Source organism: Phocoena sinus, chromosome 16 (genome assembly GCF_008692025.1).
Source record: "Phocoena sinus isolate mPhoSin1 chromosome 16, mPhoSin1.pri, whole genome shotgun sequence".
NCBI classification, from domain to species: Eukaryota; Metazoa; Chordata; class Mammalia; order Artiodactyla; family Phocoenidae; genus Phocoena; species Phocoena sinus.
The window spans coordinates 23492181-23633587 of NC_045778.1; the positions used below are offsets into that span (position 1 = coordinate 23492181).

Sequence of the window (141407 nt, forward strand, 5' to 3'; positions counted from 1 at the left end):
GTATCCTCTGCCCCTGGCAGCCTGTCCCCCAGGGAGAGCACAAGTTCCTCCAAAGCAAGGCCCGAGCCCTTGGCACCTTTGGGTCTTTGCACTGTTTTTACTCTCAACACTTCCGACAACAAATGTGGTGGGTTTCTTTTTTCTGATATACATACCAACAACAAATTCTCCAACTCTCTGGAAACCAGCTAGGTGTCCTACAATTCAATTCAATTCTGACACCAACTCCATGGAGCCTCAGACCCCACAGGTTGAGGGCTCAGTCCCACAAGGTTGCCCCCACTTCAGACTCCAGTCACAAGTATGGGGTACCCAGCGTGCCCAATCTGCTGTCCAACTTGGTGACAAAATCGAGGGTTCCCACACATCCCCTTCACTTCCAATAATTTGCTAGAACAGCCTATGGCACTCAGGGAAAGAGCTAACTTACTATCACTGGTTTATTATAAAGGATACAAATGAACAGGGTACCAGGTCCAGAGCTTCTGTCCCCATGCAGTTGGGGTGTGCCACCCTCCCTGCAGGCGGATGTGTTTGCCAACCCAGCAGCTCTCTGAACCCCCATCATTTAGGGGTTTTTCTGGAGGTTCATCACTAGGAATGATTAATTAACTCATTGGTCATGGGTGATTATGTCATCTCCAGCCCCACTCCCCTCCCTGGAGGGGGGGCGTGGAGCTGAAAGTTCCAAGCCTCTAATCCCTGGGTGGGTTCCTCTGGTGCCACCAGCCCTCATCCAGAAGCTATCTGGAGCCCACCAAGCCCACCTCATTAGCATAAATTCAGGTAAGGTTGAAAGGGGCTCCTTATGAACAACAAAAGACTCTCCCATCACCCCCATCACTCAGCAAATTCTATGGGTTTTAGACAGTCGAGTCCAGAACAAGGGAACAGACCAAATATATATTCCTGATTCTAACACAATATCATGGGACCCCATTGCAGGGCAGGGCACAGAGTAGGTCTGCTTAATGAAGGAAGTACAGTGTTCTGTGAGCCTCACCATGAAACAAGGCTGCCACCTCCCCCAGCCCCGAGAGCAGCCAGCACTGAGCTCACCCCTGTGGGGTCAGGGGCATCTCCGCAGGGGTTTTAGACCCAGACAGAGCTGGTGTTACATCCCAGCTCCATCTGGGCTTCCCACAAGCCCAGATTTCTCAGGTCCCTCCGTAATAGGGGCACAAGGCAACGCCGGACCCTCAGGGCATGTGACAATAATGAGACAGTGGATGTCAGGGCCACAGCAGAGAGAGGGTAGGATAAAGGTGGCTGCCTTGGCCTGTAATTTAGACAGGAAGGTCTGGCGGCTGGTAGGAGGGCCTCGTGGGGCCGGGATGGTCCTGAGGACTGCGTGCTGCCGGCCCAACTACGCCCCTGCCTCAGCCAGACAACGAGCCTCTGGAAGGTGTTGGCACACAGGAGGGTCCGTCAGGCGGCGCGGGGGTGGGGTGCGGGGAACAGCAGGGGATCAGGGAAGAGCGGGTGAGACTCTGCAGGAGTCTGGGGGCAGGTGGAGAGCTTTTCCGGGTTCTGGGGAGCAGGGCTCTGGGAAATGATGGGGTCGGGTTCCACGGTGGAGAAGCAGCTGCGGCAGCTGCGGCAGCACCGAGAGCCGGCTCACGGAGCGCTCGCACGCCCGCCTGCGCAGGGAACCTGGCGGCCCGGCGCCTCACTCTCTCCACCTGTGAAATGGGGTAGCAACGCAGGGAGTGCCGGAAGCAGAACGGTTTGCAAACCGGGAAGCGCCGGCGGTGGTGGGCGGGGCGGCGCCTGGAGGCGGAGCCCGGCCTGCGGCCCCGCAGAGCCCCGAGTCGTCGTGGTGGCCGAGGTAAGCGGAGAGGCGGCGGCGGCGGCGACGCGGCGGCGACAGTAAGTGCGGGCCGGCTGTCGGGCGCGGGTCTGGCCCCCGCCCAGCTCTTCAGGCCCTCGGTCGCCCAGTGGGCTCGCGCGGTCGGCGGCCTCCCGCCGCGGCCTTCCTGGGGTGCTCCAGGGAGCCTCAGGACTCCGGCCTCTGTCTTGGCGCCTCTCGCTGTGACCCCCCTCCCCAGCGTCCCTCCCCTTCCTCTCTGCTCTCTCCTCCTCCCCCTACTTTCCTCTCACTTTCCCTCTTTCTGGGTCTCTTCTTTCTCCCCCAGATTCTCTGCCCTCCTCCCCATGGATTTCCTGAGACTGGACCTCACCGCCTGGATATGGGGGGCCTGGGTATGGACAGGTCAGCCCAGAGTATCCAAAAGGTAGCTGACTGTCCAAACTGGGAAGCCTGAGGCTGGGGGTGTCCACAACCCCAAGGCAGATTCTGCCATGGCCTCTGGGCGGCACCGTGTGTTTCCCAGCAGTGCTTTCCCGTCGGTTAGCTTCACCAGCCCCCCTGCCCCCATTTCATAGGTGAGGAAATAGAGACACAGAGGCGAGATTGCCAGAGTCAGTAAGAAACTTCCTGGAAACCAGCACCCAGACCTGGAGGATGGCCTGCAATGACTCCAGGCCCCGCGAGTTTCTGCTGCTTTGTGCAGCGGCTGACCCTTGCCCCAGGTCACCCCGGACGGCAGCAGGGCTGAGCCCAACCGGCTCCTGCAGGTGCCTGAGGAACACACTCCAGGCCACAGCCAGCCCACCAGCCGAGGCTCTTCCTTACCTTTTTTTTTAATCCAAAAGCCAGCAGCTCGTTTTCATCAAGAGTAATAAGACTTTGCTCACTCCAGTGCCTTGGCCTGTGACCTGGGTGAGAGGAAATTCCAGGCTGCTTCAGAAGCTTTGTCAAGGCTGAATGGTCCTGGACAAATAGATACCTGGAGCTGAGAATGGACTCTGGCAGACTGTGGCCTGGGTGACCGAGCTGTTGGCCCCTGCACCCACACTTGGAGCTGGAGCATCTGGAAGGAACCACTTGGTCTTTGTCTGTTGTCCTACGTGGGTCATAATTTTTACATTTTAAACACTAATTTAGAAATGGTGTGTGTGTGTGTGTGTGTGTGTGTGCGTGCGTGTGTGTGCACGCATGTGCATGTGTGACCACACTGTCTGGTTAGTGCTGAGCTCCCTGTGAGCAAAGCTGGGAAAGAGCTCTGCTCAACCAGAGGAGTTTAAAATAGACTTGCTGACTCGGATGCTCTGGGTATCCGGCATCCTCCTGCCTGCCTGCTGCAGGGTAGATGCTGCCCCAGCAGGGGAAAACATCCTGGCTGCCCCCATTCATTCCATTCATTCCAGAGTCCATTCATTCAGCAAACATTGATGAGGGTGCCCTGCAGTGCTGCCTTCACCGCTGCTCACAACTCACTGGCCAGGAGCCAGCGGACAAGGGTGCACGTCGCCAGCCACCTGCCTCCCAGGGACGCCATGGAGTCCACATGGGCTCAGACTGCTTGGCTATGTAACCTTACTCTTACTGTGTGACTTTGGGCAAATTACTCAACCTCTTTGAGGCTCACTCTTCACCTGTGAAATGGGTCTTAGAGTACTACCTACTATACTGGGCTGTTGTCAGCCTCAAGTGCTAGGTAGAGACCTTGACATGCATGAGTACTGGATTTAATTTTAACTATCGGGAATTCTTACTGTTTGAATGTGGGACAAATCAAGTGACTTAAGCCCTCATCCTTTGCTTCTGATAAAAAGGAGACAATAATTTCTGTCCTGCCTAATTCCGGGAAATGTTGTGAGGCTCTCCCGAAATAGTAGCAGAGCCTGATAAGGCTCTGTACCTCTGTGACACAGTGTTCCCATCTCACCTGGCCTGGCTTGATGCTCTGAGTTAAGGCTCAGACTCCTACGTGAGCCGAGATGCATTGGTTTGTTTATTGCAGAAGGGACTACAGAGTATCCCATCCTCAGCTTTATGGAAATATTTCCCATTTATCAAGCTGCTGTCATGGTCTATACAGGGCATAGAAGCAGGCGTGCTACCTTGCAGCCAAACTCCGCAGCCAGCCGGCCAGGTGACAAGCCCAGGATGGCAGGGAAGATGCTGACGTTTGTCAGCATTGCCAGCCAGTCGCAGTTTACAAAAACCATTGGAAAAAGGCTTCCCTGAGTTTGTGGATGGGGATGGGGAAGGTGAGGCTCAGAGCATGGTGACTTGCCCAAGGCCATGTACACAATTGTTACTGGCAACCTGGAATCTTCAATTTGTCTTAGCTGCTACCACAAATGGGGAGTTGCTGTCTCATGGTGGGATGTGATGAACAGAGGTGGGGACCCAGGCTGGAGCTGCAGGCTCAGGCTTGGCCATTGGCCTGGTTTGTGACCTGTTCTTTGGACCTCGGTTTCCCCACAAATGAAATGAGAGAGTGGACTATTAGATGTTTCAAACGAGCTTCTGGGGGCAGTGCTAGATACCATGGATTTGTTTGTTTGGGTTTTTTTTTAATATTATTTAATTTGAATGCCTTTATTTTTATTTATAATTTTATTTTTGAACAGATAATACATTCACAAAGTTCAGAATTCGAGAGGCGCAGAAGAGCATGCAGTGAAGTCCCCACCCTCCCCATCCCTAGCCTCCCACCTCAGAGGCAACCACTGTTTGAAATTTTTTGCGTCCTTCCAGAGGATATATGTACATATGTGTGTATTTTCTCCTTCCCATCTACCCCATCCCTGCTTTTTTGCACAAATAGTACCATATTCTGCACACTTTTCCTGCTCCTTACTTTTCTCACATAAAGTCGAAGAGTTTAGAGAGCACTGTGTGCTCATCAGGGGTCCTAATTCCTTTTGTTATGGCTGCTTAGAAAGTTCGATGCCTTGAGACCAGATTTGCCCTTGCAGATTGATTGCCACAGGCCCCACCATGCCGCATTGCCTTACTCCCAGCTGCCCCACAATTATTTGCTACTCTGTTGCCCTTGTATGGACCGGGTGGGGGGAACCTGAGGTCACTTACAGTGTGACATCTTGTCCTTCTCCCTAATCTTTAAACCTGAAGCTCTCGAACCACGCCTTGGTGACCCTGTAGACCTCAGAGTGGGGACATAGTCAGCTCTGTAGGATGGGTGAGTCCCGGCCTCAGCTTCTGATCACCTGCCCCATCTCTGCTTCTCTCTCTGCTCCAACAGTGGCCATCGTCTCAGAGGATGACTTTCATCAAAGCTCCAACTCCACCTACAGAACTGCAAGCAGCTCTCTCCGAGCTGACCAAGAAGCACTGCTTGAGAAGCTGCTGGACTGCCCGCCGCCCGGCCTGCAGAGGCCCAAGGACCGCTTCAGTGGTACCTACATCATCTTCTTCGGCTTGGGCATCGGTGGCCTGCTGCCGTGGAACTTCTTTGTCACGGCCCAGGAGTACTGGATATTCAAACTCAGCAACTGTTCCAGCCCAGCCACAGTGGAGGAGCCTAAGGGCTCGGACATCCTGGTAAGGCGTGTTCCTCCTGGGAGGTGGTGAAGGGCGGCTTCATTTGGGTGCACCCTTCCAGGGAGGCTTGCAGCGTCCTAAGAGTATGGATGCAAATTGGGAAGCTGTGTGGAGTATAGTACGTAGATGGAATTCACTTCAGCCCTAAAACATGCTCTGTGTTGTATATGAGGCCTCATGCTTCAGGTGGCAGGGGAAGATGGAAATGGATAAGACACAGCCCCAGCCTTCACATTGCTTAGTATTTAACTTGGGGAGGAGATGCAAATGATGATTCTGTGCTGTGTGGTATGGTAACCAAGAATTCAGAGTCCATGCCTCCAGGAGTTTGAAAGAGTGGATATAACAGTGCTAAGTTCAGCTGTGAGTTGCAGAAAATTCCATAAGAGCAGTGGCTACCACAAGATAGAAGGTCATTTTTCTCTCACGTGCAAGTCTGGAGGGGGCCAGCCCAATGCTAGTGTGATGTTCCATGTTTGCAGGAACCTAGTTACTCCACCATGTGTAGCTTCCATGTTCAAGATCACTTCATAGTCTAAAATGGCTGTTGGAGTTCTAGCCATTACATCAAATAGGAAGAGGAAAAGGACAGTTATAAGAACATAAACACTCTGGGAAGTAAAACACATTGCTTTTGCTCATATTGCATTGGTCAGTCATGTGACCACAAGCACTGCAAAGGAGGCTGGGAAGTGTAGTCTTTAAGTGTTGTCTTTATCCCAGAGAACCATGTACCCAGCTCAGATAGGAGTTTGTGTAGTTATGGAAGATGGGGAATTGAAGACTGGGCGTAAGTAGTCTTGTTATTAGGGGAGAGATCTCTGCAACTTAGAAGAATGGGGAGGAGACATTCCAGGTGGAAGGAAAACTCTGAGCTATGGCAGGTTGGGAGGAAAGTTCAGATGTCTATTAGGAACAGTGAAGCATCTGGTTTTGCTATATGTGGGGTGCACGTAAGAGAGAAATAAGGCTTGAGATAATTTCCTGGGCCTTGAAGACTTTGCTTGGGCCTTGAATGTCAAGGTGAGGAGTCTCAGTTTGGTTGGTAGTGGCATCAAGCCCTCTCTCTCCACCTGGGGCTGCTCATTTTGTGGGGTGACTTTTCCCACGGGCAGGGAGAGTGTTAAAGAAAAAATTATTCAGCCACTTGTTAAAGTGGTAAGGAAACCTTTACTCAAGACTGTTGCAGTAAGGGAGAGAGATTGGGCTCAGCTCCAAATACTGCAAGGACAAGTGGAGATGTATAGCTAAGGAGCAAAGTGAGGGGGTCAGTGGTTGGAACGTTACTAAGAGGAATCATCAGGGTAGAGGGATTTTTTTTTTTTTTCTCCTAAATTAAGGTTTCATTATAATTTGGTTTAGTATAAAAATTGTCACTAACCTTACTTGGAAAGTAGCCATCACGTTTGAGAATTATTTCTTTTTTTAATGTTGAAGTATAGTTAATTTACAATGAAGGGTAGGGGGATTCTTGCTAAAGGCAGGCCAATGACATAGACACCAAGGGTGGGGGATGAAGAACTTGATCAGATCTCGAGGGTGATAAGATATCAAGGGTGGGGGGATTCTCCATAAACTGACTTCGAAGGATTCTTGCTAAGACTGAGCTGGCAGGTGGAGATAGGACGGGGGCTAAGGTCCAGGTTTAGTGGAGAAGAGGGTTCAGTGTGGTTACTCTTTGTCAGGAGCCTCAGTTTCCACAGCTGATCTAGGGCAAGGTCTGCTCTCTCTTGAAAGCTCATGGATGGGGGAAGCAGGGTGCTCTAAAGGCATCCCAGGCTGGGGGTTGCCAGCTGCCCCTCTCCTCCAGGGGTGCCCCAGGGGACAAGAAGAGGATACCCTAGCAGACCCCAACCATACCCATCAACTGGCCTAGGAGTTGGCTCGCCACCCCTTTTCTGAGAGCACCTTTGAAATCCCTGACCTAACCCCACGGAACTTTCAATGAGTCTGACGCATTGACTGAGGCATCCCTATTGTCTGTCTGGAAGGGCTCTACCATGGCTCCGCAGTGGAATCACCCAGGGAGCTTTTTAAAAATTCCAGTCTGGGCCCTACCCCAGAGATTCTGATTGAATAAGGCCGAGGTGAGGTGTGGACATGGGCATTTTAAGACTTAACACTCCCTCCTCCAGCTCCAGCCCCTTGATTCTGACACCCTGTGAGGGCCTCTCCCTGTTAACTGAGGAATTCGCACTCGCCTCCAGAGGCCAGAGCAGTGCGTATAAACCCATTTCTGCAGTGAAGGGCTGTCACGGAACCTAGTATAGTAATTTAGAGCGCCCTTCTCAAGGCGTGGTCTTGGGACCAGGCATCCCTGGGAGTGTGTTAGTGATGCAGAGTCTCAGGCCCCCAGACTGACTGAGTCAGGAGCTGCCAACACGCCACCCTGGTGACTGGCAGGCATGGTAGAGTTTGGGAAGCACTGGCTAGGGCAGGGCTTTTGGAAACAGACTGCATGGGTTCAAAGCCTGCCTCTGTGCTTAGCTCCCTGGCCTCTCGGTGCTGCCTCACCTTGCAGGCATATAACAGGAGGACAATACACCCACCAACTTCTCAGGGTTGTGGTGAGGGGTAAGTAAATTAATAGGCATACAAAGCACTTAGAACAGGGTCTGGCACCACTACTGCGAGTTCTGTATAAACATCATTATTGTTACTGTCCTTCGAGGAATGGGGCCACACTGTGAGCTGCATGTGGCCCTGGTGTATTTCCAGACGTCTGGCTTAGCCAGGGTGCTTTATGATCCACTCTCATTTACCAGCGACTCAAGCGTCCCAGCTTTCTGCCAGCCTCCGTAAATCAGCCAGCTCACTTGGGCTTCATCCAGAAGATCCCTGTCTGTCTGGGCCAGCACCCGGCCTTGGGTGGCCCCCGGGGCTACATTCCATGTGCACCTGTCCTGCCTCCTCTTCTGCCCGCTGCCCTGGCCCCAGCAGCGGGCTGCCCAGGGCAGGCGAGGATGTGCGGTCCAGTCCCTGGGAGTGGCCCTCGCCCAGTGGAGGTGTGCCGTGAGCGGCTCTTGCTGCAAGGCAGTCCCTTCCCAGCTGCAGGCACTTAGCATTCCAGGCCCTGCTGCTATGCTTTATTGCCTGTTTCCAAGTGCTGGCAGGTGCAGATGTAGTAACTGTGGCTGCCCGGAGCTCCTGGCTCTTGGCATCGGAGATGAGAGACCTGTCACCCCTCGATTCGTGGGCCAGGTTTGGGAAGCAAGCATGCTGGGGTGTTTCTGCATTTTGTGCGCCATTTATCTTTGCCTAATTCCTCATTCCTGCCACCCGCCTCCCCAGTTCTTTCCCCCTCTCTTCCTGATTTCCCTGCGAGAGGCGGCTGGTGTGCTGTCACCTGAGGGCTACTCTGCGGGGAGCGAGCGGGGGAGAGTCAAATGGGTCTGTCTCCAGCCACCACCTGCAGCTCAGTTAGCTGTGGGTCTGGATGTTGGTTGTTCTCCATACTTCCTTTTTATATTTCCCAGGGACGGATACCATTGGGTGGGGAATTTGACTCCGTAGGGGTGTTTGCACAGACCCCCTCCCCGGTTATGTCACTTTCAAGGTTACCCCCCTTCTCAAGATCATTTTCTTCTGCCTGGAACACCCTTGGGGTGGTTTAGAAAGCATTCTCAGGCTCGCCTGCCCCCTTGTCTCCGTTCTCTGGAATAAGAACTTTGAATAAACTCACCACAAGTCTGTGGGCCCAGAGCCAAAAAAATGAGAGCATAAAAGAGGAAGAATTGATAGGAAAAGATGGTGCTTTGGGGAGCCATCTTCTGAGCCTGACTCTGGGCCACCATGCTGGCAAGGGTGTTAAACACACTGTCTCTCATTAACCCTGTTTTTGGGGGGTTTTTTCAGGCAAAAAGCCAGAGGCTCAGAGAGGTTCGATAGCCTGCCCCTAATCACATAGCTAGGAAGGACTGTAAACAGTTTTACGGAGAATTTAGGTGGATAGATGACTGCAGAATTTGTCCTGCTCGGAGGGTAATGCAGAGGGGACTGTCCTGGAGACAGAGGCCACCCCACACCCTGATGTGGCCAAACCCTATTATCTTTCTTCCTGTGGAGAGCCTGACCCTGGTCTGGCCTCCTTTTCCACCCTGGAAGCCCAGGTGCCTTAGCTGTACCCTTGGATTCTGGACCCAGCTTCCAAGCTGTCAGCATCCCTGATCCCTTCCCCACACCACCTCTACCACATCCCCCTGCCCCCAACCCCAGTCCTCCCCTGGCTCTGGGGTTCGTAAGCCATCCCTGATCCTGTGGGGGGCCTCCTTGGCCTCTCCTGCAAGCCTGTAGCGCTGCCGCTGGGCCAGGGACTATAAGGCGGACACACACCCCCTTTCTGCCCCAGAGAAGGTGGTGATGACACCTTCTCCCGGTCATCCCCTGCCACGAGGCCTCCACGGCCCCTGCCCACGCATTCTTCCCATTCACCTTGGCCTGCCCAGGGCTCCTCTCTGAGGGGGCTGCGGGACATGGCCAGGTCGTGGGTGGGACCCACAGTCCGACTTGGTGTCAGCGGGGCCAGGACCCACGCCTGGCCATCTGTTGCCATCCTGTCCATCCCCTGACCAGAGGCACTCCAGGGGCTCAGACCAGGGAGTGGGGCAGGAGGTAGGTGTGTCTGTTACTCCTGGGAACCTCCCCTGCCTCCACCCTTCTGAACTACGGGCTCCTCATCTGGGTCCCCAGAGCCTGGCGTACTTCCCCATCAGGTCCTCACCCCACAGCTCCTGGTCCTGAGGGCTTATTTTGGGGTAGCAACACTCTCAGCACTTCGCCTGCATTAACTAATTTAACCCCCAGCACCCTGTGAGGTAGGAACTGCTGTTATCCGTGGTGACGGTGACGGTACCCTTTTCAAAGATGAGAATGCCTCCCCCGCCAAACGGTTTGCTCTTTGGGAATAGTGAATACAGTTCTCTTACTCTACATCCCTGTGCCCCCAGCACAGAGTTGCACATGATAAATATTTGTTGCTTTAGTTATTATATGGCTGGGGAAGAAAGCCCCATCACCCCAATCCAAGATAGGGATGGCATGGTTTTACAAGGGAGCAGAAGATCTGGGGGTCACAGTGGCCACCACCAAAGGAGTTCTGACGTTTCAGGTGGGTTAGCAGAGACATGAAGTGGGATTCCTGCATAGGGAAGGGATCCAGGTTGATCTGGTTCAGAAGGTCTCTGAGCATCTTCTCAGTCATGGCACCTTTGTCCTGGCCTAACCCCTCAGCCCCGCAAAGAAACAGGATAGCATGACTTGGGAGCTATTCTTACGACTAAGGGCAGACATCCCAATTCAAGGAGAAGGGCTAAAAGCAACCAGGATGAACTAGTTTTGAGAAGGACAGATTATCAGAGGTCTTGGTAACGACCTGTTGATTTTACAAAGTCCCCGCCACACAGCCTGTACCTGCCGCCATTGGACCTACCATCTTACTTCATCTGCAGGATGACCTGGTGAGTTAGGTGCTGTAGCCCCAGTTTTCAGATGGAGAAACTGAGCCTCACAGATTTGGAGACAGTGACCCAAGGTCACTGACTAGCAAGTGACAGAACTGGGCTGTGGACCAGTCTGGAGGTCAGCGGAGCCTGTGCTGGTAACCGACGTACTCTGGCCTCTCCTCTCTGGCTAGCATCCTCCGCTCTGGCTGTACGGTAGAATCACCTGGGAGAGTTGTGAAAACCTACCCGCCTGCCCCACCCACCTGATTCTGGTGACATTGAAGGAGGGGCCTGGGCAGAAGCATTTTTAAGCTCTGGGAAGAAGCATTCTTAAGCCTTAAGGTGAGGCTAACATGCAGCCCCATGATCGAAGAGAAAGGTTAGCAGGTGGGGGTAATGAATAGCTGTCCTCTGCCTCTACCAGAGCGTCCATTGAATGGGCTTAGGCTACATCATGAGAGACTTAGGTGAGCCCTCTAGAAGGACTTCCTGCAGTGCAAGTGGTCAAAGCTGGCAGTGGAGGGGAGAATGAGAGCAGGCTCCCTACTGGAAGTCCGAGGAATGGTTTTCCTTAACCTGGTCTTCAGAGAGCGTGGGGTGCACTCTGGGACCCTTACAGATGGAGGTGGTGATGCCAAAAGCTCAGCCTTTTTTGCACCGGTGCCAAATCAAATCTCAGAGACAGAGTTTTGGGTAATGTAGAAAAGAAGAGCTTTATTGCTTTGCCAGGCAAAGGGGGACACAGCGGGCTCCTGCCCTGAAAAGCTGTGTGTCCCAACCTGGAGGATTTGGTGAGGAGTTTTATAGCAACAATTCAAGGGTGGGGTTGCTGATAAGATCAGGGTGTGTGCAGGGCCTGCACTCCTCTAATCCGGTCTCAGGTAATCCTCTTTTTTTTTTTTTTCCTGGTACGCGGGCCTCTCCCGTTGCGGAGCGCAGGCTGCGACGCGCAGGCTCAGTGGCCATGGCTCACAGACCCAGCCGCTCCGCGGCATGTGGGATCTTCCCGGACCGGGGCACGAACCCGTGTCCCCTTCATCAGCAGACGGACTCCCAACCACTGCGCCACCAGGGAAGCCCTCAGGTAGTCTTCTTGATGAGCTTCTATGGTATGAAGAATGCTGACATGTTCCATTTGTTGGGTTTTAATTCTATAAAGAGCTTAAAAACACTGTTGTGTGTATCCCTTGAGGCCAGGACCCTGCCCCTCCCTTGTCTTTGCCTCTCCTGCCTTCCCTGATTAGCAACTGCCCTTTGGAACTCAGGGAAGGTCATGGAGGCTGGAGTCTGTTCCCTACAAAAAAGGGGGTACAGAAGGGCTTCTGTGCCCGGGAGCCCCATAGGGTCCTGCTCTCTTTGACTGGATGGAGGGTCTGGTGCTCACTTGACCTAAATGCTTTGGGCTTAATTCCTCAACGTGGCTCTGCTGTCCCCTGATGCCTGACAGCCTGGAAAGAGACTTCAGCCCTTCCTCTGGGCACACGCTCAGTGTGAGCTGAGGGGTTCCATAGCCACCTTCCTCTTCCTTCTTGTTTGCCAGCTTCCTGAAAAAGGAGCAGTAGGGCCGACTGGGCCCCGAAGTGGATGTCCTAGCACCTAGGGTAGCACAGGCCAGAGCAAGTGAAGCCATGAGAACGGAGGACAGGGAAATGGAGACAGTCCTGGCCTCTGCTCTCCTGGGCTGCTGTCACTGCCAGGACCAGCCAGTACCCTCTCTGTGCTGGATCAGGGGGTGGACTGTGACCTGCTCCTGGAGTTTTAAGAGCCCTGGGTAGTTGATTTTGTAAAAGCTATGTACCTGGGAGGAAGCTGGGTCTGTCTGTCTCGTGGGACTGCAGGGTAGCTGGGAGCAGCCCAGAGGGTGACAGAAGGACTTCCTTTAGCCCCAGTCCCAGCGGTGCCCTCCCCCGCTGCGTGGCTTGGGGCCAGGCTTTGTGGCCCCTGGGTGCTCTGAACACAGACCCGCCATGGAGCGTCCGCAGCATGTACAGAGCGCCCCAGATGTCGCCGGGAGGGAAGTCTGGTATTTACTGCGCATCTCCTACACGGTAGCTGTGGTGTGAGGGATGGGCCGAATCCTCTTAACGTTCACCGCCTTGACCAAACCCTCGCCCTGTGCCAGCACTGTACTGAGGGCTCTGATTTGTGTATTAATTCCACGATATTTTTTTTTTTTTTTTTTTTTTTTTTGGCTGTATGCGGGCCTCTCACTGTTGTGGCTTCTCCCGTTGCGGAGCACAGGCTCCGGACACGCAGGCTCAGCGGCCATGGCTCACGGGCCCAGCCGCTCTGCGGCATGTGGGATCCTCCCGGACCGGGGCACGAACCCGTGTCCCCTGCATCGGCAGGCGGACTCCCAACCACTGTGCCACCAGGGAATGCCCCACGATATTTATTAAGCAACCTACTGTGTGCCAGAAGCTTTCTTTTCCTTATCTCTTTTGCTCCTTACTAGAGCCCTCAGGGATAGGTATTATTATACCCATTTTACAGAGAAGGGAACCAAAGCTCAAAAAATACAGGTTATTTGTTCCCAGGCACAAAGTCAGTGACTCAGGCTGGGCCATCTGAACCCACATTGTCCATGCCCTTAACCCTGGGCTCCATATCAGCCTTTCCAGATGTTTTCAGACTACACATTTCATCTGGCAGAACGTACATGTCTGTCATGGAAACAGCAGTTTCACGAAGCAGCATCTACACTTTAAAAAAATCTGATTGTAGTTTTCAAGGAGGAGCAAGTGATCATCTGTGCTGATCTTATAAATGGCTTATAAGCCACCCAGGCTGAGGAGGATGGAGAGTTTGCCTTTGGATTTAACCTCGTGTGGGCCCTTGGTGTCCTTGGGGAGCAGCGACATGGGGGTAGGGGCAGAAGCTGGACCCGAGGCCGTGAGGGAGAGGATGGGGGAGGGACTGGGGAGACCGCAAACCTGGGAAATACCTCTAGGAGTTTTGCTCTGCGACTCTTTCCTTCTGGAGGATTGGAGCGGGAGTTACAGGGGATGTGTGGTCAAGAGGGTATGGATTTTTTGGGTTGTATTTTTTTTTTTTTTTGTCTTGGCGGTATGCGGGCCTCTCACTGCTGTGGCCTCTCCCGTTGCGGAGCACAGGCTCTGGACGCGCAGGCTCAGCGGCCACGGCTCACGGGCCTAGCCGCTCCGTGGCATGTGGGATCCTCCCAGACCGGGGCACGAACCCATGTCCCCTGCATCTGCAGGCGGACTCTCAACCACTGCGCCACCAGGGAAGCCCAGTTTGTTGTATTTTTAACACAGGAGAAATAGCAGGTAGTTTGTGTACTCATGTGAATGGTCCAGTGGAGAGGGGACTGTGGGTGCTGAGGAAGAGGAAGAAACATAGCTGAGTGCAGTCTGCGAGCAGACGGCCTGGGCTCAGGGCACAGTGGAGGGGGTCCTGGAAAAGCACGCAGATGATTCATCCTGAGGAACAGGAAAGAAGGCAGCAAAAGAGAAAACGAAATAAAATTCTGGTTGTGACCCATTAAGTAAATTTCATATCCTTTATGAACAGGGTTGCAACCTGTCATTTGAAAAGCCCTGCTCCACCCATTTGCCTGTCACCTCACATCCAGCCATAAGGATGCATTTTGCCCACAGAGGAGGAAAGTGAAGCAATTAGTGACTTGCTGAGGCCACAGGGCTATGAAGACAAGAGTGGGGGCCGTAACCCAGGGGTATCTGAGTCTGTATCAGGTTTCCTGGGGCACTTGGCAGACACCCAGATTCCCAGGCTCCGCTGTGCTGGCTCCTCCTCCCTGGGGTGGGCCTGGGCACTGTTGCCAGGTGCTTCCGACATGGCCAGCTGGCAGGGTAGCAGGTATCCAGGTCTCCTCTATCCACATGCTGTTCCTTGAGAAGCACCATTCTGGATGTAGATGGATCGTGACGCTCCTGCAGTCCACTCCTAGTGCAACTCAGACCTCTCCAAATGGAAAAGGTGCCTAGATTCCATTTGGCAATCTACTTCTTAAGAGCAGAATTCTGAAGAATAGTGCTAAGTGAAGGAAACACCCTTCCTTACACCATGAAAGCATTTTAAGGCGGGATTTTGCCTGAGCCCTGTCATCCCAGGAAAGGAGAAGTTGGGGGCGGTCTGGGGGTCAGGCAGGTTAGGATGGGGCTGTAGGCTTCCTGAGCAGGGCATGGGTGAGTGGCCACCAGGCAGAGAGTGCAGGTCCCTCCTCCCAGCTGCCCAGTGGCCTGGGCTAGCATGGATGGCTGCTCTAAACCATTTTTAAAAATTAGAACTAAAGTGAGTCATTTTTTAAAAATTCCTTTGTCCACCCTCTGATTCTAACTGCAGATCCAGCCAGCATGCTATTCCCAGTAAATACACCTGTGATGGCTTTTTCTTCTGTTTTTAGCTCTTGCTGTGTCCTGCAGAGGGAGAGAAAAAGCCCGACCTGAAACGCTGTCAGTCATGCCTTCAGTGGCCTCGACTTCTCTTTTTATTTTCTCCCTGTGTGCTCAGGGCCCCTGTCCACAGCTGCGCCCTGCTCCCTGGCCCTCCCAGCCTCTCGATCGCTCCCCCTCTGCCTTCGGTGTTATTTCTTTCTGCACACATCCTTAGAATCTAGAGGTGATTTCCTCGACAAATTAGAACGCGGCCTGGGCCTTACGTGCTCCAGTGTCTCCTTGACGTGATTGATCGTCTCGAGTACCTGGAGAGCAGAACCAAACTGTAGTCTTTGCCGGGTGCCTTCATTACAGGGCCATCTTCTGGGAGGGATCCGTGGTGGCAGCAGCGACCTGGGAGGCCATCTTGGGAGTCCCATGTGTGTGCACACACGCATGCACGCATGCATCTGAGGCCTGTAGCAGCCTGTGGTTTCTGCCCACATGAACCCCCAAAGAAAAACAGCCTCCCTGTAGAGGAGAGGGCATGTTGGGTGAGGAAGTGCAGCTGGGTCTGCTCAGGACTGCCTCTTCCTGGTTGTTCTCCTGGGTTTCCTTCTACAGAGAGCAGCTGGAGCACCGCCAGGCCACCTCATTTTTTTTGTTTTTGTTTTTTGTCTACTGCTTCCTCTTTAGGCCCATGCCACAGGGCCTGGTCCCTGTCCCTAGCCATCAGCCCTGGGTTGCTGACGTGTGTCAGCCCTCAGGGGGCTGCAGAAGCTGAGGGGAGGTGGGGAATTTCCTTGGAAGGCCTCTTCCTCCTTGCCCTGGCCACATGATCAGGCTGCAGAAGAGGAAGGACAGGCTGGCCGAGCGTCAGCAGGGACCGAGCCCTGAATCAGCTCTCACCCCTCAGAGGTTGTGTGTGGACTTACAGGCTCCCTGTTTCTCTGACCTTTCCCTCTACCTGTTTCTGAGCCATCTCCCTGCCTGCTAAGGTTCCAGCCTGAGGGTGCATAGGGGGCACATAAAGATGCAGATCCAAGGCCTGCTTGCCCCTCAGGGACCTGGCGAGGGTGGGGTGGAAAGTCGACAGGAGTGATGCTGCCATTTTCCGTGCCCACCCTGCGTGGTGGAAAAACCTGGGGCTCAGGAGAGCTGGATTGTTTCTGACTCTTTGTCAAATTTGCGGGCAACTTAGGGCTCCATTACCTTATTTAAGAAACTAGATCGAGGCTGGCAGACTTTTTCTAAAGGGCCAGAGGGTAAATGCTTTAGGTTTTGCGGGCCACAGGATCCCTGTTTAACAGGTGCTCAGCTCTGCCCTTGTAGAGTGAAAGCCACTGTGGATAATTCGTAAACAAAGGGGTGCAACTATTGTCCAGTATTTACAAAAAAAGAGGGTGGGCAGATTTGTCCCCAGGCCAGCCTTTTGCCAGGACTAGCCGCTCCCTTGTGGTTCTCCTCCTACGAGCGTTGTGAGATCCGTCATAGAGGTGCCCACCTGGCTTAATTTCTCTTCATAACACTTACCACTGCCTGACATATTGTCTGTTTGCTTATGCATTAGCCAGCTGTCTGCTTGACCAGAGCATCAGTTCCACGAAAGCAGGAACTTGGACTGAATCCCCTGTGAATAGCTATGGGGCTCAGCAAGTATGAGCAGAGTGATGAGTTAATCAATAAGCATTCGCAGAGGGCCAGTCACGTGTCAGGGCTGGACTGCTGGCAGGGAGGGGCACGGGAGGAAGACCGTCGTCCCAGGATTAGACGCCGTGGCCCCATATTCAGGGGGGTGGAATCTCACTGTGGGGTCATTACTTTACCCGCACGCTCAGACTACACCGGGGCAGACTTCCTTCCCTGCCCCTGCCCAGTCGAGTTGCTCAAGCCCGAAACTGAGGCGTTACCTTTATTTCCCTCTGTCTTTCCACCCCCACCTTCAGCCCATCAGCAAGTCTTGTCAATTCTACCTCTGAAACGTCTCAATCCCTCCAGTTCTCCCCTCCACGGTCTCAGCCTCGCTGGCCCCCAGGGCGCCCCCTTCAGTCGATTCTCCATGGAGGCTGCAGAAGCGGTCTTGAAGACAAAACAGAGAAGCTGTCCACTGCGCCAAGTAAGGGGACAGAGGACTGGGTCTGAGCTATGTGACTTTGGGCAAGTACCCGACCTCTCTGAGCCTCAGCGTCCTCCTCTGCAACATAGAGGGAGCAAAGACGTGATGAACACGCGGAACGGCACCGTGTGGTGGGGGCTTAGTGAATGGGTGCTGGTACCACGTTTCTCAGCTGTTTAGAATCCCACATCCAAACTCCAACCTCAGCCTGGACACCCAGGCCCTGCCCATGCCCCCAGCCTGGTCCCCTCCTCTCTCCCTCACTCCCAGGATTCCAAAATCACCCTGGTTTTTCAGTTGCTTGAACACACCAAGCTCCTTCATGCCGCAGAGCCAGCTGTCTGCTGTTCGCTCTGTCCAGAAAGCTTTTCTCCTCACCCGTCACACAGCTTATCCTTGGGTCTCTGTTCACACATTACCATCTCACTACCCTCTCTAACATCAATCCCCCACGAGGCTCTATTTTACCCCCTTATTTGGTTTTCCTTTTTATCCCATTTGTTATAACTTTTTTTAAAGTCTTTTTTTAAAACTTGTTGCTGCCTCATTTTTTGCCTCCCTCACTAGAGCACCCCAGCTCCAGCACACGTTGGGCAGATAGCAGGGGCTCGGGCATTACTTGTTGAGTAAGTGAGTGAGCTTTGGGGATCGACTACCTTTAACATTTCTTGAATGAATGAATGAGTGGATAAATGCATAGCCCCTGCCACCCGCTCCTCCCCTTCCGTTCATCCCATCCCCTCCTGCCAGGTGACCTGCTAGACCTGGCACTGGTCATATGGTTTTGCTGCTCAGAGGCCTTCCATAGCTCCCTAGTACCGTCTGGAATAAACACCCTTCTTCAGCCTGCTACATGGGAGCACCCGTTAGCCTCCCTCACCCCCACGTGCCCCATCAGTTAACCAAACTGGAGCTTGAGAAAGGGCCAAAAGAGAGGGGACAGTGCATGAGGAGCTCCAAGGAGGGGCCAGGAGGCCAGGCTACTGGCAGAGGGGGTGTCGCTGCTGGGCCCTTCGAGGCAGACAAGCACAGGACAAATGGGCTTGGCCTGTGGGTGAGGGGCTGTGGGCGGAGGAGGGAGCTGAGCAAAGGCGAGGGGAGAGCTGGGACCCGGGGGAGTGGACGTGAGCTGCAGTCAGGTGATGGGGACGCGGTGGGGGAGGGTGGCGGCAAATCCTGGAGCTGGGGTGAGGGTGAAAGGGAAACCGAGGAAACTTTGAAGGGAGGACACTGAGAAAAGGAGGGAGGAACCATGCGGCCTCGGGTCGTGGGGGTTCTCTTGAAGGCTTCTGATTTGCGAGCTGGGAGCTTGGAGCTTGGGCTCAGCAGGCCACCCAGGCGGGATGGCCCGCCGGCAGCGGAAAGCGTTCTGGAGTCAGGGAGTGAGGCAGGCAGGCGTGGGGCGCCGTCAGAGCCGGGGGATGAACTCCCAGGGCAGGGCTGTAGCACAGGAAGGAGGGAGCTAATGAGGCCCCTCCGATAGCAGAGAGCGCAGGGGACTGAGCCGCTGAGGAGGGGGCCTGGAGGTGGCCCGTGAGTCCAGGAGGGGGCGCTGGAGGGAAGGTGCAGCTGTTTCCCGTGGCTGCTCCATTAACAAGCTACCACAACCCACGTGGTGTAGAGCAGCAGAAATTTTATTCTCACAGTTCTGGAGGCTAGAAGTCCAAAAGCAAGGCTCCAGCAGGACCGTGCTCCCTCTGTACCCCCTACAAAGACTCTGGGAAGAATCTTGCCTCCTCCAGGTTCCAGGGGCTCCCAGCGAGCCTTGGCTTCCCTTGGCCTGCGGCAGCACTACTCCAGTCTCGGCCTCTGCGTTCACTGGGCGCCCTCCCTGTGTGTCTGTCTCTGTGCCCTCTCCTTCTTGGAAGGACACTGGTCCTTGGATTTAGGGCTCACTCTGATCCAGTGTGACCTTGTCTTAACTAATTATATCCGCAAAGACCCTATTTCCAAATCAGGCCGCATTTGAGATTCTGTGTTGACGTGAATTTGGGGGGGACACAGTTCAGCCCATTATAGTGGGTGGCATGTGGTGACAGGAGCCTGAGGGCTCAGACCAGGCGGTGGTTATGGGTTGGCTGCAAAGAGGACCCCTTGAAGGAGTCTTTCCCCGGAGCCACCCAGGAGCGGGTAAGGCGTTCACAGTGAGGGCAGAGGCTGCATTTTTAGGGAGTTTGGAGTGAAAGGATGGACGGGCCTGGTGACCAAAGACTGTGAAGTCAAAGAGGTTTTTTTCTTAGCCCAAGGGAGACCTGAGTGAGCCGCTTAGGCAGAAGAGTAGGAGGGAGCAGCAGTGAGGGAGAGAGAGAGGAAATGCGGGTGGGGAAGGTGAGGATTTGTGGTGGAGGAAGAGCACCTTCTTGCCCTGGAAAGCTTTACACAGAGGGGAGGGAGGTCAGGGGAGCTCATTCCAGAAAACCTCAGGAACTTTGCTTATCCTCTGGCAGGAGTTCCAAAGGAGGTGTGAAAGGAGATCACAGGCTGAGGAGGGCTTCCAAGCTACTGAAGAGCAAGATTTACAGTGGCCCCGGCGAGTCTGGGCCTGGAGAAGGCCTGAGAGTCCATGCTCAGGCCAAGCATCAGGGCTGATGTTAGAACAGCATGCAGAGGTCTCATGGGGCCTTCTCTCCTTGGAGTGGCTGGGTCATCTTTCCGGGCCTTACCTGTCTGGCTCTGACCCCAGCTTTGCTGTGCCCTTGGGCCCTTGGCTACCCCGTCACACCTCGGTGGATCTGAGCTCCTGTTTCCCTCAACTCTCTGAGCCCTGGAACAGGCATTGCCCCTCCCTGCTCATCCAGGCCCCCAGCCACAAACCCCTTAGTTTTCTGAGGCCGGTGCCCCAAACAGGGGGCCTTAGAAGCCACAGACAGGACGCCACCTGCACCCCTCGCAGGGACACCGGCCCTCTGCTCACTGCTTGGCCTGCCCAGGAGTGACTGTGACCAGTGCCAGGATGGAGGCGCTTCCCCTGCAGCATCCCAGGCACAGAACTCAGCTCTGGGCTGTCCGAAGGCAGCAAGTTTGCAATGGCAAAAGCTAGTCTTGGCTCCAGCCTGCTTGCTGCTGCTAATTTCATGCTCCTGTGATCCAGGTAACGCTTTGCTGCCTCGAGCTGCCACTCCCCAGGCTTGAATCGCTTTTTCTCGCCCCGCAGGAGCCCAGCTGCCTCCGCTGTGCTCCTGAGGTGGGGGCCACGCAAAGCTGCCTCTCAGAAGCCGCTGGGCAGCCGGCCCCAAGCTAGGTGGCCGCGGCTCGTGACTAATTTGCTGCACTTATTTCAAAGTGCGCAAATGGCATTCGGGGCAGAGGAAGCTTACCTGGGGCCTGCCAGAGATAAACGGGCTCATTTCGGGGCCTCCCTGCCTGAAGAAACCTCCTTCCCTGGACTCTGAGCTCAGAATTAAATTCTCCCAGAAGAGATGCTTAGCACGGAGGCTCTCAGCGTGGGGGAGAGGAAATGCTCCCCGACGTAAAATGCGCCTCGCATCTGGCCAGCTGGCTCGGCTGGGTTTTTAGATTGTGTTTGAAGAGCATTTCTCCCCCTTCCTGGGGTTCACAAGCTAGGCTAGAGGGTCACGGACGGAAATGGTTCCTTCCTCTCCGCTGCAAGTGGATCAATGCCCTGTGTCGCAGCCACAGGGCTGCTCCGCACCGACCTGCCGCCTGGGGGCCGCTGGCACCTAGCGCCCCCCGGCGGGCTCTGTCCACACTCTGGGTTTTGATCCCCGCCCCCACCCGTCCTGGGGCGTTCTGCTGGGGTTTGCGTGGTCAGGAGAGAAGCTGGAAGCCTGCCCAGTGCTTCCCAACTACAATGTCCTCCTTCACATGGCGTGTGCTTATCAGCAGACCGTGTCCATCCATTTCGGTGGCTGACAGGAGTGAGGGCTTTTCTCTCAATCTTTATTTTTTTGTGTGTGATTTTTACTGCTACTCCGATCTACAGGCCTGAGGAAATGCACAAGGGAATGGACCGTGCGGTTTAAGGAAAAGAGAGAGTTAACGGGCAGAGGCGAGAACTCAAGCCCCATCATTTCTGGCTGGGGCAGAGGGAAGACGCCACCCTGATGGACCCTTTGATCCCCGGGCTGGTCCCAGCTCACTGCTGGGAAGGCATGTGGGCTGCCAGTCCCGGCCTCTGGGGCAGCCAGTGACATGCTGTAATCCCAGTGATGGTGTTTGGGTTTGTGTGACTGTGAGGCAGGCGGCCTCAGCTACAGCGGCTCTTATGTTTGTGGAGCGATGATAACGATCTCCCCATCCCACCCCTGCCCTGCATCAGAAAATCCTGCCACCAGCACTCTCCAGGTGTGCACCTCTGTGCATTTCATCCACCTCTGTTAACGTCAAGCTTCTTGTCTGTGAAATGGGAGCAATCCCAGTTCTGACTTGCTCTTACGCGCTGAGTTAAGAGCAAATGGACTGGGGTCTGTGCAGGCCACATGTGAGCAGTTTTGTTCAAATGTCAATAACCTGGTACTGTGCAGGGCTTCCGTGTCCATTGGATTACCTGGCAAGTGCCGAAGAGGACCTTTGATGTTACCTTTGCCAGATGCCGAGCCCTAGGTAATTGCAGAGTGCAGGGGAGATACTGGAGGGCAGGGGGATTAGACTAGACATTCAAGGAGCAGAAGTTTCCCTCTTTGTTCCTCAGAGCTGGGCTCGCCTCACATTGAGTTGGAGAATTCCGAATGGTGGGGCCGCGCTTTCTCCTCAGCACCCCCGAGGGGCAGGGGCAGGTGCTGGGGCTACATTCCTGCCTCTCTGCCCTGTGTTTGGATTGAATGGATCACAGGGTGCCTTTCTGTCTCAGTGCAGTAGATTCCTGTGGGTGCTGAGGAAAGCCTCAGGGTGGTCTGTTCCGACAAATGGTCTGTTCTAACAAATGGGGTTAGAGTCCTGAGTGGCAAAGAAGCATCCATCGCTGCCTTCGCATGTGCTCTTCCCGCCTCTTGGAATGCCATTTCTCTCTCCACTAGCAACACCTCCCCATATCTGTCTGGCAAACTTCCCCCAATCTTTCAGGCTACAGTCCAAGATGGCCTCCTATGGGAAGCCCCACCCACCCCCGCAAACTCCCTCCTTCCCTCCCCTCCCCTCCCTTGTATCCATTGTTCTACAGCTGTAGGATTGCACCAGACTACGTGCTGCCTAAGGGCATCAGGCACCCTTTCCTGTCTATTTTATACGCCAAACCACCAGCACGATGTTGGGCACACAGTGAACAGAGGAGTGGGTAGAACAGGAAGGGATGCTGATGTGGATGGACAGTGGCTACTCAGCCAGGCTGAGGGCTGTGGGATTACCAGCCTCTGGGTCTCCCGCCTCCTGGGGCAGGCAGACCTGCTTGGGGACCTTTCATCATCTCATAAAGTCCTGCCCTGCTACACCCACCCACCTTCCAGCCCTGCCTTCTTCCTGAATCAGATACGGTCTCCCACCTGCAATCATGTCAGGCCCAAACTGACCCCCATGAGCTGTGTAAGCAGGGCTGCCGTGCTGCACCGCTCTGCGGAGCTCCATTCATGTCGCCGTCCACGTGACTGGTCCCCCTGGGCTTGTGCACAGCACAGCCTCCACTGTCACAGGAGGGGGCCCAGTGCCACTGCCCTCCTCCACTCCTCCGAGGCCGGAGTCCTTGGTGTCCTTGGGTTTACCTCTGGAGGTAGAGGCTGCAGACTTGTTGCAGGGTGCCTGGCTGGATAAATAACAACAGAGCCCTCTGAGGGAACTCTCAGGAATCGGTCCCAAGTGGAGGTGAACCATGGTGTGAATTATCCCCAAACATTGCATTACGTAAAATCACCCTGTGGGATGGAGATTTCAGTTTTCTTCAGAGGGGGCAGCACTGTTACCATTCTGACTGCGATGCGTTTGAACCAGTATTCCGACGTCTTCACATTTCCTTGAGTAAACTGGGAGAAGGTAACCTCAACAGGCCTTGGAAGCAAATGAGACGAACCCAGGAAGTGAGTACCAGCTGCACATCTGCAATGTGTGGGATCAGAGTTGAACGTAGGGCCTTTGCTGTTGGATGTTTTTAGAAAGGAGCCTGAGGCAGCACCTTACCTGTGATACTCCGTGGGGAGTGCAGTCCTAGGGAAGTAAGAGTGAGGGAAAGGGAAGTGAGGCAGGGATGGAAGAGAACAGATAGAGGCTGTGGTATCCCTGTGCTGGCCACAGCTTTGCAACTAAACACAGCTGCTTGCTCAGGCACACGGGATGTCTCCTGAGGAGCCACGTGGAGCCACCACATTTTAGAACACATGTGGTGGAGGGGGGGTGAGGAAGGAAAGACAAGCAATGTGTCTCTAGTCTCCTTCCCGTCTCCTCTCAATGGTTGAAGCCTACCTTGTGGGTGGGGCTTTGCCTCCCCCACCCTTCAGAGAGGGTCACCCGGCCCCTCCCAGAGCCACCCAGGGAGCAGGAGCCTCTGCGAGCACAGCCCAAGCAGTACGCAGGCTCAGGGGTCTCTCCTTGGCAGCTGGCCCCCCTGCTGGTGGCGGCAGTGGCTTTATGACCACGTGGGACCAAGTAGCAAGGCAAATGGCCTAAGGGGCGGGTGAGGTGAGCAGATCTGGGGTGGCACGTAAACTAAGTCCAGTTTCTTGAAATCAGTGCATGCTGCTTGCAAAAATGATCCTAATTTTAGCCAAGGATTTGGAGAGGAAAGGCTAGGGGGACTGATGTGGTCGGCAAGCATAACCTTCCTTCCCCTCGTGGGCAGGCACGTCGGTCCTCATGTCAGGCAAGAAGTTGAATAAAATCATGGTCAGCTCTCTCTGCCTTCATCAAGGAACTGAATTTAAATTGCAACAGGAAGGCTGCGATATTCAGAAAAAACCCATTACTAGGAACTCAGCTATCCCAAACCCTCACTAAATAGGAATCTACTGCTGCAGAACAGAATACCACCAACTTAGCAGCTTACAACAACACACGTTTGTTATCTCACAGTATCTGTAGGCCAGGAGTCTGGGTACAGCCTAACCCAGGCTTCTGCTCAGGGTCTCACTGGCTGCAGTAAGGGGTTAGCCAAGGCTGCAGTCTCACTGGAGGCTCAGCTGGAGAAGGATCACTTCCAGGCTTACTTGGGTTGTTGGCAGAACTCAGTTCCTTGTGGTTGTAGGACTGAGAGCTTCAGTTTCTTGCTGGGTATTGGCCAGAAACCACTCTCAGCGACTAGGGGTCACCTGCAGTCGTTGCCACGTGGGTTTCCTTAGCCTGGCCCCCTGCCTTCTCCAAGCCATCAAGGGAGGAAAAAAAGAGTCCAGCAAGATGGGTACCACCATCTCATGTAACATAATCCCATCCACATAATTGTGTATACCCATCACCTTTGCCATGTTCTGTCAGTTAGAAGCAAGTCCAGGCAGGTCCCAGCCACACTCAGCAGAGGGGATGATACAAGGGCATGAACACAGGAGGCTGGGATCATGGGGGCCACCCTAAGAGCCTGCCCACCACACCTCATTTTGCTAGAACTCTGCTTATAAGCAAAAGCAGCAAATAAGTAAAAACCACCACATGTTTGTATCAGGAATTAAGTTTAAAAAAAAAAAAGCTCTGTGGTATGTGCTGAGTCCACCTGTGTCACTAACCACAGCTCCCGGATCTGAACCAGTAGAAAGATGACCCAGGGTCAAGTCCATTCTTCCCCTGCCTCTGCGCCCCACCCTGCCCCCCGACCACGTGCCCTTTGTAAAGCAGAGAAATGGGCTCAATCAACAGAAAGGGGGGTCCTAGCCTTACCCAGTTGTCAATATTTAAAAAGCTTTTCCAACATTAAAAGGAACTTCTTCTGCTTAAATATCAACAAACCAGAACATTCAATTACCTAGAAAATCCCCATTCCTAAAACGTTCAAGTAACCTGAGCCTGCTTGAAAAAACAAAGACAGAGCTTCTGCATCCCACGTGATGACCGTTTATAGAGTTGCCACAAAATGAACAGCCACTGAAGGAAGGCTGTCATGAGGAACTCAGATTTGCGGCAGTCCTGGCCCCCACCTGCAGCTGTCTCTTCCTTGGGGCCCTTTTCCTTTGCTTCCAGCCGCCCATCGCCTGCCTGGCCTCACCTACGCCCAGCCACTATGTCAAGGAGTAATTGAGTGCCTCGGACCAGTCCAGGCTCCGCTGAACCCATCAGGCTAGGACAATGCAGTGGCCCCTCAAAGGAGGAAGGCTATTTCTAAGGCTCATGGTTGATGGACCACAGTAGCTGTGATTATCATTTTAATTGCAGGGCCATCACAATCTTATATTCAGGGTGTGGATATCAGAGACCACAAAGCACTCTGCAGCCTTAAAAACAGACTGTGGAAACGGTCTGTGCTTCAGACTAGAAGTGGCCCATTATGACATCTTTCTTTCTTGGCCTCCACATTGCAGTCAGACTCTCCCAGAAAGGAAAGATCTTACCCTCCCTGTTAAGGTCTGACGCAAATCCCACCTCCTCTGGGATCTTTTCCCCAAACCATATTCATTGCCATTCTCTCCAGGTCTCAGCCCCCTCGTCCTACTTCCCTACCCAGAACTCCCTTAGAACTCACTGCTCCTACCACTGATTTGACAACAACCCCCCACAGAATTCTGACAGCTCTTCCTGCGGTGTTTTGAGACATTAAAAAACCTCACACTCTATCTTACACTCCCAATAGGACACCCCGTTCTTAACAGGGAAGAAGCATGTCTTAAACTCTGCAGAGATCCTACAATTGCCCGAGCTGTTTGCACATCGGCAAGATTTTTGCACACATTGTTCTTGGTACTTGGCACATTTGTACTCAAAATAGTTCCCCAGTTAAGTTCAATTTTGTAAACTTTCCAGAGTACTCACAGCTCTTTTATTTTTTAGGGTAAAGAATATCATTCGTATAAAGCCCTTGTACTTGCACACGGTATGCTTAATACATGGAAGCTGTTTTCACTGCTTAGAACCCATTGTCATGACTGACCTGGGATTCATGGTTTGACATAAAAGGACCAAAGCCAAGATGTGTCAGCCTTTCCAGTGTTTTGGCTTTTTGTTTGACACGTTATATTGAGGGATGAGGTACACTCAGTAAAATCTACCCTAGTGAGTGGACAATTCCCTGAGCTTTGAAAAATGCATAAAGTTGCCACTCAGCTTCCTCAGCTGAAAGTTGCAGCACATTATAATCAGGAATCTTCGTCTTTTCTGTGGTCTCATGCACTCTTTGTCTATAATACTGTCGAGCTACTTCCAGGAAAATGCCCTTTTTCCTCATCTTGGCCAGACTAAGAGCCACTTCCCAAAGTGGCTTTGACCTTGGGTAGCAGCTCTATTGAAGGAGCAAATCCAGAGTCGGAACAGAGTTTCTCTGCAAGGATCAGGGCCCCATGTATTTCTAACAGGCCTCACTTGGTTGTGAGAATGTGAGAATGGGGATGAGTCATAACAAAACCCATCTGGATAGCTCTGAAATTTGACAATGGGCTAAGATGACTGATGGGATAAAATTTTTCTTTAAACATACGTACATACAAGTCCTGTCTCCATTGCCTCAGACGTGGGTGGAACAGGTAGGATGGATGGGAGCATGGGCTGCAGAGCGTTAGTGCAGGGACAAAGTCCTACCCTTCCTTATGTCCCCAGCACTTAGCATAGCTCATCGATGGTATCTGTTGTGTGACCGAGTGAGCGGTCTTAGGTTAGAGATGGGGCAAGAGCATGCCATCTCGGGGTGGACTTACCCATCACTCGTAGGTGTCTAAAGACAGTGAGGAGAAGACCCACCAAGAGGGGCCCTGTCCATGCTCTCAGGTGGGGCCCCTCCCCTCCATCCTGAGTGACCTCAGCGGACTCCTCACTTCTGTGATTGCAGAACTACTTTGAGAGCTACCTGGCCGTTGCCTCCACTGTACCCTCCGTGCTGTGCCTCCTGGTGAATTTCCTGCTTGTCAACAGGTAGGCCACTTTCCTCCCTCTCCGAGGCCCCTGACCTTCACCTCCAGCCTCATCCACTCCCCTTTGGTCCACAGTTGCTTCTCTTCTGCTGGCTTACGTGTGTCCACTAAAGTAGGAAGCAGGCAGTTCAGACTCCTCCATGAAGACTGAGAGTCAGATCGGTTACCTGGGGCCCTGCCTATGGAATGCCCGGTCAGGGAGCCACACGCTGCCACATGGGGTCAGAGCTGACTGTCAACAGCTGCCTGGGCCGCAGGGACACCACAGATGGTGGGTGGGGCCCGGGGAGCAAGGTTTGTGGAGGCTGGTCTTCCAAGCCTTTCTGAGAGCCATCGAAAGTTAAGAGCCTGGGGACTTCCCTGGTGGTCCAATGGTTAGGACTCTGTGCTTCCAACGCAGGGGCCACGGATTCGATCCCCGGTCTGTCAGGGAACTAAGATCCCACGTGCCACGTGGAGCAGTCAAAAAAAAGAAAAAAAACATCAGAGCTAGAAGTTAAGAGGCTGGCACCCCACCACCCTGGCTCTCACTATATGGGAACGGGTCACTCAGTGCTCAGTGCCAAGCTGGTAACAGCAGCTCATGAGTCGACCGCCTATGGGGGAGGTCAGTGGGCGACTTCTGACACAGCATTTGTGAAGGGTGGGATGCACTGTGGAAGAAGGAATGATTTAGGAGATAGCCTGTGGCCCTTTCACCCCACTGGGTGACTGGTGCCATCCATTCTCCATTTAGGTTTACAGGGGTAACAGCCTGAGCTACTTTGCCTGCATTTCCCCTAAGCTATCATTAGCTGATAAAGGTAGCTACGTTGTGATTCAGAAACTTGGGCATCTCTTGGGCACGGCCTACTGCAACCTTAGGTTGCTGGTGGCAAGCCTGTTTTACCCAACTCTGCTCAGTTTGTAGTGACTACCTGGATCTCTGCTTGAACAGGATTCTGCGGCAGGTCTGACCTCAGGGAGTGTGCTGTGATTGATTATTGATGTCTGTTCTGAGTCCAGGAGGAGAGAGGGCAGCGCATGTGCCTCAGGTGTGCTAAGCCTGAATAGACCAGTCTTTCCAAACATATTACGTTGTGGGGTTATTCCAATGATCTGTTGTTGCAGAAAAATGATCCCAGAGCATGGTGGCTGAAAACACTGCCACTGTCTCTCATGGTTCTGGGAGTCAGCAGGCTCACCTGGCAGCTCTGGTTGGCCCTCTCTCATGTGGCTGTAGGCAGCTGGGGCCTCCGCGGGGCACCTCTCTCTCTGTCTGTCTCTGTCCCTCCCCTCGGTCTCTCGCAGGTAGCAGGACTTTTCATGTTGTGGCTGAAGAGCAGGCGCCCCAAGAGAGCAAGGCAGACGCTGCATGGTTTTGGTAACCTAGTCTCTGCAGTCACATACTGTCCCTTCTGCCCACTCAGTTTTAAGGGACCAGGGACCGCACCTTTCAATGGAAGGAATGTCAAAGAATTTTGCACGCCTCTTAAAACCAAAGTGAAGGCTGGACAAGCAAGAGGGAGGATGGTCTGAGACGGCCTGGGGGCCGAAAGCCAGCTGGCCCCTAACCTGCCTGCTCTTGCCTGTCCCTGGCACATGGGGCTACGGTCAGTGTCCTGGCAGGAGGAACACAGCCTCCAGAGATCACGCCCAGAAGGAGGCAGGGGATGGAGTTATGAGCAGGGTAGAGCTGGGTCCCTGGCAGTGACTCAGAAGAGAAGGTATGAGGAAAGGAAGGGCATGCAAGAAGAGGACGACAAGGAAGAGGTGACAGAGCCATGGCGGTGGGCAGTCCCTCGGCCTCTCACCGCCCTGTCTCCTTTCCAGGCCCCTATCATGATCCTCTGTCCAAAGTGGAGGTCAGGAGATGTGCGCAGGACCACAGTGCCAGGAAGGGCTGGCCTGAGCTGGCGTCTTACCTGGCACTGTCCCCTCTGTGGTCGTGAGGTCCAGCAGGCCAGAAGCCAGCCGGGACCGGGGATCAGCGGCAGCGGGGAAGGCCCAGCCTCTGGGCCCTGGGCGAATAACCTCTGATCATCGCAGTTAGCATTCCCAGCACTCAGAGCCCTCGGAGGCATTCTCTGCTTTAATCTGCAGTGGCCAAGAGCAGCAAATTTATTCCCCTGTTTTACAGATGGGCAAACAGGCTGACAGAGGTGACCTGCCCAAGGTCATGTGGCCATTAAGAGGTTGGAGGCAGGATTGAACTGGGACCCTTCTCCCCCCACATCTGTGCGTGGAACCTCTGGGCCCCCTGCCGCCTAGTTCTCCAGCTTCGCGGGACCCCTCCCTGCAGCCAGAGCTGCATCTCAGGCTTTATAAGCGGGAGCCCGTTTCTGCCCTGGCTTCAGGCTACTGGAGGGAAAGAGGTGGTGAAGAAGGTCTGGGTCTGTCTGCAGTGGGCACTGCCCTCCGGAGCATGGCTGGGAGCTGGCTCTGAGGGCTCAGTGTTACAGGGCGTCCTCCAGAAGGGTCCTGCCCACGCCAGGGCCTGCCTGTGCCCTTTCCCGGCTCCAGGAGAGGGGTGAGGGCCATGTGGAAAACGCTCCCAGCCTCTGTCTGTTTCTGGATTGTGGGAAGATGGTTTGGAGCTAAGCTGTTTTCTATTTAATGTGCGAGATTGAAATGTCCCCTTTTCTCCCCTCCTGGAGAACCCTGGCTTTATCTAAGCGGCTCATCCATAATCGCCAAGTGTTTTATTATGTTAAATCTGTAGCATCATAAATACTTATGAGGAGGATTTACATTTTGGAGACTTATGAAGAAATCAGTCCCCTGGGGTCCTGAGCCCTCGTGAGCAAGGGAGGGAAGCTGGCAGCCTGGGTACATCTGGCAGCCCTCTCCAAGAATCTCATATCACTATGACCTGCCCCAGGGTCCCAGGGCTGGAGCTGTCACTTCAGACGTCCCCTGTGCCAGAGCAGAGCCACCAAGCCTAGGGCAGCACTTGTCTAGACTTTCCCTAAAATCCCAACAGTGTTACCACCCCCTGGGCCGCTGTCCAGGTGGAAGAAGCAGAGAGTAAGGCAGTGTGCCCCCGCTAGTGGATATGGGGTGGACTTGCACGGGCACATTTTATAAAGCTTTACAAGCATTGACAATAGCCCTAGGCAAGACCCCTGAGGGCTTGGAGCCTCTGCAGGGAAGCTCCAGCTGAGAATGGGTTCTGCAGCTGGCAACTAGCTGGCGAGGAGACCTGTGCAGGTCAGGGATGTGAGCCGGGGCAGAGAGGGGGGCATAGCTGGGAGCTGCGTTGCTTTTGTGATACACTTGGTGTTTACCTCCTCCTCTCTCACTCTGCCCTCCTCTCCCTGCCCTGGGGGTGCCTGGGTAAGAAGTCCCCCAGCTCTCTCCAAAGCAACTTTCCTGTTCAGGCAACTACTTAACCTTGTTTTGACAGGCACAGAGAGCTTCTGGGGTGCCAGCAGCATTCATGGGGGGAAGCTTTCCTGCGTTGCATCTGGGAGGAGGTGGTTGGAGACAGAGGCCATTCCCAAAGCTGGCTGGGATCGCTGCTGCTGTTTCCAGCTGTCTCCCTGCCATGCTGAGGGGGACAAAAAGCAGAGCGTGAAGGGGAGCTTGAGGCCCAGCGTGCACTGCTGGGACCCCTTAGTTATCAATCTGTGCATCCAGTAGGTGTTTACCAGGTGCCTGCCAGGCCCTATGCCAGCCCTGGGGGTGAGAACGAGACGGGGCCCTGTCCCTGTGCCGCTTCTCACGTCTCCTAGTCTGTCCTTCGCCTTCTTCTTGCCCCAAGGAACTGCTAAAACTTTGGGGCATTAGTCCCCAGCCTTTCTCTCCACTTGAATTTTTTCAGATTTAGAAGCATAAACTGGAAGAAACCTGAACTTTTTCTTGTCCCACCTCTTCTTTTTCAAGGAAACTGAGGCCCAGAAAGGTTGAATATTTGCCTGGGGTCACACAGTGAATTGGTGGCAGAGTTGGCAGGGTTTCTGTCTCTGGACTCAGGCTCTGTGCCCCTGTGGCTCTTATCTTTGGGGTGGGTGGGGAAGCTGCAGCTCCTGGGAGAGAGTTGGGCGGGGGGGTCTGTGTGACAGGGTTGAGTGTGTAGCATCACCCTGAGCATCAGAGTAAGGCCTGACCACCAGCCTTCAGGGCACCTGGTATGCATTTAAAATAGATACTCAGGGGCCCCTGGGGTCCTGGTGCTCACCTGACTGCCCACCAGCTCCTGCCCAGGCCAAGTCCCCTGCAGACCCTGGGAAGATGTGTCTTGATGTGGAGTTTCTCAGAAGCAGACCCTGGAAAAACGATTCAAGTGCAGGTAGTTTATTTGGGGGGCCACGATAGGAGAAGGGGGGAGACTGGGAAGGGCTGGCAGCCAGTAAAGGAAGCCTTATCAAGCCAGCTCCCATAGAAGGTGACCGAGCTTCGGCTGCTCAAAACTCTGGCAGCCAGTGTGGAACACACCTGAGGGGGTGGGAGCTGGGGTATTTACCCACCCACTTCCCCATCATTGGCTGAAGGCTGTTCTTGGGAGGTGTTAGTCAATCACCTGTCACTTGCAACCTGCGTCCTGGTAAGAGGGGAGGGCAGGAGGGCAGGGCACCCGTTGCTCAGGGCTGGAGTCTCTCTGTCGCTCCCCAACTGGAAACCCTGATGTGCCTCTGCGTGTTGGTTGGCACTCTTGGTAACAAAGGAAAGAGACACAAAAAGGATTTTCTCATTCTTTCCTTAGGAAATTAAAGTCAGGGCTGCCTCCATTGCTGGATCTAGGGGAGTATAAACGCCCTTCTCATCCGCCAGCCCTGAGCTCTGTGTGTGCCTACTTGGCTTCATCTCAGATGTGGCCTCTACCCATGCAGCTGGCCAGATAGGAACCAGCAGCCCCCGACACAGTCCTGGCAGAGACCCAGCTTCTACCTTTGAGTCCCAGCGATGACTGACTGGCCCTGCCTAGGTCACATGCTAACCCCTAACCCAATCCAGTGGCCAGAGGTATGGGTGGGACACCCTGATCACCCCAGACCAGGTCGTGTGCCCTCATTTGTGGATGGGTTGGTGTGGACAGTTTGACCGTCCACCTCCGCAGGACAACTTGGCATGGAAGGAGTGCTCTTGGTGGGAGGGATGCTGGCAGACAAAGCCTGCGTGCCCACTCCACGCCCCACTCTGAGGAGCAAGTCTTGGCACTTATCAGTTGGACCAGGCCCTCCAGGGTGGGGCTTCATGTCTGTCTGGTATCCTCTGCTCCCAGTGTCACCTGCAGCCAGAGTCCATTTTAATTCCCTGAGTGTGCTACGCTCTCTCTCACAAGATATGTGCACTCACATCCAGACGTACCTTACGCTGCAGCTTAGGTATCGCCTCCAAAAAACCTATGAGATGCTCAGAGTGGGTGTTGTGCCCCTCAGACGTGCCCAGGATGCCCTATGGCCCTGCTGATGGAGCACTTTGCACACTGGAGCAAAATGCCTGTCCCTCGTCTGTCCTGTGTCCCGGGCATCCAGCCCAGCGCTGGACACACAGTAGTTGGCCAGTGTTATCTGTGGAATGAACACACCAGAGAGGACGCGACTTAGCAAGACAGCCATGGGCTGGGGCTCAGCAGACCTGGGTCCTCATCCCAGCTCCTCACACCACAACCTTGAACTGTCCCTTCACTTCCTCAGGCTTCCTTCTGCCCCTGACACAGCCCAGGCAGCACCTGCTCTCCCTTCAGCCAAGGATAGGAAGGAAACTCAAATTAGCCTGGGGCCACAAAAGCACCTTGAAAAAATCCTTTCTTGCTTTTCATGCTCATCATTTCACACCTCTTTATGTATGTATATATTTTTTTCTACCTTTCATGTCTTTCTTTTTTTATCCAAAAGAAATTTGTATATAACTAATCTGGATTTTCTCCCAGCCGCCACCCACTGGTTAGCAGGAAAATTAACTAAACATCCAATCTGGTTTAAAGCTTAGTCTAATCTGATGATTTAAACAGCCTCTTTAGATGATATTCTCTCTCCCTGCAATAAAAATGCAGTTTCACAGAGAGCTAGGCTTCCCTGCTTCTCCCTGCAGGACGGTGTCTGGGCAGATTGGAGTCTGGGAGAGGCGTAAGGCTTACATGCAGGAGTGGGGTTGGATGGGGGTAGCTGGCTCTAGCTTGGTGTCAGCTGCTGCCCATGACAACAGAGACCATCACAGGAGCCTCCCTCTGCCCTGGCCACCTGTTCTGGGCCACCCATATTCCCTTCATTCCCAGGGAGGCAGTAGAGTGTCGTTCTGAGAGCACAGGTGGGAGCAGCTGACTGACCTTGGGCAAGTTGCTTAGCCTCTGTGACCTCGGTTTCCTTATCTGTATATGTGGGGTAGGTAAGAATACCTGTTTTGTGGAGCTGGTGTGAGAATTCAACAAGTTAGCATTTAGAAACCACTTAGAAGAGCACCTAGCACAAATGAAGTACTATCTCAGTGTTTGCTTTGATGACGACAGTGATGGTGATGATTTTCTTCTCTTCTCCCTTCTCTCCCTGCCACGGCTAAGTTTTGGGGGAAGGAATCCAGTGGGTGGTTGTTCTGTTTAAGCCCTAGACAAAGCCAGCGGGAGCTCATCCCCGTGGCAGGAGGAACGGGGGTCTCGCCTCAAGAGCCCTCATCTCCTGTCCTTGAACCTCACAGCAAGATGAAAAGAAGCAGCATTTGAGAACATTTGCCCTGAGCCGGGTACTGCTGCCTGGCTCTATACACTCCCCGCCAGAGATCCTCACAACCACACCTTCAGGTAGATTGATTCTCCTTTCTTTTGTACAGACGCAGAAGCTGAAACCGGAATGATAGAGTCACTAATTCAAGTCCACACAGGACTGTGAGCCAGGAAGGCAGGATTCAGACCCAGAGTGCACAGTCCCAGCCACTGAGCACACCTGCTTCCCTTAAGAATGTTCACCAAGCCCAGCCTGGCATGGGAGGCCCGAGGGGGTCTCTAACCGCTTCTGGTATCCTCACCTTAGGGTTCCGATTCATGTCCGCGTGCTGGCCTCGCTGACTGTCATGCTGGCCATCTTTGTGGTGATGACCGTGCTGGTAAAGGTGGACACCTCCTCCTGGACTCACAGCTTCTTTGCCGTCACCATCGTCTGCATGGCGATCCTCAGCGGCACCTCCACCATCTTCAATAGCAGCGTCTTCGGCATGACTGGTTCCTTCCCCATGAGGAATTCCCAGGCGCTGATATCAGGTGAGAGCGGGGGTCCAGACGGCTGAGCGGGTCAGTCTACTTGGGGGTTATTTGAAGGAGCCAGAGGTGAGCATGTGGTAGCCCTTCCAGAAAAAGAAATGAGTGTTAGTTGTGTTTCCATGATCTATTATTGTGTTAACAAAGCACGCGAAAACTTCTTAGTGCCTTAGAACAGTAAGAATCATTTCTTTGGCCCGTGTGTCTGCAGTTTGGGTAGAAGTTCGCAGGGACAGCTTTCCTCCTCTGCTCCACGTGCCATCAGCCAGGATAGCTCGCCTGGAGCTGGAGGATCCACTTTCAAGATGGTGTGCTCACCCAGCTGGTGTGGTGGTGCTGGCTGTTAGCTGGAAGCTCAGCTGGGGCTGGGGCTGGGGCCAGGGTTTCTCTCCATGTGGTCTTCACCACGGCTGCCTGGGCTTCCCCGTAGCATGGCCTCTGGGTTGCAAGAACAAGCATCCCAAGAGGCCCAGGCAGAAGCATTATTTCCTTTTATGACTTAGCCTTGAAAGACATTTAGGGGCACTTCCACTATAGCCATAAGCCTACCTGGATTCACGGGGAGAAAACACAGACCCACATATCTCAGTGGGTGAGTATGAAAATCATACTGTAATGGGAGGAGAGACATAGTTGCAGCTCCTTTTGGAAAATACAGTCTGCCTACCAAGTGCATTTCCTGAACCAGCGTTCCTTTCTTTCCCTCCCTCCTCTCCTCCTTTCCCTTCTCCTGTCCCCTTTCCTTCTCGTTATTTTTCCTTTCCCCTACCTTTTCCCCCTTCTTTTCTCCATCTTTTCCCCCCCTCTATCTGTATTTCCTTCCTCTGTAATTTTGTAGAAGACCTACTATGTGCCAGGGATTCAAAGATGAACAGGACTCAGCCTCCCAGGAGCTGATAGCCTAGTAATAAACTCCTCTGTTACCCTGAACTTTGGCATTTTATGGGGCTGCTGACATGACTTGGGCTGACCCCTTTAACTAAAATTTTGATCCTAACCTAAGCCTGTTGCCTAGACCTTAGCAGTTCTGTTCTCTCACCCAAATGTCTCAACAAGATAAAAAGGAGCTGGGTCAGGAAGAATCTGTGCTTTCCCAGGAGACCGCCATCCCTTAAAGCAAGATTGGGAGCTCAGCTGCTCTGTTCAGTGTCTCTGCATGTCCATGTTGTGTGAAGGGGTGCAGTAAGCATTTGCCCACTTGAGAAGCATTTTGCGAAGAATCTTCTCTGTGCCCATTAATTGATAATGCCAAGTAGTATGTGACAGGGATGACAAATACCTGGACACATGTATATCTCCTCCCTGTTCCCACACCAGTGCCAGACATCACTAATCGATCTGTATCTTTCCTCCTAAGTGTCTAAATCCTTCTCAGCATAGCACTGGAGACACTTACTGTCAACAGATCAGAGCTCAGATGTGAGCTCAAGTCTGTTTGCCATTTTTGATGTAAGATTAGGCTTCTGGCTGTATCCTCAGAGAAACCCTTGGGCGTAAAGTAAAATAAAAGTGGACCCATCGCTAAGTTTCCTGAGTACAATCAATATGCCCCTAGCAGTGCTTCAAGAAGGGCATGCCTAAGCTGAGGGAAGTGGCCACTGAACACTGGATTTAATCCCTTCTGTCATCCTGGTCTCTTGTCCCCTCATCTCCCTCCATACCGCTAGAGGATTTTTCAGTATAACAACCTTGCTGGCTCTCTCTCCAGGAGCCAGTGACCAAACACACCGATATGTTGGCAAGGCGCCCTTCAGGTTCATCTGGCCACCTGCAAACCTTCCAGAGAAGGAGACTCTCCCGTGCATTTTTAAGAAAGTCCATTTTTGAAAAAGTAGAGAAATCTAGTACTCACACTTCAGTATTAATTACCCTGGGCCCTAAGCCGTTGTCACCACTGTGTGCAGTTCCCAGTGGGCACCCATCACCCTGGAAGATGTGAGGTGTCCCGATCTTCCAGAGGCCTCAGTGCCACTCACCAGCACCCGTTGTTTTTTGTCCAGAGGAGCCCATCTGTGAATTCTGTGTGTGTTGGCATCTGAGGAACAATTCATTTGTTTTGTACTGGTGTTTTTTTAAGTCCCTCGTTTGCATGTATTTCCATAACTGATGAGATAAAAGTAGGGAGTCATGAAGGATGAGCTCCCGGAAGCCTGGTTTGTTGTTGATGATAATATTATAAATTCTCTACAAGTTGGCAAGAGAGAGAGGAAAATCAATAGGCAGTGATGTTAAGATCTCTTCCTCAAGGCAGCTAGGGAATGTCTTACGGAGTTTAACTCCAGTTCTTACAAATCACCCAGGTGGGGATTACAGCTTCTCAGAAGTTGGCACCCTCTTGGCAAAGAGTTTACCCTGTTGTTGCTGTTTTGATGTGGGAGGGACAGAAATAACAAAACACCTAATTGGGAATCTGAGAGGATTTATATGGCACCTCTCAGTACCAGACACTGTCCTGCTTTACATGTAATGATCCTCTTAATCTTTGTAACAGCCCTAAGAGGTGGGTTTTAACATCCCCATTTTACAGATAAGGAAACGGAGGCACAGAGAAGTTAAGTGACTTGCTGAAGGTCACACACACGTAGAAGTGGTAGAGCCAGGGTTGGACTCAGATGTTTTGATTCTAGAGTCTGTGCTAGAATTAATACATCACTATGCTAACTTTCATTTCTTTGCCCTCCTCTCAGATCCCAACCTCTGGCCCCACCCAGGCTAATAGAACTCATATTGAGAAGGTTGGGGAGAAAAAGAGCCACAGAGGTGTCAGTCAGAGTGTGGGTGAGGCAGCGAGGATGGGCATCGTGTTGGACGAGGGCCCAGCTGTCGCTCTCCCACCTCTGCTCTGTGCAACAATGGGCAGTGAAGTGGTGCCTGGTCAGACCTGCCAAGTAATGACAAAGCAGCTCGTGCCCACACGGACCAGTTGGCTGTTTGCAGTCAGTGGCCCTCTTGCCTCCTTGAGACTCAGTATCCTGATCCTCTAACGCAGGCAAATCCATCCGTGCAGCCAGGCAGTCCTGTATTCATAGGCACTTACTGTGTTGATCCTATTGGGCGTGCCCATGTATTCATTGTTTTTCCCATTCACTGTTTCCATTTCCATCCCACTGTAGTCTCATGGGAGGGACAGGACAAGTGTGAGTCCCATCTTCCAGGCAAATAAACAGGCTGAGAGGAGTAATGATCTGCTCACATGGACCATGTATAAGCTCTGACTCGTGGCCAGCACCAGTTGACCACCCACGGTTGTGAGGGTTCAACAGAGAAGTAAGACACATGGCCTGCCTCCCAGAAGTGACTGTGTGATTGTGGTGAGGAAGGGGACTGACATTTGTAGAAAGCCTGCTGTGTGCTGGGCTCTTTCTAAACATCATCTGATTCAGGCCTTGCTCTGCAAGGCAGGTGTCATTGTCCCCATTTTACAGATGAGCAAACTCTGGTCCCAAGAAGTCATGTTGCCCCCAGGTCACAGCGAGCAAGTGGCAGAGTCAAGGGTCAGATGTACATCTGTTTGGCTCCTGGACCCATGAGTCCCCTCGGCTAGGTTGTGCTGCCTCTTCTGTTAGGTAGCAGAGAAAGATGTGGTGCCACGTGGTCACCTGGGCCACGTGCCGAAGCCCTCGGCAGGAGAGCACATTCCATGCGGTGGGGCAGTTGCGTGCATGCGAGTGCGTGTATGAGTTTGGGGTGGCATGGTGTGTGAGTATATAGGAGTGTGTTACTGAGTGTGTGTGTGACAGTGTGGTTTGAGACTGTGTGTCGGTGTGTGTGTGTGTGAGAGCTTGTGGTAGCCTAGGTATGTGTATGTGATTGTGTGTGTGTTAGCGAGTGTGCATGCGTGTTCACGCGTGTATGGTGCACAGCTGCCGTGGGGTACAAGGTAAGCTCCATGAGCTCCTGGGTGGCTTTCTAACCGGTAAGGACTCCCCAGATCGGCTGGCCTCGCTCGAGGCAGCGGGGAGCCTGTGCTCGGACAGGCCGGAGCCTCTTCCATGCCCCTTGGAGAAGAGCTGGGCTGGGGATACCCTCCCAGAGTCAGAAAGCTCACGGCTGCAGGACCCTCCGGGTCTGCCAAGCCTCGCCGTACTGTGAGAACAGCAGCGTTCTTCTCAGCAGGGACAGCGTGGAGCTGGAGTGGAGCGCGGGCGGGCCGAGAGGCAGGGAGGACGGGCCCGCCCTGACCATCCGTGGGGGGTCCCACGCTCTCTGCAGGAGGAGCCATGGGGGGCACCCTCAGTGCCGTGGCCTCGCTGGTGGACCTGGCGGGGGCCAGTGACGTGACGGACAGCACCCTGGCCTTCTTCCTGACGGCGGACGTCTTCCTGGCGCTCTGCATCGGGCTCTACCTGCTGCTGCCGCGGCTGGACTACGCCAGGTGAGGCCCGCGCTAGCTCTCTGCGGCATCCTTCTCTCATGTATGCTTATACCTTTATCCTGTCTGCTTGAGTTCTTCTGTCCTCTAGCTAGAGCCCATGTTCGTTTCCTGGTTTACTGCCTGTCTCCCTGCTGGAGTGTGACCTCCCCTGAGGGCAGAAATAGAGTGGGTTTTGCTCTCTGCTGTATCCCATGCCTCGAGCTGTGCCTGGCTCGTAGTCGTTGCTCAGTAAATTGGCTGGGCCGTTGGACATGAGAAGTTGGCTTTGCGTAGCAACCCCAAGCAGCTGAGCCCCCGGAGTCTGCGTGTTTTCCATCAGAGAGGGCAGGCGGCGGAAGTGGGACCTGAGGAAGGATAAAGATGAAGAGTAGCTCCTTGGGCTGCGCACCTCCCCTGCTCCTGCTCTGTGCTCAGCCCGGCCTCACGGGGCTTCTTAAAGCTCACACACCCGCTTCTCATGGGGGCAGCACTGTGACTTATCGTAATTGCGCCCGTTCACACATGAGAAAACCAGGCTCAGAGAGGCTGAATTACTTGCCTGAGTCCCACAGCCCGTCGGCAGCAAAACCAGCATTGGAGCCCAACTCCAAACCTCTGATTCTAACCCCCGTCTCTCGGGGCCTCTCGACCCTGCGGGACCGCTTTCCTCGCCTTAGTCTCTCTCGGTCTCTCTCTCCTTCCTCCTTTTCCTTTTTTGCTCCCTGCTGCTCTTTAAAAAATGACCCGTGACTTTTTCTTGCTTTTTATTCTTTTCAATGCATTTTCATAACCATTGTCGTATTTGATATAGGAATGGCAGGAATTATATTCCCCATTATACAGGTGACTAGACGGAGACAGAGAAGGCCAGGTGCTTGGCCTGTGGTCCCACAGCGTGCGAGCCGCAGAGCCGGGCAAGAGCGCAGGTCCTGGCTCTGCCGGATCCACGGGAACAGATTTGGTGTGGGGGGCACTGAGCTAAGCAGTCCATATTTTCCCCTTAGGATATATGACAGCCTCGTGCAGTTTTTACTGTATTTTCCCATTTTACCAATGAGGAAACTGAGGCTTTGGAGAGTTAACAGACATGCCCAGGTTTCTTACCTGGTGAGTCGTAGGTGGGCGTTGGAACCTGGAGCCGTTTCCTGGCTGCACCATTACCACTGCATCCTGCTGCACCCCTGGCTTGTGACGGCGAGGTCCTTCCTCACCACTGACTCCTCTGTCCCTGTGAGAGTCGCCTCGTTAATCCCCAGAGCCCCCTGCCTTCACCAGAATCCTGAATCTGCCGGGGCAGGTTGCTCTCCCCAGTTAGAGGATTGTTGTAACTTCAGCTGGCCTCCGTGGCCTCAGGAAGATAAAAGGGGACTGAGTGATGACACCATGTACCCCAGGTGGCTACAGACCTGAGTCTGCCCACCCCCTCCCTGCCCCTTCACGGCTGTCATCAAAAGTTATCCAGCTGTGCTCCACGATGATGCCCCTGTGATTCCTGGGGTCTGACTGGCTCGCTGTCCCCCAGCCCCTCATATACTGCCTGACACCTTGTTGCTGCTGACTAAATTATTTTGAGTCAATGAACAGAAGGCAGGAGGTTCCCACTACTCCTGCTGTTTCCCTGTGTCCTGTTTCAGGGAGCCTCGCGTGGGCTGTTTACACCGGGGTGGCCAACCTTCCTTGTTTGCCTGGGACTGAAGTCCCAGGGGTTCCCAGGACCGGGAGCTTCCAGTGCTAAAACCAGGATAGTCTCGGGCAAACCAGGACAGGTGGTCACCCTAGTTTTCAGTCTCACTTAAGCAAGCCAAAATCCTTGCAGCTGAGCACGTGAGACAAGAGAACAACCCAGGGCTATGCCAGCCCATGGAAGTTTCTATTTCTTTGCATACTAACACTTGGGTCAAGGCTTCTGGGTTTACAGAAACCCATCTGAGGATGGAGCTTTAGAGCTGTGCTCCCAGGGCTGCTCAAACTAAATCTTACTCAAAAGGGAGCCCATAGGTGCTGCACCCAGGAGGGCTGGGCTAGGCTGCCCCATCCCACTCAGGAGGAACTGAGCCTCACGCAGTGGTGGAAGCTGCTGACTGCGGTAGGGTGCAGTTAGATTTGGACGAACTTATGAAGAAGAGCTTTGACCAGAAGAACTTGGTGGGCAGCTTCCTCAGAGCAGACTAAGGCAAGGACTTGATGCTGAGTAGAAGCAGAAGTAAGAATAGTCCTTTCTCTAAATAGTGATTGGGAAACAAGACAAGGTTTAAGACGGAAGTGCTCAGCTCAGCATTACATGGAAAAGTGATTCTGGGGAGGAGTCCTCCCAGTGACTCGCTTATGGACAGTATGTAGGCTCTTAGGATGGGAAGGCTGGCAGGGATCTCAGAAACTACAGCTACAGAGCCCCTCCATTTTACAGAGGAGGAAACTGAGGCCCCGAGAGGGGAGTACCTGGCCTAAGGTCACAGTGGGGAGGCAGAAGTAGTGCTGAAACCAGAACCCCGCTATCACCAACCTGCTGTTCTCCCCGGCACCACACCAGTTCTTCTGTTTGAGATATATTAATACAATCAGCCCATGTCTCCTGGTTTTTAGGCACCCAAGGCCCAGAGAGGTTGAGTGACTCAGGAAAGGTCACACAGCAATGCAAAGAGACCCAAGCCTTTTCTACTCTGGTCAGAGTAGCAGAAATTGAAAAAATTGATCATATTCAGTGTTGAGTATATGCGGGAAAAGATACTTTTATAGGCTTTTCAGTTCTTTCAACAATTATGTTTTGAAGGGTTATTGGGTGCCCAGAGATTTAGCTGGGAACAGCCAAATGTGTCTTTGCCCCAGAGAGCTGTCTTCTACTGAAGGAGACAGATGATAAACCAGTAAACCAACACAATGATTATAAATTGTGGTCAGTTCTTTTTAGAGAAACAGGTGCTCTCATGGAGATTGAAGGGTTAGGTTACTTTAGTTAGGGTAGGTAGGTGGTACAAAGCAGAGATAAATTGGTTCTCCCTATCTGGAGAGCAGTTTATCAATATCTATCAAAATTTTAAAGATACAAACCTTGTGATCCAGCAGTTCTTCTTCTAGAAATTTGCTCTACTGAAATACTAGTATATATGTGCAAGGATTTATGTATAGGGACATTCATTGCACCATTATTTGTAGTAGAGAAAAACTAGAGCTAACCTAAATGTCCAGCATTAGGGGAGCAGTTAAATTGTCTATCCATACAGTGAAATACTCTGCAGCAACAGAGACAGAGCCGTCTGTCCCTGTGTGAAGGGATGACCACAAGATACTCTTCTTTAGGCAATTGTGTGTATACATTTATGTATAATAGTTATGCATGTAGACAGTTATATAATGTATTTATATTATGTTAGTTATACTGTTGCAAAAAGTTTTACAATATGTATAGTTTGATCCCACTTTTGCTTAAGAAACATAGCTGTGTGTGTGTGGTGTTTGCATGTGCATGGAACAATATACACCAGACTTTTAATGATCTGTATCTCTAAGGAGTGAGACCAGAGGTGGGAGGTGAGAGTTCTTGTTCTACTGTATCATTCCTCTTAGGTATTATTTGGGTGTATTGCATCAAGCATGTGTTACTTTTATAATTTAAGATTTTAAATTACTTTTACATTTGAAGAATAAATGCTACTTTAGCTCCACCTCTCCCCACCCCCAAAACCAAACAAAAATAAGTGAGTGAAGACTGGATCCCAGGCTCACCATGCAGCGGTCAGTGCTGGTTTCCTCTCTCCCTGCTCATGGCACGGCCGGCACCACAGAACAATGGACTGGAGTCCAGCCTTACAGGCAGCTCCAGGACAGGAAGGCTGGGGATTGTGCAGGTCTCCCTCTGGCCACCCCGCAGCACACGTGTCATGTGAGGGCATCCTGGGGCTTAGGCTTTACATGCTGGACCTAAAGACCGTCCCCGGCCTTGTCTCTGAAAATCCCGAGTGACCCTACTTTCCAGCCCCTCTTACCACTAGCCTCTCTCCTGTAGGTACTATATGAGGCCTGTCTGGCCGGCTGTGTTTTCTGGTGAAGAGCAGCTGCCCCAGGACTTCCCCAATCCCCCTTTGGTGGCCCCTGGATCCAGCGACTCCCAGACACCACCCCTCCTCCCCATCTTGAAGAAGACTGCCGGCCTGGGCTTCTGCATCATCTACCTCCTCTTCATCACCAGCCTCGTCTTCCCCGCCATCCTCAGCAACATCGAGTCCCTCAGCAAGGGCTCGGGCTCGCCGTGGAGCACCAAGTTCTTTGTCCCCCTCACCACCTTCCTCCTGTACAACTTTGCTGACCTGTGCGGCCGGCAGATCACAGCCTGGATCCAGGTGCCAGGGCCCAGGAGCAAGGTGCTCCCCGGGCTTGTGCTCCTCCGGACCTGTCTCGTCCCCCTCTTTGTGTTCTGCAACTACCAGCCCCGTGTCCACCTGCACACGGTGGTCTTCCAGTCTGACGTGTACCCGGTGCTCTTCACCTCTCTGCTGGGGCTCAGCAACGGCTACCTCAGCACCCTGGCTCTCATCTATGGGCCCAAGATCGTGCCCAGGGAGCTGGCCGAGGCCACTGGGGTGGTGATGTCCTTTTACATGTGCTTGGGCCTGGTGCTTGGCTCAGCGTGCTCTGCCCTGCTCGTGCACCTCATCTAGGAGGGGCGGTGGCTAGACCTCGGTGCTGTGCGATGCCTGGGAGCCTCAGCAAGATGGGCAGGAAGTGCCAGGAGGGCCCAGGCGGCGAGCAGGAAGGGCTGGGGTTGGGCTCTGCAGAGCACAGATCACACCCGGGCCTCATTGCTGCCAGGGAGCTGGGACCAGTGCTGTCGCCGGGACCAGGTAGACATTCCAGATACTTTGACAGATGTCCTGAGATGTTTTGAGGACCAAAGACACCTGAATAAGACACAGTTACAAGTTACACAGAAAGCTCCTGGCCGATGGGTACTTTCTGCCTGTTGTTATTCCCTCTTGGGGAAGGTGTTGCCAGTGTTCGGCTCTTGAGTTGTTACAGGGTGAGTGCCAAGACCGTCTACAGGCCCTTTGCCTTCTCCCAGCCTTGCTCCTTCCAGCTGATGGCAAGATGCGAGACTCCTTAGCCCTCCCTACCCGGAGGAGGTCCCCCTGGGGTGCCCAGTCCTCAGGCCTAAGACCCAAGCCTGTGCAGACCTCCACTTTCCACCAACCAGACTGGGAACCCCGGGAAGACAGGCCTTCCAGGAGCCCTTCCTTCCCTGGACATGGGCTCCAGAGGGCCTCCTTGCTGTACCCAGGACCAAGCATGTCAGGCCTGGATTTCAAGCAGGGATGCTTAAAGTGGTCTATGGCCTGGGTCAGGGCAGGGTTTAGTGTCCATGTTTACAGTATGTCAAGGCCATTGGTTCAAGGGCCTAATAAATACCTGGGTATTTAATGAAAGCCTTATTGGTGGCTGTTTTAGGGTCTTGGCAGGAAACAGCATACTCAAATTGAGTAATTTAAGGATATTTGAAGAGTGGGTGTAGGAACCCTAAGGGGTTATGCATTATATCCCAGAAGTACTGGACTGGCCAAAAAGTGCTTTCGGGTTTCTCCGTAAGACGTTGGCCAACCCAATAGTAAGGCTGCTCTACCCCAGGCCTGAAGGGAGGGACACGTCCAGCCTGCTGTGACCCACAGGAGGCGTGTTCCCTCCTCCCGTCCCATCTCCTCCGTGCCCCTGTGGACTGAGTCACAGCCAAGGAGCAGGCGGAAGATGGAGACTGGACTGGAGGGGCAGAGGGTGTCCAGAGGGGGCCAGTAGCCCCTTCACCTTCCTAGTTTGGTTTATTATGAACATCAGCTGAGCTCTGAAGCTTTACTCAACAGAATTAGGTGTTGCTTTGTCCTGGTTTTTTCTGGACACAGTTGTATATTTTGTAGCTGTTGTTTCAAAAGGCAACCCCTCAGGTTCTGAGGCCTGCACACACTTGTGATTGCCTGACATGAGTAGTAATCTATATTTTTTCAGGTTCCTTGAAGGCTCCCGCAAGGCTGTTCCTTGGGGGAGCAGGCTGACATGGGAATCCGAGAGAGGAAGGAACTAGATCAGACCAGGAGTTTTCTCAAGAGCTGTGCAGGAAGCACAGAGCTTGCCCCGAGAAGTGGCAAAACCCTGAGAGCCGTGAATCGGCCGCTCCTGCTCTGAAGCGCACCGGGTCCGAGGTGTCCTGTGGACACAGCTGACAGAGCCGGAAGCAGCCAGCGACCCACCCAGTGTCAGCAGTTGATGTTCCCCACCGACTCGGCTGGTACACGCTCCCTCTCTGGCCAGAGGATTGAAAAGGACACCCTTGAAAGGTTTTCTGAAACTTGATACTTGGAAAAAAAATTTTTTTTTATTTTAAAAATAAATTCTCCCCTCCCCTTGCAGGAAGTTGAAATCTTCCCCTTGGTTTTTTCCCACTGACTTCAATGCTGTTGATCACTTGGGGCATCTGTCTGGGAGGTGAGGCGACGCATCTCAACCTCAGGTATCTTATCAATGGGGAGCATGTCTGTTTTAAGGTACAACAGCAGTCTGAGCTCAGGGGTAGGGACCACCCTGGAGCTAACAGAGGAGGAGGGCTGGGGGCCTCGCATGCTCTGTTGAAGGGGGGTAGCTTTCCCATTAGTGAGTTGATTTGGAATCAGCGTGGAGTGAATGGGGAAGAGGGCGGCCAGTGTGATGATGCAGTGTTGAGGGGAGCTGAGGAGATGACGGGCTCGCAGTGCCAGCTGTGCTGCCGCGGCCTCTGCCGGAAGAGGGGCCGACTGCTTGGCTGGTGGGAGGGTTATCCGGGCTTTTGCCCACTTTTCTTTGTTGCTCACTTTAGTGGGCATTTTGCAAAGGATCATTCCTTCTCAGGGAGGAAGGTAAATAAAAATACACCTCCAAGGAGAGGGGCAGACAGTGGAGTTCAGTCACCCTTGTCGCCCATTTATTGTAATAGCAGCTCATGGGGCTTGTCTGCTCTGGGTCTCAAGTCTCATGTGACCCCAGGAGGCTTGTGGAACTAGCTCACGTGTTTGGGGGCGTGAACAAAACTTGCTAAAGAGAAGGGGATTTTTCAGTGAAAGAGGTGGAGGAGAATCCCTGAGAGGTTGCCTTTGTCTGGTAGTACTCTGATTTAATCCCAAGTGGCAGTTTTTAGTGCATGCCCTTGTGTATTTCCACGCCATACACATCTTCATTTTCCTCCTTTCATTCAACAAAGAAAGCTAGAGGCAGCCAATTGACTCTTTAACTAGTGGGTTCCTACATGCATGGGGACATGAGGAGGCTTGAGCCAGGTGTGGGTATTATTAGCAAAGCCCATTCATTCTGCTGTCTTCAGCCCAGTGCTCCTGAGAACATTCGGGACCCTCTAATCAGCTTGGACGTGATGTGAGAGGGGGGTTACTGCAGGGTCCTGGCTTCTGAGACCATGGCATGCTTTACTACAGAACTTCAGATAGAAGAGAGAAAGCCAAAAGTCAGTTGAAAGATTTTATTCTACTGGAGGTTAAATTTAAAGCCCATGCTCATCTTTTTTTTTTAAATTGAATTATAGTTGATTTACAATGTGATAATTACTGCTGTATAGCAAAGTGATTCCGTTATACATATATATATATATATTCATTTTTTATATTCTTTTCTATTACGGTTTATCATAGAATATTGAATATAGTTCTCTGTGCTAGACAGTAGGACCTTGTTGTTTATCCATTTTAGATATAAAAGCTTACATCTGCTCACCCCAACCTCCCACTCCATCCCTCCCCCAACTGCTTCCCCTTGGCAATCGCCAGTCTATTCTCAAGGTCCATGGTTCTGTTTCTGTTTCATAGATAGGTTCATTTTTTTGTTTGTTTGTTTTTGTTTTTTGCGGTACGTGGGCCTCTCACCATTGCGGCCTTTCCCGTTGCGGAGCACAGGCTCCGGATGCGCAGGCCCAGCGGCCATGGTTCACGGGCCCAGCCGCTCCGCGGCACGTGGGATCCTCCCAGACCGGGGCACGAACCCGTGTCCCCTGCATCGGAAGGCGGACCCTCAACCACTGCGCCACCAGGGAAGCCCATAGATAGGTTCATTTGTGTCATACTTTAGATTCCACATATAAGTGATATCATATGGTATTTGTCTTTCTCTTTCTGACTTACTTCACTTAGTATGATAATCTCTAGTTGTACCCGTGTTGCTACAAATGGCATTATTCTGTGCTGTTTTATGACTGAGTAGTATTCCATTGTATATATGTACAACATCCTCTTTTTTTCTTTTTTATAGATTTATTTATTTTTGGCTGAGTTGGGTCTTCGTTGCTGCATGCAGTCTTTCTCTAGTTGGTGGTGAGCGGGGGCTACTCTTCGTTGCGGTGCACGGGCTTCTCATTGCAGTGGCCTCTCTTGTTGTGCAGCATGGGCTCTAGGCGCGTGGGCTTCAGTAGTTGTGGTGCATGGACTCTAGAGCGCAGGCTCAGTAGTTGTGGCGCACAGGCTTAGTTGCTCCGCGGCATGTGGGATCTTCCCGGACCAGGGCTCAAACCCGTGTCCCCTCGCACTGGCAGGCGGATTCTTAACCACTGCGCCACCAGGGAAGTCCAGTACCACATCTTCTTTATCCATTCATCTGTCAACAGACGTTTAGGTTGTTTCCGTGTCTTAGCTATTGTGAATAGTGCTGCTATGAACATAGTGGTGCACGTATCTTTTTGGATTATAGTTTTGTCTGGATATATGCCCAGGAGTGGGATTGCTGGATCATACGGTAGTTCTGTTTTTAGTTTTCTGCGGAACCTCCATATTGTTTCCCACAGTGGCTGCACCAACTTACATTCCCACCAACAGTGTAGGAGGGTTCCTTTTTCTCCACACCCTCTCCAGCATTTGTGACTTGTCGACTTTTTAATGATGGCCATTCTGATTGGTGTGAGTGGTACCTCATTGTAGTTGTGATTTGCATTTCTCTGATAATTAGCGATGTTGAGCATCTTTTCATGTGCCTATTAAGCCCAAGCTCATCTTAACCCTGTGTGCTTTCTGAATGAAAGTATCTAGTTTCTACTTTACCAGCATCACTTCCTTGGTGGCAGCTTTGTCAGTGCCGGTTACGCCTGCGGTCTCAGTCACTGCTGCTCTCCACCCGTTGGCTGGGGTCAGCCCAGTTTCCAATCCAGCTTTGACCCAGGCAGGATCCCACAAGGAATTTCAGCCCCACTAGCCGGCGGAGGCAGGGACTAGCCACCTGGCCACAGACCCAGGGTACTGGGCAACCTTTCCATCAGCTGCTCAGACTCCTGGCCCAATGCTCCCTGTGCCAGATGCTTTATCTGCATTATTCCCCCATCTGTAGATGAACACAGTGAGGCTCAGAGAGGTTAAGTAACTTACCCAAGATCACTCAGCTACTAAGTGCCCTAGACAAGAAACCTAGGTCTTCCTGAACTCAGAGGTCCTCACCTACCCTGCCCTCATATTCCCATATTGAACCTTCACCTTCTCCTTGGTTCTGTCACCCCTTTTACTCACTCACGGATTGCTGGAGTGTTCTTCTGAGTAGATACAGTGCCCAGAACCCTGGCCTAGTTGATCTGACTACTGCAGCTGGCCAGACCCCGTACTGGACTGGGCCCCCATGGATGCAGATCCTGGGCCACGTCAGGCTCACCACTATGACCACTCCTTGTCAGGCACGGCATCTTGGGCTGCTTCCAGGCCTGCTCTGTCCAGTCCATTTCAGTCCCCAGCCCCTGCCCTCCTGGTCCCATGTCCCCATCTCCCCCACGCCAGCCCCTGGTGCTGAGGTCACCCCAGCGTGACTGCTGCTGATGGACCCACCAGGCACTGGCTGTGTGAGTTACGAAGCCACCCTGAGCCAGTTTCCTCATCTGCAAAGTGGGTGAAAAGTCCAGGAGTTGTGACTACCCGTGGTGCCAATGAACTACCCCAGGCAAACCTCATGGCCAGGCAGAGCTGCATCAGCTCACAGCATTTGTAACAAGGTGACTCGAGGGCACAGTGCAAACCCTCTGCTCCCGCCCAGGAGCTGGCCATGCGGGAGTTAGAAAGGCAGCATCAGCCTGAGAGGACAACCTCAACGTCAGGCTGCTGTGGGCTTGACTCCAAAGGAGAGCAATGATGACGGCCGTGCTCTGTGCCCCACAAGAGTCCAGTCAGCTGACCCTGTGCACCCCACTGAGATGTTCCTGCCCTTGACTGCAAGTTAAAGGGAGATCGGGGTCTGCAGCTTGGGATGGGGGAGTCAGTCATAGCTCCTGATGCCTGGCAGAGGCTGGGATTCTGGTTCTGCCACCTCCTAGCTGGGTCACTTTGGCCCAGTCTCGCTGACACCTTCTCACATCTAAAATGAAAAGTCTCTCAAGGCTGTTGGAAGGATTAAATATGCCCCAGTATTGTAGGTCAGAGTACCTAGCATATAGCAGATCCTCAACAAATGTGTTTTCTTCACACTCTTTGCTGCTGCCTGGACAGTCTGTTGCGATGCCCAACGCCTCCCCCGTGGCGGGCACCCTGTACCCAGTGCTCAGTGCCCACCCTTTGTCTGGTCCCCAGGCCCAGCATTTGTCTGGGCCAGCACCTCCAATTCTGATGCCTGCTCTTTGATGCCCAGGCCCCTGCCTGGGTCATGCCTGACCTGGGGCAGGCCGTGTGCACGAGGCAGAAAGCTGGGAATCCAAGACCCCAGACCAAGCTCTGCCCCTCGCTCTGATCTCTGGGCAAAAGCCACTTCACTTTTTTCTAAGCCTCAGCTGGAAAAAATAGACACCCCAACACTTACCCTGCCTTCCTCGTGGACATATGGCCAGGTACCCAGATGCCCTTTAGAAAGGGCCATCTGGTTGTGTCCAAAATGGTTCCGAGAGTCTGCGCCCTGGAGCCAGGACTGTCTAGGTTTGAGCCCGCACCACTTCCTAGCTGCACGACCACGGGAAAGTTCAACCTGACTCTGTTCTCTCAAACGACTACGTGGTGATTGTAGTCCCGGCCCCGCCTCTGGTGGTTGTATACACTGGATGGTAACTAGGAATGCGCATAAAACATTTAGAGTTGAGCCTGGTGCATAATCAGTGCTAATCACCTCCTCCCAGAAGGCTGTGTCTTCAGACCTTCCTGTTCACCTGACGCCACACTGTCAGTACTAACCCACTGCCCTCGTTTCTCCTCCTCACTGGATGCTGGGCTGGCCTCCGCATCCCAGCTCCTGGCCCCTCCCCTGCACCGAGTGCTGCCCATAGTTGGGGCCAATAGTCTGCTTGGAGGAGCTTCCCCAGGAATGTGGCTTTATGGTGCTGCTCACCCAGTGATGTTTTTAAAAAGGGAAAAAGAAGAGAAAGGAAGGGAAGGGAGGAAGGGAGGAGGAAGGAAGAGAAAAGAGGAGATGAGGATGGGCTGGGAGTCTGGGGTCTGCTCTAGGATGCAGGCAGGTTTGTGAATGAGAGTAAGAGGGCATCATTTAAGCCTCTTAAGTGCAGAGTTCTGGGAAGATTCCAGCTGTGTCCACTGGCTCTGTCTGGAAAGTACAGATGCTTTCTTTTCCTTTTCTCGTCGCCTACTTGTTTCACCTGCCCACCTTTTTGGTGGAGGCATCTGGAAAGGCATTTCTGGCCCATGGGATGACACTCTGCTTTGTTATCCCCAGGCGGGGTTTGGTGCCTTTAACCTTGGAAGAGCACTCGTTGGATAAGGTGTTTCTCTGATGGGCGATGTCACAGACCACGGCTCTAAGGGAGACTCTGTGAGGCACTGGCCTGGCTGAGAGCCTCTGAGCAAGCCTGGCTTCTGTAGCAGGGCAGGGCACAGCCTGCATCACAGTAAAGGAGGTGCTGATTACTGAGCACCTACAATGGCTAGGCTGTGCCATGTATAAGAACCCTGCCAGGTGGGGCTGGCATCCCATTTCACAGAGAGGGAAACTGGGACTCAGAGGGGTTAAGTCGGCGAGAGGCTGAACTGGAATTCAGACCAGGGCTGTGAGGCTCTGAAGCCTGTCTTCTCTCCTCTCCACTCTGCTGCCTTAGAAGATTGAGAGGGCACTGCCAATTTAAATGGTTTGCAGATCTGAGGAGCCCCGGGCCGCATGCTGGGTGGGCGGAATGGGGTTCCAGGAGGCTGGATTAACCTGTCCAGTGTGAGTGACAACAGGCACCCAGCCTGCCCTCCGTGCCTCTCTGGGATTTGGTGCGGAGTCACTGGTCTTCAGTAACCAAGGCTACAGTCTTCATGGGCACTTGAACCACGAGCTCACCAAGCTGAAGGCAAGGTTTACAGAGGTGTGATAGAGGCAGGAGCCTCACTGTGTGGACCTGACATGTCAGACGCCTTGCGTGTATCCGCTCCAGGGTACCAAGGAACCAGGGGGCCCATCTTCCCAGACACAGAGCAAAGTGTGACGTCCTGGGATCACCACACCTCCTATCCCTGACTTAAACACACACCCAGAGCTGGGAGGGGCCCTGCGGTCACCGAGTCCACACCCTGCCTCTTGGCAGGGCGATACTTGGGTTGCTCTAGACCGGCTGGCACCAGGCCTGTGCTGTCCTGCAGATTCTTCCAGATGGAGTCCCGGAGCCCCAAGGAGACTGAGCATCCTCAGTCCTGCTCTTATTCTGGAAACAGCCTCATGTTCCCAGCACACCTCTCACACACTTCACTCTGGACAGAAGAAGGACATGGGATCTTTTCCCCAGCAGTCTCACCCGACAGCATCCATCCCTGCTGCTCTGGCCCCAGTCCTGCTCTCTGGAGTTTAATGAGGGCGGAACGTCTAATGCGCCTGGACTTCTAAGTCCTTCCTACTTCCTTCTAAGACTCTTCCCAGGTCTCGACTGGAGACCTCTGGATGGAATGCTAGGCTCACGGAACCCTGAGATCATATTCGGAAGTTGGCGTGCTTGCCGTGGACCAAGGAGCCATAGCTTCCATCAGATTGTCAAAGGGGCCATGTTCCAAGGCTTCAGAGCCCTTGGCTGCCTGGCTACAATGACCTGTCCCATCCGATGGTGTCCCTGTACTGGGCACAGTGCTGAAGGGCAGGACTCTGGAGCCAGGCTGCCTGACTTTGAATCATGACTCTATCTCTTATTGGTGATTTTGGGCAGGTTTCGTACCTCTCTCAGTTTCCTTATCTATAAAACAGGGTACCTGCCCTCATGGGGGTGTTGTGAAGATTAAATGAGTTAATCCACATAAAACTCTTCATCTGTGCTAAAAGTATTCCTTCTCCCCATCACCCTGTGAAATCGGCAAGTCAAAGGTGATCCTCACCCCTCTTCTGATGAAGAACAGTGGAGACTGTAACTGAGGAACAGAGCCTCTGCCTGCAAATGCAGCAGGTCCCGCCGACTAGCCAGTGAGGTCACTGCAGAGAGGAAGTTGGCCTGTGATGCTCTCAGGGGTGGGAGGGCTCCATTTAGGGAAGCTGGGAAATAAACTGGATCTGCCAACAGTTTCAGTCACAGGACACAGGAGGCTGGAGGGGGCTTTAGGTATGGGTCAGAAGCCACACAGCTGAATGGGCCTGACACCCTGGCCTGTGAGCATCTCCATGATGGCCTCCTTGAGGCCACCCTGTCTAATCTGATTTCCAGAGAAACAGAAGAGCCACCGTTTATCCAGCACTAGGAGCCGAGCATGTTAACACGTGATCTTAATCCATTTGATCCCACTATGAGGAAGTAGCATTATCCCCAATTCATCGGTGCCAGAACTAAGATTCAGACATAGCTGCTAAGTGGCAGAACTGCGATTCAAAGCCAGGTCTGTCTGACTCCAGGACTCCAGCTCCTAAAGATTTTGACAGCAGCAATTCGCCTCAGAATCGCCAGAGCACTTGAGAGACTGCAGACTGCTGCACCCACCTGCAGGGATTCCGATTTCACAGGTCTGGGGTGGGGCACGAGAATGTGCATTTTTTAACAAGTTCCCAGGCGGTGCTGATGCTGCCGGTCTAGGAACCCCACTTGGAGAACCAAAGGTGCTGGGCCACCAGAGACGGATGAGGGGCTGTCAGGAGCTGATGACCTGGCCTGAGCAAAGAGAGAGCAAGGGCTCCGTCTGCTCCCGTTCCAGTCGGGGGCTCAGGACTGGAAGGTCTTTCAAGTAGCAAACGCATTGTGGATGCTCGCACATCGTTCCTTAAGCTGATCACGGATCGGGGCAGAGACTGTGTTTAAGTGCCAAGCTCATCTTCTCCACCAGCCCCCAAGGTTGGCGCCCCGTGGCTTTACTCCTCAGTTGCATCTTTCCCACCTGCTCCTTTCACCATCAGTATTCAGGAGGGAGGAGGGAGCGAGAAAGGGTAGGGCCTGAGGGCTGAGTCAGCCCCAGCCCACTGCTTGGAGTTGCAAGTGGGGGTGGGGGGGGTGGGGGGGTGGGGGGGTGCAGGGCTGCCTCCTGCTAGGGGTGCGGTCACGCCTCCTACCTGTTCTCGGGCACCCATTAGCTGCTGAGGTGGTATTAACTGTTTTTCATTTTGCTGAGTCTTTGCTGAGACTCAAAAAGGGAAATGAGCCATTACCAGACAGCAGCCCTTTTTGAAACAGAAACTGAATTGACTGCATTTTCTAATAACATTTTGTGAGCTAAGAACGCAGAAGTCTGGCCTGGCTTTATCAAAGTCGTCTTTCAGAAGTAGTTGTCTCTGGCTTGCCTTCTGCTCACACAGTTCTGTGAGAAGGGGTGGGAAGGGTCATATGCCAAAATGTGCCAGCCTGTTAGTGCCACACCAGCTGGTATTTAATGGCTGATCCATAGCCTACTGTGAGGATGTCAGGAAATTCCCCTTTCCTTGCTTTTTGCTGCTCCAGACCTTTGGGCTCTGCCCAGACGGGTAAGGACTAACCGGCTCAATTCTTGAAATAGAGAGCCAGTGTGCAGAGCTCACAATCAGAGGACTTTGGGCAAGTCACTAACCTCTCTGAGCCTTACTGTGCTTACCTGCAAAATGGGGATATTAATCTTGCATATCTCAAAATCCTGATCGGGGCAGAGCGCCCTGTAAACTGCAAAGGTATACAAGATATTAGCTCTTGTTGTTATTATTAAACTACCTGTAGGTCCATTTGTAACCCCATTCCATGGGGCAAGGAATCTAAGGGGACACGACAGCCTGGAGGTCACACCTCTTCCCCCTTCTGGACCATCCTCTGGGTACCCAGGATCCCTTGCCTAAATGGGCTCAAACTGCAACCAGGACCTGGGCAGGCTCTTTCCTAGGTCCATCCCCCCAAGGGCAGACTGCTCGAGGAACTTCTAGATTCAAGGGATGGCTGTGTGCAAGTGGTGCTGAGTTGGGACATATGGGTTGGGGTAGCCACATTGTGCATAGGAGGCTTCTCCAGGTGTGGGACAGAGTCATCACATTCCAGAGTCAGAGAATTCCAGATTCAAACCTTCTGGGTTGTTATAATGGTGTATGTGTCAAGGTAGAAGGGAGAATATATTGTATTTAAGTTTGCTACCTGATTTATAACTAACGTATTGAGACACATGGTATATGGGCCTCCATTGGTAGTCTTGCCCCGGGCCCACAGATGTTCCTTTTTATTACTAGAAGTTTGAATTCCACTTCCTTTGAGCCAGGTCAACCTCTTATTTTCCTCATTGAGTCTATCCTCCTATTTCCTCTTCTCTGTCTTTCTAAATATTCAAAGCCGTGCCTTATTAGAAATGTAGCCAGGACTAGTAGAAATTCGTCAAGATTCCAGGGGCTCCCTTTCTTCTCTTCCTTAAACCATTTCTCACCCCCTAGAGACACACAGGACAGACTGTGGGCAGGAACATGAGTCCCCTCGTCGATGGCTGGCCTCCTTTTTGTCTCCTAAGCAGTATCTAGACAGTGGGTGTCTGTACCACTTCAGGGTATGAAGATAGAGCTCCATGCCGCTGCCACTATGGTAACCCCTAAACCATGGGGACTAGACGATTCTAAAAGAAGCCATGGGCTCCATCCTGGGGGGTGGGGGAGGCCCAAGAAGCCTAGAATTTTGTACAAGGAGCAACTATAGGAAGAGGGGTCCTGCCTGGTCCTCCTCCATCTCCGTCCTGGAAGGGTGCAGGTCCTCAGGTGACAGAAGGGGCGAAAGTTGGTTGCTAAGAGGTAGCAGCCGACAACTGCACGCCATGAGTTGAGGCCCCATCAGGTTCCCATACCTCTTCCTTGGCTTGCTGTTGCTGGTGTCATTATCCACGTCTTGCTCCATATAAAACCCTTTCCCAATGTCCCCTTTCCAATTCAGATACCCTTTGGCAATGCAGAGACTCTGATGCGGAAGTAGGGTTGCTTGCCTCTGTGAGTTGTCTCCCCCGCCCAGAAAGTAAGACAGGAAGAGTTGTTCTTTCCCCCTTGCCCTCTGTGGTCCTGGGAAGATGCAGACAGTAGTTAGACAGCCTTTGGTGCACATCAACTTCTGCTGAACGGCTGTTTATCTCACCTGTGCCTGAGATGGCTATATGTAGAGGAGGAAGGGCAAGGGGAGACAAGGCTTGCAGTGGACCCGCTAGGGGCTATCTCCCGCTCCCCACCTGCCCCACAGACCCTGAGAGAATCAGCCCAAATGTTGGCTATTAGACAACTCCAAGGACTCCACTGTTTTTCCAAGTGTTGAGAGTGAACTCTTGGTACTGTGCTAGGTGAATTTAGGTGCCATCCAGCGGAGCATTAAAAACACAGAATCTCAGCATGGGGAAGCTCTTCCCTTTTCAGTTCTTTCAATCCTAATTATCCATAGGAGGAACTTTGTTTAATTTGTGAGTATCTTCAACACCTCGCTAAAACTTGCTTTTTTTTTGCGGCACGCGGGCCTCTCACTGTTGTGGCCTCTCCCGTTGCGGAGCACAGGCTCCGGAAGCGCAGGCTCAGCGGCCATGGCTCACGGGCCCAGCCGCTCCGCGGCATGTGGGATCTTACCGGACCGGGGCACAGAACCCATGTCCCCTGCATCGGCAGGCAGAGTCTCAACCACTGCGCCACCAGGGAAGCCCTCGTCTTCCTTTTTAACAAAATGAGATCAGGCCTCAGTTCAAGGTCTTGCCCGCTAGAATTGAGAACAATGGTTTGTTTTTATTTGTATTTCTACTTAGAGCTTCGTACCTTCTATTTATGACAGGTGATTATTGGTTTTCCAGTGAAGTAACGATATACAGTTTGCTTTTTAAAGTAAATTTAAGTAAAGCAGCTGAGTTAACGAATATCAAATTTAAAAGATACAGGTAGTATTTGGATATGGCAAACATCATTCAATTTTATTACTTTAAAGGCAGGGAAACTGAGACCCAGGCAGGAGTCCCCAGAACCCAGGATGGGTAAGTGTCTCTAACATTTAGGAAGGACGCAGACATCTATCTTCCCTGAAAACCATAGACTGTGTTCTGCTTGAAGGTCACAGGCTAGGTAAGGCCCCCTTCTAAGTTCAGGCTCGCATTAACTCCTTTCATGGCTGGTGTTTTCACTACTTCCATTTTAGCCAATAAAAGTGAGAACTTCTGAAGTTACTGATTGTCCCTTTTAAACTCAGCACACAAACCTGGCCATTTTCGGAGACAAAGGGCTTCATCCCTGTAGCTAGCTAGCAGTGACTGGTAGGGAGGAGAGGAATGAGATAAAAATAGAAGTGGAGAGAAGTGTTAAGTAGAAAGTAAAAGACCAGCAGCTTCAGCATTTTTAAGGACCTGAAACTCTGGAGTGGGGCAGCTACATCTCACAGACTGTCCCTGTCCTAAGTGGACAAAGCAATATGTCTCTGACAAAGCTCTGGCCAAAGTCACCCTTTCATGCCGATATGACTGTTATTATTTGTTACCGTGACTGTGATGATTTGACCACTAACCTTGCTTGAGCACTTAGTAGGTGTCTGGCACTTGGCTAAGATGTGACATCCATCCTCACAAGAAGCCTTTAAGTTAAAACCTTGACCTCTGGAGCAGCACTCTGGGTTGGAAAACTGGCCTCTTGGAGCTGTGTGACTTAAGGCAAATTAAATCTCTCTCTGAGCCTCAATTTCCTCATCTGTCTAAAATAGGCATAGTAATATACCTATCTCTCAGTATCAGAATGGTTCTATAATAGTACGCTTATCAAGGGTAGAAAGTAAGCAGTTATTAACAATGTCACATTATTAATCACTATTGATACTAGCACCAGGAAGACAAAGCTTCTGATAGTCATTCTACCCAAGGTCACAGAGCTGAACCAGGTTGGCTAAATTGGTGGGATAAGTCCAGGAGTGTTTGGGCCTCCGGGCTTCAGGGCCCAGAGCTGGGGTGGCATGGCAGGGGCCCAAGCCGCCCGGTGGGTGCTCCAAGCGGCCTCCAGGACCCAGACCCATTTTCTGAGGCTCGGACTGGCCGGAGACTCACACTGCTGTTACCTGCAGTGGATCCTCAGCCCCGCGAGGCCGTCTCGCCTAGCGACAAGTAGCGATGACCGGCCAGCCGCTCTCACCTCGGCTGGGAACCGATCCCATGCCAGCCCTTGAAGCACAGGCCCAAGCGCGCCTTCCGGGAGCCGCGGGGCACACCAGGAGGTGGTCCGCGCAGCCAATGCCCGTGCGGGGGCAGGCGGCAGTTGCCCGGCAATGGTGGGGGCGCCCAGGCGAGGGTGCGAGACCTGTAAGGCTGGGCGAGCAAATGTGGAAGCCGGAGAGGTAGGTGACCTGCAGATCCCAGAGGAGTCTGCTTTTCCAGTCCCCAGTTCCTTCCCTCCTACCTGGACTTGAAGGAAAGAGATTAATCAAGACAAATGATAAGAAGCAAGAATAAACCCTGGGAACTAATAATAATAAAAAGATATTCATATTGATGGATCACGTACTGTGGGCCTGGCTCTTTACAGGGATTATTTCATTTGATCTTGCAGGGAAAGTACAATTACTGGCCTCATTTTGTAAATGATTAACCGGAGGTTTAGATAGATGAGGCACCTTGCCCAAAGTAACTCAGCTAGAGAGTAGCAAAGCTGGAATTTGAACCGGGTGGTCCTGAACCCAGGTGGTCTCTGTTCTTACCGAGTCAAGCAGTGGACACCCATTTCAGTTCAGCAACAGAAGCTGCTATAGGCCTACCTGCAGGGGCCAATCCAGGCTTTCTGGGTCCTGAAGCTTAGACAATTGGGGGGCCCTCTTTAGGAAAAATAACAAATTGCAAATATAAAATCAGGTAGAAAAGAAACTTGTTTAGAATGTAAACAAATCACAACAAAACACTGGCTAATTTTACAAAAACACCTGACCATGTGAATGTGTTGCTAGGGCCCTACACAAAGGCATCCTTGGCCCTTAGCTCCCACTGAAGTCCTTTATTCAGACGTCAAACTACCTTGCAGTCTTCTCTGCCCTTTCCCTGACTACCCTGCATCCCAGCCACAGGCCCTCCCTTGGCTGGGCCCTGGCAATGGGGTTTAGTAGGGCTTTTCTGGCTGTGACAGCAAGCTTGGCCTGCCCAGTGAGCAAGCTGAAGTGCTAGAGAGTTAACGCCCTTGGTTGGAAGCAGCCTTCAAACACTGATGGACCCAGAACTGGTAACCGTCGGCAGTCAAATAGGATCACGCTAAGAAATCTTATACCAGTGGTTCTTAGGGTGTGGCCCTGCAGCGCTTAACTTGTTAGAAATGCACACTCTCAGATCCCACCCTACACCTACTGAAGCAGAAACTGGGTGGTGGGGCCCAGCAGTTGGTGTTTTAACAAGCCCTCCTAGAGAGTCTGATTCACGCTCAAGTTTGAGAACCACTGTTCTACCACATTGTTCCCCAGAGTTCCCTGTGGCCTGGAGCTCCCGTGTCTACAATGGTAACCTGCTCAATAATACACCTTTTTTTTTGTCTCCTTCCTTTGCTTGTCTCATTTTCTCACTCTTCAACTGGGGCTTCCTAGGATCATCTCCAATAAACTACCTGCACTTGAACCCTTGTCTCGGGTCTGCTTCTAGAGGAACAGCAGCACAGGTGAGAACAGGAGGAGGTGTCACTGCCCAGTGAGGCGGAGGATGGTGGCTGGCACCCACTGGATGGAGGCTGAAAGTTCTGCTAAATGCTTTGCTTTCATTGTCTCATTCCCCACCCCACCCCTCCACGAGGAAATTGGGGTCGGAGGATTTAAGTGGCTTTGAACCCAAGGATTTGAACCCAATTCTGCTTGAGTCCCAACGGTGAGCTCCTTACCCACAAGGGTAGAGGGCCAGCCCACGTTGTGTTCACCTGTCACTGCTGCTTTCTCAGGGCAGTCAGGAGTTCAATTTTGTCACTAGACCTGCTACAGTCTCTGACCCAGAGTGCCCACTGTGGGACGCTGAGATGATGCGTGCACTGGCCTCATGGAGGGCACAGCTGGAGAGGCTCCCTCACTCCAGTGCTGAGGTCCCCTGGGTCCAAGGCTGGTCCCTATGCCCTCCAGCCCACTGCTGTGCCCAAGCATGTGCCCTTAACTCAGAGCTGGAGGCTTGTCTGTCACAGATACTGACATCTGGCCAGCTCTGCAGCTGAGGGTCCTACTTGTGGGGGCGGTGGGGAAGGGTGTGTGCAGACCCTTGAACTCTGCATCCTCTGATGTTAGAGGCCCTAGGCCGCTTGGTTCTGCACATTTCCAGGAAACTACAGCTCTCACTCCCATGTCACCTGCCCTAGCCCTCTAGGCTTGTACCCTCAAGAGGAATGGCCTTGCCTTCTCTAGGCCCACAGCACCTGAGGTCCCAGTTGTCCTTCTTATTAACAATTTCTCTCCACTCCCTCTACCTGTGATCCAGGAACGATGGCTGTGTTAACAGGTGTGGGGTAGATGGGGGGATGCCGATGAGAGCACAGAGTCTTTGGCTCTGCTGCTGACTTTGGGCGAGTCTTTTTTTAACTCCCTTTTTTAGCCTTGTTTTTCTCATCTGTAAAGTGGGGAGCCCACTTCCCCTCCCTCGAGGTTGTTCTAATGACGCTCACAGGAGATAGCAATGCGCACATATGACACAGGCATGAGCAGTGATGGGTGCAGTCTGCGCCTGGGGCCTCCTGTTCCCTCCATCACAACGAGGAGGGACCTGGGGGCTGGTCTTGTGTTCTCCAGGGCCCTGGTCTGTCAGAAGGCTGCCGGTGATGCCCAAAAGGTAGAGCTCTCCCCAGGACACTGCCAGCCCTCCCTTCAGGGTGGAAGAGACAGAAAGTCTTACTTGGGCAATCACTAGCTTGAGGATGTCTCAATGCCTCACCCTGCCGAAAACAGACACCCGGCTCTCCAGTTGAAATCAGGTCCCTCTGTAATAATTTCTCACCACATATTTGTTTTTCCTTTGTGGCAGTTATCATGAATTATAATTATTTATCTGCCTATTTTTAGACTTTAAAAAAATTTTTATTTATTTAATTTTATTTTTGGCTGCATTGGGTCTTCGTTGCTGCATGCAGGCTTTCTCTAGTTGGGGTGAGCAAGAGATACTCTTCGTTGGGGTGCGCGGGCTTCTCGTTGTGGCTTCTTTTGTTGCAGAGCACAGGCTCTAGGTGCACAGGCTTCAGTAGTTGTGGCACACGGGCTCAGTAGTTGTGGCTCGTGGGCTCTAGAGCACAGGCTCAGTAGTTGTGGCACACAGGCTTAGTTGCTCTGTGGCATGTGGGATCTTCCTGGACCAGGGTTCAAACCTGTGTCCCTTGTGTTGGCAGGCGGATTCTTAACCACTGTGCCACCAGGGAAGCCCTAGACTTTTTTTAAAATGGAAAATTGTGAACAATTACGAATGAAAGCAGAATAGTACATAGCCCTCATGAACCCATCACCCGGCTTCAACAATTGCCAACTCGGTGCCGGACTTTTTTTTACCTCTACCTGCACTCACTCCCCCTCCCTGTATTAATTTGAGGCATCATATCATTTCATCTATAAATATTTTGGTAGGTATCTCTGAATGATTAGGGCTCTTTTATGAAATATAACCACAATGCCATTATTACACTTAAAAAGATGAGCAACAATTTCTTGCTATGTGATTATTGTTAAATGTTTGTGTCCCTCCACCAGGCTGGGGGCTTCATGAGAGCTTTCTCTCTTGTTCTTGGCTGTATCCATAGTGCCTGAGAGCTAGCAGACTCTTAGTATTTGTCGGATGGATGGATGGATGGATGGACGGACGGACGGGAGAAAGGCAAAGGACGCTGGGGACCCACCTTGTTTTCTGTGGATGCGGCTTCATCCCTTCAACACTGCGGTGTGATCGCTGCCTGGGAGGCCCACAGTCACATGCTCTCTCTGACGTGAGCAACACCGTAAAACTCTCTCAGTTTCTTTCCCTCTCAGCCTGCCTTCGGCTTAATCGGGCAGCAAGGCACTAATCCTCTCCTCATGGCTGCAGCCCGCTCCCCCTGTGCAGCTAATTCCACCTTCCGACTTAATTACCATCCTTAGTGCTTTCACTAAGGGGCTTTGCACCTTCAGAGCCCCACTCAGGCATTAGCTGATTACTGTAATCTGTCTGACTCCCAAGGCATCAGCCAGGATGGCACGGGAAGCACAGGGCTTCCTTTATTCTCTTGGAGTCTCAGTTTCCTCATCTGTAAAATGGGGTGAGTGGACCTAACTGGCATTGGTGTGGGGAATAAGGAAAATGAAGTAAATAAAGTACCTGTTCCCTGACACATCAGAGGCACTCAGGAATGATGATCATTTCCCAGCATAATTCAAGGAATAACTCGCTGGAGAGCCAAACAGATCTGGATTTGAATCGAGCTTTTGCCGCTTAAAGGGAAAATTTTCTGAGCCTCAATTTTCCCATCCTTACAATGGGGATGATGGTGCCAATCTTTCAGAGTTTGCTAAAAAGGATGAAAAGACATGATATGTGTCTGTGAGGCACTGGGCAGAGTGCTGGGCACCTAGTAAATGCTAAATAAATGCTGGTGGTTACTTCTCTTCCCAGAAGGAGGTGGAGGCAGGGAAAGGGGAGGGAGGCTGCGGTGCCCCTGGGCAGGTACGGATCACATCTTTTCTCCTCTGTTCCCTAAGGTGTATAGTCAAAGGAGGATGCCTGTTGCACTCACCATTGTATCCCCAGCCCTTTGCCTAGCTGTGTGCTTAGTAATGAATAAGTGAATGAATTTGGTGAGGTGGGGATGTGAATAACACATCTGAACAGGACTGGATAGTTTCTAGAGGACTCAAGATCTTTATCACACAACCAGAGAAGGTAAGCAGGCCAAGGATTATACCCACATGTTACAGACAAAGAAACTGAGGCTCAGGGAGATCAACACTGGGTCTGTAAGTGTCAACAGCTGGGCTTAATTCCACGCCAGTTTGGCTCTTTTCAGGAAGAGTGTGCCAAGCATTGGCCTCAGGAAGAGTTGGGCCTCTGTCTTAGGTGCAGTTACAGGTCTTTCCAAGATTTTCTAAAGCTGCAGGGATTCTGCCTGCTATGGCTTCTTCCTCCCACTGCGCCTGGTACGGCCTGTATCCCAGTGCACTTTTTTTTTTTTAATTTTCTGGTTGTCTTCATTAGATAAGTTTTTTCCCTCTTTTTCTTTTTTTAATTGAGACATAATTGACATCCAAGTGCACTTGTTTTTAATTACTGACAGTTTCAGCTTCAGGGCTGCCACGAAGCCCTGAAGGCTACACACTGTGCAACTCCAGGGGATGGATGCCATTCACCAGGACAGCAATGAATCCATTCACCATCCATTCACCAGGACAGCAATGAATCACCAAGAGGTAAATCCCATTGTGAAGCCAGAGGTGGCCTTAGGAGGAGATGGGGGACCCTCCCCATGTACTGGCTGGACTTTGGTCAGGAACTCAGCTCCAGGAACCAGGGCTTCTGGGAACTCCCTGGTCTGTGCTTGTAGGCAGGGTCAACGTTTGGAGTGTGGACATCCAGGGGCTGATCGCCACCCTTCTTAGAGATAAGGGTAGGAAAGCCCTGGACCCCGAACCCTAGCTTTAAAACTTGAGGTAGTTTAGGAAAGGGAGAAAGACTCAACCCCGTACTGGATATACTATATTACATATATACGTAATAACTTAATCTTGATAATAAAACTCTTTGAATAGGCATCATCCACCCATTTTACAGATGACTTAACTGGACACATGGAAGTTAATTAACTTGCCCAAAGGGTCACACAGCAAGGAAGTGCAGCGCTGGGATTCAAACTCCAGGCCCCGCTATGTTACCTCTGGTTGTAACCTGCATTTTACAAGGGAGGTAGCTGAGGCCCAAAGAGCGGCAGTGACTTACCCAGGGTCACACAGCCAGCTAGTGACTGAGTAGATACTAAACCCAAGAATCTGGACTCTCAGTCCCAAAACAAGCCCATAACGTTGCCTGGCCCATCAATTTATATATATATATATATATATATATATATATATATATATATATATATATATATTTAAATGAATTTATTTATTTAATTTTGGCTGCATTTAATTTTGGTTGCATTGCACGTGGGGTGGGCTTTCTCTAGTTGCGGGGAGCGGGGGGCTACTCTTTGTTGCCTTGCGTGGGCTTCTCATTACGGTGGCTTCTCTTGTTGCAGAGCACGGGCTCTAGGCGCGCAGGCTTCAGTAGTTGTGACTCGTGGGCTCTAGAGCACAGGCTCAGTAGTTGTGGCGTACAGGTTTAGTTGCCCCACAGCATGTGGGATCTTCCCAGACCAGGGCTCGAACCCGTGCCCCCTGCATTGGCAGGCGGATTCCTAACCTCTGCGCCACCAGGGAAGCCCTCAATTAATATTTTTGATAAAAACAAGTCTAGGGAGAGACCTAGGATGCCTGGGACAGGAATGCTGGGGGATGGGGCGTGTGTGGAGCAGATGGTGAAGGACAAGCACCAAGCTTCCGCGCTTTTGGCTCCGGTCTCTCTAAAAAGAGAGCCTGTGTTCCCTCCATTTCAGGACTGCGAGCGGGGTCCCGTAGAGTGAGAGGTGCTGCACCAAACTCGGCCTCTAGGTGGCGCCCGTACCGCAGATCTGGATTCCCTTGGAGCGCCGGGCCCTAGGGAACTGGTCTGTCCCTGGGGGCTGGTCTGTCCCCAGAGTTTTCACTACGCCCTGGGCAACAGCTCCCTTTACCCCCCTCCAGGCTACTTCTGTCCTGGCTTTGGCAGCGAAGGATTGGCAGGGCCCAGACTGGGAGCTCATGCCTCAACTCAGTCCTCACTTACAAGCCCTCTGCAGGGCCCTGGGTGAGAACCTTCAGAGGGACTTGCGGTCATCCAGATGCTTCCCTTCTGCTGGACCTTGGGCAGTTTGCTCAACCTCCTTGAGCCTCACTTTCCTCATCTGTAGAGTGGAAGTGGGTTTTATTGCCAAGATACTGAGACGATCAGGTGGAACATTTTATAAAATGCCTGGCCCCTTGCAGGTGCTCAGCAGATGGGAACTATTAAGGATTGTTCCATGGACGGTGGCTGCCTGCTGTTACTTCTGCCTGGCTGCTATTTCCTCTTTGTCTTTCTCAGCTCGCAATGCCAGTCCATCGTACCACACCTTACCTGTCACCATCAGCCTCTTAACCCGGCCCTTGTGGACCTGGTACCTCCTCGGAGACGATGTAGAATGGCAATTAAGCAGAAAGCTCTGAAGTCTTGCTAGCTGGCTTCACGTCCTTGACTCTAGCACCTCCTGTGTGGCTTTGGTCAAGTTCCTTAGCTTCAGTGCTGCAGATCCTTGGTGCTCATCCACTACACATTCCAGCGTCCCTGTAGTTAGGTTGGAGCCATGTGACTAACTAGTTCCCGCTGGAGAAATGGAATCAGGAGTGATGTGCGCGTCACTCTAGGAAAGGTGGTTAAGAGCCTGTGGACCTCCTCCATCCCTGTCTTGCCCTGTCATGGTGGCCTGTGTTTGGCCACAGGGGTATGTGTTTGTGTTGCAATACCCCACAGGGATATTGTGTTAGAGTATAGCTCTAAGATGTAAGCACCCTGAGTCCCCAAGTCACCCTCAGAGGAAAGCCATCCCACCAGCCTTACACGGTATGTGAGCAAGAAGTAACTTTTTATTGCCACTGAGATTTCAGAATTTGTTTGTACTATACCATGGCCCAGTTTAACTTCACTGATACAGCCTTCCTTTGCCTCAGTTTTCTCATCAGTGAAATGGAGACAATAATAGTGCCATTCTCATAGAGTCGTTGTGAGGATTAAGTGAGATGGTGGGTGTAAACCCCTTAAGATGTAAAATTTTCGTTTTTATTACTTCTTAGGAAGGTACAGAAAAGCACGAAATGACTTTAGATTCTCAGAGCAGGAGGAACCCTGGGAGGACCTTGAACTCACTCCTCATGGTTAGATGAGGAGACAGAGGCTTGGGGGAGAAATACCTTGTTCAAGGCCATTCAGGCAGAACACGGCAGAGTCAGGGCTGAATCCTGGGTCTTCGGATCTCTGTTTGGAACTCCTCCAGATACACCTTGGTCTCTGCTCTCTGGGCGCTTATGATTTTATTGGAAACAAGACAGACAGACATAAGACAAAACGATCACTGAAGGTTCCATACGGGAGTTGTCCAGAGAGTGAGGGTCCTGAGGATCAGAGGACTTCCTGGCGGTCCAGGAGGTGGGCAGGGAAGGCTTCTGGGAGATGGTGGGGCTTGGAAAATGGGCTTCAGCAGAGAGCAGGGAGGGCAGTGGGCAATGGCAGGAGAGAGGACAGGGTGAGCCTAGGCCGGGGGATGGGGAGGTCTGAAGAGCGGAGTGAGTGGCCCATAGAACAGATGAGTCAAAGCATGGCCTGTTTAACCAGTCTCCTGTTGAGGAGACGTAACTCCCCCCAACGCTCCCCTTCCCCCCGTTATAAAGGGTGCCGCACTAAACATCCTTGTACCCACCTCTGTGTATTTTGCCAGCTGAGATAGAGGCCATGTCGGGAAGAGAGGTTGGGATGCCGCCCAAAGGTATGCTGGGCCTGATTTCTTAGGGTGAGAGGCTTGGGGGCTTTGAATGCCACCCTGATGCTTCCCCTTAATTCTTCACGTTAGGTGACATGAAGATGGGAACAAGCTCTCTTCTGGGGTAGTTTGACTGCAATAGGGCCCAGAGGTGGGAGGCGGGGCCGGCTGCCTCCCTCTTTACAGGACATTGGGTTTTCTGGTGCGTGACTAATGGCGCCAGGGTTGGGGCTCAGACCTTGGGGACGGGAGCTCTTGCTTATTGTCCCCCCAGTCCAGGCTGTGGACGTGCCCAGGGGCGTTGCCTTCTCTCTGCCCCACAGTCTGCAGCCAGGGCGGGTTCTGCGGGTGGCACACAGGGCCCACTTTGGAAGGGCCCAACCCCATTTGAAGCTCTGTCACCACCCTTCTATGGAATGCATGCTGGCAGATTAATAAGAGAGGCAGCCCCTCTGTGTACCCATGTGGAAAGAGCTCCAGGATATATTTTTAAGAGCAAAAAATCAAGTTATAGAACAATATGTGAAGTGTGACTCTATTTATAAACAACAAATATTTCTTAAAATCACACACACACACATGCAACCGTATTATTCAGTTTTCCCCCCTACTGACTGGTTATATCCATCCATTTACGATTCTTCTAGGGTTAGCCTAGAGATAGAGCAGGCATCCTTGATTTATTAACATTTGCCACACATCACATTTTCACCCATGTCCCAGACAATGCAAGGGCCTTAGAACATTCTAACTCCATTTACCCCCTTCCTGACTCATGTGCTATTGTGTATTTTAATTTCCTCTCGTATTTTCAGCATTAGTTGTATTGTTTCATACAACCAAGATTCATTTGTATTTATCCATATTTCCCTTTCTGTTGCCCTTCTTTCCTTCCCGAATATCCAAGCTTCCATCTGGGACCACTTTCCTTCTGCCTGGAGCCTCCCCTTTATATTTATTTTTATATTTGAACCATTCATATGGTTCAAAATTCAAAAGAAGAGAAGTGTTTTATGATAGATGTCTCTCTCTCCCACCCCTGCCCCCAGCCCCAAACTATACATTTGCATGTGTATATAGAACATTACTTGGAAGAATACACACCAAATTGAGAGGACTGGCTTGTCTGTGTGGTCTGAAACGTCTGCGAGGATAATGTATTCCTGTCTCCTGTGTGCAAAGGAAAGTCAGAACCCAGGACAGGCAGCCAGGAGACCCAGTCTTTTCTGACTGACAGCGTCTCACTGTGTCTCTCAGTGCGCACAGCCTCTCCGCATTATCTGGGTCCTCTTTTGATCCTTGCCCCAGCCCTTTGGGCCAGGAGGGGCAAGGTTCCCCATTTCCAGGATGGCTAATGCCCGTGGCTCCTGGGTACCATTTTATATTCATCAACTCGTTCAGTTCTCACAACAACTGTACGAGCATTGTCACCATTTTACAGATGAGCGAACTGAGGCAAAGAGAAGTTCAAGAACTTCTCTGCCCCAGAGCCAGGATTCAGACTAAACCCAAACAGCCCGACTCCAGAGCCCAAGCTGTTACTAACTCCATTTTACTGATGAGGAAATGGAGGCCCCAAAAGGTTGAGCCATATGCTCTAATTCACAGTCAGTAGCTGCAGAGCAAGAACTCATATCTGTGGTCTGGGGGTCGATACCCATACCCCACCCCCCAAGACCAGTGGTTTTCCTCTGCACATTAGAATCACCCAGGGAGCTTTCAAAAACATCTATGTGTAGATGTTAGCCCAGACCAATCAAATCCCAATCTCTGATCCTATTTTTACATCCCCGACCCTCCTCCCAGGAGCTTCTAAAGTGTAGCCAGGGTTGAGAACCGCTTCCCCGGGCCCACAGGTAGGCAGGGCTTGGGACCTCACTGCTTGGGTTTAGTTTCATTCAGACTTTGCCCCCAGTGACCTTGGGCAACCTGCTTTTACATTTCTGTTCTGGCTCTGTTTCCTCATCTGTCAGATTGGATCATTAGAGTGTCTTCTTCATTGGAGGATTGAGTGAGATAATCCATGCAAAGCACTTGGAACGGAGTCTGGAAAAAAATCATTTTAAACTGATGGCATTACTATTACTAATTATTATTACTATCTGTGTAGCTTTGTAGAGAGCCTGCCCGTCTCCCCTCAGGCTCTCCGTCTGTGAAGGCGCCTTGAGGTGTGAACTCCCTGGTCTTGAAAGGCGTCCTCTAGCTGCAGGGTGCTCATGTCAGTGTTAGCTGGCTGGATATCAAGGCTTTGGCACTCTTTGAGAAGCCCAGCCCTGCCCATTGTGTGCAGAGGCTGCAGCAGGCACATGCCTGGAGAACCGGGGACCTGCTTCTGTGTGCTGAGTCCAGGCCCTGATTATAGTGTTGATGCTACTCATAGGCAGGACATGCTATGCTGGGCTGTGCGGAGAGAAATCGCCCATGATGGGGAGTGGCGGACAGGGCTCCAGCTGCCCCCAGAGAAAGACAGAGGGCCCTGGGTGGAGGGCCCCTCCGAGAGGCAGGGCGGGGGACCCTGGCAGAGCAGGGGGCCCCGTGCCCACTTCCTACCAGTGCCCAGAGCACATGGTGCCAGTCCATGCCACCAAGTGCCATTCGCACCAATGCATAATTCATGCGCCCATGTGCCAATCTGTGCCAGCTTTAATTAGCTCCTAACTTTTTGTCATTCATTTTGCTGTGAATACCTTATAAATAAATGATGGGAGAGGGGAGCAGGGAGTGGGGCAGGAGCGTGAGGGGAGGAGCCTGGCTCCTTAGGCCTCATGGAGGAGAGAGAGAGAGGGGGCTAGCGAAGCCATGCCCGCGGGGGTTCCCTGGGGGCCCCCGACTCTGCAGATGTGTGGCCCCAGCCCACCCTGTGCGCCTTCCAGCCTCGCTCATTCACAAGCTGCATCCAGCCGCCACAGCTGTGCCAAGCTCTGAGGGCCCACAGACTAAACTCAGGAGCACACATGCTTGGTTTATGGTGGCAGGCGCTGCCCCAGGAGAGGGGAGCGGGCAGATGCAGACAGGAAGTGACAAAGGGCTCCGCACCAGCTCAGGGCTGGGAATAGAGGGGGAGTAGGAAACGGCCGATGTGGGAAAGGGATGCTGTTATGGAGGGTGCCCAGAGGAGAGGCGTTTATGTGCGCTAAAAATAATAATCGACGCTCACGGGGAGGAGAGACTTGTTTGTGAGTGTTGTTTAGTTTTCACAGTTTATAAAGCACTTGAGTGTGTGTTTTTCTCTTTCGACCTGAACAGCAACCTTGGGAGGTATTCAGGGAGGCTGGGGGCTATGCGCCTATTGACTGCTGAGGAAACTGAGGCTCAGACAAGTCGGCTAAGACCCAGGTCCACTGCATTCTATCTCCTGAGCTTTGCATTACACCCCCCTGCCTCGCCTCCATTCCTGGAGAAGAAAGGAGGGGGGGGAAGGTCCCCAGTGGGGCCGGGGTGCCGAGGGGCCGAGAGGGAAGCCAATCCAGTCCCAGGTGGTTTAATAGGATGGACAGATTGAAAAGAGCAGATCTGGATTCCCTCCCCTTCCTTTCCTCCTGTCCTTTCTCATTGAAAGTGCCAGTGGGTCAGCAGATTATTTGGTATTTTGGGGATACAGAGACAGCGAAGGGGAGATGCCCATTCCTCCAAGATGCCAGCCCAGGGCCACTGTGGGACAGTGCAGTCTCTTCCTCTCCATCCTTTAGCTCATCATGCTTTTCAGTATTATCACGCATCATACTGGACATCTTTGCCTCCAAGCCCATCCCCCTCCACCACCAGCTTCATTTGCTCAGTGATCCCCAGGCCCAGGTGTGGCATACCGGGCCCTTCATGGTCCAGCCCTTACCCCTCTCCTGAGACTCCTCTCTCACCTCTCCCAGCACACCTTGGTCCAGCCCTACTGCCCCACTACCTGAAGCCTCTAAACTGTGTGATGCCCCTGTGACTTTGTACACACACAGCCCCCTCTACCACAGATGCCCCTGCTGGCCTTATCTGGCCAGGATCACTCATCTTTCAAGGCTCTGCTTTCATGGTCCCTCCCCTTGGAAGTCTTCCCCAGTCTCCCTGGTTAGGGTGGACTGTACCCTTCTTGGGGGTCCCTCTGTCACTGCTGAACCTGGTCCTGGCCTCAAGAATGGCATCGTCTTATGCCTATATCTGTCATTCCAACAGGACTGTAGCTTCTCTGAGGACCAGAATAATGTCATATGCTTCTCTGTGTCCTTAGCACCTAGTCTAGAGCCTGGAACACTATGGACCCTCCAGGAAACCTCACTAGATGAATGAACAAAGACACGGTCCCCGTCTTTGAGGATCCTAAAATCAAATGTGTCTCTGAGCTAAAGATGAACTTGAACCCACTACAGAGATGTGGCCACTTCTGGAAATACCTGAACAAGGTCATTCCAATATGGAAGGAGCCAGTATATCAATTCTTTCTTTTCCTTCTTTCCTCCCTCCCTTCCTCCCTCCCTCCCTCCCTCCCTCCCTCCCTTCCTTCCTTCCTTCCTTCCTCCCTCCCTCCCTTCCTTCCTTCCTTCCTTCCTTCCTTTCTTCCTTCCTTCCTTTCCTTCTTTCTTAAATCTTGGGAAAGCGGGGATGGGGGTACTCTGGCAATGCTGACCCCATGTTGTACTGTAATCCCCTACAACTGACAGGAGAATCCTCATATGGTCCGTACCAGGCAGGGTTCTCATGGTTGCCAGCACCAGAAATAAGCTCTGGCTAATTGATTCAGAAAATGACTTTACTAGTTAGATAAGGCGGAGTGCTTGCAGAATCAAACAGAGGCTGCAGGACAGGCCCAGAAAGCAGATGGGAACCAAAGGAGGCAGGTGGCCAAGAATGCAGCTGAGAATGAAGCCCAGGTGCTGTCGGTCACGGTGTGGTACTTTCCATAACTTCTAAACTATTTCTAAACTTCGTGATTCTCTTCAAGGTTCAAAGTTGAGAGGGGAGCTTCTGATTGGCTGGCCAGGGCCTTGTGCTCTGCCCTGTGGCCAGGAGGTGAGATGATGGAGGACCTTCCCTTTTAGTTGTTACAGTCAAAGCAGGGCCTGGTCCTTCCTCAGTGGGGAGCTCCCCTCAGTAGGACAGGGGTTTGCATGATGCTGGGCCCCAGGCAGGTAGCATCTCTATGGTTCTTTACGGTTGTCAAAGTGCTCTCACACTGCCCCAGGAGGAAGCCTGGGCAGATGCCATGACCTCAGTTACAAAATGGAAACCAGAGCTCAGAGAGGTTGAGAGACTTGTCCAAAGCCACATAAAGTGGTAAGAGATGCCCCAAAGGTTTGGGGGGAGAGGCAAAGGTTTCCTAAGGAAAGGCAGGTGGGGAGAACTCTGAGCTGTTGGTGGACAACCCTGACATAGTTTGAGAGATGGAAACCCCAGCCAGGAAGAACTTGATTTACATGTCTGTCTCCCTCTTGGACTGGGACTGCCTCAAAGACAGGGCTGCCTAGTATTCACAGTTGTGTCCCCAGCGTGCGGTACTGGCTTGTTCCCCTCAGATCCACTCCCTGCTCTCCTCTGCTGTGCTTCGAATCATAGCAGGGCTGACCCCAAATCCCACCTGAGTCTGCAGCTTCCGGCTGGGGCTGGCCAAAGGGAGGCATTGTGGGGAGGCCAGAGGGCTGGGGGAAGGGAGAAGTCAGGGTATCTCTTCTTCACACTTGACCTTAAGCAGTGTCTCTGGCAGTAGCTGTGTCTCCGGCTCCCACCAGCCAGGTCCACTGTGGTTCCATCTTCCGCTGCGTGACCCTGATCCTGGTGACTCTGCTTCCTCCCTTCATCCCTCCAGCCTGGGGGGCTAGCAAGTTTCTGCTGTTGCTGAACTCTGGGTTACCTCACCATCCCCCATTTGAATTCTCAGCTCTTCCATCACTGTGCAACCAAATTTGCTTTGAATCCCGTCACACTCAGAGCAGTTCTGTGGGCTGGCTGCACTCGGATAGACACCCAGGTTCCTAGCACGGTGTTTGGCACAGAGTGGGCACTTGACAAATGCTTGTGGAATAAAAGTGGCAGCCAAAGAGGTTCTGTGAATAGAAGTATGATGTCCACATTGGAGGAGGTGATGGTCTCCCTGAATTCAGTGCTGTTTTGTTCATGTGTAAAATGACTACAGACAGGCTGAGGAGTCACAGTTTAAGACAGAAGGTGGCAAACCAGAAAGAAGGAAGGTTTGGGGATTGGAGAAACTTTGAAGAACACCTCCTCTAATACTTTCATTTTGTGAATGAGGAACAGGAAGCACAGAGAGGTCGTGTCTACCCAAAACCAGATAGAGAACAGTCTGATATTCAGAACCCAGATCTCCCAACTCCTGGCTCCATCACCCTGTCTTAAACGGTGACCCCCTGAGACCTGTCAGACCGCATCTCCGGCTCTGCCCTTTGTCCTCAAGCTCCAGACTCATGTGTCTAATGGCCTACCTGACATCTGCATTCAGTCATCTCACACTCGACACATCCCGGGGCAGGGGGGCTTTTGTTCCTTTCCCCGTGGTGGTCCTCTTCCCTTTTGCTCCGCATCTCAGGAAACAGCACCCTGTCCATCTACTTCCACAAGCCAGAAACCTGGGGTCTCCTTGACACCACCCTCTGTCTCGCCCTATAATCACTTCCTCTCCTAGTCCTGTAGATTTTTACCTCCTGAATATCCCTTCTTTCCAGTTCAACACTACCACCCCAGGCCAGGTCTCTGACACCTGGACAGCTGCAGTAGCCTATGTGAGCTCCAAGAGGGTGGGGGTATGTGCACACACACACTTGTGTGTGTGTTTTGTTCACTGATGTGTCCCACGTGTCAAGATTCACAGGGGTTAGCAACTTTTTTGTAAAGGGCCAGATAGTAAATATTTTAGGTTTTGCGGGCTGTGGAGTCTCTCTGCTGCAACTCCTTAACTCTGCAGTTGTACTGTGACAGGAGCCATAGCCTGATGGGCATGTCTGTGTTCCACTAAAACTTTCTGTACAAAAATGGGGGGCAAGATGGATTTGGCCTGAAAGCTGCAGTTTGCTGTTCCTGGTTGAGAAGTTCCTGCCACACAGTAGATAAGTAAATATTTCTAATTGAAGAACTATGCTCTTATCATCTATTACCTGCCAATCAATTCTCCATTTTCCCAACTACAAATCAGATCATGACACTTCCACTCCTCCACCTCCATCCCAACCATCTGCTTCAAAGCCTCCACTCTTAGGATAGAGATCAAATCCTGATTAAGGCCAACACGCCCTGCACAGTCTGGCCCTTTCTCCCACTGTGGCTTTGCACTCACCGTCCTCTTCACCCTTCCAGTGCTCCAGCCTCTCTGGCCTTCCTTCACTTCCTTATGTATGCCAGTTCCTTCCTACCACAGGGCCTTTGCACATGCTGTTTCTTCCACCTAAAATCAATTCTCTCTCCATCGCTTATCCTTCAGATCTCAGCTCAGTGTTACCTCCTCCAGGAAATCTTCCCTGATCCCCTAGGCCAGGTGCCATTAAAACACTCCTTTTCCTAGCATTGATTCTGACTCTAATTGTACCTGTTTATGTGTTTCATTGACTGTCTGTTTTCCCCATTAGAGGAGCTCTGCAAGGTGCAACGACCAAGCCTATTTTTTTTTCTCCATCACATCCCCAGAACCTATTTCCATTAGCTAGCACATAGTAGCAGTAATGAATGTATGGTAAAGAACAGGAGCTTTGGAATCAGGCAGATTCTAGGTTTGGTACCTGACTCTACCACATGGGTAAACTCAGTCACCTCCCTAAAGCCCATTTTATTGTTGTAAAGCCAGGCTAATGACAGGACCTACCAGAAAGGCTATGTTGAGGACAGAATGAACTGAGGCGGGAAGTCTCAACCCAGAACCTGCCTCTAGGCAGCTATTGTCAGTATGCTGACAGTATGGCAACAGTGACACATCCAGACATCCCATCACATGAGAAATAGTTAAAAGAATTCAGAATGTTTAGCCCTGGGAAGTAAAGACTAAGGCCAGGGGATGACCCTCTTCAACTGTGCGAATATGGACTCTTCCTGACTCCAGGTGTCTGGAAAAGTCAAGAAATCTCCATCCCTACATAGGTGCAAAAAGAAGCTGGGAGACCATTATGCAGGTATGCAGCAGAAGGGTCTCCTGCATGGATGAGGGTGCTCAGGTGACATCAAGGGTCTCTTCCAATCCGGGGTCCTCATTTGTAAGCAACTGGGGGCATTTTGAGCTCGACTGATGGGAGAGGGCGCAGATTGGAGAGCATGAGTGGGGTGGGCGAAGGCAGCTAGTTGCGCCAAGCGCAGGTAAGTGGCCCCAAGGGCTAGACGGACAGGCCGCTCAGTGCGGCTCTGGGAGCAGAGAGGGGGCGCTTAAAGCCAACAGATGGCGCAGGCTCACCTAGGCCAGGCGCCTGCTCGCTCGTTCTAGCTTCCCGGGAGCGTTTCCTCGTTCCGCCGGAGACGCGGGGCCGGCGGTAGGCGGGCCAGGCCCCTACCCCTCTTCGGGACAAGGAGGCCCTGCGGAGCACGGCTCCAGCACGCACCTGGGGCTGCTTCCTCATGCTTCCTCCTTGCCCGATTGGGGGATTCGTCGAGTTGCCACAGCAGCCGGTGCCATGACATCGGCAGAGGGCAGCTTCGCCAGTACTGAAATATACACTCCCTGAGCGCCTGGCCGGGCTTGGCAACGCTTCCGGGGGTCCGAGCGGGGCCAAGGGTGGCGGGTTCAGGGATCCTGGCGCCGATGGTGAAGGAGGGTGGGCGACGGGGCGCGGCCGGGCGGGCGGGGGCTGGGCTAGGCGGGAGGTGAGGGAGGGAGCGTCAGGAGGCGGGGTCTGGGTGGCGGGGGCCGAGCAGGGCGGAGGAAGCGAGGGAAAGTTGATCGCGGACTTGAGCTGCGGAGACGGCTCGGGAGAGAGAGACGCGGGCTGCGGAAGCGATGCTTGGTGAGAAGACGCGTCCGACGGCTACCGGGCGCTGAGCCGGGCGGGGCGGGGCGGGGCAGCCCGGCCCTGGGCATGGATCGCAGGGGTGCCGAGCCTCGGGACGATTGGGGCGCGCGTCGCCTGAGCCCGCTGCGCGCCTGAAGTTGCGGCCCGCAAGCGGCCAACAGCGAGCAGACGGCCCAAGGGGACCCCGGAGCGGCCAGCACGCCGCGGATGAGCCTTCGCGCCGGCAGCGAGACGCGGCGGTGGTCAGCACCCGAGCGGGCGGCCGGCGGGGGCCGATTCAGCGGAGAGCAGAGCCCAAGGCGCGGCGCGGCGCTGCTCCGCACACGCACACGGTACCAAGAACCGCGCATCGCCCCTTCCCTCCCGGTTCCCTCTCCTTCTCCACGCCGTTCACCCGCCACGCGGTGGGAAAGTTGGAGCCGTGGGGTTGCGACCGCAGGCGCTGAACCACTTGTTCTTGGCGCGGCCATCGCCCGTGGCGGGCGCCCGGGACCTCCTTCCATCCCGGGCCCCTAGCCAGCATTCTGCGTCCCGCTCCGAGCCCGCGGTCGGACGCGCGGCAACTTTGATTCCTGGAAACTCGTATTTCCTCCGCGTTGGCCTTGGGAGGAAGGGCACTCCACTCCCCACCCCGGGTCCTGGACCCGCGAACATTCGAGCGCTTTGCTTTCCGCCCCTCAGAGAGGGTCTGGGTCTAGGGTGGGGAGAATTTCGGGGGCAAAGAGGGCGTTGGGATCCGATCCCCTCGCCTTCTGCGCCCTGGGTCCCCTTTTGGACAGTGGAGATGGGGTGGGGCATACGGCATCGGCACTGGAGGGACCTAAAGTCACGTAGCTCTCCCCTCCCCTCGTCGCCTCTCAGTGCCCGCGAGAGACCTCAGAGGACTCCTGCAACCTCCCCACTCCGGGCCGGCTATGGGAAGAGGCGCCCTTCGCGGAGCAGGGAGTCTTGTGCGGCTCGCCCTTTACCTCCCCAATCCCCGTGCAGGCCCGCCACGGGCCGTGCTGGTTGTCCCCAGGGACTTGTGCTCAGGGGCGCAGCCCGTGCCTTCCCTGCAGGTCAGCCCGGGACGCGTGCAGAGCCCGTGCGTTCCAAGGTGGTGGCGGCACGAGCCGGCGGGCACTCAGTGCCTTGCTTTCCCGGACCGGACACCCAGAGCGGCTGCCTCCGTGCCTCGGGCGGAGATCCTGTGCCCTAGCCGCCGGCCACCGCCCTACTGCGACTCCAGCCCAGAGCCCTTGCGCCGTCAGCCGCCCACTGGAGGCAAATTAGCCTTTCCTGGGTATAGCACGCCTCACCCTCCCCAGTAATTCGGAAAGCAGCGCCTGCTTCTTTTTCATACTTTGCCCTCTCAGACAAGAGCAGGCGTTGACCCTTACCTTTCAGCCACTTAGCAAGTACCCCCACCCCAATGTGGATTTTGAAATAAGCTGGAGACGCCCAGGAGAACTCTGTGTGTGTGTGTGTGTGTGTGTGTGTGTGTGTGTGTGTGTGTGCGCGCGCGCGCATGTGTTGCGTGTTGGGTGGAGTCTGACTGTTGGCTGCATGGGGTGGGGTGGGCTTGAAGAGCTGGCTGGTGCCAGGTGAGAGGTGCTCATGAGTCAGCCCGTGGTGGGGGAGAGTGGACTTGGAGTTAACGTTTGGTTCATGGTGCAAGGGTAGGTGCACTGCAGTCAGCACCTATGAGCCTGGGGAACCAGATGTCACTCTGCTGCAGAGGGGGCTGGGAGAGGTCCCTTAGCTGGGGGAACTGGGATGCTTGGTGGTGTCTGGGGAAGGTGGGAAGGCAGAGTGCCTGAAAGGCAGAGAGGGAGAGTACCCCGTGGGCTGGAAAGGTGGCACTACAGAAGTGACTGGTGTGACAGGGAGGCTCTGCTCTGGGTAGTGGAGAGCTAAGAGGGTGTGGGAGGCCCAGAGATGACATCCTGTCCTCATCTGGGCTGGGGCCCCATACACATGTCTCTCTCTGCCTTCCCGACCCCCCAAACAGCTGGGCTTCTCACATCTGCTTACCAGAAGGCTTGATTTGAAGGTTATGATGGTGGATGGTCCTGGTTGCCTCCAACATAGCTCCTCCACCCAGCAAGGGACCTTACCTGCAAATTCACCATTTGAGGTTCATTTTCTCGAGCTTAGTATTTTAAAGGGTGCCTTTCTGAAGTCCTAATTTAAAATGCACATACTTCTGGGAGGTGAAGGTCTAGTAGAGCCTTGCTACCCTGAGTGTGGCCTGTGGACGTGCAGCAACAGCATCACCTGGGAGCTTGAATCAGAATCTATATTTGACAAGATCCTTGAGTGATTTGTTTTCTCAGTAAAGTTTAAGAAGCCCTGGTCCATAGTACCTTCTCGGGAATGAGCATTTCACAGCCACTTGGTGCAGAAAGAGTGTCGAAAAGGGCAGTGGATAAGAATGTAGGTTTGAGAATGAGACTGGAAGTTCTTTTCCTGGAGATTTATGGTAGGGTTGGGTTCACAATCCACTGCTGGCTCCTTGTGGGTATTCCCTGCTAATGCCAGGAGGGTATCTGTGTTTTAGGGATCTTTAGACAGATTCAAGTAGCAGCTCAGCTTTCCGTGCAATTGAAACATTGCCACGTGTGAGGCATATGGGCAGTAGGAAGTGGGCAGAGGGGGTAGGGTTGTGGAAGCTGGATAAGCTGTTCTGCCTCTAGGAGGCCTGGGGCTGGGTAGATGTTGTCCCTTAAGAGGAAAGAATTAAGTAACTGTCCTCCACTTCATCTGTCCCTCCCAAATGGGTGGAATGACCCACTGATCACACCTCTTCGCGGCCCTCAGGACTTACGCAGAGGGAGCTGCGGAAATGCTAATTTGGGGTAGCCCGCAGAAGAGATGATAACAACCAAGCTCCACTCTTACCCCCCCTCGACCAGCCCAGACTGAACATCCCATTTCTGATGCCCTGGTGCCATGGGAGGTCCCTAGCTCCAAGGAAGAAGGATGATGCCAAGGCACTGTGGCAAGGCACCACTCCTGGTCCTATGGAGGATAATGGTGACCCTGAAGCCATCAAGGCTGGCCTCATAGTGGAGATCTGAAGGACTTCAGAGGCATTTGGATCAGAGCCTTGGTGAGGCCAGTGGTATCACAGGTGGAAAGTCATGGCATGACTTATGCACCCCAGCCCTGCCAAAAGAGGACTGCCCTTCCTCTCTGCTGGCCTCTTGGCCAGGGGCAGAGTGGCAAGGTGGAGCCGTGGTAGGGCATGGATCAGCATGGCCATGGGCCTAACAGACAGTGATGCTCATGTGAAAGATTCCTTCATTGGTGAGTTCAAAAACAACTAGGTCAATAAAAGTCCTACTGTTTCCTAGGACCCTCAGGTTTAAAACAAAATGCAGTTTTAAAATGTAAAGGTGGTTTCTTTTTAAGTTAATTTAATTGCCTTTGTTCATTTCTTTTGATTTTGAGCCTCGCTTTGAGTTTTCCTTGGCCCTGGGCAGTCTTGTTTGTCCATTTAATAGGTGAGCAAGGTCATTCATTGAGTTGGACCCTGCTGGATGGGTTATTTCAGGATGGGATTATCTTGCCTCCAGTGGAAAAGAAGTGGGGACGGGATCCGGCCCTTCTGTGCTCTAGCCTCCCGCACCTGTGTGGGTGATACCATCAGTCAGGCCTTCACTGACCCTGGCATGGGGGTGGGGTGGCCTCTCCAGCTGGGCCTCCCTCCCTCACTGCCCTTCCGTCGCACTTTTCACTACTCTGCAGTGGTCTGGCCCCTCACTAGACAGTGAGCTTCTTTAGCACAAGCTGTATCTTCTTCCTCCTTGTATCCCCAGGGACTGGTGCTTAATCACCGTCCATTGACTAAATGGCTATTACATTGGCATTGGTGTGCCTATAAGCTTTATTGAATTGCATAAGGCAGAAAATGCATATTCTTACCAACTTTATTGACTAGAAGGGTGTCAGTGAGAAACTTGGCATATTTAAGAAGTAGCCACATGGAGATAGCTTTCTAGCCTTTCACTGTGAAATCTAATCTGGTTCTGTCTCGGGCAGTGGGACGGGCTGCCGCTGCTGCTCCTTGCTGGGTGTGGATTTGGGTCTCGGCGTTCGTGCTCTTGGGGCTGTGTGTTACCTCGGCAGTGAAAGTCCGTGTGGCTCAGTGTATGGCCGGGAGATCGGGACTCTCAGACATCTGTCCTCAGCCCCTCGGGCCTCAGGTGGTGACACGGAGAGTGACACAGCAGGCTCGGGCTTAGCGTTCGTATTTTTGATCTTTCGTTTGCATGGTCTAAAACCTCATGCAAGAGTCGGTTATTATTATGATCGTAAGCCTGTTCCCTTCATGATTTTTGTGAGACGGCTTGGAGGCAGACCGAGCTGGAGTTGAACGCTAGCTCTTGTACTCCTGAGCGCTGAAGCCTTGCCCAGGCCTTAGTTTTCTCAGTGGTTAAATGGGAATAATTTCCAATTATATCGTAGGCTTGCTATCAGCATTAATCAGAAGAAAACTCTACAGAAAGTCTTTTGTGCAGGGCCTGGCACACAGTACACATGCAGAATGTAGTAGCTTTTATTATTATCCCTTTCGATTCAGTCACGCGTTAGGCATATTGTATTCAAGCAAAGAGGTGAAACCTCCCCTTATTTTGAGAGCTGGACAATCTATAGGTTCATAAATTGAATTCTGCCTAAAGATGTGTGTGTGTGTGTGTGTGTGTGTGTGTGTGTGTGTGTGTGGTCGTGGTCTTTCATTTTGCATTACACGTTTAAAGAAAGAAACAGCATTTTCATAATAAAAATCTAGATATTGACATTTCTGGCTGGAACTGGCAACATTGGGTCTGTGTTCCCAACTCGCAGTGATCCGTCGGGGCTGAGTTGCAGCCGCCCCTTTTATTTATTTGTGTTTTATTTACAATTTTTTTGATTGAGGATTACATACATACAATAAGGTAAACAGCTCTTAAATGAAAGTGGTGGATTTTTGCATATGTGTGCGCGGTGTGTAACCCCAGCTGGATCGGATGCATCCCTGGTGCCTTGGCAGGTCTCCCTCAGGCCCCCTCCTGCTCCAGAAGTAACCACTATTCTGACTTCGCTCTGACTTGTGTCACACATGTGAGTTTTGCAGGTGAGCTTAGAGCCTTCAGTTCTCCACAGTCTCCACCGTTCCCTGTCGTCTCACATTTGACCCTGCTTTACTCATTTGCACTAAATCTTGGCCCCTTTAGCCATTTGAGTTTGTGACATTTACGCCAAGGGCTGGAAGGGTCCTTAGAGACTAGCTGGATGTACCATGTTACAGCTGCGGAAACTGAGACTCACAGTTGGGGAGTGGGCTTATTCCAGACCCTCTCCCTGGGTGAGGTGGGCCTGGGTGGTGGCCAATCACGGGCAGAGCCTGGCTTCTCCCACCCCAGCAAGAGGCCAGGCAGACCCCCATCTCTTGGACCCCAGCAGCGCAGGGCCTGACCCTGCAATCACAGTCACCCAGAGCCTCCCACAGGCTGATCAGCCTAAGAGGGAGGGAGTCTGTCCTGGAGATGCATCTTCCCCAAGGCAGGCTGTTAGCAGCACTGCCTTCCTCTTTAAAGGCCATGCTCCATTTGGAGAGGACCTGCAATGCCATTTGTGACAAGGGCCCTGCGTACCACCTTGATTGTGTCTGTTTCTGAAAGAAGACTGTAATTTGGGAGCCAGTGAAATCAAGGGAGGGAAGAAGAAGAGAGAGCAAGAGAGAGAGAGGGAGGGAAGAGAGAGAAGACAAAAGGGGTGGCTGGGACCATGTCTGGGTCTTCATTTGTAGCACTGGTCCCATCCCCAAGAAATGCTGGCTTCCCCAGGACTGGGGTCAGCGTGGGCTGGGTCCCTCCAAGGACCTCCCTTTAGCTCTGCCCCTCTTTTCTTCTGCTCTTTGCTAACAGAGCTAAAAGCCTCGTCATCCTGCCCCAGGCTTACCCAGGGCTTCACTCTCCAGCCCTCTGCATCCCTTCTCTGGCTCTGACCTGCCTTTGCCCTAGGAAGAGGCTGATTTTGCCCTTTTCTCCTGGGGCCAAGAGAGCTGATGTTATCTCCCGGGTGCAGTGGTGACAGAACTCTAAGCCAGGCCTCTCTCTGCCCCTTCTACTGACGCCTGAAACTTTGTCTTAGGAGAGGCATGGGTGGACTGCCACAGGAAAACCAGCACATACTGGATAGTGGGACAGGAGGTCCTTCCAAACCCATCCTCCTTGTGTTTTAGGGTCCTACATCCACTGCTGGTGAGACCTTTCATTCAGGCATTCAGTCAACCAATACAGAGCATCACCTGTGTACCAGGCTCTGCCTAGTATGTGGGGATTCACAATGAGTGTCTAGAGCAGTGCTGTCCAGTAGAAATATAAGGCAGGCCACAGATACAAGTCACATATGTAGTTTTAAATTTTCTAGTCGCCACTTTAAAAAAATTAAAAGAAATAGGTGAAATGATTTAAAAATTTTTTAAATTATTTTTTTATACAGCAGGTTCTTATTAGTTATCTATTTTATACATATTAGTGTATGTATGTCAGTCCCGATCTCCCAGTTCATCCCACCAGCCCCCGCACTGCTTTCTCCCCTTGGTGTCCATACGTTTGTTCTCTACAGCTGTGTCTCTATTTCTGCCTTGCAAACTGGTTCGTCTGTACCACTCTTCTAGATTCCACATATATGTGTTAATATACGATATTCGTTTTTCTGACTTGCTTCACTCTGTATGACAGTCTCTAGGTCCATCCACATCTCTGCAAGTGACCCAATTTCGTTCCTTTTTACGGCTGAGTTACATTCCATTGTATATATATGCCATATCTTCTTTATCCATTTATCTGTCAATGAAGAAATAGGTGAAATGATTTTTGATAATCTGTTTTATTTAACCCATTATATCCAAAATATTATCATTTAACATATAATCAATGGAACAAACTATTAATGAGACATTTACATACTTAAAAAAATTAAGTCTTTGGAATTTGGTGTGTGTTTGGCATTTACAGCACATCTCAATTTGGACTCGGCACATTTCAAGTGTTCAATGGCCATGTGTGGCCGGTGGCTACTGTATTGAACTGGGGGAGACAGATAATAACTACACACTCAAGACAATTACAGATGGTCAGGAATGCTACAGAGAAAACAGAGAGGGTAATTGACATGCTAAAGGTGGAAGATAGGGTGGTCTGGGAAGGCCTCTTGGAGGGTGGGAAGATGTGGTCCATCTCCATGGACCTGAGCCCTAGCAGGGCTAGGGAGAGGAGTGGAAAGTGGGGAAGGGCCCATGTGTCCACAGGCAGCCCCCCCAGTTACTGAGCATGGGATGAAATATCCCCTTCTCCATAGAAGACCCCAGTGGAGGGGGCCCGGAATGGATAACAGTATTTTAGAAAAGCACCTTATCTCTGGGGTGTGCGTGCGTGCGTGTGTGTGTTTCCCCCATCTTTTCTGCACACTGTCTGTGAGAAGGATAAGGATTAAGTTCATCTTCCTGCTGCTTTTTTTTTTTTTTTTTTTGCGGTACGTGGGCCTCTCACTGTTGTGGCCTCTCCCGTTGTGGAGCACAGGCTCCGGACGCGCAGGCTCAGTGGCCATGGCTCACGGGCCCAGCCGCTCCGCGGTATGTGGGATCTTCCCGGACCGGGGCACGAACCCGTGACCCCTGCATCGGCAGGCGGACTCTCAACCACTGCGCCACCAGGGAAGCCCCGGAAATCCAGATTTTAAAGTACAAAATTTTATTTTAAATGTTAGCAACCAATTGAAGTATTTAAAAACACTGTGAAGCCATTCATTCATTGATCAAATATTTACTGAGCCCCTACTGTGTGCCAGGCACTGTTCTAGGCCTCTGGGGTCAGTCAGTGGCTCCTGTGCTTGTGTAATGTATATTGTCGGGAAAGCCCCTCAGCAAGCTGCATGTGGCCCATGGATGACCAGTTTACGTGTGACCTTTGCCATAGAGTATCGGGGCTGACAATAATAACAGGAAGCATTTATTAAGCACTTACTGTGTGCCAGGCCTTGGGCTTAGCACTTCATATAAAATCCCTCATTTAGTCCTGACAACAACCCTATGAGATAAGAACTTCTGTTACTTGTATTTTAAAGCTGAGAAATCAGGCACAGAGAGGTTAAGCAGTTTACCCAGAGTCACAGAGCTAGCAGGTGGCGCGGTGGGATTTGAGCCAAGGCAGTCTGAGTCCTTAATCCTCACTCTGTTCTTCTCTCAGTACTGCACTTAGGGAAGGCCAGAGCCAGATCCCTGACTAGACAGATAGAAACTGAGTCCGGAAAGGACGACTGACCCCCATTGGGTCTGTGCGGAGACAGTGACAGGGCCGGGCTTTCAATCCAGGCCTGTCAGGTATGTTTATTGCTGTGTGGACTTCACGTGTGATTGATCCTGGATTGGGGTTGGACATTCAGGTGCCTACAGCTCCCACACACTTAAGAGCAGGGCTGGGCAATGATTTAACATCCATGGGAGTAAATGAGGGGGGGCAGCTCACGAGCTTAGAGGCTACAGGTCATCTACCCAGATCAGGTTGCCCCACCTGGGAAGGCCATGTACTTCATTGCTCTTTGCATTTGCCCGGACTGGAGACCCCAGCTTGACCCCAGCTCTTCCACCTGTAAAACCAGGGGGTCGAATGCAATGACTCCTGTGATTTAATCTCTGCCTCACACCTTTCCCCCTACTATTGACCAGGCTGGCTGGCTAGCTGCCCTCAGTATCTCTGGCCAAGCATTAATCCTAAACTGACCTCGGTCTGGACTCTGGGTCCTTTCCTGAGTGACTGGAGGACCCTGGACTCATCTTGTGGTTTCCTCGTGTTGGTGTACCAGTGTGGTAACCTCACCGTGAGGCAGGAGAATATGTGTGAATGCTGAAGAAAGATGCCCCTGGCCGGCATGTGAAGACTGCAGTCACAGTCCTTGCGTTGACTCAAGTGCTTTCATCCTCTGAGCCACAGTTTCCTCATCTGTGAAGTAGAAGGAAAAACCGTTCTGGCCAATCCATTGATTCAGGAGGAAGGGGCTCACATGAGATATAGGAAAGTGCTTGGCTAAATGAATTGTGATAAATAGACATTGCAGTAAATAAATCAATATTTATGAGTCATCACTATGTATTAATGACTTGAACTATGCAGGATTTACAAGAGATATGCAGATAGATATTTAAATAACATGAACATCTCTAAATCCAGCAGCAGTGTCTTTGAATGGCTTGATGGCTTCTGCCCACTCTAGCAACTTGACACCCGTCTTTGGGGGAAAGTGTACCAGTCAACAAATCAAGGGACTACTGTTTTCAGGACACTGTGCAAGGCACACTAAGGTATAGAAATAGACAAGTCCAAGAGCTTTCACGGCTATTCAGAGTACCATATTTGGGCCAGTCAATTTGGGTGTGTGTGTGTGTGTTTATGAGAGAGAGGGCGGTGGGAGAGAGAGATAGAGAGAGGGAGCACACGAGCCCTGTAGCCGGTCCCCTTTGGGGATTTCAGCATCTCGTGCGTGCCTGACACAGCTAAGGTTTTCCTTCTGTGCTCTTCCTCACTGAACCCAAAGCTCTCCCTTCACCTGAGGTGCCGTGTAGAGTGTGAAGTGAAGTGCTGGGGGCCGAGTTAGCACTGGGACGGCTGCATCCTGGGAAGGAGACAGGAAGGCCATGGGGTGTACAGAGTGGGGGTAGACCTACCGGGCTGGCTGACCTGCCAAGCCGAGCCTGAGGGCTGTTGGAAACTGGAGCTCAGGCCGGAATAAGGGAGCCCATGAATAATACAGCGGGAGGGAGGCTGTTAACTAGGTGACCTCGTTGCACCTGCGTGTTTCACAGCTTCCTGGGGAGCTGCTGCGGGGCGGGGGGTGAGGGGTGAGGGGTGGGGGGTGGGGCAGGTGTTGGCGAGGGCAGAGGGGAGAGTGAAAGGCCAGGTGGTGACACAGCTCCTTCGTTTTCCTTCCCGCTCTCCTTTCAACTGTCCGGCTCAGAAGTTCTTTGTACTAACAGCTCTATCTCGTTCTTGGTACTAACAGCTCTGTCTCCTTCTGGCTTTGACCCAGATGGCCTTGACCGTGTGCGCATGCGTGAGTGTGTGCGTGCGCGCACGCTCACACAGGTGCGCTGGAGCCGGTAACTGGGATGCTCCTGAGCAAAAGCTGAACGTGAGGCTGGGCCTTCTCCCGTGCCCTGCCCCACAGGCCTGATTTCTGGGTCTGTTTGCTAAAGTGGGCGTCAGGCCTGTCTCTGGCCCCCCGACGCTGATGTGCTGTGTCATCTTTGCCAAGGTGGCCCCCTCTCTGGGCCACTTCTGGCCGCCACGGACAATGCAGGCTTCTGGGCCAGGACTGTGTGGTGTCCCAAGATTTGGGCCTCTGACGAGGGGAGCACCGTTTGATGTAAGTTAGGGGTAGGTAACCCTGACTTTCTCTTCTAACGCTCTGGGGGTCTGTCATTTTTAGTGTTTGTCACTGGGGCCCGTTTACAGCCACCCAGACTTGGCACAAAGGAGCCGCCTTAGCTCCCATACCTCCCAGTGAAGCAAAGAAAGCCTCTGGGCAGAGATGGGGGCCTTTTTAGGACAGAGCGGAGGGAGATGAGCTTAAATTGCAGCAGGAGAGCAGAAAGGCAGACCCATGGGGAAACTGGTTGAGCAGTGTGTCGGTTGAGCAGTGTGTCAGGTGAGCAGCGGAGAAAGGTGAGATGCTGCGGTCCATTCCCAGAGGAGGCTGACTTTACCTGGCTTTACCTTCCAAGGAGCTGTTTCCAGACCCCTGGCCCGGGACTGGGAGGCAGAGGACCCCTGGCCAGTGCCTGGGACAGGACCAGGAGCCCTGGCCTCCACCTCCTCCTTTATCCTGAGTGTTGTCAGCAGGGGCCTGACCCCTGAGGAGGTCCCAGACCCTCCTCCCCAGGTCTGGGAAGGGACTTGTCCCCAAAGCCACACTCTGGCTTTAGCCTGCTTCCTCAGGCTTAGGGAACCCAGGCCCAGTGCCTGCTACCCTCTTAGAACTGGGCTTTCAAGAGGTTGTACACCTCCATACACACACACCTCTCTGCACAGATTCGTAGACACATTTGCCTGTCTGGACGAGATGGGGAACACCTCCTCCTTGGGCCTGGTCTGGGTGTATGTGGCCAGGGCTACAGGCACCAGGTTTCATCTGTGGGCCTATTCCTCAACAAGGAGAGTATTTCTATCTCTGAGCCAAATTACCCAGGTTCAAATCCTAGCTCTTCCAATGATTAGCTGTGTTACCTTTGGCACTTTAATTAGTCATGCTGTTCTTTAGTTTTCTCATCTAGAAAATCAGGGTAATAACGGTACCTACCTCAAAGTGTTATTGGGAGGATTAAATGAGTTATTGCCTGTAAAATGCTTAGAAGAAGTGCCTGCCATATAGTCAATGCTCAAGAAATGCTGCTATGCTACTGTTCTCCTCAGCTGTTAGTAGTTATTATGCTACTGTTATCCTCAGCTCCTGTGTTCTGGAGGCTCACAGTCTTGCAGGCTGCCTGAGGGTGCCAGGAGTAACTATTATGCCTGTGATAAAGGCTATGTATCTAGAGGTTCAAAGGAGGTGGGGGTGGGGTCTGGGTTGGTGGGGAGCAGTCTTGGAAGGCTTCATGGAGGAAGAGGCACCCTTGTTCAGAGGCTGTGGCTCCTCTCTGTGCCCACTGGCACTGTGCTCCCACGGTAGAAGGGCAAGAAGAGAGGCAGGGCGGTGCAGTGGTTAGTAGCATTGATGTTGGTCCCAAGTCAACTGGAACTTTTTTAGTCAGCTTTGTAATTGCAGTATAACACATATGGAAAAGTGTACAAGTAATCCACGTACAGCTTGAATTATCACAAAGTGACCACTGCCCTATAACTGCCACCCAAACCAAGAAAAAATGAATTACCAGAAGCCATCTCTCTGTCATTAGTCGAAGGTAACTTCTATCCTGACTCCTAATAGCATGCATTCATTTTGCCTATTTTGGACTTCACAGAAATTCAGTCATACCGTATTTTCTCTTGGCAATGTTTTCTTCTACTCAACTTATTTGTGAGATTCATCACATTTGTTTGTTCTCATTACTGTATAGGTTTCCATTGTGTGAATATACCACAGTTTACCCATACTATTGTTGATGGACAATTGGATTGCTTCTAGTTTTTGGCTATTATGGAAAAGGCTGTTAGTAACATTTGTTATGTGTTTTTTGGTGTACATATATGTGTATGCAATTCGGTTGGGTATATTTGTTCTTTTTACCAATACAAGCTTTATAGTGTAATTACTAGTTGATATATGTAGTCTTGATATCTAGTAGTATAAATTCTCTAGCCTTATTCTTCTTCAACACTTTTGTTTACTTTTGGCTCTTTGCACTTCCATATGAATTTAGAATCAACTTTTGGAATTCCACAAAAACTCTGCTGAGATTTGATCGGGACTGCACTACCAATATGTAGATCAATTTGAGAAAAATTGACATCTTTATAATACTGAGTTTCTGATCCACGAACAAAATATACTCCTCCATTTTCCTAGGTCTTAATAAATTTCTTTCAAGGATGCTTTTTAGTTGTCTGTGTAGAGGTCTTACACTTCTTTCATTAGATTGATTTCTATGTGTTTTATGTTTTTTGATACGATTTTAAGTGATATTTGAAGGTTTTTATTTTCATTTCTAATTAATTGTTTCTGGGAAGTACCATTGATTTTTAAAATATTGACCTGTATCCAACAATCTTTGTTAAATTTACTTATTGAATCTGATAGTTTATCTATAGAATCCTTGATTTTTTAACATGTACAATCATGTATTCAATAAATAATAACGATTTTATATCTTCTTTTCCAATATTGATATCTTTTTTCTTGCCTTATTGGAATGGCTAGGCCTTCCAGCATAATATTGCATTGAAGTGGTGATAGTGGGCATCCTTATTTTGATTCTGATATCGAGAAAGCTTTCAATATTTCATCATTACGTACAGCGTTTGCTGTAGGTTTTTTGTAGATGTCATTTATCATATTAGGGAAATTTTCTTCCATTACTTTTTTCAAAACTATTAAAAATATACATAACATAAAATTTACCATTTTAGCCACTTTTAAGTGTACATTTCATTGGCATTAATAACATTCAAAATGTCGTGCAACCACTACCACTATCCATTTCCAAACTTTTAATCATCTCAAACAGAAACTCTGTAAACTCTATACCCATTGAACAATAACTCCCCATTTTCTCTCCCTCCAGCCCCTGGTAACTTCTATTTTCTGTCTCTGTGAATGTGCCTGTTTCTAGGTATCTTGTACAAGTGGAATCATATAATATTTATCATTTTGTGTCTGGCTTATTTCACTTAGCATGTTTTCAGGGTTCATTCATGTTTAGCATGTCTCGGAACTTCATTCCTTTTTAAGGTTGAATAATAATTAAATTATATGCATATACCATACCTCATTTATCTGTGCATCCATTGATGTCATTTGGATTGTTTCCACTTTCTGGCTATTGTGAATAATGCTGCTAAGAACATCAGTATACAAATATCTGTTTGAGTCCCTGCTCTCAGCTCTTTTGAGTATATATTTAGGAGCGAAATTATCATACGGTAATTCTACATTTAGTTTTTTGAGGAACCGTCATACTGTTTTCCACAGAAGTCGCTTGATTGTACATGCCCACAAGCAATGCAAGAGTTACAATTTTCTCCACATCTTCACCAACGCTTTTTATTTTTGTTATTATTAATATTTTTATAATAGCCATTCTAATGGGTATAAAGTGGTGTCCCATTGTGTGTTTTTTTTTTTTTTTTGCGGTATGTGGGCCTCTCACTGTTGTGGCCTCTCCCGTTTGCGGAGCACAGGCTCCGGACGCGCAGGCTCAGTGGCCATGGCTCACGGGCCCAGCCGCTCCGCGGCATGTGGGATCTTTCCGGACTGGGGCACAAACCCGTGTCCCCTGCATTGGCAGGCGGACTCTCAACCACTGCGCCACCAGGGAAGCCCCCCATTGTGTTTTGATTTGCATTTCCCTAATGGCTATTGATGAGTATCTTTTCATGTGCTTAATTGGCCATTCGAACATCTTCTATGGAGAAATGTCTATTCAAGTCCTTTGCAAAGCTATTTTTGAATTGGGTTGCTTATGTTTTTTGTTGTTGAGTTGTAAGCATTCTTTATATGTCTGGACACTAATCCCTTATCAGAATAGAAATATTTTCTCTCATTCTATAGGTTGCCATTTCATTCTGTTGATAGTGTCCTTTGATGTATACAAGTGTTTAATTTTGATGAAATCCAATTTACCTTTTTTATTATTGTTGTTGCCTATGCTTTTGGTGTCATGGCCAAGAAATCATTGCCAGTTCCATCTCATGAAGATTTTCCCTAAGAAGTTTATAGTTTTAGTTCTTACATTTAGGTCTTTGATGCATTTTTTAGTTAATTTTTGTATGTAAGGTAAGGTAAGAGTCCAACTTTTGCATGTGGATATTCAGTTTTCCCAGGACCATTTGTTGAAAAAGAGTGTCCTTTCTGCATTGAACGATCTTGGCACCCTTGTTGAAAATATTTTAACCATATATGCAGTGGTTTATTTCTGTGCTCTCTGTTCTACTTCATTGGTCTATATCATGCCCTTACATCAGTATTGCACTTAGTGTGATTAATGTAACTTGGTAGCAAATTTTGAAATCAGGAAGTATGAATTCTCCAACTTTGTTATTTTTCAAGATTGTTTTGGTTATTTGGGGTCCCTTGAAATTGCATATAAATCTTAGGATGGGTTTTTCTATTTCTGCAGAAAACACCATTAGCATTTTGATGAGGTTACATTAAATCTGTAGATTGCTTTGGGTAGTATTTTATCTTAACAATGTTAAGTCTTCCGATCCATGAACATGGGATGTCTTCCCACTTATTTATGTCTTCTTTAATTTCTTTCAGCAACGTTTTATAATTTTCAGTGCACAAGTCATTTGCTTCTTTGGTTAAGTTTATTCTTGAGTATTTTATTCTTTTAGATGCTGTTGTAAATGGAACTGTTTTCTTAATTTTGTCTTCAGGTTATTCATTGCTAGTGTATAGAAATGCAACTTATTTGCATGAGTTGATTTTGTATCCTGTAACTTTGCTGAATTTATTTATTGGCTCCAACAATTTTTATTTTTATGATTTTATTTTTTCCAACAATTTTTAAATGGAATCTTTAGAGTTTTCTATATATGATCATGTCATCTGTGAATGAGATAATTTTACTTCTTCCTTTCAAAATTGGAATTGGGAATTTATTGCCCAATGACTCTGGCTAGCACTTTCAATACTGTGTTGAATGGTAGTGGTAATAGCAGGTATCCTTGTTTTGTTCCAGATCTTAAGAATGTCTTTAGCCAGTGAGTATGATGCTAGCTGTGGGTTTTTCATACATGGCCTCTTTTCTTCTGTTTTGCTAAGAGCTGTTTTTTTTTTTTTTTATCATAAATGTGTATGGAACTTTATCAAATGTATTTTTGCATCTATTTGAAATGATCATGTAATTTTTCTTCTTTCTCCTGTTAATGTGCTGAATTACATGAATTGATTTTCAGAAGTTAACCAACTTTGCATTCCTGGGATAAATCCAGCTTTGTCTTGATGCATTATTCTTTTCATAATCCCTTGGATGCTATTGGACCAGCTATAACAGCTTTCCCTTGACTATATTTTGCATGTGAATTGTTAATATTCTTTAAAATACTTTTTTCATCTGTGTTCATGAAAGAGATTGATCTATGATTTGCCTTTCTTCTGATATCCTTGTTAGATTATAGTATCAGGTTATGCTGGCCTCATTATATAAATTAGGAACTGTTTCTTCTTTTTCTGTTTCTCTAGGAGTTTGGATAAGATTTGTATTATGTTTTTCATTAAACGTTTAGGAAAATTAAATAGAGAAGCCACATGAGCCTATATTTCTTAGTGGGAAGGTTTTTGATAACACTTTATCAAAACTATTTATATTTCTGTGTTTTTGTGTGTCCGTTTTGGTAAGTGGTATTTTTTGAGGACTTTATTTTGTATAAATTTTTATATGAATTGATATAAAGATATTCGTAATATCTCCTTCATTATTGTCTTATAGTCTCTATACTTTGTAGAATCTGCAGTGGTACTTCCTTATTTATTCATGATACTGGTAACATATGCCTTCTCTCATTTTTTTCATTGTCTTGCTGATCACTGGATTTGTCACTTTTGTTAGTCTTTTCAAAGAACCAACTTTTAATATACCGATTTTTGCTTATTTAATTTTGTTTTCTATTTCATTAAGTTCTGTTTTTGTTAGTAAATTTTAAAATTTCCTTCTACTTTTGCGTTTAATTTACTTCTTGAAACACTTTTTCAAGAGAGATATAGATGATTGTTTTATAGAGTTTCTTCTTTTTTAAAATCTGAATTTAAGGCTATAAAATTTCCTCTAAGCACAAAAGTTGTATGTCAAAAATTTTGATGTTGTATTTTCATTATTTTAAGGCTCAAAATTTTTTCTAATTTCTGTTGCACTTTCTTCTTTGATTTACATTTTTTTAGAAGGACATTTGCTTCATTTCCAAACATTTGGAGATTTCCTCATTTTTTTAATGGTTGTTTTTGAGCTTAATCTGCTATGATCAAAGAACATACTCTGAGTGACTTCAGTTCCTTGAAATGTTTTGAAAGTTACTTTATGGCCCAGAATGGTGAATTTTGGTAAATTATCCATTGCCTCACAGGAAGAATGTTTATTCTGTAGATGTACACAGTGTTCATTTTGTCAGTGAGGTCAGATATGTAAGTCAGGTTGATTAGATGTTGGTATCCTTACTGATTTTTCTGCTTTTTCTATTCGTTTTTGAGAAAGGTGTGTTGAAGTCTTCCATTATGACTGTAGATTTGTCTATTTCTCTTTCTAGTTTTCCCCAAAAGTCCCCAACCCATAGGACAAGGGCACTGGAGGGCCACCTAGATGTAAAAAGCCATTTGAAGTTTTGTGTGGTTTTTAATGCTCCTCCTTTCCCCCCAGTTTTATCATACAGATTTTCAAGCACATAGAAAGGTTGAAAGACCTATACAGTGAACGCCATGTACCCGCCACTGGGATCCTACAGTTTACATCTTGTTGCATTTCATTTATCATATATGCATCCATCAAACCCTTTCTTTGGGGCTGCATTTCAAAGTTAGTGGTGTAACATTGGCTCACTTCACCCCTAAACCCTTCATCATGCGTATCATTAAATGGTCAACTTGCCTAATTTTAAAATCGAAAGTGGGGACCTGAAACTTAGTTCAGGCACAAGGACAGCTCTTTAAGAGAAAGTGGGCCAAGTAGGGGAGAAGATGTCACCAGAAGGGTTTTCACCTGGAAGACTTAGGATGGTGATGGTGAGGCCGAGGGTCCCTCTCACCTGCCAGGCTGCAGCGATGGGGTCTGGCTTGGCCTCTGTTGAATGCTTCGCATCTAGCAGCTCAGGGCTTGTGTTCAGGATAGGTCTGTTGAGCGAATGAGCGGGGTGCTTCAAAGGGCAGAAGTTGACTGTGTGATTCTGGAGGCTATAAGCCCAAATAAAGAGTGGAAGTTCCTAGAAGGCAGCGTGGGGTCCATTACAAGAGAAAACTTGTCTTTCTTTCTTTCTCGTTTGTTTCTTTTCTTGTCTTGTCTTGTCTTTATTTATTTTTGGCTGCATTGGGTCTTTCTTGCTGCGCGCGGGCTTTCTCTAGGTGTGGCCAGCGGGGGCTACTCTTCGTTGAGCTGTGTGGGCTTCTCATTGTGGTGGCTTCTCTTGTTGTGGAACACAGGCTCTAGGTGCGCGGGCTCAGTAGTTGTGGTACGTGGGCTCAGTAGCTGTGGCTCGTGGGCTCTAGAGCACAGGCTCTGTAGTTGTGGTGCATGGGCTTAGTTGCTCCATGGCATGTGGGATCTTCCCGCACCAGGGCTCATACCTGTGTCCCCTGCATTGGCAGGCGGATTCTTGACCACTGCGCCACCAGGGAAGTCCTCTTTTTCTTTTTTGAAATACCGAATTATCTTTTGTTTCTACAACTTTATTTTCAGGTAGGTCATATAGTGTACATAGAAAATTCAAAAGGCCCCAAATGGAATACAGTGAAGTCTCTCTTTCCTCCCTCTCTCCTCCAGCCACCCAGGTTTCCCTTCCAGAGGCTGTAGGTTTTCTGGTTTCTTAGTGTCCTCTCAAGCAGTCTCTGCACATACGTAATGATGATGATGATGGTAACACTACTGATAACACTGATTGAGAGCTTATTATATGTGAGCTTGTATTCCAAGTATTTTACATACATTACTTCATTTGATCTTCGTAGCAACCCTGTGAAGTAGGTGCTATCATTGCCTCCATTTCAGAGATGTGGGAAACGGAGGCCCAGAGAAGTTAAGCAGCTCAGGAAAGTTCATCCACCCACACGGGCAGTCAGGATGTGAATCCAGCCGGTCTGGCTGCTCTCTTGACCTCTTGTTCTATTCCTTTCAGTGTTTCTCGTAACCAGCTGCATCGAAAGCTCCCTCCAGTGGCCTGGCAGTGGTGCATTTAACAGTGCACCAGCCTGGGGGAGATGGTGGTGAGCTCCCCGTCCCTGGAGGACATTCAACCAGATGACCCCAAAGGCTTCTCCACAGATAGCCTTGTTAGTTCCCCCCCCAGCTTTAGTTTCTGCTGCTTTGCTGCCTGCAGGGTCAGTCTTCTCTCCTGTCTGTAGGGGTCTCAGGTCTGTATCCTGTTCCCTAGAACCCAAAAGAGGAGCCCTCTGAGCATCTCATAAGGAAGGATGAGGTCTGGGCAGGTGTGGCCGCTCCCTGTTTGCAGGAGGCAGTGCCGAGGCACAGAGTGGGCAGCGGGTGCTACTCAGCCACAAAGCAAGGCTGAGTCTGCCAGGCATGGTCCTCCACACTCCTTTTCAGGTCCGTGCCTGTCTCCCTGTGTTTAACCTGGCTTCTGTCCCCCTTCCCACCCCCCACCCCAGGCCTGAGGAGAACCTGTTTGCCTGGAGAGGTGGGTGGGGGCATGTGGGAAAGAGCTGAGTAAAATTCTTCACTAGGAACAAATCTCATTTTCAAGAAAGTCTTGACAAAATGAGGCATAAATTACAGTATTTTGGAGAGCGTCGTAATTCTGTTGCAGACAGCGCTTCATCATGGAATCTGAAAGCTGGGAAAATACAAAACTCATTAGATTAAAATAAACCACCTACTGCTCAAGAGAAAAGCTTATTTATCCATATCAATTTGCTTATGATTACTCTGGCCTGCAATTTGTTATTTTTAAGAATTATGATTTGTGTATTGCTCATAGAGATGTGAAATATTTTTTCTTAAACTGAGTGTTTTAAAAAAGATGTCCTTAGTAAAGGTTAGAAAGCGGTTACTGAGGATGAGGAATGGGGGAGGGTCAGGAGATAAATGAAAAGAGGCTGGGGTGGAAGATGGTGAGGAAGTGGGTGTGTGCGGAGCTGAATGGAAGCAGATGTGGGCAGAGTGAACCCGAAGCCACCTGAAGCCTTTGGGTCTTTAAAAGAGGGCTTTTTTTTTATTCATTAAGAGGAAGGACATCCTAACTTACCAAGCTGTCCGAAAGATGGAATGTATCCTATGTAGGTAGTGAGCTTTCTGTCACTGGAGGCATATAAGCTCAGGTTCAAAGTCTAGAAGGGAGGATGCTGTAGAGTATAGCTATTGGACGAAGAGCCAGCTGTAGTTCTCTCCAATCCTGGTGTTCAGTGATTCTCTGAATCTCACACACCAGGTCTGGAGGGTAGGACAGTGTGGGGCAGTCTTGTACCATGTAGAAGAGAGAACACTGGATTGGGGCGGGAGAGTCAAAAACCTCCATCTTGGATTCACTGGCTCCCGTGCTCCTGGCTCCAGGCTAGCCCTTGCTCTGTGGTGCTCTGGAAAGGTCTCTCTGTTCCTGGAGCCAGAGCCTCCTGGGTTCGAATCCTGCTGTCGTTACTTTCTGCTGTGAGATCCCAGTCAAGTTGTGGATTCTCCTTCAGCCCCAGTTTCTTCATCTGCAGGATGGGTCAGTAAGGCCCCCTCATAGGTAGTGGTAAGGATCTATGACACTTTATAAGAAGTCTAGCACTTGGTACGCATACTCACCATGTGTTAATACCTATCCCGCCTCCCTCCTGGGCCTCAGTTTCCTTATCTGCAAAGTGAACTGTCTGCTGGGAATCTCTGGGTTTCTTCTGGTTCTAGTTTTCTGCCCCAGGTGTTCAGTGTTCCTTGTGTGAGGAAGGAAGGTGGTTGGGGTGAGGGGCAAGCCCCAGCAGCCCCTGGCACCTCAAATCTCCTTCATGGCCTCCTGCACTGATGTGGGTGGTTTTCCTGGTCAAAGGACCTGCTGTCAGTCCCCATGTGCTTGTTCTACCTTGGGAAACTGGATCCCCATTTCATAGATGGGAAAGTGGAGGCCCAGAGAGGAGAGGGGTAGTATGCTCGTCTGCTTCCCCCACAGCCCCGGGTCCCCTAGTCTTAAGACTGCCTTTCCTGGGCAGCTCCATGGGTTGGGGGGAGCAAAGGGGAAAGCCTTCAGAATTTTAGGGTGTGTTTGGCATGAGGCACGCCCACTATAGTCTCTCTTTGGGAGAAGCAGTTGTGCTCTGGTCCTCTACTTTCTCTCCTTCACTCCCTCCCTCCCTTCCATTTATTCTTGTATATTTTCAATACCTAATCTTGAACACTTCCTATGCTGTGACAACCCCTGTGTTAGGCTCCAGAATACCCAAGGTGAATAAGTAAGGGTCCTGATTCTAGGCCGGTGAAGGAGACAGATGTACACACACACACACACGCACGCGTGCACACGCACGTACACACACACACGCGCACACACACACACACACACTGTACGGCATGCTAGAATGGAGTAGTCTGTCTGTCAGGGTCACAGTAGAGTGGAGGAAGTCATGCCGAAGCCTAGCTGGTGAAATCAGAGAACACTTCCCGGAGGAGGTGATGGCCAAGCTACCTGTAAAAGGATGAGAGAGAACTTGCTGTGGATTTTGTGCCCCTACAGAGCTGGGGCTCAGTGACAACCAAATGGCTAACCATGCCCTGCAGCTGGGGCTGGGCTTGAAATCACTCCCTGCCCCAGGCTCGGGGCAAGTCCTTTGCCTCCAGAGGAGGAGGGCAAAGCAGGAAGGCCCTCCTTGGCTGGGTCCTGGTGAGAAGCACATCTGGTCAGAGGTTAGCAATGGACAGGCAGAGGGATAGCTAGCCAGCAGCTCTGGCGGGACGGTCTGGCCTCTGCAGGTGGGTCTGTTTGCTGGGAGTGGGATGGGAAGGCAGGGAGGGCGGTGGCGGGAGGTGACAGCTCTGGGGCTCACCTAAACAGATTCCTAGTTGAGTCAGTTGAACCGAGGTCCAAAGACTTCAGGGTTTTGGGGTCATGCCTCTTAACCCCCCTGAGATTCAGTCTCACCATCTGGGAAAGCGGGTGCCATTGCCACCTGCAAGGTGCTGTGAGAGCCAGGTGACCTAAAAGGCGGCAGTAAGCTGGGCAGGCATCACGGGTGGTGCTCTCTGTCTTGTCTGAGACCACATGGCGCCGGCTCCCTGGTGGCTTGCGATCCCGGTGAGGGGCGAGGCGGGGCTGTGATGAGCGTGACGACAGTGACATGCCCTGCACCTAATGGGCATTACTACTAGTGTTGTTAGTGTTTTGTGAATTAGGCAGAAGAGACAGGGACTGCGGATGGAGCAGAGCATGAGGGCATTTGAATCGATTGAACGCTCACCATGGGCGAGGCGCGCTCGAGGGCGCTCGTTGAATCCTCATAACATCCACTGAGGAGGTGCTATTCTCTCGGTTTGAACAGAGGGGAAACTGAGGCTGAGCAGGGACTTGAACACAGATGTCTCCCGCCAATCTCCGGAAGCTCCCCGTGTGGAATTGTCCCTTTCTCCCCACCACATAGTGAGCTAGCCCGGCGGGACCCCGGTTCCTCACTGAGCTCTTGGTCAAGCATCTAAAACTTCTTCCCCACCAAGGCCCCTCTGGGCTCTTCTTTCTTCCTTCGGGAGCTGCGATAATAGTAAGCATAAAAACTATCGAACAGCACCTTGCACAATTATGTGGGGAGGAAGCAGCTGTCACAGACAATCTGGGAAAGATTTATCACTTAACTTCCAGAGAAAACTATCGGCTTCCTGTAGAGAGCAAGCCCAGGCCTTATCCCCCTCCTCCCCGTTCCCTGGGGTGGGGACATGCAGCCCCTCCCGCCCACCACCACCACTACCACGGGGATCCCATTGCCCCCACGTGGACCTGGCTGAGAGCGGCTTTCCTGCACCACAGCCACAGGTTGTTCAAGCTGGAAGGGGGCGCATCCGTATCCCTGTCCTGGAATGTTGACTGTGCACCTACTATGCGCAGGCTTGGGCTGGCTGGGGAGGAGCCCTCAGCATGGTTAGCACAGAAACGAGAACTCGCATGCCTGTGTCAAGTGCTTTAAAGCAGCGTGAGCAGGGATCCCAGACAGAGGATGGAGGGCCGCTTCTGCCTGGGAGGCTGGAAGGGGGTCAAGGGAGACTCCTCAGGGAAGGTGACATTTCAGCCTCTTTCTGACAGGTGAGTCCCCACATGGCCAGGTGGGAGGGAGGGCCGTCGGGCATGGGGACCTGCCCAGGCAAAGGCCTGAGCTGTGACGTCCTAAGTGACATCTTGCAGGCCAGGATACTGAAGCTTGGAGAGACCCGATGCCTTGCCTGGGGGTTACCACACGATTCATGGCTACCCCGTGATTGAAAATTCCTGTTTGCACCTAAGGAGAAGCAGGAGGAGAGGCTCAGTGCTGAACGGGTGTCCCTGGGAGACTGGAGAGGTCGCAGAGGGCGTCCTGGAGGGGGTGGGGTGGAAGGCAGGCGAGGGAACCAGTTTGGCTAACATCACAGTGGGAGAGAGGGAGAGAGAGAAAGAAAGAATATGAATGGGCTCCCAGTCGTTAAGCCCCGGGCTTGGGGATGAGGCAGAGACCTTTCCTAGGAGTGTGGCTGGCCGGGAGCCTGCCCTGCCCATCTGCTGGGACAACGCCTGCCCTGGCCTGGACTCTCGAGCTCCTGTGTGGGTGAGACCACAGCAGGAAGTGGGCACCTTCGTGCTCTATCTGTCGCCTTCATTCCCTGCGGTCCCCCAGGGACCTGTGCCAAGGAGGCGGCCTAGACTCTGCCACTTGACCCCTTGGCTTGTTCTCAGCATCCAGCTGATCCTCTCAGTGCTGTTTCCTCATCTGTGAAATGGCCTAGCATCTGCCTGTCTAGATTTGCAGTCACATTCACGGAAAGACTTTGCAGAGCTAAAATCAGCAGAGATGTCCTCCTGGCAGCTGCTTAGAGCTGGGGGCTGTGCCTCAGGATGCAGCATGGAACTTGCTGGGTGACGGCTGCCCAGCATTCCAGACTCTTTGGGGCAGGTTTTGGGGTGCAGAGGCCGAGAGTCGAAAGGGCAGAAGGAGAGAAGGAGGTGGAGACTTGGAATATATGTGGACCCCTCCATCTGTCTGGTAAGAAAGGGACATACAAAAGGGTGACCTGGCTTCCCTCTCCCCCCCAGGTCTTGGGGACGCTAGTGAACTAGCCAGTAGAGATTGAACTTGGTCCCACTCACAGTTCCCTTGAGTGCCTGCCTGGCCAATGAGCAAATGACCTTGACTTGTCTGTGGGTGGGGCGGGGCAGGGCGGGGCCGTGGTCAGCATCTGAGAGGCAGAGAAGAGCAGAGCCAGGAAAACCGCGTCCACCTTGCGCTTTACAGAGGCGAGCGGGGACTTTCCAAAGGCTACCCAGCAAGTGGTTGCAGGGACAGGCTCAGGACCTGGGGTCTCCATTTCCATCGCTGGCTCTCAGGCTGAAGGGCTGAAGACAAGGGAGGTAGCCTCTGTGGCAGTCGGTTTCCGTATTTGTAACATGGGCTGCTCCTGGCCCACGCTGGCTCACCACTGGGCATGGACTTCAGGTGTGGCAAGATGGGACTAGGTGAGGCCAAGTGGCCTCCCTGGTTGGGGGTGGGAGGCAGCACCCAGAGAGGCAAGCAGAAGGGTCAGCACCCTGGTTGAACTGGCAGGTTAACTGGCTTAAATCTGATACACTTCAGTTTCTACACTAGCTTGCTTTCTGTCTTTTTAAATTTATTTTTTTATTCTTTAAACAGCTTTATTGAGATATAATTCACATATGATACTATTTACCCACTTAGAGTGTACAGTTCAGTGGTTATTAGTACATTCACAGAAAAGCGCAACCTTTGCCACAGTCTATTTTGGAACATTTTCATCCTCTTCGAAAGAAACCATACCTTTTACCTATCACCCCCATATCTTTCCATCACGTCAACCCTAAGCAACCACTAATCTATTTCCTGTCTCTATAGATTTGCCTTTTCTGGCTGGACACTTCATATAGATAGACTCATATAACACGTGGTCTTCTTTTGTGACTGGCTTCCTTGACAAAGCATGATGTTTTTAAGGTTCATCCATGTTGTATCAGTACTTCGTTAATTTTTATGCCTGAATAATATCCCGTTGCAGGGACACACCACGTTTTGTTTATCCATTTGTCCATTGATGGACATTTGGTTTGTTTGTGACCTTTTGACTATTAAAAATAATAACGCTCGGCCGTTCATGTGCAAGTTTCTGTGTGGACATAGGTCTTCATGTCTCTTAGCTGTGTACCTAGAAGTGGTATTGCTGGGTCTTATGCTAACTGTTTAATAGTTTGGGGAGCAGCCAGACTATTTTAAAGTGTCTGTACCATTTTACATTCCCATCAGCAATGAAGGAGGGTTCAGTTTCTCCACATCCTCTCGAACGCTGCTATTATCTTTTTGATTATAGCTAAACTAGTGAGTATGAAGGGATATCTCATTATGGCTTTGATTTGCATTTCCCTGATGACCAGTGACATCGAGCATCTTTTCGTTGCCTTATTGGCCATGTCTACATCTTCCTTGGAGAAATGTCTATTCAGATCCTTTGCCCATTTTTAAATTGAGTTATTCATCTTTTTACTGTTGAGTTTAAGAGTTCTTTATATATTCTAGATAAGTCCCTTGTTAGATGTATGATTTGCAAATATTTTCTCCCATTCTGTGGGTTGTCTTTTCATTCTCTTGGTAGTGTCCTTTGAAGTATACATATTTTTAATTTTGATGAAAGCCAACTTGTCTGTTTTTTCTTTTGTTGCTTATGCTTTTGGTCTCATATCTAAGAAACCATTGCCTAATCCAAGGTCATGAAGATTTATACCTATTTTTCTTCTAAGAGTTTTAGCTCTTTCATATAGGTTTTTGTTTCTGAGTTAATTTTTGTAGATGGAGTGAGGTAGGGTCCAATGTTATTCTTTTGCATGGGACTATCTAGTTGTCCCAGTACCGTTTGTTGAAAAGACTGCTTTTTCCCAGTTAAATGGACTTGGCATCCTTGTTGAAAATCAGCTGACCATAGACACATGGTTTTATTTCTGGACTGTTAATTCTATTCCATCGATCTGTGTGTCTCTCTGTATGCCAGAACCATGCTGTCTTGACTACTAGTTTTTAAATGGGATATTTTCTACTTTGTTTAGATACTGTTAGTACCCCAATGCAGATAGCTTAGAAAATACAGAAAAACATTAAGGATAAAAAAAAAATCACCTGTTATCTCACTGAGGAAGATAAAATAAAGATGCAAATGTGTTGCTAGATGTTTTCCATACAGATATATATATATATATAATTTATTTTTTTCCAACATAGTAACACACTATGAATAGTCTTGTAGCTTACGTTTTCTGTTTAACAGTTTGCCATGAACATTTTTCCTTGTCAATAAACATTCTCTGAAAACATGATTTTCCGTGGCTGCCTCGTAGCCGGCTACATGAAAGTGCCCTAATTTACTCATGTAAACTTCTGTCGTTGATTATTGTCTGGCCTGTTTTTACCAGTAGAAACAGTGCTACTGTAAACATCCTCAAAAGAAAGCACCTCTGTGCCATGATTCTGACGATTTCCCTAGGGAAATTCTGGTCGGTGGAACTGGAAAAAAAACTGGAGTTTTATTATGCCAAATGGCCTCCCAGAAATCTGTACCTTTCCCACTAGAGGAGATTTTCACAAAAACTGCCACGTGGAATACAGTCTGACTCAAAAGCTGTTTAGGAGTTGTTTATGTACTTTAAATATTAATCCTTTCTCAGATATGTGATTTGCAAGTACCTTCTGCAGGTTTGCCTTTTACTCTGTAGACAGTGTCCTTGGATGTACAAAAGTTTTTCATTTTGATGAAGTCCAATATATCTCTCTTTTCTTGCCTGTGCTTTTGGTGTTATAGCTAAATCCAATGGCATGAAGATTTCCCTCGCTGTTGTTGTCTATGGTTATATATTTTTCATAGTGCTGGTATCAGTCACTCATTGCCTCGGTAAAGCTGCATAACAAACCACTACAGCAATCATTTGCTCTCACTTATGTGTCTGTGGGCCGATGGGGGAGGGTCAGCAAATCTAGCGAGGCATGACTGAGCTTGATTCTGGGCCCTGTGTGGGTTCAGTCTCCTCACTCTATCTGGGGCATGTTCCTCTCAGGTTGAAAGGCAGGAGCTCCAGAGGCAAGCCCCTCTGCACGAAGATCATGCTTCTGCTAGTATGATCACCCACAGTGATGACCAGGGGGTGGGAATGAACTTGGCAGGTTTGAGGCTGAGAAATGGCTAGTGTGCCTGAAATACGGTGGTGGAAGGGGTAAGGAGGAAAGTGCCACTTACGGATGCATGAAAGATATTTGTCAACTGAATTAATCAAAAGAATGTGTCAATGGAAGTGAATTTACTGAGACGGGAAAAGCAAGGACGGGAACCTATTCAGAGAAGAAATTGGATCGCTGTTGGATAAGTTAAATGTTAGAGACACACCAAGAGGAGATGTTAAGTTGGCAGATGGCTGTATGGGGTAAAGTAGACTCTGCTTGCAAGGAGCTGAGGGTCTTCTTGCAGAAGGAGGATGTGTGAAAGTCTGACTAACCCTTGCAGCTGGGATAGCTGTCTCCAAAAATGTATGAAGGACAAGGGGAGCTGAGGATCCCACTGCCGGCAGAGATCCAGGAAGGCTTCATGGAAGAAGTGGCATTAGAGCTGTGCCCTGCAGTGGGGGCTGGACATGCAAGGTGGGGCCAGGTGGTCCTCCAGATGGAGAGAATAGCCTGGCCGAGGCACAGAGGGAGAACACAGAGTGTGGTGACTGGCAGTGACCCCATGAGGGAGAGGGTGCAAATTTCAGCAACGTGCCAGAGATGGGCCAGGGTCTGTTGGCTGTTACCATGCTGGTGAGTCGGGAGATAGGAGAAAGGTGACCTTGATCAACTCTCTTCTTCCTCCCCACCCTGATGGGACTGGGGATCTGAGGATCAGGAGCCTCAGCTGCCTTTTCTGGAACTCAGAAGTAGAGTGAGTGCCCAGTGCTGGTGACGGTATCGGGAAACTGGCCCTTTCCTAATTGTTGGAGGAAGTGCAACTTCGGGCACCCTCTTTGGAGAGCAGTTTGTCAACAGCTATAAAAATATGAAAATCTCCCACTTCACACGGTGTATAGACATGGGAAAAAGGATATTCATTGTGGCTTTGTTCGTTAATGCGAAAGGTTTAAAACAAACTAAATGTCCATCAGCAGAGGTTAATTATGGTCCCCCTGTATAGAACACTCCGCAGCTACTGAAAAGAGCAAGGCAGCTCTGTGTGTACTGAGATAGAGCCATCTTCAGGATACACTGCCATGAGAAACACCTAGGAGTAGCATAGCATGAATACCACTTGATTTTTTTTTTTAAGAGGAGGAGAGACCTATATGCTATATCCTTACGCGTACCTACAGTACTTCAGGAATTCTTGATTGCCTCTGGGCATGTGTGGGCTTGGGTAGAAAGGAGACTCACTTCCTGCGCTACATCCTCCTGTACAATTATTTACCCTGTCTGTGTATGACTTCCAAAAAGGACAGAATAAAATATAGTTCCTGCTGAATGATTTTTTAAAAAGTATAGGTTGAGGGGACTCAAGACACCTAGCCCCCTGTGGAGGATGCTGGACCACCTGACACGCCACCATGGGGGTCTCAGGCTGTGCCCCTCGCAGCCCTGCTTGGCTCACCTCCCCCCACCCCCACCCCTGGTTCACTCGGTGGGAGCTTTGGGGAGGGACCCAGGGAAGGGCACAAGAATATAATGGCCACAGGGTGGTCTTTTCCCTCCTTCCAAGTAGGGTCCCTGTAAGTGACCTTCCATCCTAGCAGCCTCCCCAGACAGTGGCCTGGATGGTGTGGGCTTTGAAGTGTGGCCATCCGTGGCCCTAACAATGTGCCTGCAGATGTCTCCTTGCACGCACAAACATCTCTGTGTGTAGTGGTGGTGAATAATCCCCAAATTGTCTTTGATTTCTGCAGTGTATTTCTATTCAAAGTTGAGTGCGTCTGATTTTATGGGAATTCATAACAGTTCAAACGAAATCGTGGCACCCTGCTGTGAAAATCTCTCAATCCTGAGAAGCTGAAATGCTCAGGTGTCCCCTCCTGCCCTTTCCCTCCCCCTCTGCTCTGTCCCCTTGCCTGCTGGGATGGAAAGCACTGCCTGTCGGCATGCTGAGTGCACCCTCTGCCCCTGCGTCTCCTGACTGGGCTGCGGGGAGAGGTGGGCAACGGTGACAGGAGGGCCTGCGCAGGAGCTGAGCCCAGAGTGGGCTGGTTTCCCGGAAGAGGAGAGAGTGCTTTGCTCCGACGAGCATGCTTTCTAGTCTGTCCAGGAAGCCAGGCTGCGATGGGCTGCATCTCGGGTTCGGTGCAAAGGCATTTGATGAAACCCCTGCGGATCGGGAGGGGTTTGAGAGGAACCTGGCTCCCTCCAGCCTGGGGAAAGGGGAGACAGGAAGGAGGGGCCCTCCAAGGTTGGGCCAGGGGCCCCCCTGCTGCAGTTCACAGAGCCCAGTTTGCAGATGTGAGAGAGCGGATGAGTACATTAGGGCACTCGTTTTACTTTTAAATTTCAGGACCTCCCCCTGACCCCCCACCCGGGGGGACAACCCTCGGGAGAGGGCCAAGCTTCAGACCTGGGCCTGGTCTGCAAGGCCTGGGCTTTAGCCACTCTGTTGCTAATGCGTCTCCGTGGGCGGAGCAGGGGGAAGTCGTCCGTGATGGGCCTCATCAGACCTCCTCCCCGCGGGGTGGGAAGGTAGCCTGGCTGGGCTGGCAGGGCCTCAGAACTGGGACCCACTTCCCGGGAGGGAGTGAACTCCTGTCCCTAGAAGGGTCTGAACAGCTTCGGAGGGGTACGGTTAACCTGAGGATCCGCCCAGCTCCGAGGGTCTCCTGTGGCTTTCAGACCTAGGACCGCGGGCCTCAGGGAAGTTCAGAAGAGCATAGGAAGGAACTTTCTAATCAGAGTTGTCTGTCTGTTCACAGGCTGCTGGCAACGTTTTGGTAGGGTGGACACAAGCTAGGTCTCTGACTGTTAAAACATTGAATATTTATTATAGAAAATGAGGAAAATGAAAATCGTATGTAGAAGAATATAAAGTCAGCCATAAACTCACCAGATGAAACCACTGTTTCACGTAACAGTCCTGTATGTGTTGTGTACCCCCCCCACACACACACACTCACACTCACACATGTACACAGCCGTACACAATCCTCTGAGCGCTTCCTGTGGACATCCCACAACTGAACCAGTCCCCCTTGGCTGTCTGGGCTGTTCTGTTGTCATAAATAACACAGCAGCGAATGTTCTGTGGCTGAGTGTCCATGCTCGGCCGTGATGATTTCCTCAGCTAAAGTTCTGGAAGTGGAATCGCTGGGCCACGAGGGTATACACACCTTCAGGCTCTTCATACAGATTTCAAATATTGATTGATTCTCAGCCAAGTTGCCTCAGCTTGAGGGTGCGGGAGCCCTGGTGATCCTGTCCCTCTGGTGGCTTCAAGTGCCCATGACGCCCGCATTCACATCTCTAGCCCCACCTCAGGCCTGAGCTCTAGTTGAGGGTATCCTCCTGCCCCATCCAGCATTGCTACTTGGCTGTCAGCAGCCATTCCAAACTCACCGTGCCCCAACCTGAGCTTCAGATCTTGCCCCTCAGCTGGTCCCACCCGCAGCCTTCCCCTGTCCTGGTTAATCGCATCTCCATCCTTCCAGGTGCTTGGGCCAAAACCCTCTGCTCAGTTCTTTCTAGCACAGCTATATCCTCTCCAGCAAGAAACCCTCTCAGCTGTACTCTGAAAATGCCCGGAGTCTGCCAGATCTCACACCCGCTACCCCTACCCTGCTGGAGCCCCCGGCATCTGTGGCTTGCATCACTGTGGTAGCCTCCACAACTGTCTGCCTGTATCTGCCCTTGCCTCCTGCTGTGAGTCCTCAACTCCACAGCCAGAGTTCTCCTTGAAACCTTGAGTCACTCTCATCCCTCTTGGCTGTCTGAAGACCACGACTCCCAGTTTACTCATGTCCGTGGTTTACAAGGTGCCCATGGTGGTCCCATTGTTCTCTGCCCTCATCTCTTACAACTCTCCCCACTGTGCACGCCGCTTCAGCCACACTGGCCTCCTCGCTGTTCCTCAGGCATGCTAGCACGTCTTGCCCCAGGGCCTTTGCAAAGGCTGTTGCCTCTGTCCAGAAGGCCTTTCTCCCAGATAACCACACAGCTCATTCTCTTGCCTCCTCATGTGTTGGTTCATACATCACCTTCAGTGGTACTCAGACCTCTTGCCGCGCTCCTGCCTTCCTTCCTTAGCACTTACCATCCCGAACTCACTGTAGAACTTGTTCACCGACTCTCTGTGTTGGGCTCGCTTAGGCGTGCCAGCTCCCCACCCCCACCAGGTCATCAGCCTGTTCTCTTCTCTAGGCCGCTGTCTAGCGCAGTGCCTGGCCCACAGCCGGTGATGTCGGGGCAGACATGTGCAATGGGGCCACACCTCTCCGTGTAGCTCATAAGCTCTCTCAGGTGTAGGTGGAGGCTTTGATTTTATTTGGGGAGGAGGTGATTCCTATGTGGGGGTGAGTCCCGGGTTGCTGTAAGTGCGCCACCGGCCGGAGCCTTCCCTGCTGGCCCTCAGCCCAGGCCTCCATGAGCAGCAGGTCGTTATGGGCTGATGACAGGACAAGGTGAAGGCCAGTCTGGGCAGGGTTGCTGCCTTGAATCTGGGAAATTCTGTAGTCTGCTCCCTCCAGGGACAAAGGTGTGAACCTCTAGGGGATGGTGCTGGAGGAGGCGTGGGGGGTGCGGAGGGAGAACTTGGTCACCCCTGATGGTGCGTGCATTGTCTTATTGGTACTGGTTCCAGGGGCAGTGCCTGTCAGATGTCAGCGTGGAAGGGCAGACTAAACAGGAGCCTGCTCACCAGCCCTAGTTGTACCTCTTCTTTTGGCACACGCACTTGGCCTTGCTGCTGGCTCCTGTATACTGTGGCTGTGGAGCATGTTGTATTCTCACCCAGGTCTGGCTTAATAGCCTCTGAGTAGATGCAGGGTCCTGCCCAGGGCCTTCCCACCAGGCCCTCAGTGTGGGCCTGCCCTGGGGCACATGTCTGAGCTCAGCAAGGGTTGGGGCTGAGGCTGGGAGACCTTGGGCTTGAGCACTTACTGGCTGTGTGACCTTGGGCAAGTTGTTTAACCTCTCCAAGCCCCAGCATGTAGGACACACTACACACCATGGTGGCTGGCATGTACTATGTGCTCAGTAAGTGTTAGCAGTATGCATCCTTGAACTCTGTGCAGCTCACATCTCAGCTCCCCTAGAAGGCTCAGGAGTTCTCTCTTTGCATGGCCCTGGGCAGTGACAGGCGCAGGTGCTTTTTGATATCTCACATGCATTGCCAGCCTTTCTCATGACCCTGTATCCCTCCCACAGTGCCTGCTTCAGGGCTTGGCATGAAAACGGATGTTGGAAATTGGCAGCCTGAGGGCTTTGGGTCCTGGCTTCGGGTCTTCTTGGCAGTGGGTATGTTTGAGAGATTTCTGGAAAGCTTCCTGTGAGAATGGGTTTTGGGACAGCCGGCTCTAACCCTGCTTGTACCTCTGGGACTTATACCAGGCCGGACAGGAAGCCCAGCACAGAAGGGTGTGTGTCTATGTTTCCTGGTCCAGTGGTGACAGGTGAGGGTCAGTGGGAGCTCAGGCTGAATCCTGAGGGTGGCACAGCCTTGCATGGTAGAGAAGGCCATGGAGCTCTGCTGGCCAGGAGATGGGAAGGCCTGGAGGCTGGGGAAGCAGCTGTTTCACAAGGCGGAGCGAGGTCAGGCAATGCCGGGGGACCCATGCCACTCGCTGCAGCCCCAGCACCTAGGGAATGCCGGCAGGCAAAGGCAGCATGTATCGCAACACCTGCTGTGGAGGTTGGGGCCCACGGGCCTCTTCCCATTGCCACTAGCCTCTGTTCTCTCTGGACCTTGCTTTCCTCTTCTTGGCCAGAGGGACCAGAGGAAGAATAAGATCTGGGATCTCCGGGAAAACTCAGTAGTAGGATGGACCCACTTGGTCCTGCCCACTCTGCTTCACCCTTTGGAGCCTGTGTCCCCTCGACCTAGCGTCTGTGCCACCTTGCCCCAAGGCAAGAATGGAGAGTCAGGATGGAACAAAGATTGTCCCTGCTGTTGGATGCTCCAGAGATGGCCTCTGCCAATCCCGTCAAGTGAGGGCTGTGTTTGGCTGCCCTTGACTGACAGAAGGGGGGCACTGAGGCAGTGTGAGTGCCTCTGAAGGGGAAACAGACATTTAAGGAGAGAGGATGGGAACAGTGTGCCCAGCAGCGTCAGAGCCTGAGCCAGCTCGTGGAAAGTGAGATGCATCATGCACTCGTGTGTGTTGTGCACACATGCTCACTTCTTTGTGTCACATTCATCCTGTGTCTATTGTGTTGTGTATTGTCCTCCTTGAGGGAGGGACCACGCCTTCCCCTTTCATAGATTAGGAAAGGGGGTGGACAGCAGCATGGTGTGATGGAAATAGCGTGGAACTCAGGTCCAATCCTAGGTGACCTCTCTGAGCCTTAATTTCCTCATCTGTAAAATGGGGACAATAATAACTACATTTTAGAGATATTTGGGAAGCTTGAATAAAGTCGTACCTGTGAAAATCCCAGGCTTGTGGGAGTTGCCTAGTAAGTGTTCATTTTCTTCCTTCCTTTCTTCCGCTGCAGACTTCCTGCAGCACCCAGCAGAACGGTGTGCACTCCCAGCTATTTGTGGACGATCTTCTCAGCAGATGTTGTTTAATTCTCATAACAGCTGGTTTCCAAAGGCAGAGGGCTGGAGATTTTTTTTAAAAGACACTCACTCACTAGGAGATGTCAGAGTGTCACTTAATTGCTCTGTGCCTCGGTTTCTCCTCTTCTAAATCAGGGATAATGCTTGTGATGTTGGCTAGCTTCTTTGCAGCATACGGTAGGCTAATGCAAGATAACAGATGGAAAGTGGTTTGAACATTTAGAAAAAGGCGTCGTCACTGGTAGTTAGGGAAATGCAAATTAAAACAACAAGGCCATTCCATTTTTCATGCTTCCAATTGGCAGCCATTTAAAAAAGGGATCACTTCCAGGTGGGCACAGAGGCCCTCTCATACACTTCTAGATGGAGTGGGAATTGCCACAGTCTTTACAGAAAGTAATATGACAGTGGCTAAGAAAAGTTTACATACGTGCTCTGTGTTGTATTTAACTGGCCCATTAATGCCGCTGTTGGAGAACCAAGATTGAGAGCAAAGTCCCAACACAGTTACATGCAGAGAGATGCCCACGGTGACATTGCCTGTGTGGCAAGAACCTGTAAACACTCACATACCCAACAATAGGGGATGTTTGTCTCCATGATGAAACGTCCATACGATGAACTGTTATCTAGCTCTGAAAATGGAGGAAGTGGATGTGGCAGTGTTGACCTGGCGGGCTGTCTGTGAATTATTACGACATGAGAAAAGTGAGTTTCTTTTGTGTAGAGGGTAACTTCATCGTCCTAAAGGGAAACAGCAACCACACCACTCGTACGCCTTTGTAACGTGAACATATCTGCTTGGGTGTGGAGAAGGGCCTCGTAGATGCACGCCAGGCCCAAGCTGCCCACTCTGGCCATCAGACAGGTCACGTGTGGCTCATGAAAATGGAATTATTTGCCAACATTTACAAATTGAATTCATAGTAAAAACCAAACTTCCAGCTTTTCATTGAGAAAAATCAGAAGCTCTGGGCACCCTGCACCCACATTCCCTCTTGGCTGAAATACATCAGCAGCTGCTGCTTTTGGACAGAGTGTTGGCCTCCAAATGACCATCATTCCCACCACTGGGGTCTCCTTATTTGTATGCCCTGCCTGCCCCTGTGATAGGCTGCTGACCTCTGGAAACGCAAAGGGGTGGAAATACAGGGATATGATGGGCATTTGTCTTTTATTACGTGACAACATCTTAGAATCTTTTATTTCCCACGTCACTGTTTCATACTTGGTAATTAGAACATTTTAAGTACAGTATTCAAGGAAAACACGAGGGCACCGCGGGCCATTGTGTGTGGTGTGGGACAGGATCCACCCTCCACTTGGCACCCGGCTGGGAGAGGGAGTCGGCTCCAGGTCCGGAACTGAGAGATCTGAGCCCTGTGCCCTTTCTGAAGCCCTTGCCCCGAGGTCTTGCAGAGATGTGAAGTCTCTCCACAAAACCCTTTTCTTCAACTCCCTTCTCCTCCCCAAGGCTTTCCTGAGCATTTAACGATAAGGGAGGTGGCATGTCAACTTGGGTCCAGATGCTGACCCCACCACTCACTAGTTGGGGATCTCTGAGCAGATTGTTTAACGGCTCTCGGCCTTCAGACCTCACCTTGTGAACTGGGGAGGCTAATGCCTCCCAGGCAAGGTGCACAGTAGGTGCTCCCTGAAGGAGGATGTGTGGGCCCTTGGCTAGGCTGTGGGGATGCAGAGGTGAGTGGGCCGTGAGCTGAGACACGGAGGTGAGACAGCGTTAGCGGAAGGTAGGGATCCCCAGCTGAGGAGCATGGGCCCCTCCCGGTGTCACTGCTGGTCTCCAGGGAGGCCTGCTCCAGAGCCGCTGGGCGTAAGAAGGAACCAGAGGGCCGTGGCCCTGCTGTAATGGGGCCGGGCAGGCCACGGCCGCGACGGGAGGGAGCAGCCCTCCCGCCGCCCACCCGCAACCCCCACCCCACTACACTTAGAGATGGGAGCTTGCTTTGCTAAGCCTCTGGCAGCTGGACCCCAGCTCTCTCTAGAGCTTAGCTAGAGAGAAAAGTCCGGCTCCAGCTTTCCACAGACTTGCTGGAGGGCCCTGGTCAGGTTACCTCCCTTCTCTGTGCCTCTTTGGACACCATGGCCTGGGGGCTGCTTTCATATCCAAGGTTATGAGATGATACTGCAGATATAAAAACAGGAAAAGACATGTTCATTGGGCACTTTGGCTGGCGGGTGGGGGGGGGGGGTGGCGGCTGCCGACCCGCTCTGAGACCCCTGGGTTCCTGCTCAGCACCCACCTCCTAACTCTGTCCCCACTAAACCAGGTTCCACCGCCCTCGAGGGATGCTGTCCTGGAGGATAGAGGCAGCAGCCCCTCCCTCTGCCCACTGAGGCCCGCATGTGTCACAAACCTGTCCCTGTGCCCCCTGAGCCCTGCCCACAAGCCGTGCAGTCGGCCTCCACGAGGGCACAGAGGGGACTGTTGCCCATGCCCTCAGCCCAGTCGTGCCACACCACTCTCAGCACTGGACAATGACAGAACCCCAGGGTACAGACCCTGTCTTCTTCCCCATGTGCCCCGCCCGCCCCCCCACCCCCGTCTGCACCGATTCTCTCTCCTCCCTTCTCAGGCCCAATTCTCCCGGAGCTGCAGGGCTGAGGCAGCGCTGCACAGCCTGCAAGAGCAGGCGCTCCAATAGGACGTTTCTCACCCTCCCCTCCTTTTGTCCCCAGGAGCCATGAGGTGCCACGTCGCTTCCAGCTGCCTCGTGGTCTGGCTGTCTGTGCTGATCTCTGGATGCTGTGGTAAGTTCAGTCCTCCGCCTTCTCTCCCCACAGCGAGCACGGGAGGCCAGGCTGGACAGTGTGTGGCTGGCGTTTGTGCTCTGGGACTCTCAAGACCCTGCCTTGCCGTGTGTGTGACTGGGCACTCACTTCCCTTTCTGGGCCTCAGTTGCTTCTGCAGCCCTCACAGGGCTGAAAATACCAGCCATCTCCAGGGCCTGGGACACATGAGGGAAGGGGAGGAGAAATACTTGAGAAATACTTGAGCTCTAAGGGGAGGCATCTATGGCCGTGAACTGTCCTTCTGGGATGCGGGGACTGGCCCCAGTTCTAGTCGGTTTCACAGTTGTCTTTTGAGCACCTACTGTGTGACACTGTGTGCCCTACTGTGTCCAACTCTGGGGGTATGGAAGAAATGACATTCTCGGGCGCTCAGGGGCTCACCAGGGAGAAAGACACAGATAGGATTGCTCTAAGCAGGGTGGATAAAGTGGTAATAAAGGATGTACAGAGCTCCAGAGAAGCCCATCAGAAGAAAAGATTAATTGAACTTGCGGGCACAGGAGAGACCCAGCCAGAAGGGAGACGTTTCATCTGGGCTCTGAAGACTGAGAAGTCATTTTAAAGGGGGGAGAGGGAAGAAGGGAACCCTGGAGGAGGGAATAGTTTGAGCGAGGGTGCGGCTGCCAGGAGTCTTTCTTCTCTGCAGGGCGGGCAGCCCTCCTTCCCCCGGCCTTGCAGCAGCCAGGTCAGTGCCAGCTTTAGTGCCCACTGAGGAGGCCAGGAAAGGCCTGGGCATTTGCCTCTCCTGGACACCGGGAGCAAAGCAGCTCTGGTGTACATGAAGGAAGGCCAGGACAGCAGGCACAGCTGGCTCGGTGTCCCGCGGGACCAGGGTGTCCTCAGGGAAGAGCTATGGGCAGAGCGTGCCTGGCGACACAGGCAAACGTATTCCTGAGGGGCGTCGGCTCCTTCTCTCACTCCAGGGAGCCGGGAGCCTCTGGAGGAAACCAGAGCTTCATGCTTGGTGGACTGCTGCTGGCATCCTGCTGCCCAAGAGTCCCTTGAAGGTCCCGTCTCCTGGCTTCCATGCTGGGAGGAATCTCTGCTGGAATGCCCCTGTGATGGGGAGCTCACGCCCATCCAAGCAGCGCAGGGTTATGGCACAGCCTCAAAGCCTCTCAGGCGCAGAGCCACAAGGGGTCTCAGACCCTCCCTCTTTCCACCCCTGGGCCAGCTGCTTCTCCAGGTGTCAAGTTTCTCCTTTGTAAAGCCCCATTCGGGGAGGGCTCAGTGAGGGGCACCCGAGACCCTCAGCTCTGACCCTCTGGGTTTGCTTGTTGGTGTCCTCAGACTCCTCAGGGACTCTGTGACCTTGGACACTCATGCCCTCCCCCGCCCTCCCCGTTAAAAAGAAATATAACAGGTGCTAAGAGCTTGGCTGCCTTCCTAGAAGAGGTGCAGTCTCCCCTTGAGCTCTCTAGATCACAGGCGGCTCACGCATCCAAATTGCAGCAGCCATCATAACAGTGACGCCGTGCACAGGACACCTCTGGCAGGGAGGCAGGGTGGCAGGGTGAGAGGGCAGTGAGGGCTTTTTGTCTTCATCTTGAGGCTGGGAAACGGTGGCCAGAGAGGTAGAGCGATTTGCCCAGGCCACACAGCAGCGAGTGGCAGGGCGTACAAGGCCTCACCTGGTCGCCGCGCTGTGCTCCCTGTCCTGTGCACCTTCCCTGTCATGAGTTGAGGGCGGGGTCTAGGGCTGTGCCCAACATGGACCTCAGCGAGAACCATTGTGCCTTCAGAGGCCTGGGCAGGTGGGCCTGGGCTGGGGTTGGGCTTTCCTGGTTCCAGTCCAGGCTCTGCCACTTGCCAGTGTCCTTCAAGCCCTAAGAGGAATCCCCTGTCCCATCCCACGGTTCTGAGTGAAGTCTGTGTTTCCTGGTCTGGTGGATGCCTTGTCCTTCCCACATCACGTGCCTGGACGGCTCCGCTCCTCCACATCTTCCCAGCTTTGCTTCCTTCCGGGATCTTTCCCTTCCTCGCCGCGTGTGGAAGGCCTGTCATCCAGCACCACAGCTCGAATCTGCCTTCTGTGTGAGCCTCCCCGTCTCCCTTCTCCCCTCAGGCCTGTGGTGGTTAAAAACTTGATTCTTGGGCTTCCCTGGTGGCGCAGTGGTTGAGAGTCCGCCTGCCGATGCAGGGGACGCGGGTTTGTGCCCCGGTCCGGGAAGATCCCACATGCCGCGGAGCGGCTGGGCCCGTGAGCCGTGGCCGCTGAGCCTGCGCGTCCGGAGCCTGTGCTCCACAGCAGGAGAGGCCACAGCAGTGTTGAAATAAATACTTAAAGCTGGTGGACCCGCATCTACTTTGTAGGGAAGGGTAAGTGTGAGTGGGCCGGGGATGCAGGGAGAAGGCATCCAGGGCAGAACAAACAGTAGGTGCCAAAGCAGGGAATGAGCATGTGTGGGGCAGGGACAGAGGAGTGCATCGTGGGTGCGGGCAGCTGGGCTCTCGTTCCTCCACAGAAGTCGCCTGTTGTCCCCTCCCCTCGCACGGGCCCTCACGTTCCCACTTGGCCGGAGGCCTCAAAGCTCCTGAGGCAGCGGTTTGCCTCTGGAGAACACAGCCTTCATGCCTTAAAAGTGTCTTTTAAGGGAACAGGCGACCTGTGGGCACCCCCCTTTCCCACCCTCCCATCACCCTCCCAGTCCCCACTGACAGCCCAAGGCCACTGGGCTTCCTAGGGTGGGAGCCTGTTCCCAGATCACGGTCCTGCTTGGTATGTGGCAGGCGACGTACGTCCCCGAGGCTCTGCCCAGCCACCCGTGCAGAGCTCTCAGTGGCTGATTATCGGCAGGTCCTGTAAAACAAAATTTGAAAACGAACGATGCTGCTGCAGGTGACGTTTTTTCTGGCTGGTTTCCCTCCCATTGCCCCAGCCTGAGCCCATGCCGAATTCCCTGGTCACCCCTGAGCCTTCTACCCTGGCTCAGCTGTTTTCTGTAAGGGAGCCCAAAGCCCCCAGCGGGGATCCAAAGCCTCCCCCTCTGGCTGAGCAGGCAGCACTGTCGTTAATACCAATATTAATAATAGCTACCATTTATCGAGTGCTTGCTGTGTGCGGGAGCACGGCGCTAAGTGCTTTATGTATGTAATCTCATTCAATACTCAACACAGCCAAGAAGCAAGTCCTATCGTTATCGTTATTTTACACCTGAGCAAACTGAGGCATGGGGAGGTCATATGACTAGAAAGAGGCACAGGGAGACCACAAACAAAGGTGAAGCCCTTGACCACTGGCCTCTGAGCCTTTCTGAGGCTCTTGAGTGTGTGAGGAGCCCCAGGTTCCTCATATGAGAGGGTGGAGGTGTGTGGGCGAGTGCATATGTGTAGTTGTGGTGGTCAGGGAGGGCTTCCTGGAAGAAGGGACATCTAAGGCAAAACTTGAAGGATAAATAGGAATTTGGCAAGTGAAGGCAAAAGGGCCAGCAGTCCTGGCCAGGAGGGGAGAGAGAGGCTACAGTGCTTGCAGAACCAGAAATGACATCAGCTTGGGTGCCTGAGCAGAGGGGGTGGGGGTGGAGATTCCATTAGTTCTGCCTGCTCCCCACTAGGAGGTCTCCAGCAATGACGGAAGTACTAGCTTCTGTGTTCTTGAGCCTGGCCCAAGCTCTGAGGGAGACAGGTCAGCAGAAATGAGGGAGAGGAGGGCTGCAGCCCACCCATGTTCAGGGCCCCTGGAAGACCCAGCAGGAGCTGCTTACGTGTGTGCTGCACAATGTCGGCCCCATGTGAGACCGATCAGCTCCCCCATCCCTGGTTGGTAGGGGCAGAGGGGGAAGTGCCCTCATTTGCCTCCTTCTGGGGTGTTTTCCAATACCAACAACCAGCTCTCCAACTCTCCAGACACCGACTGTGGGTCCAACAATTCAATTCTGATGCTGTCTACCCAGAGTTAGTGCCAGATTTAAGGGTTCAGCTCTACTCTAGACGCCAGTGGTGAGTCCCAGACCACCTGTACTTCTGACCAACTGGCTATAAATCAGGGCTTCCTACTACCCTTTCTCAGGTTCAGTTAGCTAGAATGACTCACAGAACTCAGGGAAATACTTTACTTACATTTACTGGTTGAATATAAAGGATACAACTCAGGAACAGCCAGATGGAAGAGATGCACAGGGCAAGCTATGGGGGGGTGGGGTCGGGTGGAGCTTCCATGCCTCTCCAGGTGTGCCATCCTCCCAGCACATGGATGTGTTCACCAACTTGGGAGCTCATCAAATATTGGAAATCTCCAGCTCCTCTCCCCTCCCTAGAGGTTGGAGGTGGGCTGAAAGTTCCCCATCTTATCACTTGGTCTTTCCGGTGATCAGCCCCTTCCTGAGGCTCTCTGTAGAGGCCCTACTCTAAGTCTCCTCACTGGGAAAAGGGAACCCTCCTACCCTGTTGGTGGGAATGTGAATTGGTGCAGCTACTACAAAGAACAGTATGGAGGTTCCTTAAAAAACTAAAAATAGAGTTACCATATGATCCAGCAATCCCACTCCTGGGCATATATCCAGAGAAAACTCTAATTTGAAAAGATACATGCACCCCAGTGTTCATAGCAGCACTATTTACAGTAACCAAGACATGGAAGCAACGTAAATGTCTATCAACATATGAATGCGTAAAGAAGATGTGGCATGTATACGCAATGGGATACTACTCAGCCATAAAAAAGAATGAAATGATGCCATTTGCAGCTACGTGGACGGACCTAGAGATCATCATACGAAGTGAAGTAAGCCAGACAGAGAAAGACAAATACCAATGGTATTGCTTATATGTGGAATCTAAAATATGACACAAATGAACTTATTTACAAAACGGAAACAGACTCGTGGACATAGAAAACAAACTTATGGTTACCAAAGGGGAAAGGAGGGGGTGGGGAATTAGGAGTTTGGGATTAGCAGATACAAACTACTATATCTAAAATAAACAAGGTCCTACTGTAGAGCACAGGGAGCTATGTTTACTATCTTTTAATAAACTATATATAGTGGAAAAGAATATGAAAAATAATATATTTATATGTATGTATAACTGAATCACTTTGCTGTACACCAGAAATTAACACAACATTATAAATTAACTATACTTCAATAAAAATTTTTTTAAAAATTTAAAGATAAAAAATAAATCACCTCATTGGCATAAACTTGGGTGTGGTCAAGGGGGCTCCTTATGGATATAACAAAAGACACTCCTATCACTCTGGAAATTGCAAGGAGTTTTGAAGCTCTGTGCCAGGAACTGGGGGCAGAGACCATACTACTGAAGGCCTCTGGGGGGTTGCTCAGGGGACAGAGGAAGCCAGCCTTCGGGAGGCTTTGTGTGAGGGACTTGTGATATGGGGGACTCTTCATAGATATGAAATTCCTCAGCCCATGACGGTATCACGCTGTTCCCTTCCAGAGCCAGCCCCCAACCTGAGGCTGTCACAGAGTGGTACAGGTTTACCTGCACAGGCTTCCAGGTCTGGGTTCCAGTACGGCCCATGCCACACTTACCAGCTGTGTGACCCTGGGCAAGTTACTAGTTACCCCCTCAAAGCCTCATTTTCCTCAGTAGTAACAAGCAGACGGGACAGCACATGTTGGACCGTGAGGACTGGTGGAGATGATATAAGCGGCTGGTACAGAGGAGGCTTCCATAGATGGCAGCTATTATCATTGTTGTTGTTATTAATCACATGGCATCAGCTGGCCACTCCTTCACACAGCAAATAGCTGCTGAGGGCCTTCTAAGTGCCAAGTCCTGTTCTGGGCACCAGGGTTGCAGCACTTAACACTGCAGACAGCCCTTGTCCTTGCCAAGCTCCCAGTCTATCTACAGCTGGGAGGCCCAGTAGACATATAATGTGAGCCACATGTGTGGTCTTAAATTTTCTAAGAGGCGCATTAGAACAGAAACAGGTGAAACTCATTTTAATAATGTATTTGACTTAATCCAGTATAGCTACAATCTTATCATTTCCACGTCATCAATATAAAAGACGAGTGAGATATTTCACACCCAGTTTTTCGTACAACAGCTTCAAAATCCTGTGTGTATTTTACACTTCAGCACATCCTGGTGTGGACCAGGTCTCCATAGCCACAGTCTCGTGGCCTGGCTGAGCAAACGACCTGACAGCCTTCTGCCTGCCTACTGGCGTTACTCCCCATATGCCTCGAGGCAGAACAGCAAGCTGCCAAGGTCCTGGAAAGGTGTCTTCGGCACTGGATGCAGGTTCAGTGCCCACTGGAGCCCCTACTCTGTGCCCCTTGCAGAACGCATGGAGCTGGCACGAGGGTACTTGGCTGATGCTCTTGTCCTCTAACTTCCAGGCCAGGTGAACCGACTGCCCTTCTTCATCAACCACTTCTTTGAAACATACCTGCTGATCAGCGAGGATACGCCTGTGGGTGAGTTGGCGCAAGGGCTGGTGGGCAGGCTGGGTGGCGTGAGGTGGGCTCCTTTCCCACAAGTGAAAGGGATCTTAGAGATTGAGCTGATCTTCCCCCTGTTATTGGAAACTCTTCCATGGGGTCCCGGATGGGTGTTCGTGTGGCCTCTGCTTGGTCGCCTCCAGGGATGGGACACTCATTACTTCCTGTGGTGACCTATTCCAAAAGAGAGGAGTTCTCAGTGTCAAAGAGTTTATCACATTGAGCCCAAGTTGCTTGACTTTCACTTCCGTACTAATTTTGTCCTACAAAACGCCTCGTTCCTCTTCCTTGTGAAAATTTGAAGATGAAAGCTCTTGTAGAGTTTGTTTTGTAGCCTTTTGTACTTTTCCGTGATTACTGAGTTTTCTGCACTGAGTATGCCTGTTTTTTTGTCATTAGAAAAAAAAAATATCTAGGAAGCGATCACGAGCATCCTGGTACCCGCTTCTCACCACCCGCCCCCAGCTTGAGTCACCTCATCACCCAGGTCTATCCTCATGAGCCCCTCCCGAGGGCCCGGCTCCTACACCTGCAGGTGGAGGTCGGCACGCATAGCCCCATGGCCTTAGCTCAGCTCTAGGGACCCTGAAGCTTCTCAGGAAATGGGGTTGAATTGAACAAACCCATCTTGCAGCTGTGCTGACGGGAAGGTGCTAGTTCTTGTGAGCACGGAGGAGAACAGCGCCAGGAGGTGCCACTCACCTCCACCAGCACTCCCTCTTGTGTCGTCTCATTCTTGTCCGTGTCATTTTAGAGAAAGTGCTTGTAATCTGGGGCTTCTTACACTCAGGTCTGCCTGCTTCATGGGTATCAGGGTGGGGCTGTGGGCCAGAAGCAGCATGCATCGGCAGCCAGCATGGTGCATCTTTCTGGAGCATCACTTACACTTGAAAATGAAGCAGGATGGCTTGGAGAGGGGAGGGCTGTGAAGATACTTAACTAATAGGTCATTTCAAGCACTCTTTCATATGTGTAAGACCAAACATAGATGCAAAATTCTTCAAAGAAAATCTCTGCTTGAAGAGGGGAGCCTTAGTGGGCCCCAGACTCTCCCCTGCTGTTTGCAGGGGCGCATGAGAAGCCCCCTGCAGAGGTCTTTCCTTCCACTCTTCCTTCTTGTGTGGGTAGGTGCTGGGCACAGCAGGTATTCTGACTATTGTGGGGATTGTCCCCATGGCCCAGTGACACTGTCTAGGGCTGTGGGGACCCACTGTGTAGAAAGTGGCCACTCTTTTGATGATTAGCAGCCCCGTGCATCAGCATCGTGGGGCTGGATTTGGGGATTGGTGTTTGGGCATCTGGGTGTTTGAAGTGTCCAGGAAGGAGGCAGATTGCCTCTCTGGAATGTCCTTCCAGAGGCTTAGCTCACCTTCTGAGGGGTGGAGAGGATGGCCGGCAGTCCCTTGGGGACCCTGCTGAGCTGGTTCCTCCCTTCTGAGTTGGGTCAGGGGGTGGTGTTTGTGGCTGGCTCCTCCGCAGGCCCAGACCTGGTGTGCGGCTGGCGCGGAGCCAGCAGAGAGGTGCCCAGTGCCCGTGGATCCATAAAAGATGAATGTTAGCGTTTATCACCACTAGGGGTTCTGCTCTTTCCAGTTCATTCATCAGTTTATCAGATATAGATGGGGTGCCCCCTGTGCCAGGCCTGGGTGCTGTGGATTCAGAGAGGAATTCGAAGTCAGCGTCGCGGGTGATGGAGGCTAGGTCGGCTGTCTGGTTAAGCCCCAGTGGGGATTGAAGTGGGCCGAGTCGTGCCTCTGGGGGCAGGGCAGAGCAGGAGGAAGCAGGAGAGGTTGGGGGAGGTGGTGGTGGCTCTTGAGCAGAGTCCTGAACGGGTCCTTTCCATTGCTTCACACACTATTTCCTGTGGCTGATTTTTATAAGCGTCTGTTTGAACCTCATCCTCCTGGAGATTCCTTTGTGGTGGAGGCAGTATATCTGGGACATGCAGGCCAGCCTGCTGGCAGAGGTGTGGCCAGCCACTCACTGAGCCGGGCTGCTGGCAGGGAGAGGCGAAGGCCCCCTCGGGTGAGCGGCGCCAGCCCCGTCACCCCATCTGTGGCCCTGCGTTGCCCTGCTCCGCCCTGAGTGCCTGTGCTGCAGGGAGGGTGACGGGGTTGGGAGGGGCGGCTATTGCTCAGCCGGTGCTGGTGGTGATACACCCCGGGCTGGACGCCTCCAGCGAGCCCTCCAGCAGGCCTTGCTCCAGGTACCTCTGGCTCTGGTTCTTGATTGTCTTTTGCAAACGCAGGCATCAACTGGCCTCCAGGAGTAATCCCAGGACTCAGCCCCATTATGGCTGTGTTTGGCAGTCACAGCGCGGGGCGGAGCGGGGGGTGCATCTGATGCAGTGGGGATTGATCCCTGGCTCTGGGAGGCCGCAGGAATGAGAGAGGGTTCAGTGAGCTGGAAGACAGCTCTGCTCATCTGTCTGGGCAGGGGCCAGTGCTGAGCTGGACCGCACCCTCCTGCCCTCCTCCCTTCCTTTTGCATCAGGGTGGGGCAGCACAGCTGTGCCCTGAAAGTCATGAGCCCAGTTTCTGTTCCTTGCTGTGTGGCGTTGGGCACAGTGCCTCCCCTCTCTGGGACTCTATCTCCCCATCTCACCAATGAGAGGGCATTGGAAAGATGGGCCCAGTGGCCTTGAGCTGGGGCAGTCCTGCTAGCCCAGGGTGCCACATCTCTGGGCCCTCAGATAACACAGCCCTGGAAACCTCCACTGAGTGCTGTCACCTACTTGCCCTGGGCCATTCAGAGGATGCACATGGACTCACGTGGACAAAGCAGGGTGCAGACCTCTGACCAGCAGTGGCCAGGGTGAGGGTAAGGGTGGAAACAGCTTGGCAAGGAGACTGGCCCTTTGCCTGCCATGTGGAATGGAGTGGCCTAGAGACTTGACTTGGAGGCTTGCCTGTCACTAACCCTTTGCTCTCTGAATCTCAGTGCTCCAAACTGTAAAATGGGATGGAATAGTCTCCTTTCTGGATTGTTGGGCTGTATACATACACTATAGTTAACTCCAAAGCTTCCACACCTAGAATGCTTTGTTGTTACACAAAAGAGAACTTATGTGTGCCCCAGGGATGGCTGGTTGGACTGTCCTGCTAGCCACGGGCTTGCAAGGGGGACAGACAAACACATAGGTGAGCTGGGTCCAGTGGGGTGGTTGGTACCAGTGGCTAAAGCCAGAGACCAAACTAGTCTGAAAATGTCAGCTTACCAGAGGAGTAGGTCAGAGCTGCGGGCAGACCAAACTTCCAGCTCTGGGACAGATTATCCGGCTTCTGCTTGGACCCCCAATGAAGGGGAACTCATAATCTTACCAGGCTGCTCACTTCTGTGCTGTGGGGACAGTTCTGGGAATGAAAACGTCTTCCTAATGTTACTATGAAATCTGTCCCTGCAACTACTACCCACTGCACCTAATTTTGACCACTGGAGCCTTACAGAATAATAATGATAACATAACATATGATATACTATATATATATAATATATATTATTATACTAACAATGTTTACTGAGTGCTTGAGGCAGTGTCCTAAGTGTTTTAATTCGTTTTTAAGTTCCTTTTAAGAATGGAAGGTAGAGTTTGATTACAGGCTCTATCAGAATGTAATTTCTGTGAGTGTGCTCTCCTGGGTTAGAGATTGGGACTTTCATTCACCCCAAACCTTCTGAGCCTTCCCACTTTTCATGCTCTTGCCTCACTTTCCGACCGTGGGCCAGCGGCCACGTGCTGGGGAGCGCAATGGGAGGGTACGGCCCAGCCATCTGAAATCCCGTGCAGAGGCTGCATGTTCCATCTCTGTCTCCTCCTGTCTCAGCTTCCAGTTCCCTCTGCCTGATATTCTTTTTGTAGACCATCTCCCAGCTGGAAAAGACAGAAGCCAAATGAAGTCATTAAGTAGCTCTGCCTTCCCCTGGCCTGTTAACATCCAGGCCCCCCTTGTCCCTGTTTGTCTTCTGTGGACGTGGACCTCAGTCACTGGCAGCAGAGCCCGGCCTGGGCGGGGCAGAGCAGGAGCACAGTGGAGACGTGATGCCTGGTCAGACTGGTTGGCATAGCCCACACCTCGGCCCTGGCTGTCGGCAGCGAATGGCCTCATGGCACCTTTAGGATGAGGGACGGGGGCAAGGATGCTGTCTCCGATCGCCCTCCCCAATCCACTCCAAACACTCCACCAATATTGCTCGTGTCGGGACCACCGACCACCTCCCTGTGGCTAAAGCTGACCGTTAATCCTCAGGCCTTGTGGCCTTTCAGCAGTTATCTTTATTTCCTCCAGGACATCACCTCTGGCTGTGCTTTCTCAGTCTCCTTTGCCTGTTCCTCCACTTCTCCAGGGCCTCTTGGCACTGGAGGGCCCCGGGGCCTGGCTCCCCTGTCTCTTCTCCATGCTCTCACTCCCGTGCCATGCCTAGTCTGGTAGCTCTGGGTACTACCCGTGTGCTGACAGCCCTGAGGCTTCTACCTTCTGCCTGGGCCTCCTCGCACCAGAGATTCTAGGCTCATATACCACCTCTGCATCCATTTCCACGTGGATGTCTAAAAGGCTCTCAACCTCAGTCTAAAGCCACATTCCCAATCTTCCCTGCAAACCCCTGCTTCCCTGCAGCCTTTCCCATCTCAGTTAGTTGCAACTCCAGCCTTCCAGTTGCTCAGACCAGCAACTTGGGGTCTTCCCTGACTCTTCCCTTTCCCCCCTCCCCGCTCCACCTCATATCCAGTTCATCAGGAAATCCTTTTGGCTTGATCTTCAAAATATTTCCAGAATCTTCTCACTTCTCACCGCTTCACCTCCTACCACCACAGGCCAAGTCTGCATTATCCCAACAGCTTCCCGATGGTCTCTGCGGTCCCCCTGCTCCCTCTGCCCTGCTGCAGCCTTTCTCACCCTCCCAGCCAAGTGGTCCTTTTCAACCTGAGACAGAGCTGTCACAAGGTCAGCTCAAGTCCCTTCACCCACCTGGAGTGAAAACCGTGCTCTTAAATGGCATCGAGGCTGTTTGCAGTCCAGGCCCTGCTACCACTCAGACTTCACCTCCTTCCCGCACCCCCAGCTCGCTCCACCCCAGCCACACCGGTCGCCCTGCAGTTCCTCGAGCAGGAAAGGCGAGTTCCTACCTCTTGCTCCTTTTTCCTGGAACGTGATGCACCTCCGTTGGTCAGTCAAGTCAGTTCACATGCTGCCGCCTCTGTGTGGCCTTCCTGGCTTTCTCCAGGCGGGGTTCAAGGGCTGCTTCCTTTGCTTTCTCCTTCTCTATTAGTCCCAGTCGCAGTGCTGTTATTACTCAGCTCCTCATCTGTCTCCCCTGTTGCCCTGTGAATGCTTCCAGGTGCCTGGGCCATCTCTATGTCCCCTGCCCCCCACCCCCACCCCGTGCCTGGCTCATGCCTGGGGCTTGAGGTGCCTTGGGGGAGGAGTGAAGTCTGGAGTTCGTGAGTGCGGGGGGAACCTTCCAGGGCAGGGGCTGGGGCTGGCTCCATGCCTGCTCGCCATCCTTCTGAAGTCTCAGACCAGGCACCCCCCTCCCCAGGGTGTCAAGAGCGAGGTGTTGGTGATGACAGGGATGGCTGCCCAGGGAGCGCCCAGGAGAGCCGGTCTCCCAGATGGCACAGATGCTGTTTGTGCCTGCGCTTGTGAACGGCAAAGCCCACACCGTGCGAGGGTCATGTTTTCAATCACCCCAGCTGCCTGCCCACCCCAGGCTGTATGTGGCATATTTGCTGGGGACCCTCGGGGCACCGAGCCCTGTCTGGCCTCCAGGGAGGGACACGGAAGCAGCAGCATGAAACCTGGCTTGGAGGCACCGAGCTGACTTAGGAGTTCTGAGGTGGTGGAGGGCATCTAGTCCGTCTACCTTGGCTGCCACCCCAGTCCTCACTCATCAGGTCCTGGAGGGGGACAGTGTCCCTTGGGGCTGGGTCCCAAGGTCACTCCTCCTATCCCAATTCTAAATACCGCCAGTCCAAAGCCTCCCAAGCGCCTAGAGAAAGGAGTGAGAGTTCTTTATCGTAGCCTGTCACCTACCACTCCTCACCTGCTCACCACCACGGGGACCGCTCAGCACCCCAACACCTCAGCTCTGTCTCACCGCCACACCCTCACCCGCGCTGTCCCTTCGGCAGGGAGTGCCCTTTCCCCTTCCCTACCTGGTGAATCCCTACTCATCTTTCCAGGTGTAGCTCAGATGTCACCTGCCCTGGGAGGTGCCGTAGCCTCCGCCATCCCCCACCCTCTGTTTGCTTTGAATTCACCTCTGTGAAAGCTCTTAGCAAGTCCTATCATGGTTATTTGTGTGTAACTCCCCATCGGCTGTTCATTTTTACTTATTATCTTAATTGATGTCAATGTTACAATTAATTATCATTTTGGTATTTATGTGTACTATAAGATTGTAGAACGATACTATTAGCTAGCGCTTATTGACTGCCAGCCTCCGACCAGAGCCTCACAGTGAATCCCAGAGAAGTGGCGTCATGTCCACTGTACAGCCCAGCAAGCTGAGCCTCCTGGCACACGTCCTCTGCGCCAAGCACAGCGCTTGGTACAAAGTGGGCCTCAACAATTGCTGGTCGGATGAGTAGAGGGATGAAGGAAGAATGAAAGGCTGAGTGGATGTTCAATGTCTTGCCGATTCCCCTCCCCTTGGTCCTGGTCCCTCTGTGTGTCGCCAAGGTGGTTGCTCATGGAGCCGACTTCCCCAGGCAGACCCTCCCAGACCTCCAAAGCGTCTTGAGCCTCAATTCAGGTGATAATGCCCGCACTAATCACCTACATGGCTAAATTAGTCTTGTCAGGAGCCATTAAGGCAGGAGCTCAGGACTCATTAGGATGCATCAGGCCCAGGCAGCGCCTGGCACCACTGCCAGACGGCGCTGATTAATTTCTCTGCAAACTCCATCAATGCCCAGCTGTTTCGTCTGGACCCAGCGAGAGCAATTTTCAGGTGGGCTGACCCACATCGGCGGTCTCAGTAGACGGAGGAGCTGTGTGCCTGCAAGCACGCAGACAAGTCGCCGCAGGGGCAGGCCCCACTGGGCGCAGCGTGGGAGATGTGGGGATGCTGACATGAATGGCGGGGGCGTGGGCAGCACACCCTCAGGGATGGCATGACGTCCAGGCATGAGGCTGTGGAGCAGATATGAAGAGGGGCAGGTTAGAGGGGAATCTGGGAGGAGGTTGGGTCTTTCCTGGACCATTCTCTGTACCTGGTGTCCCCCGGGAGGGGCTATTTATCCTACCCTGTATCCCTCTTCCCTTGTCTCAATAAGGGGAAGAAATCATCTCTCAGGAGAGGATGGAGAACCACAGGATGAGAATGAGTTTTTCCTTAACCGGAGTGTTCCTTAGGACCGCCACAGGGAAGAGGGGGTCATTGTCCCACAAAGCAGCTCCCTGGCAAGGGCCGGTGGCAAAACTACAGGAATTGAAGGGTTAGAGGGACGTGGATATGAGGAGTCCATTGGGAGTGGTTCCCAAACATCATCTGGGTGTGTGCTCTGAGCATGGTTTGGGCTTTTCCGCCTGCCACCTGTACAGAGGCAGTGTAGCTCAGTAACTGATAACAACACAGACAAAATTAGAGTGCCTGAGACAATAATAAGTGCTAAGGAGAAATAACTGTCTGTGGTTGAAGTTAAAGTCAGAGGTACACAGTGGTAACAGCCTGTATTCCTCACCTTCACTTCTACCCCCCAGCCAAGGATCCTCAGTGGGCCTGCAATGAACAGCTAGGGCCTCCTATAGGACGATTTGATGATCACTAGTCAAACACTCCCACTTTACAGACGGGGAAACTGAGGCCCAAGTGGGGAGCTTGCACAAGGGCCTCAGAGAGTTACTGTTGGATTCCTGCCCTAACTTCTCACACCATCTGCAAAAGATATTCAAGAGGGCTCTGCCCATGCAGGTATGGGGTTCCTCTGGGCCTAGGGAAGAAGAGGCGTCCTCCTGGATTGGTTGGCTGTGAGCTTGGGACTTGAAGTTTACAGAAAGGGCTCCAGGAGCCTCAGAGCTGCCACAATCTGGGGTTGGAGTGCTTAGGGAGGGGAAGTGAGGGTAGCCCAGAGGCTTCCTAAAGCTGTCAGTACTGGGTGAGGTTTTGGAGGTAGGAGGTGATCTAGTATCTGTCCAGGTGATCAGATGCTGGGAGCAGCTGGTCTGGGGCCCTGGCTTCCTGGTGACCTCACAGAACAGGGATTTTACTCTTCCTTCTGGGAGGTGGGGGATGACACAGGACTTCTGGGAGGGCCTGGATGCCTCTGTGGCCTTGCTGCCTTTCTCCAGGTCAGCATCGGCCCTCAAAGGGGATTATAGGACAGATTAGTACTCTTTGGGGGGATGCTGGGCTGTAGCCTCTCCAAGAGGCTCCTGCCTGGCACATTTGGAGCCTGTGGCAGCCCCAGCTGTGGACTGCCTCTCGATACACGGGTGGGGGTGGGGCGGGTGTTTCGGATGCAGCCGTAATATCACTAATGATAACGGTGATGTGCCACATGTCGTGCAGGCAGGCATTAATGGTCTGCACTGCACCCCTGTGCCGGGCTGCGCTTGGAGGCAGCGTAGGGACACACACATTAAAGACAACTGGGAAAATGGCAACTATATTTACACACTTACTCTGTGTCTAGGTAAGCTCTTCATACACATGGCTTCACTGAATCCTTGTAGCAGACCGAGGAAGTGGGCTTTATAATCCCCATTTTACAGATGAGAAGGCAGAGGCTCAGAGAGAGTGAGTCATTTGCACAGGGTCACACAGCTTCTAAAGGATAGAAATGGGCCCGAGCCCAGTGCTGCCTGACCCCAAAGCCTGTGCAACTTAACCGCGACTTTGGGATTCTGAGTGTGGGTCATTGCTTTTAAGGAGCCCCGGTTTGGAGTGGAGAAGAGGATGTATGGTAAATGCCCAGACCACCCCCAGGCAAGTGGGAGGTGTGAGCTCCAGGGCGCTGCTTATGCTCAGGCAAGGAAGGACTTCATTCTGGGCATGGAGAGGGGCAGGTTCATAGTGGAGGTGTCGTTGAGTGACTGGGTTTACACGCAGAAGCCACAGGAACAGCATTTCAGAAGGCCGTGGACCAGGCCCACCAGCCGTGGGGTAAGCAGCTGGTGTTGTGTCTTGGATGGCAGAAATAGGTTGTTGTAGTTAAGAATAAAAATAATAGTAGTAATCATTTAGTACTTGTGGTTTACTAGTTAGGTTACCTGAGTGATCTCATTGAATCCTTACAGCAATGATGGGAAGTCTGCTCTATCATGGTCCCCATGTTACAGGCTCAGAGAGATCCATCAAGCTGCCCAAGCTCCCACGGGATTTGAATCCCAAGAATTCAGTCTTCAACATCCACACTCTTACTACCCCACTCCGCCACCCCTCAGGATTTTTGAGGGCCTTTCCTCAATCTGTCACCCAGGAAAGGGTCTCAGTGACCAAGGGTGCACACCAGTGAGGAGCTGGATGAAGGGGAGAGTGGCCAGCACAGCTTGGTCTGGGAGCACAGTCCCTGGACTCGGGCAGGAGCCTAGGTCCCAGGACTGACTCTGCTCCCATGCAGCTGTGTGAGCTTGGGCAAGTTGATTTCCCTGTTTGGGCCTTGCTTCCCCAGTTATTCCGAATATGCTGGTGCTTGCTGGACGTACTGTGCAGAGTTGGAAATATTGCTGAGAAATGACTGGGGAAATAGATGAGAGTGTGAGATTAACCAGATTGCTTGCTCCTGGGCCCACGGCTTTTTCCAGTGATCAGCAGTTAAGGAGGTGGGGACTTCAGCCAGCTGTGCTGTGGCCAGGCGGCAGGCACCCCCTTTAGTGGGGCTGGGGGGCTGGCAGATGAGCCTGGCTCAGCTGTGTCATTGGGCGAGGATGTGCTGAGCTTGCAGCCAGCCAGGAACACTTGGGCTCTCTGGGAACCAGCCGAAGGTGTGATTTACAAGAGCTGAAAATCCTCCAGCTGGCTGGGGAGACGGTGGCAGGCAGAGCCGACTTTGAACTTGTCATCACTCCCCTCACCCTGACTGTTCTTTACAAGGCTCAGGGGACCTGTGAGCCTGACTGTCCAACTACAGCTTAGTCCGGAATAGGAGATCAAGTCTCTGTGTCAGCCCTGGACTTGGGTTTGGACACAGGAAAGTTGTCCTTTGGTGTAAGGATCTCCCTGACAGTCCCCTCATCTGGGTGCCATTCCCTTCCTCCTCTCCCCCATCTGGGCACAGGACACCAAGCACTGGCAGGGGAGGCACAAGGCCTGGGTTCTAATCCCAGCTGTACCTCTTGTTAACTCTGTAACCACAAGCACGTCCCTTAGCCTCTCTGAGCCTCTTTTTTCCTCCTCTGGAAATGGGGCTGATCACACTTGCCCAGCTGACTTCACAGGGAGCTTTAAGAAAGACCTCTGAAAACTAAATTGCCATGTAAATGGCAGACTTTGTTTTTATTGAGGTATTTGTCTTGAAGTGCCTCCTCTTCCAAGAAGCCCTGCATTGCATCTTGAACAAGTGTGAACTGTTATCACCGGCTACTTAAATCTCTCTATGCCTCAGTTTACTTGGTTGGAAAATGGGGTTGATGGTCACACAGTGTATACTCATAGGCTTAAATAAGTTAATTAACTTTGGACATTAAGAAACGTGGTTGGCACTAATATATGCTAACCATTTTTGTTGCCATCGACTAGTGCTTTTCCCAACTAGGAGAGAAGTAGCTTGGGGACAAGAACGATACCCTTAAGTGGCCAAAGCCCACTGTGCCCAACACATAAATATTTGGTGTGGTTTACGTGTCACTCTTCCAAGGGCATTTTCGCTTTGCAGGTGGGAGAGGCCCAGAGGTCCCGGGTCCCACCTCCCAGCCTGACCGGGCATGCACTAGGCACAGCTGTCTGCCAACAGGTAGTGCAGGCACGGGGTGGGCCCTTGTGGCGGTGGGCGCTCCCCGTCTCATCGGCTAGTGAGTGCACCTTCCTGCTCATGGGCTGTCTGCCTCCTCCCGATGCTCCATCGGTCCCCCTGTGCCCAGAGTTCCCTGAAGTCAGCCTGTCCCTCTTCACATGGCGCTGTCCAGGGTCTGAAGACAGAAGCCTGCCCCTGAATATGCTCTGTTTTACTCTGGAGGTCCCTGCTCCTGTAGTCAGCCCTCAGACTCAGGACAGACTTTCCCACCTGCTCCCTCCCACTCACCCTCCTGTGTGCCACGTGCTGTGTCCAAGGGTTTTGCACGCCTTGCTCATTTAATCCTCACAGCTCCCTGTGAAGGAGGTGGTTATTCAGCACATTTTACAGATGAGGAAACTGAGGCTTAGAGAGATTGCCACCTGCCCAAGTCATTAAGTGAGCTGGATCCAAGCCCAGGTCTTTCTCCCTCCACAACCAGAACTCTACCCTCTTTGCAGGTGAGTAGATCAGGGTAAGCGAAGAGGAGAACCTTCTAGCCCTGGGCTAGAACAGAGGCCTGTCCCACCATCTGTGGTCCCTCTTCAGCTTCCTCCCTCTGCCCTCATTCTACAGTGGATGGAGGGGATGAGAGCCTCAAACTCTGGTCCCCTCGGGCCCCTTCCCTTGAGTGAGGGAGGGGGTCCTCCTTGGCCACCTCTCTCTGTCCCCACATGCTGATATCACGGCGCTGCCCATGGACCCTCCTCTCCTGGGCTCTCGTGGCAGCAGGAGTGTGTGTGGCGGCAGCCCTAGCACTTCCTAGGATTGATTTGGCCTTTGAAAGGATAATTTAAGATGAATATGCTGGCGTCCAAGCGGAGTGAGATGGAGGGATTATTGAGTGTTGAAGCTGCTTCGCGGCACCAGCTGCTTTATGAGCTCTCCAGAGAGCCCTATGCCAGGGATAACTCAGCCCTGACGGGCAGGGAGGCAGCGTTTTGGTGAGCAGTGCCGGTGGGGCCCGGACACCCCACTGGCCCCACCTGGGTGCCAAGAAGCGGCTTCCAGCTTCACTGCAATGCAGGTCATTGTCCCTCCCCCTTTGTTCAACCTGTGCTGCTCCAGAATGTGGGGTGAGGACAGTGGCACCCGCCTGCTGGTTCTGCTGCGGCCTCTGGCTCCAGGCTGCCTGGGACAGTGCAGGTAGAGTGGAGGTGAGTGGACCAGAGCCTGTGGACAAATCTCATTGACTTCTGGCAGACTGGTACCCCTGGGGACAACCCAGTCCCATTGCCAGGGACACTGTCTCTGCAGGCTGGCAGATGCCCTGGCAGATCGACACGGATCCGTAGTTGGGGACTCAGTGAACTACTGGGGACGTGCTTGGTGTTAACACACAAGGGCATGAGGTTTGGGGAGCAAAGCTCCCTGTGGGGCCCTTACAGCTTAACTCACCCCCCATCACCCCAGGCGTTTGTCCGGATCAGCCACCCTGGCAGCCCCTCGGTGTTCTAGGGGACCGGCTAGGGTGAAGCCAGGGTATAGACTGGGCTGTGAGCTCTTTGAGGGCAGGGACTGTGTCTTAAAGCTTGTTAGGTGGGGTCACTGGAATGTGCAGGAGGCTGACAATGAGCACCGATGGTCTCCTTCCTCAGTGTCCCCTGTGGAGCCTGACACAGGGAATGACGGCACATGGATGGCACTCGTTCTGTGTGTAATGACTTAAGTGTCTATCCCAGCCCAAGAGCACATTCATCCCTGGGCTGCGACACCCTTAGGTTGGGAAAGCCTTTTCTGAGGAAGAGGCGTCCAGGAGAGGAAGTGACAGGAAGACTCGCTGAACACACGAGGAGCAGCTGGGGGACAGGTGGTGGGCGCTTCCCCGCGGCAGGGGTCCAGAGAGATAATTAACAGTTCTTGCCCTGGGGGTGGGGCTATTCTGGCAACAGCATCCTGTCTCTTTTAACACAGTCCCTATCTCTTCCTCAGTCCTCCCTCTTCTCTGTGCCCAGTCACAAGATGGGACTCACAGTGTGATGGCAGCATCTTGGGACAGAAACAATTTACAGTCCCTGTGTCGGGTTCCCATGCATCTGACCCTCAAGACAGCCCGTAGGGCCACTTCTGCCCCTGCTTTATAGATGAGGAAAAGTCTGTGACTTGTCCAAAGTGGAAGGACCCATCAAACGTTAGCACCAAGCTTTGAACTGGATGGTCTGGCCCCCAGACGGGGCTTATGGCTGCAGTGCCCGGCTCCATCCCCACTCTTTGCCCTTGAGTAAACCTCAGCTCTTCAGACCTCAGCTTCCCCATTTTGTAAGCTGAGGCTATCAGGCTCCTCCCATCTGCATTCTTTCCCTCCCACTAGTAGTTCAAACCCCCCTGAGGGACTTGTTACAACACACGTTGCTGGCCACACCCTCTGAGTTTCTGATTCAGTAGGTCTGGCTTGGGGGCCAACAATTTGCATTTCCAACAGGTTCTTAGGTGATGATGCCGCAGGTCTGGGGACCACACTTGCGACCACTCCCCTTGCTGTGTTGCTTCCCAGCCTCTGGAATTGGCTCTGGAGTCTATTGTGAGTCCTCCATCATCCAGGCCAGCTCAGGCCCGCAGCCCTGGTGGCGGCTGCCCTGTGGGCCTCGTGTTGGGCTCTCTGGACCCGCCTCTTGCCTGCCTGACCGTCTTGCAGGTCCCCTTCCTGAGACACCGCCAGTGTTCTCTACACCTCAGCTGTGGCTCATCAACGGATAACAGATGTGTGAATTAGGAGGGGGTCTGCAGGGGAGGGGAGGCACAGCAGAGCTGAGATGCCCACAATGCTGAGATGCCCTCAGCCCCCGCCTTTTGTGTTTACACAGAGTGGCCGCACAGCAGTGACATAATTAGTCCTGAAGGCCTTCATTAAAAGCTCTGGAGCAATTTACAGTCAATTAAAGAGAAAGGAACTGCTTCCTCCTTAGGTGCCCCCCACTACCACCTGCTTGGGAAGGAGTCCTGCCCAAGGAGACGTGGATCTGGTTCAGGGGCAGGGTGTGTTTCAGGGTCTGTGCAGGGAGGAGGAGGGGGGTGGCTTCTGAAGCCAGTGAACCTGCTGTCCTACAGTCTAGCCATCCATCACCAGCTCCTGGCTGAGCGCTCCCAGCATAGTGTGAGAGGCCATGAGCTGTGGAGGAGGGAGCTCCAAGGCTTGGCTCTGCCTCCATACATGCTGAGGCCTCAAGCAGATCCTTCAGCCCTGGGAACCTCAGTTTTCTCATCTATAAAATGGGGCTGGTCCCATGCACTTTGCAGAGCTATTGTGATTGTTGAATGAAATAATGTGGTGAGCACAGGGCCTGGCCCCCACCAGGAGCACGGTGGCAGGGATGGTCATTCCTGTCCCACTTGGGGACCTGCCCCTGCTTGCACAGGTGCTTTCAAAAAGCAAAAGGCTGTTCAGATGTTGACAGTCTGAGGTCCCCCTGAGCCTGACTCAGTTCCTGTCGTCACTCTCTGGACACAGGAAACCAGAAGACACAGGTGGGGCGTGGACCTGTGGCACCTGCCCTTCTGTGTGAGACCTCTGAACTTAGAAAGCCTCAGATCCAAGGGGGGAACACTTCTTCTTTTGCCTAAAGACCAACTTAGGAAAATTAAAATGTTTACCGGCTGCATTTCACTCCATCTAAAATAAAAATAGCTTCATCGAGGACCATGAGTGAAGGTGGGGGAGGAGAATGAATATTTTTACAACTTAGAATACCTACTTTATTGACTAGAAACATGTCAATGAGAAAAGTGGTACTGCTTTTTGGCTCCAAAAATATAAATATATCTGAGTCTATTTGAGAAGTGGCAATAACGAGGCTGCATTCTGAAATTAGACCACGGGCTTCACTGAGAAGACAGGCTTCCTGGGAGGCTGGGTGATTGTCCCTGCTCCAGCCTGGTGCCCTCATTTGGTGAGATGACATATGGGCTGTGACATAGGACATATGACCTGTGCCCAGCACCAAGCTTGGCACACCATCAAGCTGCTTAATCCCAGCCTGCGTGCACCCGGTTGGCAAGAAGTGTTGTCTTTTACTTCCCAGTTATTTTCTGTGCAGTTGATGCCATTAAAAGAATAATGAGGGCTGAGGACAGGGTCACCCTCCCTCCTCCCCTCCCGTCCCCATTCCTCAGCCTCTCTTCTGGGCTCTGGGAGAGATGGGTGAGTAGTGGGGAAGGCAGGATGGACAGTGGAGGAGGTTAGTGTTCTCTTACTGGCGGGCTCTTTTGCCAGAGTTTTCTCGTCCATAAATCAGGATGTTGACTCTCTCGTGACAAAGCTTCAGTGGTTGTAAAGTCCCCAGGGTGTCTGAGAGCCAGGCTCCTTGTCTTCGTGCTAGAACTGCTCCGTTTTGTTGAAGTTTTTCTGCTGGAGTTCCTCATTTTCTGCCCCTTCTTTTCGGCCGGGGCAGTGTCCTGCCGTCAACAGGTCAAACCCCAAGCCTGCTGGGGTTTCTTACATTGGCCGCTTTCTTATAAGGAAAGTGTAGATGTCGTCCACCCACTACCCTATCTTTGGAGGACTTGTTAGAATATTTAATTTCACCAACACATGTAGTACTTATTCTGTGTCAGTAACTGCTGTAAGGTCCTTTAAATCCTTAGAGCAACCCTGTGAGGGAGGGTTACTATCATTTCTATTTTATAGATGGGGAAACTGAGGCAGACAGTTGCAGTGACTTGCCCAAGATCATAAAGCTGGTAGGCCGGGGGTGGAGCTGGGATTTGAACTTGGGTGGTCCCGCCCTAGCAACTGACCTCTTAACCAGTGTGTTCTGCTACCTCCGAAGAATAGTAATGACAGTAGTAGTAACAGCTGTTATTTACTGAGTACCTACGAGACACTTTGTACACATCATCGCATCAAATCTTTATGAAGACCTGTCAGGTGGGTATTTATGTCTCTCTGTGGCAGATAAGGAAACTGAAGCTTGGAGAAAACAGTTAAAGCGCCGTGCTCCCAGAATTAGTAAACGGTGGAGTCAAGACTGAAATCCGGGGCAGCCTCTTTGTGAATCTCTGACTGCAGGGTTTTAGAAGATTGTCAAATGGTCATTCTCCCAGTCCGTCCTGCCGTGTCTCCTGTATGCTCTGGCTCCAGAGAAGAGAATCTTCCAAGACCCACCAGTGTTCTGTGATGAGGACTTGTCTCACCCAGAAGCAATTCCACCCAGCCCCACTGTGCCAGAGCCTGGGCAAACGGTTCACCTTCCCCCTTCTGGGTGATGTTAAATGAGAAATAGGGGTCAGGGGTGGAGGGAGCAGAGGGGGATCATAGTGCAGGACAGCAGGACCTCTCGTGGACCACTGATTGCTGACCCTGGTCATGTGTCGCATGTGCCCCTCCCTGGCAGCAGCTAGATGTCCTGACTCGTTAAACTGAAAACTAACGATAGGAAAGTAAAGTTGAACACTCCCGAGTTCAAACCTCCTTCTCTCCTGTCCTTCTGACCAAGTCCCATAGAGTTAATAAAAGCTGTTATTTATGGAGGGCCAACTAGGGGCCAAGACTTTATATGCAATATCTCATTCAATCCTCACAACAACCTAGGATGACGATGGTATACTCGTATCTCCATTCCTGTCAGTATGAAATGCTTGAAGCACGTGGAAAAGTATAACGCTGCATTGTCGGAAATGCAGCAGCCACTTGCCACACGTGGCTATTGAAATGTACATTAATTACAAGGAAATAAAAATACAGAACTCAGTCTCTCTTTCACCCTGGCCTTGTTTCAAGTGTTCATTAGTTGCACTGTGGACACTGCACTGTCTGGGACAGCACAGATAATGTTTCCATTTTCCCTGCACATTGGGCTGGACGACGCTGGTACAGAGTATCTTTGTTCTTCAAATGCGCACCTGAACCTCAGCACCCTGCCCATAGCCACTCAGCAGGGGACAGGTGGCTCCCCGAGAAAACAGCTGGGCTCTTCACCAGTGTTCTCCGTACCTGGCCCTGAGGACAAAGAACCTGCTCTCCAGGTGGCAGCTAGAACGCTTCAGGGACAAAGAGGCAGCATGACCTACTCGAGGTCGAGAGGCTGGAGTCGATGGACTAATAGAAACCGGGGTGTCTAAATCATCGAGTGCCACCCAGCTCCCGGGACCCCAGCCGGGCCAGCTCAGAGCCGGGGCCCTGGGGGCCAGAGGCAGCCCTGCTGGTTATGAATTTTTACAGCTGTTTACCTGACATTGTTCCATCCAGGAATGAAATAACTCTCCCCGCGGCAGCTATGAATTCTTTGCTTCCCTGGGAAAAAAAAAAGCAGCCCCTGTGATTGGAACACTGTCTGCAGTCCTGTCAGGTAGCCGGCAGTGAATGACAGGTGAGAGAAAGCAAATGGTGAAAGCCATTACCCTCTTACTTCAGTGGACTCGGGGAAATAGTCATAAATTAGTGCTCCGTGCTGAACGAGGAGAGAGGGAAAAACACAGAAAAAAAAAAAAAAAAAAACTCCTCACTGAGAAAGTCGTGATTTTCCTCCCGAGGGTGGGGGGAATAGGATGTTCAGCTTGTAACGTCTCAGAAGAGCCTGCTCGGCATCCCGGCCTTTGCCCACTGACGAGACAGAGTACGGGGGCTGTGTGTGTGTGTGTGTGTGTGTGTGTGTGCGCGCACGCGCACACACACACACACACCCATGGGCTCACACTCCACCTTGGAGGCTGCTCTCTATTATGAAGTCCGAATCTGGGGAAGAGCAAAAGGGCAGCCGGGGGGCCCTTATGGGGCTGCACGCACTCTGACATTGTTATTACTTAAAGGACATTGACTCTTTTTCCTTTGTGGGGGGATGGTAGGAGGAGGGGTGAGGAGGGGCTGGCATAAGGCAGAATGGCTGAGCGAGCCCCTTGGGAGACCCGAGAGAGGATCCCCGGGATCGGGGTTGCTGGGAACAGCCATCGAATTCCAGAGAGTTAAGCTGACAAGCCTAACTGTGAAGTTGACTTCGAGAACATTTTGTGGGCGGATAACGTACACCAGTGGCTCTCAGACTTCAGCGTGCCTCAGAATCCTCTGGAAGCCTTGATAAAACAAACTGCTGGGCCCTGATCCCAGGGTTTCTGATTCAGCAGGTCTGGGGTAGGGCCAAGAATTTGTGTTTCTCACCTTCCAGGTGACGTTGATGCTGCTGGTCTGGGGAGCACACTTGGAGGACCCTTGATGCACGCCTTCAACAGAGTCCTTTCATGAATCCCCAGTACCCTGCCCCACAATGTCTCCCGAGCACCCACCGGGTGCTGGAGCGGCTCAGTAGGTCCAGTGGCCCTGGCCTCCTATGGCTTCCATTGGGGTGGGAGGGTCAGACACTTCTCAGCTGACCATGACCACCCAGGCTGGACATGGGTAGTAATGAGGGGCAAGCTGAGAGGGGTGGGGTGAGCACGAGAGAGAGTCACTCCCTAGGGAAATGTCCTGACATTGCAGTCAGACAGACCCCCAGATCTCTGCGGGACATCTCTGTGAATGCCCCTGGTGCATTGGAACCAGGGTCCTCGCTGGTCTTTCCTAAGAATTCAAAGAACGAATGCATGTCAGGGACTCAGTGTACAGCGCAGGCACTTGGATGAACACTGTTGGGTCAGGTCTCCAGCAGGAGGGGGGATGACAGAGGTCTTGGTGGATGCTGGGCAGAGCCTCACCAGGCAGAAATGCAGAGGAAAGACAAAGACTCAGAGGCAGGGGCTGCTTGGGGCCTGTTGCAGGGCCCAGTGGCCTCTCACTGCCCCGTTGCAGACAAGCTCCACCTGGGCTGTCAGTCGACCGTCAGGCAGCAGTGGCCAATCCTCCTTGGGGCCTCTGGACTTGTTTCCACGTCACCTGTTTCTCATGAAGCACCTTGGGTTCAGCCATTAGTTCTGTATTCATCCTTCCACCTCCCCAGAAGGGCTGCCCTGGACGGATGGACCGTGAGTCCATCATCCTGGTCCCCCTGCTCCCAGCTCAGAGTTGGACCCGATTATTAAGCTCTCTTGTATCCTCACATGTGTCACTTATTCTTTACCTTTTTTTGTCTCCTCCTTCTCCTCTGCCACTGCTCCCCTTTCTTCTCCAGATGTCCTTGCCTTCCCCTGGACCTTGTCTCCCTGGCCCCCAGGACCTTTCGGTGGCACCAGGGGAAAGGGGGTCTGTTGTGGTCCAGACAGGTGATGTGCTGTAAGAACAATGTCCTCCACATCCAGAGGCATTCATCCCGCCCCTGCAGACAGGCCAGGCCCAAGGCAGAGGTCTCACTCCCTCCTCCCTCCTCCCTCCTCCCTCCTCCCTCCTCCCTCCTCCCTCCTCCCTCCTCCATCCTTTATCCAGCAAATGTCATGAGCAGAGCTCTGTCCTTGGCACTAAGGGACTTTTAAGTTTATAGTTAATAGTAAAAGGAGTTTTCAATCTAGTGGGAGCCACTGCCAACCGCCTCCATACAAAGATTTAAATAGCCCCAGAGCTCAGTGACCAAGAGGGTCTGTCAGGAGAGTCTACGATGAGGTCCAAAATAAATGGCAGCTACAATGAAGACATCCAGAGAGAGGGCTCATCACTGACACAGAGTAAAAATAACGATCATGATAAGAAACAGTTCTCGAGTACCTACTATGGGATGGCACTCTTCTTTTTTTTTTTATTGGAGTATAATTGCTTTACAATGGTGTGTTAGTTTCTGCTTTATAACAAAGTGAATCAGCTATACATATACATATGTTCCCATATCTCTTCCCTCTTGCGTCTCCCTCCCTCTCACTGTCCCTAAGGATGGCACTCTTCTGAGACATTATGTCTGTTAACCTGTTCATTCTCACAACTCCCAGTGTACAAGCCGGGAGACTGAAGCGCAGTGACATACGCCCCTGTCCACGGTTGCCTAGGCGGGAGGTCGGGCTGGCACATGGTTAGCATTCACTGAGTGTTGTCCTAATGAACGAACAGGGAGGTATTTAGGACAGGTTTCTCCAGGGGGAGGTGGAAGGTCAGCCTTGCTGCCCCTCTCCCTCCAGGGCCACCCAGTCCACCCTGCAGCTAGAGCTATCATTTTAAAGCATAGATCAGCATGACCCTTCTCTGTTTACCACCCTCCCTGGCTTTTCCCTCTAGTTGGACTAAACCAAGACTGCTTCCTTGGCCTGCAGAGCTCTGTGGCCTGGCCCCTGCCTTCTTCCGACTTCCTTTCCTATCACCCTCCTCCTGGCTCACTCTGTTCCAGCCACATGACTTGCCTTTGGTCTTTGAATAAGCCAAGCATATTCCCAACTCAGGGCCTTTGCACTTACTGTTCCCTCTGCCTGAAAAACTCTTCCCTGAGTCTTTGCAGATAGTTTGCAAAACTGGGACCTCCTCATCACTCATTTCTCTGGGAAGCCTTTCCTGACCACCCTCTCTAATGTAGCCCAGCCCTTTCTCCAGCCCCTCATTCTCCCATCACCCAGCTTTGTTTACTTCTTAGCACTTCACATCTGAAAGTCTCCATTGCTTCTGTGTTTATTGTCTATCTCCTACCCTCCCCACCTACACATCTGGCTCCATGAGAGTGGCGACTTTGTCTTTCAGTGCTGTGTCTGGTGCCTAGCTGAGGGCTTGGCACACAATGAACCTTCAGTAGATATGGAATGAATGAGTGAATGAATGAATGAATGAATGTCAGAGTAGATACATCTTTAGGTTGGAGAAGAAAGGACAGCATTTGAGTGGACGGATACTATACGCAGAGTCAGAGAGTGGTTTTGTGTGCCCAGGGGAGAGTGGGTCAGGTGGTCTGGCTTTAGGGGAGGGCTTGAGGAAGGGAGTCATGGCAGAAAACATGGTATGAAAAGACAGGATCCCAGGCTTCCCTGGTGGCGCAGTGGTTAAGAATCCGCCTGCCAAGGCAGGGGACACGGGTTCGAGCCCTGGTCGGGTAATATCCCACATGCCGCGGAGCAACTAAGCCCATGCACCACGACTACTGAGCCTGTGCTCTAGAGCCTGCGAGCCTCAACTACTGAAGCCCGCGAGCCACAACTACTGAAGCCTGAGAGCCACAGCTACTGAAGCCCGCATGCCTGGAGCCCATGCTCGGCGACAAGAGAAGCCACCACAGTGAGAAGCACGTGAACCACAACCAAGGGTAGCCCCTGCTCGCTGCAACTAGAGAACGCCCGCATGCAGCAACGAAGACCCAGTGCAGCCAAAAATAAATAAAATAAAATAAATTAATTTAAAAAAAAAAGAAAAAAAAGACAGGATCCCAGGGTGGGGGCCCTGAGGCCGAATCCTCATGTCTTGGACTTGAGCCTAGGTTATGGTGAGCCGTAGCCAGTCTCGAGCATGGTAGATGCAGGGTCTTTGAAGCATTGCTCTCATGGGGTCTCTCCTCAGTTCAAAAACCTTCAGTGGCTCCCACTGCCCACACATCCATCCCAGGCTCCTTGGTCTACCAGGCCAGGCCACCTGTGGTTAGCTTCACTACCCTTCCAGCCAGTGTGGATACTTGACCTCCCTGGAAAGATCTGTGCTGCATTCCCCACACGTTCTCTGGACTGTTGTGTTGCACAGCTCCAGGGACGTCGTTTGTGCACTTGGCTGGATGGCATTGCCCTGCACGTTTCCGCTCTGCCTTCTGCCCAGCTCTGTCATCCCTGCCATGTCCCCCTCTGCAAAATCCTCTCTGCTCCACAGCTGGCCATAGTTTCTGTCACCTCTGGCTTCCGGGAACTCTCCATTTGTATGATTCCCACCCCCTCCCTGTTTAAGATGATTTGGGCCCCTCTTACCTGGAGCACTGGTTCTGTAGCACACAAGCCTCCCATACAGTCACCCCACACTTCTGTAGGAGCTGGAGGGAGGGTGGGGTGGGGCAGATAACATGCTCACACCCTCCACTCCCCACCTCTCCCAGAACTCCTCCCACACACAGCCTTCACCGGCGTCCCCCTCTGCCTTTAGGATGCTGTAGCCCCTCACTCAGGTGCTCAGGACTTGTCTTTCTCCTAGGCTCCTTCTCTGTGGGCCCGAGGACGGCTCAGCAGACCCCTGGCCCCCCCAGCAGCCCCAAAGCAGGGCTCACGTCCCTTCCATCCTAAACCACAGCCCTTTTGGACCCTGAAGCTCCCTCCACCAACTTTCCTTTCTTTTCCATTCAAGCTTCTTTTAAAAAACAAACTTATCTACAACAGTATTGAGGTATAATTGACATATGAAAAACGACAACATTTTAAGTGTATAATTGAAAAAAAAAGTGTATAATGGATTCATTTTGAGATACGTGTATACTGTACCCTTGAAACCATTACCACAGTCAGGATACTGAACTTATCCATCACCCCCCAAAAGTTTTCTTGTGCCCCTTTGTAATCCATCCTCCTACCCTTCCCACCTTCCCTCCCCAGATAACCACTGATCTACTTCCTGTCTCTGTAGATTAGTTTTTTCCAGAACTTTATGTAAATGGAATAATACTGTACGAACTCTTTTTGTCTGTCTGCCTTCACTCAGCATAATTATTTTGAGGTCCACTTCATATTGTTGCTGTGTAACAGTTCATCCGTCTCTGTTGTTGAGTTGTGTTCCAAAGACAGGCCACAGTTTATTCATTCGCCTGTTGACGGACATTTGGCTTGTTTCCAGTGTTGGCCATTCCAAATAAGACTGCCATGAAACTCACGTACTTTGTATGGACATACACTTTTATTTGTCTTAGGAAAACACCTAGGAGTGGGATTGCTGAGTCCTATGTGTATGTTTAACCTCCTAACAAACTGCTGGACTGTTTTACAAAGTGGTTGTACCATTTCACATTCCTACTCAGCCGCTCCACTCACCACACTCGCCAGTGCTTGGCACGGGCGGTCTATTTTTTTTTTAATTATGGAAATTATATATATATATATATATATATATATATGGCATAAAATTTACCATTTCAGCTATTTTTAAGTATACAGTTCGGTGGCATTAAGTATATTCCCAGTGTTGTACAACCATCACCATTCTTTCCAGAGCATTTTCATTGTCCCACACAGAAATTCTGTACCCATTAAACAATAACTCCATTCTTCCCTCCTCCAAACTCCGGTAACTCGATGGTGAGAGGTATTTTTAATTTTAGTCATTCTGGTAGGTGTGTGTGGTGTCTCATTGTGGTTTTAATTTGCATTTCCCTAATGACTAATGATGTTGAGCGTCTTTTCATGTGCCAATTTGCCACCCTTATATCTACTCTGGTGAAGTGGCTAGTCAAATCATTTGACCGTTGTTGAAAAGCAAGTTGTTTTCTTGTTATTGAATTTTGAGAGTTCTTTATATATTCTGGATAGGAGTCCTCTATTAGTTGGATGATTGGCCAGTACTTTCACTCAGTCTGTGGCTTGTCTGTTTACTCTTTTTAAGCAGTGTCTTTTGAAAAACAAAAGTTTTAAATATATGCAACCAGGCTTCTTGATGGGTGGTCTACACTCACTCACTGGCTCTCTCTTGACCTCGGTCCCCTGTTTACTCCTGACCCTCCTGCCTGGCTCCGGCCCCAACATCGCACTGACACACTTCACACTAAGGCTGGCTGGTGGGGCAGTTTTCAGACCTCACCTCCCAGACTCCCTACTGTATTTGACCTTGCAGTTCCTGTGACCTGACTCACTGTCCCCTAGGTGCCCTCCTACTCCCCTCCTGCCTCTGTGACTGCTCCTTGGTCTCCTTCTCCCACTGAGCAGTGCTTCCCAGGAAATGCCCTCTGCCCCCTTTACATGCTCCCCATGACGGGATCTCCCCCTCCATTCGTCCCCTGACCACCCCAAGCCAGTGATGCCCAGGTCACTGTCCCCCGCCCAGCCCCCTCCCCAGCTCAGGACACACGGCCCCAGCTGTGCCCTAGCAGGTGCACCAGGAGGGCCAGAGGCACCTGTGCTGTCATGCGCCCCATGCCTTGCTGTTTCCAGCCTTAGTGCCTGGTTTGTACACTTCCTGCTGCCTCAGATGCCCTTCTTCAGTTTCCTTTCCTCTTTCCTTTCCTTCAGCCATCTCGCACCATCTCTATTCCGGGAAGCCTTCCTGGAATTCCTTCCTCAGGGGTCTGTCCTCTGGCTTCTCATGGCCTCTGATACGGCCTTGCACCTATCACATTACGTGGAAATGATCTGTTTATGTGTTTATTTCCTTCACTGGGTGGTAATTGCTTTGAGGGCCAATATGACTTCTAATCTGTGTTCATATGCCCTACACCTGCAGGTGTGCCTGGAATGGATTTGGTGCTCAGTAAATGGTGGGTAATTAAATTTCAGGACTAGACCCTGGGTCAGTCCTGAGCTTATTTATCCTCAGATCCATTCTTGGCCTCTTCAGCTCTGCCCTCAATCACAGGGAGCTGACACTGTAGGCTGCATTTCCTGGGTCTGCGGGCTTCCATCTGGGCTTAGCCCCGGCAGTAGACTGGACAGCGGGAGGAAGGGTGTCCACTGCTTGGGTGCTGGCTCCAGCTCCCACCAGGTGACCATGGCCCCTCGGCTTTGGAAACACCTCTTCCCCCCCTTGTCCCTGCCGTGC

General features: G+C 51.7%; 2 protein-coding genes across 8 annotated transcripts in view; both read left to right on the top strand.

The window, feature by feature from the left end:
* The first annotated feature begins 1759 nt into the window (after positions 1–1759).
* SLC29A3 (solute carrier family 29 member 3) lies at positions 1760–61436 on the top strand. Of its 7 annotated transcripts, XR_004346268.1 has the most exons (8): positions 1763–1869; positions 5058–5356; positions 27116–27198; positions 34145–34371; positions 38581–38743; positions 42726–43736; positions 45113–45212; positions 60764–61436. XR_004346268.1 is itself a non-coding variant. In XM_032608784.1 (7 exons), exons 2-7 carry the CDS (start codon positions 5076–5078, stop codon positions 43375–43377), a joined length of 1551 nt encoding a protein of 516 aa, XP_032464675.1. In that variant the 5' UTR covers positions 1769–1869; positions 5058–5075; the 3' UTR covers positions 43378–45111. The 7 variants fall into 7 exon arrangements, 5 of the variants coding, with proteins under 5 accessions (XP_032464680.1, XP_032464676.1, XP_032464675.1 ...); XR_004346267.1 differs by lacking the exons at positions 45113–45212; positions 60764–61436 and adding an exon at positions 44711–45105; XM_032608784.1 differs by lacking the exons at positions 45113–45212; positions 60764–61436 and adding an exon at positions 11737–11881 and having other exon boundaries at positions 1769–1869; positions 42726–45111.
* Positions 61437–74576: 13140 nt separating this feature from the next.
* The window catches only part of LOC116741928 (cadherin-23-like), a 334451-nt gene continuing 267620 nt past the window's right edge, over positions 74577–141407 (top strand). The window contains exons 1-3 of the mRNA XM_032609100.1: positions 74577–74834; positions 110462–110533; positions 116890–116967. Coding sequence (XP_032464991.1) covers positions 110467–110533; positions 116890–116967 — 145 coding nt within the window. The 5' untranslated portion in view covers positions 74577–74834; positions 110462–110466. The remainder of the gene's footprint in view (positions 74835–110461; positions 110534–116889; positions 116968–141407) is intronic.

Coding starts and splice junctions, on each gene's coding strand:
- SLC29A3 (XM_032608784.1), top strand. CDS start 5,076: ATGACTTTCATCAAAGCTCCAACTCCACCTACAGAACTGCAAGCAGCT. Junction 11,882..27,115: donor GCCACCAGGGAAGCCCTCAG/GTAGTCTTCTTG, acceptor CTGTGATTGCAG/AACTACTTTGAGAGCTACCT. Junction 38,744..42,725: donor CCGCGGCTGGACTACGCCAG/GTGAGGCCCGCG, acceptor TCTCTCCTGTAG/GTACTATATGAGGCCTGTCT.